This window comes from Lissotriton helveticus, chromosome 5_1 (genome assembly GCF_964261635.1).
Source record: "Lissotriton helveticus chromosome 5_1, aLisHel1.1, whole genome shotgun sequence".
NCBI classification, from domain to species: Eukaryota; Metazoa; Chordata; class Amphibia; order Caudata; family Salamandridae; genus Lissotriton; species Lissotriton helveticus.
In genome coordinates, this window is record NC_136065.1 from 83,450,983 (window position 1) to 83,595,161 (window position 144,179).

The 144,179-nt window shown below is 47.1% G+C and overlaps 1 protein-coding gene across 1 annotated transcript; it reads right to left on the reverse strand.

Annotated features, from left to right (window-relative positions):
- Positions 1 to 20,486: 20,486 nt before the first annotated feature.
- LOC144754173 (E3 ubiquitin-protein ligase TRIM39-like) lies at positions 20,487 to 100,963 on the reverse strand. The gene is made up of 6 exons (XM_078641754.1): positions 100,491 to 100,963; positions 71,084 to 71,179; positions 62,683 to 62,913; positions 57,445 to 57,467; positions 29,970 to 30,022; positions 20,487 to 21,243 (listed from the first exon to the last, which is right to left on the reverse strand). The coding sequence occupies exons 1-6, from the start codon at positions 100,902 to 100,904 to the stop codon at positions 20,732 to 20,734; spliced, it is 1,329 nt and encodes a 442-aa protein (XP_078497880.1). The 5' UTR covers positions 100,905 to 100,963; the 3' UTR covers positions 20,487 to 20,731.
- Positions 100,964 to 144,179: the final 43,216 nt, after the last annotated feature.

Sequence of the window (144,179 nt, forward strand, 5' to 3'; positions counted from 1 at the left end):
CTCTCTGCTCCTTGCAGAATTCCTCCCTTGAGGGGCCTCCTTATTGCTGCCAATGGGTCAGCTCAGGCAGGTCCCCCAGTTCGGCTATCTGTTCCCCGGTAGGCTCCAAGGCATCCCCCTCAAGGTCTGCGTCCTCCTGGGCCGTTGGAACTTTAGGGGCCGGTCTCCCACGCCCCCTGTGTCCTCCCTCTAAGGCCGGTTCCTGGGCCTCTCCCTCAGGCTCGAGGACTGCTTCAACACCCCTACTGGCTGCCATTGACCGGGTCGTCACACATGCCCAGTCAGGTAAACCCACCACCCGCAGGTGAGTTGTTTTCTCCACCTTTTCCCAAGGGGAGTTCTCCAGATCATTACCAAGCAAACAGTCAACAGGCATGGCAGTTCTCACAACAACCTGCAGAGTACCAGAGACCCCCCCCCGTTCCCACATTCGAAGGGAACCTGAGCCATTGGGCAGTGACTCTCTGAATTGTCAGCATTGCCAACCCTACAGTAGGCATGGGGTACAACCTGCTCTTGAGACACCAGGTGCTGCCTCACTGCAGTCACACTGGCTCCTGTGTCTCTAAGAGCCTCTACTTTCTTTCCATTGACGGTCCCTACTTGCCTATATTTCTTAGTGTTACAGGGTAAGTAGTTTTCAGGGACCATCTCGCTGTCTCCTAGGGAGACTAGGGACATCTGAACATGATCCCCACCCCCTTGGACTTCCTCCTCCTCCAGGGATACACTAGCCATCTGTCAGGGGGGAGCACCAGTGGGTGCGGGTTTAACAAATAGGCGACACCGGGGATCACTGGCCACATGATCCACTTCGCCACACTTATAACAAGTTGGGGGCCCTCTTTGGACAGGATTATCCGTCGGGCCCCGGTCTGCTTCGGTGGTGGGGGAGGCTGAGAACCTTTCCCTTGGTTCCCTTGGGTATTATTTTGGGTCCCTCGGTGGAACTCCCTCGGTTTTCCCCTGTCCCCCCCCCCGCTCCTCTGCTGGGGACCCTGCCCACCTTTGGCTGAGTTTCCCACTGGACCCTCGTGCTGATATACAGCACGTGGGGTTTTTAGTATTTTCAGAAAGGGAAGGCGCACTACCTAGTGTGAACGTTTAGTGTGTATCATTAGCTAGGTTATGGCGTGGTGCGGAAGGGCAAGCGGAAAAGACCCCGTAACCGTTCAAAAATAGGTCTGTTACCAAACCTATGACACAAAAAAAACAGCAAAGCTCTCGCACACAACAAACAAGGTATATCAACAGTAATTATTCAATAAATGACATTATATGTATAGAGCCAAATAAGATGACAGTTGCAATTTCGTTCAGTTTCTTGGAAGATGGATATAAGTTTATTGATTCCACAACCAGCCAATGGTGCTGAGCCAGCGGTCCGCCTCTTCAGCAAGCTTCCTCGGGTTGGACAGCTTGCTATCAATTAGGTGCTGGCGTAGCTCAGGAAAACAATTACTAGACAAGTGCTCCCAAGCCATTAAATCAAGAAGCCCTTGAAAATCACTCACTTTGCTAACCTTCACCCAACCATCCAGTGCTCTGCAGAAAAAGGTTAGATACTCCACATACGTACCCCCAGGAATTTTAGTACAACCCCTGACCCTCTGTCTATACATCTCAGGAGTTAACCCAAACCTGGTCATTAAGGCGTCTTTCATGTGGGAATAAGAATTGGTAACATCATAGGGTAGATCTAGCAGTGTTTCCCGTCCCTCAGTAATGAACCGTCCCCACAACCTCGCTCCCCAATCTCTCTCAGGGACCCGGTGGGAGGACATGGCTACTTCATTGGCCCTGAACCACTTCCCTGTGTCATCCCCCTTAAAGTATTCCTTTACCACCTCTTTAGGCATGTACACCCTTGACTCTACCTGTACTGGCATTGTGCTGCCACCAGGAAGAGTTGTTTCTAGACTCTTTGCTTTCAGCTCCAACTCCTTCAGTCTCATGTCGTGCTCCATCTGGAGCTTCTTTTCTTCCATGGTCAATCTTTGTTTTTCCATTTCCATTTGGCTATTTAATTTTGCCATATCCACTTCATGTGCCCTGTTGGCTGCACTGTCTGCCAGTTCCTCTGGCGAGGGGCCTCTATTGAAATCCACAAGGACTTCTGGTGGTTCCATTACCACCGCATTCTGGGGCTCTCTTGACTCCTTCCAGGCTCTCAGGGCCTTGATGTACTGGTTTTTCCTTTTGCATCCTGTGTGGGGGACCCCTGAGCTTATGACAGTGGCCTGTCAACTGCTCTACTGTGTAGCCCTCCAGTCCATGGGGCTCCCAGTCTACATCATCAATTCCAGAGATCACAGAGAGTGCTCTTCCAGCGGGGAGTGAGCCAGGCATGGCTTCAATAATGGGAGATTTCTCAAAAAATCTGTGGCTGTGTTCTAGGTCTGCTCTCGCTATGTGGTGATCAATAATTTACTGTAAATAAACTACAAATGCAAATTCGAAAATCCCTTCCGCTGCATCCAGTGTTAGAATTGGGGGTCTCTGGTTGGCACAGGTAGGTACTTGTGACAAGCAGGGACCCTATCCTCTAATCAGGGCAAGGGAATTACCCCCTTAAGAATAACCCCTGCTCACCCTTTAGGTTGCGTGGCGTGAGCAGTCAAAGCTAATCTCAGGAGTGCTGTCAGTTAAGCATTTGTAATCATTCACAATAAATACACTGATTCACCCACAAATGGACACTAGGCTGTGGTTTGTATCAGAAAATACGTCTTCTTTATGTAAAAATATATGCAGGTAGGTAAATTATCACAAGACCTTATATAACGTGTTTCAAGGAGGCCACAAGAGTTCAGAATGGCAAGTGTTTCTGTCTTAAAGTTCTTAGAATTGCTTAGGTTACTTTTTGTAGATTTATCCTGTCTTAAAAACGGTAATGTTATGTTCCAGGTATGATTCTAGGGTGTTGGGGCCAAGGTCGTGAGTGCAGGAGGCTTCGGTGCGCGTATGGGCACGTTGTACGGCTTGTAGACCAGGCCGTGCCGATCCTCACGCTTTGGGCGGTTCGCCGCGTATGGTACGGGGCTTTCCCTGCCGGGTACGTGTCGTACCGTTGTAGTGCGATTCGCACTGGAAGATTAGCCGGGGATTTGAAGAGACCGGGTACGCCACTCACCCTGTCAGTGCACAAAGCGGGCAGGCAGGAGCGTACTCGTTGAGTAGGCAGGAGCGTACGGGGGCAGGTCTCAGCATGCGAGACCACGGGGAAAACAGAACTTTGCATGCCCCGAGCCCGGTGCAGGTAAGAGATGGAGGCGTACCTGGAAAAGCATAGGAGTATTCAGTTGTCCCTCGTGCAAGGGGACGTGTCGTAGGTGGCTGATGCGCTAGGGGCACCAGCGTAGCTTCGGATCTTCAACTCAGCAGGTGTATTCTCACGGGTAGGCGCGGCGCCCGACCTTCAGTACGGACGGTACTGGGGGTCACTTGAGGGGGCGGCGCGACCTGTAGTATGCCTTGGGAGGCCAGGTGGGACGGCCGGGTATGCTTCAGTCATACGGGTGGCCGTCCAGGCGTAGATGGCACTCCGGAGGGGAATTCCGGCGGCAGGGGCGAGAGAGCACTTCAGCACACTCCAGTGGCAGGCGGGGGCAGAGGAGCAGTCGGCCTGACCCGAGGGGCAGAGAGCGGCTCTAGCAGAGCGAGGCTCTCAACGGGTAGAGGGCAGGTGAGCTCCCGAGTGCCACGGCCCTAAGAGGGCCGAAGGTGGCGCAGTCTCAGCTCCGGCGGGAGGAACTCACGGCTCCATTTAAACAGACGGGCGAAGATAGAGGGAACCCACTGGTCCTGGGGTTCCGTTCAGGGGGTCAAGCTCAGTCAAGCCCTTGGAGATAGTTCTCAGCACAATAAAACAAAGTCCTGGTCAGGGCTTCTCCTCTCCTTCCTCAGCAAGGCAAACAGCAGATCAGTCCGTCAGCTTCTTCTTGGGGCCTTCTGGTTGGGCAGAGGTTCGTTGTGGGAAAACAGGATCTGGTTTCTAAGAAGCAGGGCTCCTACTTTTATACCAAGTTTCTTTTGTTCTTTCAGGCCAGGGGGGCCTTTGCATAGTTCACTTCAGCTCCTGGAGCACTTTGTTTTGCCAAAACAGGTTTCTGCTTTCAGTGTGTGGGGCAGGGCAGCAGACACTCCGCAGGAGGTGGAGCCAGCATTGTGACGACAAGTACAGTCAGGAGCACTTTGTTTACAGTCTTCCCTCTTCCTGGGCTAGGTGTCGAGCAGTCATCAGTCACTCCCCAGGGGGCGGAGCCAGCATTGTGGTGGCAGAGCACAGCCCTATTCAGAGTCAAGGGGCACTCCCACCACCTGTCATCCCCAGCCCTGTCACTCACACAACCCAGACAGCAGATACACATCCTGGCAGAGGCGGGCTGAAATGGTTAGGCAAGCAAATGCTAACTTTCTAAAAGTAGCATTTGCAAACACAGGATATTAAAATAAACTTTATTAAAAGAAGTATTTTATTATTCTGAGTTCAGGCATACTAAACTTGACCTTCCACCATGTTCCCTGAGCCTGCTGGGATTATAGGGTGTAATAATTCCAGCAGCCCATTTTGGCCTATGAGAACAGGTAGCCTTACAATAGTGAAAAACGAAAATGACTGTAAATTCACTATCAGGACATGCCACACACATCAGGGCTTGTCCTACCTTATGCTTACAAGGCACCCTGCCCTAGGGCCTACCATAGGAGTGACTCATATGAAGTAACGGGAAGGTTTAGAGGATGGCAAGTGTGTGCACTTGCCCAGCCAGCATGACAGTATCAGACTGCACGCAGGTTCTGCAATGGCAGACCCTAGACATATTTAAAAGGCTGCTTCTGTGGGTGGCGCAACCAGCACTGCAGGCCCACTAGCAGTATTGGCATTTACAAGCCGTGGCACTCCTGGTGCACTTTACTGGGGGCTGACAGTAAATCCAATGAGCCAATCATGGAAATCAATTACAGGTACACTTTATATTGGGAGCACTTGCACTGCGGCAGCGAACATCATCCAAAACATCTGAGGCACATCTACAAACAGTCGAAGGGAGACTCACGCCAAGGTGCCAGGTCTAACAATCTCCTACGCCGACGACACCCAGCTGATAATATCCCTCACCAAAGACCCCCACACCGCTAAAGCCAACCTCCACAGAGGAATGAAGGCCGTAGCCGATTGGATGAAGGACAGCAGACTGAAGCTGAATTCAGACAAGACGGAGGTCCTCATTCTCGGACCCACCCCATCAGCCTGGGACGACTCTTGGGGTGCCCATATCGCTAGGCACAGCCCCGAACCCACAGCCCACGCACGCAAATTGGGGGTCATCCTCGACTCCACCCTCTCCATGACCAGGCAAGTCAACGCCGTCTCCGCGTCCTGCTTCAACAACCTCAGAATGCTCCGCAGGATCTTCAAATGGATCCCCCCTCAACACGAGAAAAAACGTCACCCAGGCCCTCATCACCAGCAGACTCGACTACGGGAACACCCTCTACTTAATAACAACAACCAAGCTCCTGAGACGACTACAACGAATCCAGAACGCCTCGGCACGACTGATCCTCAAAGTACCCCGACGCAGCCACATCACACCCCACCTGAAAGGCCGGCACTGGCTCCCCGTCAACAAGAGGATCACCTTCAAACTCCTCATCCACGCACACAAAGCACTATACAACGCCGGACCTACATACCTCAACAACCGACTCAGCTTCCACACCCCCACCCGAAGCCTCCGCTCAGCCAACCTCGCCCTCGCCACATTCCTCGTATCCGGAAAGCCACCGCCGGCGGCAGAGCCTTCTCCTACCTCGCCGCCAAGACCTGGAACACTCTCCCCACCAGCCTACGACAGACCCAGGACCTGTTGGCCTTCAGAAGACTTCTCAAGACCTGGCTCTTCGATCAGTAGCGCTGGTTGTTGCTTAGCTCCTCCAACAGAGTCCCGACTTGACAATGAAGGCAGGCACAGCAGCTGTCTGCGGGGAGCCGCCAACCTCTGGGTAGACCCCCATGTTCTCGGTGTGACGGGGGCCGGACTAGGGGCTCCTCCCCAGCACTTGTACAGCATCATACGCTCACTCCAGCAGGACAGGCCGGTGATGGCAATAATAACACTTGTTGCCGAGACGCACACAGATCTGTGCTCCACACTGCGGCTGCGCGTGCAGATACCGTAGACGGGATCGGCCATCTTTGAATAGTCTTGCTTGTCCTTTGGTGCCCACAAGTAATAGCAAAACAAACGAGGAGGAAATCTAGCCTTGGGTGGGGATCTCTGATAGATGAGCAACTGTGCGCTCTCGGGCCAATAAATCGATTGGCGAAAGGTGAATTACACGAATACCCAGATATATAATGTAAAGATTTTCCTTAACCTTTATTAATGCCCTATAATGTTCTTGCCAGTTACTAACCACTTCTGTTGTAATATTAATACCCCGCCGGCTGCCCACGCATCTCCCCTACCCTGTGTTCCTGGTCAACTGCACTTCAACCTCCCATTTACGCGAGACCAACCTATTGCATTGCAAATGGCAATGCATGCGGGCTACGAGGCTCGAGGGAGGAGGGGTGGCGGCGAGAAGGCATCGGACTGCGGGAGGGGGAGCAGCGAGAAGGCATGGACTCGGGAAAGAAGGGGAAGAAAGTAGTCTGTGCTGTGAAGGGGCCAGTAGCCATGGAAGGGTACAAATAACTGACATGGCTGTCATGGGGCGTCACTAACAAGCTTAAAACCAATCGGAAGGCAGCATTTGTAGCCTAAGCCAATGAAGAAGATGGGCTGGAGAGTTGGCGTAGCTTCCACACTATAGTGTATACTGCATTCCTCGCAAAGCGATGGCAGCGCATTCACGCTGCAACGCTAGGTGAGACCTAAAAACAACATACATTTCTCAAAAGGGATGCATGCCTTCCATCTGAGCAATATAACACGGCATCTTCTTCATTAATATTTACACGTGATGATTGGTTTATCCACAAGCTTGTACAAAAAAAGCTCTCACTGCTCTATTCCGTTTGGTCTTGCTTTGTCCTTAGCGCTGTTTTCCACATCATCCCATCACACCCTTTTCAGAACAGACTCAGTCCGTACGATGCATGTGCAGCCCCAAAGCTCTTCAGCCTCACCAAGTCCTCTTTCATCTTCTTCAACAAAGGAAGGCCTATTAGTGGCACAGATCATTTTCTGCTAGATTTATTATGAGTACATCTAGACATCCTCTGCTAATTAATAGTTCAGCCATTAACAGCCACAGCTGCCCCCACCTCATCCTACTCTTACACCATGAATATATCCCAAGTCTGCTACTTTGCAGTCCCAAGGAGCGGCCATATGGATGGCAATGAGTGAACTTTGCAGCCACCTGAACCAAGTAATGCCGCACCACCCACACATCACTATTCCTTCTCCCAATGGCCTTGCATACAATTGAGTTGATCTTCAAGCAGCTGCTTTTCATCCAGGCCGCGACATCTGTCATTCCTTTTTGGAAGCAGAGTCTGGTGTCGTCGGGGTTCTTGGTGAGAGAGAGGATGAGCGGGGTAAAGTCGGCGTAGGATACTATGTTGAGCCTGTGTCTGACGACGGTGGCGAGGAGGGCCATGTAGATGTTGAAAAGCGGGGTGCTGAAGGATGATCCTTGGACTACGCAGTTGATCTCTGTAGGCCCGGAGAGGAACAGGGGGAGTCTGACCCTCTGGGTTCTGCTAGAGGGCAAGGAGCAGATCCAGGAGAGGACGGTTCCTCATATCCCAGCGTCGTGCAGTCTGGCAGCGAGGGTGTGATGAGAGACGGTGTCGAAGGCTGCAGGGAGGTCTAGTAGGATGAGTGCTGCGGTGTGTCCCTGGTCCTAACCTCGTATGTACCTCTCACAACACCTGGATCGTCCTCTCTCAATCCTCTTTATGTCCTCAGTCTGAAGACCTTGCTGCCTCAGATGCAGCATCAGTCTGAAAACAGCACATGCCAAAGCCCTTTGCGTTCAATCCCAAGTAAACCAATGATTTCCTCAATATTCCCAAAAGATTGGCCGCAGTCACTGTCTCACCAACAGTAGGGTAAACAACCTCATCTCCTAAACACACCTGGAAATTGTAACATTTGTCAAAAATCCACCTGCCTCTGTGACAAGCCCAGTCTTCAACACAACCCATCTCCTGATCCCTCTATGATCTGTTTTGGAACGCTCAGCCATATTTTCAAAAACATATCTTCCATCCCCACCTCTTGTCGTTTCACACCTGGTCTCTTCCTTGAGCCCAACAATGCAGACACCATAAAAACATCAGGTAAAGACTAAAAGATTTTAACTTCAAAATTGTTATAACAGCAAAACCCCAACACCCAGATTAAACTTGTCAACAAGTGAAATGACAAGTTTACACGCCTCACCAGTTCCTAAGCCCCCGGGTCATATCCCTAAAATAACTTCACATGGATGACAAACCTCCCTGGTTCCCATCAATGGTAACAGCTGATAAGCTCCTGTCAATCAAAGAAAAGCAAAAATGCATGATGTCCTCGTTACTCAGTTCCAGACTTTATCACCCCCTTTCTTCCTACCTCAACCAAATGTAAACTCCCACCAAGCCTTTCAGTAGGATCATCTAGAAGTTACTGATACAGAATGTTCGGCAAGATCCAGCATTCTCATTGCCCCAGTGACCAGATGTCCTGTTGCAACTCTGTTGTCATCTCTTCCGTTTCTAGGGCGAAACTTCGAAACCTCTTCCACCGCGAACAAGAAGTATCAGCAACGTCATTGCTCGTTCCAGGAATATGATTTGCTCTGAAAGCAATATTGAAATACATACAACCCTACAACTCTTCCACAAGAGCCGGGAAACGCTCAAGTCCTTGCCTTCTGTTAAACAACTCAACCCCTGATATGTTATCCACGTTGAACGTTACCCTTCTGTTCATCAGTTTCACACAACACACGACCAAAGCAACCACCAGTGAAAAAGTCATTGTTCTGCACACCGCCATCCATCCCAGAACAAGCCACACCAAGGGCCTCTTGCTCAGACAAAATCTGCACATGTCAATTTGTCTCGTCCTCTGCAGAAACATGCTTCCTCTGTTTAAATTCTCAATAACATGCTGGCATACATGCAGATATGACTGAGGAGCAACTGCCATTCACCCTCTATGGTGCAGTAAATCCACCCCTGACATGGCAAAGCCCAACCTTGTACAAAACATTCTGCAAGCCCTGATCACTCTGCATGGAAAACTGAGAGGCACCAACAAACATTTAACCTTATGGAGCACCAACTTCCGCTCTTTGCAGACCTCTTCGACAATAAAACAATCTCCCGCACTTTGTCTCCTGGCAATCTCGCCTGCATTTTCTTTGTGACAATTCTGAAAAAAATCAAAACAGTACTCAGGCCCTCTGTCTTTTCCGGTGCTAGGGGTACCCCAAAAACCTCTGCCAAGTCCTGAAAAATGCCCAACACTTCTCTGTAATTAAATGAACCTCCTTCTCAACAAACAAGAAACCATTCATCATGATTAGCTGACGACCAGCTCTTCTTGACAAACCACATTATAAGAAGGTGCTGAAAAATTCAAAAAGAGGAAAAGAATTTGCACAACCCCTGGACAAAATTCAGTCTACATATATTATTCCCTCAAATGACATCCCCAGCAAAGAAATCTCCACTATATGAACTGGCATTATGTAAAATGCTGACTTAAGGTAACATTTTACCTATTTTGCCCAAAACTAATAGTATCAACTGATGCATCACACTGCTCTGTTGCATCTTCCTGAGTCTTGCATCCATTCACTTACGGCCCCTCTGGCCACGATAAATGGTGAATTAAACAATATTCCCCAGGGGTTGTCTTTGAAACTACCCCCAAAAGAGACAGCATCAAATCAGGCAATGACCACTCAAACCTGGACCTGCAATCCTTTCTGTTGCATATATATTGTTATGTATTTATCTTCCACGTGCACTCCGTGCTCGTGGAAGATAGTGTTCTCTTTAAGAATTGTTATGGTTTGCTTGGCGAGTGGGATCACGGGGGAGAATGTTGTCATTAACTGATAACCTATGACATGAGAGGCTGCATTAAATCTCTCCTCTATAAACACAGTTGTCAATGTGTTTTATTTAACCGATTCAACTTCCCTACACTGGCGACGAGGGGTACGATCCTGCACAAGGAGAATAATCACGTGAGATTATTTAATTTATTTTGCTCTCGACCGCAGTTATCGAGCGGTGGTGTTCCTCATTTGGAAATGTATTCGACCGCGTAAACAGAGCGGTGGTGTATCCATTATTTCAACCGTGTTTGTTCAACTTTTCCGGAGGTGGAATTACATCTATTTATTTAATTTTTGAGCTTTGATTGCTCCTGCGGCAGTCTGCTGTTACGCTTTACACATGTGCATTTGATAGCACCTGCGGCTGTCTCTGTGTTTTCTTAATCTATTATTTATTTTTATTTGCAGTGAACAAAGGCTGCCACCTAGTGACCACTTTATTATAAAGAAATGCAATAATTAAATTAAGCTCAACTCGCCTGAGAGAGATAAGTTGAAGGAATCTTTTCGTCTATTTTCACAAGTGTGAAGTGAGACTGTCAGCTGGTGATTTATTACCAAGAAGAATTCCGGTGTTGCGCTTTGACTAATGTTAAGGTGCTGCCTTTTGAAGATTTATGTAGTACAAGTCATGTGCCGTTTAAAAGACTTCCTTCGCATACTTCTACTTTTTGAGATCTACATTATATACAATTGGAGACTTGCATCATTTGAGTTTTACTCACGTTAGGTAAACGACACTACAAGGCTCTGAGGATCATCTATGACAACGGAATCTTGGCATTGACATTGATCCCTGTCAACACGTCACGGGAGGCAGCATGTTTGTTTTCGTCAACACACAGCACGCATACGTCTGACGTCTTCGGCGGCCATTTTTTATCACCGTAGCAACCCTTCAAAAACAAATCACGAACATCTACGGTGATTCACATCGGATGACATCGTTTTCTACAATTTAACATTACTTTTATCCTTTATTCTCTTGTTTTTGCGATTACTCTGCATTTCTACACAAAGGTCTTCTAATGTGGTATTTCTTTTTATTCAAAACTTTATAGAATTTTTTTCAAATGACATTAATATGTTAGAGTCTTAGTTTAACAATTAATATTATATTGTTATGTTCACGATTCTTCACAAATTATTATTTTTTTTTTTTATTATTTCTCTTGATAAAATGTCTGGTATATTACCTCCTCCCTCATTTCTAACAGCTTCTGGCGAACCTCCTATGTCTTGGGAAGTTTGGGAGCCAATGTTTTTAGCCTATGTGGAGGTCATGGAAGGTGAAGACTGTGAAGCAGAGAGGAAACTCTCATTTTAAAACACTGTTTAGGCGGTTTTGGACTTAAAGAATTTAAAACTCTTCCTGTGTTAATTAATCCGGGTAGAATTAACATGTATCAGTATGCTTCTACCCAACTTAACATTCGTTTTGGTAAAAAGAAAAATGTCGTGATGGAAAGGTTTATTTTCTACTCTCGTAAACAGCGCGACAAGGAATCCATTGAAGATTATGTATCTTCCCTAAGATCACTCGCAGCTACTTGCGCATTTGAACATATCTCTTATGACCAGGTATTAAGAGACCAGAATTTGATGCGTACGAATAGTAAAAAAGTTCAAGAGAAATTATGGTCTACCCCGGATTTGTCCTTGAATGCAGCGATTGATATTGCTAAGTCAATTGAGCATTCAGAAAAGTTTGTTAAGGAAATTAGGGGTAAGGATAAAAGTGATGTTTTTAATGTAAATAAGGAACTGAAAGAACAGAATAAACAAAAGATGTCTTCTAGTCAAAGGAGTAACACTTCCAACAAATTTTATACTAGTCATAAGAGTATGAATCAATATAGTGAGAAACGCAGTCATACATTGTTGTGTTTTAGATGTGGTAGTAATTTGCACTTAGCCAATTACAAGAATTGTCCGGGCTTTGATAAAGTTTGTGCTAAATGTAATAGAAAAGGGCATTTCACTAAATTCTGTAAGTCATCACAAAAAAAAGTTAATTACGTGGATTATTCAAGTGATGATGATCTCAGTACGGGTAATGATAAGACTGACATCAACACTGTTATTAACGTTTGTTGTGTGGAAGGTGTTTCCAAACTTCCATCTTGCATCGTCAAAGTAGATGGTATCGAGTTAGACTTCTATGTTGACTCTTGTGCTTGGTTTACTATTATTTCCCGCAAGATCTTTGAGGACAATTGGCCTGGGAGGTGTTTAACATCACCAGATGTATCTCCTGGTGGATATACGGGCCATAAAATTGATTTCGTGGGATATTTTTCAGCTGAGTTAGTATTTGGCAAAAACCAAGCATCAGGCAAAGTTTATGTGACAAAAAGTGGGAAGTCATTACTTGGATGGCCACAGCAATTTGATTTAGGAATTAAGCTTGACCCTAGAGCAAACCCTCCTGTGTTTGCTATTGAACTACCAACGCAAAATAGTAATGCCTTGGTTGAGAAGCTAGGAAGGGAATTTCCTGAAGTGTTCAGTGGGAAATTAGGCAAATATCTTGGGTTTGAGCACACTATCAAGCTACACGAAAATTCTGTTCCCATACGACATAGGGTAAGAAATGTTCCAATTTCTTATCGTGGTAAATTAAAGGATATGTTGAAAAATTTATGTAATGATGGTATAATAGAGCCTATTGAATCCTCACCGTGGGTTTCTCCGATTGTGATTTCGGTCAAACCTTCTGGTGAGCTCAGATTGTGTGTCGATCTACGCATTTTGAATCGATCTATTTGGGTGGATGCTCATCCCTTACCTAATTTACATGAGATGGTTTCCACTTAAGCGGATGCGAAAGTCTTTTCTTGCATTGACTTGACTAGTGCGTACCACCAAGTGGTATTGTCGGAAGAATCTAAAAATATGACTGCTTTTATCACTCCTGAGGGTCTCTACAGGTATTGCCGAATACCTTTTGGCCTTGCGAGTGCAGCCTCTGTCTTTCAGAGGCTAATGAAGGATACCTTGGACGGATTGGACGGGGCTGTCGCTTTCCAAGATGACATCTTGGTATATGGGAAATGTGATGAGGATCATGATCGCAATTTGTACTGTGTTATTGCTGCATTAGCCAAGAAGGGTCTCACGCTCAGGTTAGAAAAAAGCAACATCATGGCGAAGGAAGTTGAGTACCTTGGTCATACTATTAGTGGGGACGGCATTAGGCCTAAGGGAAAGCATGTTAAAAGCATTGTGAATGCACCTTTTCCATCTTCTAAGGAACAATTAGTGGTGTTTTTGGGGTTAACTGAGTTTTATGCTAAATTCATTCCTAACTACTCAGTCAAGGTTGATCCTTTTAGATGTTTACATAAGAAGAATGCTGTTTTTAAATGGTCTGAAGAGATGTCTGTTGCATTTAATGTGCTGAAGGAGTTCATTGTTAATGCTCCGTGCTTAAAACCTTTCATCCCTGGGAAGAAATGCATTGTGATGGTGGATGCAAGTTGTTTAGGACTGGGTGGAGTTCTTTTACAGAGGGACGATCACAATGAATGGATAGTTGCTTATGCATCTAGGGCGTTGAGGGAAGCTGAAAAAAATTATTCTGTGATCGAAAGAGAATTACTAGCTTGTGTGTGGGGGGCCGAGCATTTTAGAAGTTTCCTTTGGGGAACTGAGTTTGTAATTAAAACGGACCATAAGCCTCTTGTGTTTCTGATGTCCCCGGGTGGAGGTAGGTCTATGTCGGTGCGGTTGGCACTTTCGTCAAGATTACAATCCTTTCGATTCTCTATTGAGTATGTCCAGGGGAAGGCCAATTTCCACGCTGATTGCATGTCCAGGTTGCCCATTGTAGAAGGTGTTTTTCAGGAAGATGATTGTGAGGTAGCGTTTACTGTTCGTGATGTGAACTTGATTGGTAGTGATAAGCATGTTTTGAAGGAAGAAATTTGGATTTCTGAAATGGAGAAAGATGTGGTGATAAGTGAAGTAAAGAAGTTTATTGTTCAAGGTTGGCCTGAGACGAGGAAATTGTCTGGGGAGTTAATGAGTTTCGCTAAGGTTAATGGTGAGTTAGCTATTGAAAATGGTATTGTTCTAAGGGAAGATAAAATAATTCCTCCTTTTAATCTTAGGCGCACCATCATGGAGATTGGCCACGAGGGACATTTGTGTATCTCTTTAACGCGGAGACGTATTAGGGATATGTTTTGGTGGCCAGGGATTGACTCCGCTATTGAACAATTTGTACGACTCTGTGGTAGTTGTGCGAATAGTGACAAGTCTGCTTTTCCTCTGCGTGCTGAATCTATTCCTGTGGAATTCCCAGACGGGCCGTGGAGGAAGTTGGGTATTGATATTGTTGGGCCATTTCATGTGTTGCCTAGGGAAGAGAGTTTTGGTATTGTCTTGATCGATTACTTTTCTAAGTGGCCGGAAATAAAAATGGTCAGAGAGGTCACGTCTCAGAGAATTATTGAGTTTTTAGATAGTGTTTTTTGTAGAGAGGGTATTCCGCAAGTAATCGTCACAGACAATGGTCCGCAATTTATTAGTAAGGACATGGAGTTTTTTTTTAATAAGTGTGGAATAACTCACAAGAGGATTGCTGTTTTCCATCCTGAAGCAAATGGACAGGTGGAGCGCTTTAATCGGGTGGTGAAAGAGGCCATTCAACTTTCTATTAAGAGTGGTCTGAATTGGAAGAATGCTTTAGGTTCCATGCTCCTGTCTTACAGGACCTCTCCTAATTCAGTTACTTTAGTCAGCCCATTTGAACTTTTGAGGGGGAGGAAGCCTAGTACTACTTTGGTTCCTTGGTGGTTAAAAGGGAAAGTTTCAAGTGGTAAATGGAACAACGTTGATTATGATGTAGTAAAGGAAAGAGTTGATAAGTACAAAAGTAAAATGAAAGTGGACATGGACAACAAAAGAGGTCATCCGAGCAAGCAAAAGGTGGTCACTGGTGATTTTGGTCGAGTTAAAAGAAACACCAATGTCTCCAAGGGATCTCAGTGTTGGTCAGATCCTAAGGAAGTTATTGAGGTCTTTAATAATGCGGTCAGGATAGAAGGGGGAAGTGTGTGGAATTTCAATAGGATTTCATTATATAAAGGATTTGATCGTTCTTTTAAAACTGCAAGGGAATTAGAGTTGGGGGAAACTGTACGATCTTGTGCTCCTCCTAGTTCTAATCCAGGTTGTTCAAATGGAAATGTGGAAAAAAAAGGGAGAAAATGGAACATCATGTGCCAGGTAGGTTCAAAGATTTTGTTATGGCTATTAAGGGGTAAAAAAAAAAAAAAAAAAAAAAAAGGGGGGAAGATGTGTTGCATATATATTGTTATGTATTTATCTTCCACGTGCACTCCATGCTCGTGGAAGATAGTGTTCTCTTTAAGAATTGTTATGGTTTGCTTGGCGAGTGGGATCATGGGGGAGAATGTTGTCATTAACTGATAACCTATGACATGAGAGGCTGCATTAAATCTCTCCTCTATAAACACAGTTGTCAATGTGTTTTATTTAACCGATTCAACTTCCCTACACTTTCTTCCTCCACTTCTTTCTGTGGTTTCTCCTTCATCACTGACTAAAGCTGACCAGCACTGTTGTCGCGGAACTTGATATCTCAATGTAAAACCACCACTGAAACCCCCTTTGAGTCTGACGGCCACTTCCCTCTCTGGATAACATGACAGTCAAGCCATCATTTAAGGCTCAGACTGCTGCCCCAGGCCCGGGACCACTCCTACTGTTCCACCACAGTCAACAGTCCTAAACATTGTGTTAGCGGGTGTCTTCACACAAAGCCACAACATTCATACCAACAGAGGCAAAACTGGTGGAAGCACATTCCACAGTTAAATCCGTAACATGCCACTTTTGGGACCCCGGCTGTCCTCTTCCATAGCTTCCCACCCTCCACAAACGGGACAAGCCAGCAAGGGCTGGTATTGAATTCGCATACCACTTAAAAAAGACGTGCAACACCCCATCGGAAATTTTTGTGATGGAGTGATCACCTGTTTAGGCGCGGTACTTCACGTCAGGATTGCAATACACTGGTAGAGCGGCCAGTGCTGGTTTTACAGAGGTCTCTGTAAGGTGGAATTGAGGGGATTGGCAGAGTTATGTGCAGATCCCTAGTTCATAAGGGCAAGAGTGTTACGGGTCAGTTGTGAAGGAAGTTGAGGGATGTGTGTACCTAATAATTTCAAAATGATAAGATGCTAGGACAGGAATGCCCGCCCATAGCCACTGATGGTTTTTTGACTCACTGTCAGCCTCTCGTGCATTGACATGACACATAGATCGTTAAGGTCCGAGTGGGGGCGGGGGGCACCCAAAGTGCAACCCTCCTGGATAAAACTATCACCAACCTCTCACTCTGCTGCAAGAGACTGGCCCTGGTGGTGGTGTCTGCTTGTGCCCCTTGTTAAATTTTCCTTACTGCAGAAGGGTGGGGGTGGGGTAGAGTTCCTACACCAGCCTCAGCGTTGCTGCTGTGTCCTTGGGGGGTAAGGGGATGGGGTGTGTGGAGGGGACAGCTACTCTCATCTGGTGCATTTTAACTGGGCTGCCATGATCCTCAGGCCTGGGCACCTTGGCGCTAGATTACACACCTGTTCTTCCATAGGGTCTAGCTGGGCAGGTCAGAAGCATGGTGTCCTCTTAATGATCCCATGGGCCCGGGTACTTCAGTCCATCACAGGCGGAGGGAGCCGGACAACCCTCAGACATGCAGCTCCTTCATCTGAGCAGACACTCATCTTGTAGACTGACTGCTGGCAGTCTCTCTGTTTCCCACCACCCACCCTCTTTCTTTATCCCATTCTTTCTCCACTCTCTACCTCCTCCTCCTGTCTCTCTTACACTCCTCGATCTCTCGCTTTCTCTCTCCACTTCTTTCCTATCTCCCCCTTTCTTTCTCTCCACATCAGTGTATCTCACTCCCTTCTCTCTCTCTTTTTCCCTCTCCTTTCACTTCTACCACTTTCTCTCTACTCTCCTATTCCCCTCCAATGTCACCACTCTCTCGCTCCCTCTCTACCCATCACTTCTGCCACTCTCTCTCTCTCTCGCCCCTCGACAGGACTGGAGACATGCACCAATGGAGATGAGTGCTCACCATAGGGCCGAGGCAGAGTCAGCCTGGCTGCCCCCAGGAGCTGTGTGTGAACATGTGCACTATTGGAGTGGCAACCACTGACGAGTCTAGTGAGAACACCCTCTAGTGAACGAGAATTAAGGCACAGTGTGAACTGAGACCTTGTACGAAGGGACCACCACAGACATTGGCACCATTACAGCTCCATAACTGGCACAGCCCATTCCAGAATGAAAGGGGGAATAACTACAGTCCCAGAGAGAGCTGTGAGAGCCTGAGGACCAAGTCCTATTCAACCTTCTGTCCTATTGTATACCTTGTATAACTGTCCTATTGTATAACTGTCCTATTGCATAACTGTCCTCATTCACAACTGTCCTACAGCACAATCAATGCACCAGCACAATACTGTTATATGCCTGGATGAGGCCCATGTAGCGAAGCTGCTCGTTTCTTACATTGTCCAATTTTTACCAAACATTTCTGCCTGACCTTCTGCACAGATTTGCGTGCACGGCAATGTTGGACTAGTTTCTCTGAAACTGCTTTGTTTACACATCTAGCTTCAAACAACATTAACACGATGCCACGAACATCATGTACAAGGCCCTTCTAAGCACTATGTACAAATGTTGTTCTATCTTCATCCACTGGGGGACAGGACTGTCTACATGAGGGTCCCTATGGACCACCCCCCAACCTTCAGAGTATAACTAGGTGCATCTGTCTGTCCCCTCTATTTTTTGTGTATGGTCCTGAGCTGTGTGTTTGTGATGAAAGCACCCTTCATTTTTCGAGTAAAAGCACTGACTGGACAATCATTTAACTGTATTCTGCTTTAGAGAGTTCTTGGTTTTTAACCCCGCACCTTCTCCTTGAGTAAGCCTTGGACAGCTCGACTTCACTACTCTGAGACTCCTGGGGTGAGGGGTTCACTTGGTGCTCAGTCTTGGACCCCACAGTAGGGTGAAGCTCCAGGACACCAGTGGCAACAGGTTCTCTTTGTTATAGTTTGAGTCCAGTTACCCCAGATTGACACAGAGCTCCTGGAAAAAGTTTGACAACTGCAAGTATCGTAAATTGATCTGTTTAGTATGTTTTTGTAAATGTTTTGCTGGTAATATTAATTTATCACCAGTAAAAATTATTTTTAATCTCATATTGTTAATATTTGTATTGAAGTAAACCAAAACTACAATCCCGGAATTCCTAATGATCTTAAATGAATGTCTAGGGCTCGGAGGTCCATTTCTCAGTGACGTCAGCTGCAGCCATTGGTAACAGCATGAAGGTTTATATAAATGATACAATACAGTGCAATCATTAGATCGTCAGAGAAGCCCCTGCCAGGAGTCCAACCTGTGACGTCTAGATCATGGGTCCGCAGATGTGCCTCAACCTACTGAGCTACCTTATAAAAGGACGTCATGACACTAACGCTGAAAGAGAACACACTCAGCCTACGTCTTACTCAAGAGACAAGAATTACATCCAATCTCCATGAAACAAAGACGAGGATATAAAGAAGCAGAAACCCCTGAAGTGATGAAGAGGTGACGGGTATTACACATCATTCCTGCCGTCCAGGAAGCAGCATTTAAAACTCAGCAAAATCATTTTGCTTTGCTTGACTTGTGTCAAAACCTCACTCCAAGTGACCCCTCCAACCTCTGACAGTTTGTATCAACACCACTTTGCATTTTGGGACTTGTAGTTTGATGCTTTCTATTAACTACCTTCTCATCTCAGTCCCAGCATGCACGTGACGTTGGTTTGAAAGGCAGATTTGCTTCTCAGTGTCACACATCTGGCTGATATTCTTTAAGTTTCATGACAAAAATAGATTCTGCTTTTAACCCAGGATGGCCTGTAAATACACAATAACATCTGGGAAAAATGTTGCAGACAAGTTAATTCTACCTAATATGTTTGCAGGACCTGGAATGTTTGTGGAGTCATGAAAGCCCCGCAGGACGCTATTGTGTTGTATTTGTGCTGCTGGAATATAACATTATTGCACATTGTTCACAGAATCTGCATATGTTTGCACAATACACATTTCATAAATTACAATAGTGGCTTGTGCATCAGGGCAGATGTTTCACAAGAAAACAACTTATACATGATGGTCTGTAATTGTGATGGAATCTTTGCAGTTTAGGAACTGCAATGTTTAAAAATAGTTCTGTATTGTGATATATCTTCACTGGACTCGTCATACTCACGTTACAAAAACACTGTCCTCAGAAAGAAGTTTTAAACCCTGGCAAAGAAATATCAGCTTAATTCACAGGTAATGGATAACAAAGGCATTAACATTTAAGGTAAAAAGGAGAAACAACTAGATACCCATTTAGTGGGTAATTTGTCCAAAGGGAAACTAGAACACCTGGATTAATTGCGGCTTCACTGTGTAACCAAATTTAGTGATCCTAGAAAAATATTTGATTTCACCATTGGTCCATTTTCTTCCTTATCCCATATGAAAGCACCTTCAAAACCATGAGTTTAGAATACCAGCGCTACAAAAAACGATTGCGTTTGAATGAATGGATCTAAAAGAATCTGGGCAGGGCCGGCTTTAGAGTTCGAGGCGCCAGGTGCGACAATATTTCTTTGCGCCCCTCCGCCCATGACCACCATTTCCAAATATTCCTACACTCCCACCTTCCAACAGTGGCACCCATCTCTGTACAGTCCCTCTCTCATACGCATGTCTTTTGTTTTATAGCGCTACTCATGCCAACTCGTGGGTGTCAGTGCACTTTACACCAAACATACCTTATATAGAAGCAATGAATCTTATATGTGTAAATCAGTCTATAGGAAATGTTACACAAACCAATGAGGATTACCGTTCTGTGTTCTTCATGGACACGTTCTTTGCAGCTGGCATATTAACCCTCTGCGCTACTTAAGGATGAGTTGAAACTGTGACAAGACAAAACTGTGATCTCTCTTCAGAAGAAACATTAATCACCTGTGTTATCTTGACATTTTTATTGTTGCCTGAAACCTGCTGGACACACAAGGAAGCAGCAGGTGCTTTTAAAACCCAAAGTTATTTCTACACACATCACCGCTCACAGGTTAGAGCAGGTGCGGCTGCACCGGTCGCACAGTCCTAAAGCCGCCCTGAATCTGGGTTGCATACAGGGTTCATGTGACAACTGTCTTGCTGCTGAGGTCACTAATAATAGCCCTGTCGCCGGGGCGGGAATGGTTTCTAGGGTCATGTTTAAAAACAATCACTTTCAATAAGTACTTCTCAGCGCAGCGCTATAATGTGCATATTAATGTCAAAGCTCCACGTATGAAAGAAATACTCTTTATTGAATTTTACAGAGACTTTATCATATGTTACATGATGTCTGGTGCTTGATTCACACATCAAACATTTCCTGCCCTTGTTTTAAAAAATGTACAAGGAAAAGAGATATGAAGGAGTCAGTTTCACGTGAGGCTTCTGGTTGTCATGGCAACATGTGGGAGGGTCGTTGTGAAGAAGATTCTTTGGAATGTTGGTGTTTGAACTGTAGATGACAGTTGGGGCGGGGGGGGGGGGTGTCACTCTCACACCAGCCTCAGCTCCACTCCTCCCCCGAGCCAGAAGATCGGGAAGAGCCTCTGTGTGAAGGGGGCCTGCGCGAAGGAGTAGAGAAGCTCCATGGAGTCAGCATTGTACAGGAACAGCCGCCCCCCCTCGTAGTCCAGATACACCCCCAGCTTCAGGGGCTTCTCACGAGGGGACAGAAGGGTCCGAGGAGAGGTGAGAGCCTTGTACTGACCCATCGACCCCTGCACAGCCCAGACTCCCCCCTCAGGTGACCATGTGATCCCTCCCTTCCTGTCCACAGACTCTGCTATGACCCCCCCATGCCACCCGTACCCCTCCTGCAGCAGCTGCACCTCCCAGTAATGTCTGCCGGAGGTGAACCCCTCGCTCCCCAGCACACAGCGCCAGGAGGTGAATCTCTTGGGGGTGTCCGGCAGGGGCTGTGCTGTGTCCGTCCATCTCACTTGTCTGCCCCCCTCAGACAGGAGGAGCCAAGGATGAGCCGTGTCAGGATCCAGAGTCACCATCACTGCAGAGAAGAGATTCACAATTAGAGATTTAATGACACAAAGAAAGGCTGTAATTACTGCTTCTGTTTTACATATGATTAATTTACACCACATCTGGAAGGAGCACGCGGCGCTAGAGTGCGCAGCACTAGACCGCTCACTACACTAAAGCGCGAGGCACTAGATGGATCAATACACTAAAGTGTGCGGCACTAGATTACTCACTACACTAAAGCGCACAGCAATAGACCGCTCGCTACACTAAAGTGCACAGAGCTAGACTGCTCACTACACTAAAGGGCACAGCACTAGACTGCTCACTACACTAAAGCGCACAGAGCTAGACTGCTCACTACACTAAAGTGCGCAGCGCTAGATTGCTCACTACACTAAAGCACGTAGAGCTAGACTGCTCAATACACTAAAGCGCGCAGAGCTAAACTGCTCACTACACTAAAGCACGCGGCACTAGACTGCTCACTACACTAAAGCGCGCAGAGCTAACCTGCTCACTACACTAAAGCACGCGGCACTAGACAGCTCACTACACTAAAGCACGCAGAGCTAACGTGATCACTACACTAAAGCACGTGGCACTAGACTGCTCACTACACTAAAGCGTGCAGCGCTAAACTGCTCACTACACTAAAGCGAGTGGCACTAGACTGCTCACTACACTGAAGCACGCAGCACTAGACTGCTCACTACACTAAAGCGCGCAGCGCTAGACTGCTCACTACACTAAAGTGAGTGGCACTAGACTGCTCATTACACTAAAGCGCGTGGCACTAGACTGCTCACTACACTGAAGCGCGCAGCACTAGACTGCTCACTACACTAAAGCGCGCAGCGCTTGACTGCTCACTACACTAAAGGGAGTGGCACTAGACTGCTCACTACACTAAAGCGAGTGGCACTAGACTGTTCACTACACTAAAGCCCCTCAGCACAGTACTGAGGCCTGAGAGCTCCGGATTAAATGCGGAATGTGTCCCCTCCATGTAACTTGCAGGGAGGCACCCTCAACTTTCGTTACGCCACTGGTTGCAGGTATGGCCAGTGCTGCGGTAATCTCCGATAGGCGCGAGAGCGGCTGGCACAAGGCCGGTGCCGCATGCTCCTTCGGATGTCCGCACCTGTAGGTGACCGTCCAACACGCCAGTGGCCCAGGAAAAAAAAACCTCCCTCTAATAGCCTTGCTGGGGCAAAGACTTGTGTCTGACTTTGCGTGTTGAAGTAACCATTGTGTGGTTACGTGGGGTGCGCAGTGCAATCTTTAAGTCTCTGAGAGCGCTTAAAGTGGAAAACCCGCGAAGGTACTCACCACATGATGGCTATTATATGTATTGTGTCAATTTAGATACTCAGTATAGCTAGGTTGATAGGCCCACTATGAGCTCAGGAAGAACAGGCCAATAACTGCTCGGCGTAGACAAAAGTGTTCCAATCTGTTGATATTAAAAAAAATATGAAACCCACGCAAGCAGAGCCTACAACAAAACAAGTAGGGGGGTACCTTTTATGGTTTACTTTTGTGAAACCGAATAAAGTTTATTTGATTGATTGATTGATTGAACAAGAAGGGGATTTCCTTCAATTACACCAGAGGTTCCAACTACCAGCCAAACAGTACAGGGGGAAATCGAGACGAAATTTGTTTTTTTTAAAGAATCCAGTGACTGCTTTACTTACATATCACAAGGCAAGTGGATTACAAGCCTGCTACGTGCATTTTAACCTGGTTTTTCCAAAATAACACCCGAAACTCTGAAGATATCTTTCAAATCTGTTACCTCTGCAGAAATTAAAACTAAAAACCTGCCTTCCAGTGGGAGGACTGGACAAAAAGGAGCTTCCAAGCCATGGAGAGAAGGCAAACTCAGGTTTTGAGCTCATTGAAAAGTCATAATGACTTAGGGATTTTGCAGTCTGAGCTGGATAAAGTTCCTGAGGGACTGTATCTTAATTCCAATGGCCACTGGCGGCTAAATGTGTAATAGAGCCAAACACTGTCCTGACAAAGGTCAAGGTTAGACAAGTGATAGTTGAGGTGGACCAACCATTTAATTCCAGCGATAACAGCTTTAAGTCTCAACTTTCAGGCTTGGACGCCAAGGATCCTGTCCAGGGAACAAAACAGCAAAGTACCAATGGGAGGAAGACTCGATTGGATGAGACCTTTCCACTCACAGGTGGAGCCACAGGCAACGCCTGTGTTCATACAGGAAGAAGGAATACCTCTGGCTGCCCCCTCTCCCCCTTATCACTGTCTCCAGACATCTCTGTACAGGCTGAAGTACTGGACCGCCACTCCCTTGTCGGGGAGGAAACAACAACAATACGTGGGATATTTTGCTTAGTTCCCTTCAAACTGTCGTCAAAGCCTTAACAAACCAGTCTAGTAAGTCAGACATCCAGGTGGACTTATTTCATACAATGGATCTCTACATTCCAGAGGGCACAAGTTGACACACAATGTGTCTGCAGTCCAGTTTTAGATAAACTGGCATCGCTCCCTGGATTTGTAGACTCTGTTTTGGACGACATTAAGCTGCAGTTAAAGACAACTCCAAGAACAGTGGACATTACCACGCCAACCAATTCTGACAATTGTGCTTCAAATAATAAAGTTCTTTGCCAAAAAAACAACACAATTAGGAAAGGTTACAGTGGAGCCGAGTGAAGTGATTTCGGAACAGCGGCGTTGTGGAGCTGAAAGGTCGTTAACTAGCAGGTGCCACAGGAGAACTGAAAGCTGTGGTGTCCCTCTGATGTGTCCACCTCGCAAAACTAGTATAGATCTGGGAGAACCAGTAACCCATATTACCCATACTTTATTAAGGTGCGACCCACTTGAAGACATCACACAACCGACTAAAAGACAGCGTAAGAGGCTTGGGAAAGCACATAGCAAAAAGTCACATTTTGGGAAAGAGTGGATCGCATGCTAGTCAGTCTGGTCAAGTCTACCCAATTTTAAAAACAAGCATTGGAATAGCCAATTGGTCTCGCCTTTTGGACCTTATAAGTGTTTAGCAAGAGCTATTGCCATTTCTGTTACCTATATATAATTAGGATTATATTATGTATAATTGAACACCTGTATTAAAAAAGAAATAACAAAAAATGCTGCAACTCATGTCTACTATGAAGACGAACCTTGTGGGATGTTTCCGGGTTATGTGCACTTGCGTCAGTGCTGTGGGACCTTGAAAGCAAATGGCAGTGATGATCTACTCAAGCTTTAAGTCCCTTGCATGTGAATAACAAAGAAGCTCCCATTAGGAGAATATACCATGCGCTATCCAGAAACGGAAAAGGGCCTTGTGGGACATCGTGTCACTGCCGTTATATTATTTATATGAAATACTGATAGAGATATCAAAATAAAAAAGATTGCTGTTTGGGCATTTAAATTCACGATGGGTAAACCCGCATTACATGCCGTGCTGTCACTGAATTAGTAAATGTCTTTAGGGATCCATCGCAAACTGAATTTGTTTAGCATCGACCACAAAGAGGTTCATTTTTGCACAAATATTATGAGCATTAATGATCGAATAAAAACAAAGCTGCTCTTGTTATGTAGCTGTATATTCATTCATTCATCTTACAGGGAACATTCAATACAAGCATTGGAAATGCAATAGGTCTCGCGTTTGTTTGAGTTAGAGCTAGTGGCATTGTAAATGGCAATGTGCTTTACCTGTGTAAAACACATTTTATGTGTGTGTATGCATGTGTTGTGTAGTGGAATTACGTGGGTTGGATTGTAATTTTTAGTTGCGGAATTATGTCGGGTGGATTTGTGTAGTGGAATTATGTGGCATGGCGTGCAGTGGAATTATGCGCTTAGTAATTATGTGGTATTGAGTGTACTGGAACTATGTGGAGTGAGATTGTGTGTTATGAGTGTAATTATGTGGGATGGTATTGTGTGTTGAATGATGGGATATTTACTTTTATTTTAATATATTTTCTTTCAAACACAAATACAGTGATGAACAGTAAAAACTGTACCTCAACAGAAAATGTTCCCTTCAGTGTTGTTAAACATGGGGCAGTAGTATAAAAACACGATCTGTAGCAAGTCTTAGGCTGACTAGAAAATGCCCTGTTTATTCCCTTATTCAAGATCAGTAAAACAATCAAAACATTGTATTGCTGCAGTCAACAATAAAGCCTTATCAAATAAGTCTGTTTTGCACTCGTCAATAAAAGTCACTCATAACCAATATCCTGACTGATTAAAGATAATGCTTGATGTCTTTGAAACTCCACCAATACACATAATCAGACATTAAAATTAGCGAGAAGGTTGCACTACCACAACATGTAGATGTCCCTGCGATGGTCACTCAATTAAACAGCAATATTCCCATTGTCAGCAAACGTGATTTTAGTGATATCATCAAAAGTGTCAATAGTGATGTAATATCACACTTAAGATCATCTGTGACCATGTGCGAGGCCTAGAGCAGTGCCCTGGGCCCAGGGTCACAGCTCAGTAGATCTCCGTTTCAAGTGACCGACTCCACGCGTTTTCTAGTGCAAGAGATCCGGGTAACAAGTCTCCTGATGGGGGCTGTACATGATTCGGAAGGTTGCTCACTGCTAGAGGACTAGACTTTGATGTATGGTAGGGATACACGCAAAACGACGACCAGCTCCGGGAATCGGCCAAGACAACGACTAGTAGCAGCTGATCAGGGCTCGAGTCGGGGTACCATGCGGGTGGACGGACCCCCCACTTATTATACAGGGTGGGCGCCGTCCCCCCTGTAAACAGCTGGACTTCACCTTTTTGGTCTCTCTGGGATGAGATCGGAGCCACCTTTCGTGACGCCACTTCCTGTCATGACGTCACTTCTGGTGACAGCGTCCCCCCACTTTTTTTTTTAGGATTGTGCCCTGCAGCTGATCAAACCATGCAGAGAACGATTGCCAGCTTTTCCTGTGTAAATCTATGTCGTTGATCATGGCTAGCCAAACTAGTACCGAATGTATGTGTGAGTAGATCTTGATTAAATGATGGGAGGGGCACACCCACGTTGGGAGGAGTCCTGTATTTATTCAGACCCTACAGTTATCAACAGGGTTTACTAGTAGTCAGAACTGATCTCCTTCCTTTTCCTACCGGTTTCCTCTACTGCTCTCCTATCTCTCATCCTCCCTCCCTCCAGAAACCAATGGACAGCCAAGTGTATGCATCTTGTGTGAAATCACCTATACTTCGAAGGAGCAGGAAGGCTGGAGTACACCTTCGTTTGACTAAGCCACTTCCTGAAGAATGAAGAATTGTGGACAGAGGCATGATCAGAGTTACACACCCACACAAAGAGATGGGTTGCATGTCAATTTCCTGCATTATGTACTGCATGAACAAAGGAACCAAGTTCCTTGAAAGAGTAGTCGGTGTTTTTTTTTGTCCTTTCACCATGTTCGTGCTCTTATTTATCACAGCTGGAGAGTGCCACATCACTGTTTCCCTTGACATGATGCTGAATTAGCATGGAGGACCATGAGCCGTGTCACTATTCACCATGCCTTGGAGTCAGTAGTAGTCATATGCATCCCCTAATGTGATGTCATTAGGTCAAAGGATGTGTGATGTCACTTCTGCTACACCTGCCATTTTGGTCTGTTGATGTCTATGATTCAGCCATAGCCGAATCTGTGAACAGCAACAGGTCAGTAAGAGCTTGCATAACTTGCAAAAGGTGCCACTGCCTGGTAGTCAAATTGTTGCAATCAAAGCTATTGATCAACAGAATGGACAGCAGGCATTCAAACCTTTACCCCTTTTGAACAAGTCTTTCATTATGATCCCTAAAACCAACATTTGCAGGCACTCAGGGGTGACGTATGTGGTCAAATGAATCAGTCTATCTTGGCAACTAATAAAGCTGTGGAAATTGCTGCATAGTGACTTCTGCACTTAAGGGAGTACCACGTCATCTGTCCATTCAGAACAACCATCTTGTCAAGAAGCTCCCGACTTTGATGCTAAAGTGTCCCAGAAACGGAGACCATAAACAAGCAGCTGTGCATCACCTACAGCGACTCTTTGTCTTGACCTCGGTCTGGTACATAGACGTAATAACTGTTTAATACCTTTCGCCGTGACACAAGCAAAAAGAAAATCACATATATAAATATTGCCTGAAGTCCACAGCACTACCGCTGCATATGCCAATCAGTCACAATTAGAGAATCCTAATCAAGTTAATGGACATCTCGTGTCTTGGTCGGTGCGTCTACGGGGTATGAAGAACGTGTATATTGTATTCAACTTGAAAATGCCTCCCTGACCACGCCCACACAGGGAACGGGGGCAGCAATAATGGAGCCAGCAACGGGAGGGGCTGCATAGCAGATCCGCTACGGCCACAGGAGAGGGCAAGGTATGCTAATGGCAGAAGGGATGAACAACATAAGAGGAGCTACGGGCAGTCTCATGGCGGAGCAAAAAGCGGGGGCGGTAATTAGACGAAGGGACACGTAGCACAAGAGGAGGGAGGAAAGGTGCAGAGCGGCATGCACAAAAAGTGGGCGGGCGCACAGTAGTGGTTGTGAAAAGTGACTTTACGATAAACAGTTGCGCTTGTGAAAAGCGCTCTTAAATAAATTCCAAAATAGTCCCAAACTCTGCCAAAGTAGTACAACGTCATTGTATACTTGGTCAAGGTGCTGTGGGACGGCACAGCTACTCTTCGGATGCTCACACACAACACAAGCAAGGGTGCAAATGTTTCACCTGGGAATGCAGGCGGTGTACTCGGTTGCCCAGCAACACGCCGTCAGAGGCTGGAGGTGATCTGGTATGCCGCCTCATGTTTCCAAGCTGCTCTCCGCTTGCTCACGCTGCCTTGTGGCAAATCTATATACACACTTCTCTCTGCTTATAGAAAGAGCAACTAACAGAACAAGCCCGGGAGTGGTGCGTGAGTGCTCGCGAGGTCTTCACTTTTCAAGCACTGCACTTGTACTGGTGGCACGCCGCTGCTCAATCCCGCAAGGTGGATGACGCCACAAGCACGAGTGCAGCTCTTGAAAAGTGAAGACCGATGGCTAAAGACCCTTCTAGGGCAGCGCATGCGCACTGCCTAGGCGAGAACTAAAAAATAACCGCTAACAGAACAGAATCAGTTAACACGCTGGGAGAGGAGCTGGACCGAATTCAAGTGGCAGATACTCTCAGTGATCAAAAAGGACACCAGTCGAATAAATAGTGACATGATAAGCAAACCCTTATTACAATTAGATCCAACCTTACTACTGGAAGTTTCCCCACTACTGGAAAATAAGAGTCTTAAAGCAGCAAAGTTAGAGCAGAAGCAAGAACTAGGAGGAGAGAAACGGCTTACAAGAGGTGAAGCTGCTTCTCAAAAATAAACCAGGCTTCAACAGCTGTCCTTCAGGTAGAAAAGGATGAGAAATCTTGGGGCAAATGTTCTGCAACTGGGGTGCATCTTAGAGGTGCTAGAAGGTGATCTGTACTAGTCAGTACACTCTATTAGAAGTCCCAGAGTGACAAAGCTACTTCAAATACTTCAAAGGTATACAGTAGTAATCAGTACACCGCAATGGATGCTGCAGGGAAGGAAAGCTACTAGAGGTATACAGTACTAGTCAGTACACTGCGTTAGATGGTACAGAGTAAGAGAGTTATTAGAAGGTATACAGTACTAGTCAGTACACTGCGTTACATGGTACAGAGTGAGAGAGTTATTAGAAGGTATACAGTACTAGTCAGTACACTGCATTACATGGTACAGAGTTATTAGAAGGTATACAGTACTAGTCAGTACACTGCATTGGATGGCACAGAGTAAGATAGCTATTAGTAGGTATACTGTACTAGTCAGAACACTGCATTAGAGGGTGAAGAGTCACAGATCTACTCTAAAGGCATATAGTAGAAGCCAGTAATCCGCATTAGGTGGCAAACTACTCCAAGGTATACAGTACAACTCAGTACACTGCATTAGACGTTAAAGAGTGAGAGAGCCACTCCAAGGAGTACAGTACTAGTCAGTGCACTGCATTAGATGGTACAGAGCTACAGAGCTACTCCAAGCTATAATGTAATAGCCAGTACACTGCATTAGATTGTACAGAAAACAGAATTGATCCAAGACATACTGTACTAGTTAGTACTCTATATTAGATGATACAGAGCAAGAGAGCTACTAGAAGGTATACAGTACTAGTCAGTACACTGCATTTGATGGTACAGAATGACAGATCTACTCCAATGTATAGAGTGGCAGTCATATACTACACTGCATTGTAGATGGATGCACTACATCAGTGTAGAAATATGTGCTAGGCTAGTGTAGGTGCATGCGCTAGGCCAGTGTAGGTTCATACACTACGTCACTATAGGTGCAGACGTTAGATCAGAGTAGAAGTATGTGCTAGGTCAGTGTAGGTGCATGGGGTAGCTCAGGGTAAGTGCACGAACTACGACAGTGTAGGTACATGAGCTAGGTCAGTGTAGGTGCCACACCATCCCATCATACCATATTACACCATGATACCAACCCATAGCACACCACACCCTCCCATCCAATCATAACGTTCCAAACCATACAATACCATACCATACCATACAGAATCTCATCCCTTCCTATCCCATACCATACGAACTTAACATTCCATACCATACCACACAAAACCATACCATACCACATCATTTTCATGAACTATAACATACAGAGCTAATCGTCACAATGATATTTACCTTTATAACTCTTCACCACCATCTCTGGGCACTGAATCTTCACATTATTACACCTGTAATAAATAACACACACATCATCTTTGTATTAAAGAGCAATGACGGCTACAGGAACAAAGGATGAACATCACATAAGACCCGTATTGGAAATAAGATTCAGTATTAAGAGCAGCGCCTGCGGACTAGAGCTCAGTGTGAGTTACTGTTCATACACAACAGTCAAAGCTCTGACGATATCCAAAAGTACCTTTGACATCTTATGACAGGATGTGGGTGTTCTATGGCAGATAGCTCAGTGAGACCAGTGTGCTTCATGTGAGTCCACGGAGTGCCTCGGATTGGGTTGTCTATGAGCTGTGGTCAGCTCAGTGAGAGGGGGGCTGACTAACAGGTTACATCTGCTTCTGGTGGAGTCTTGTGTATATAAAGTACGCACAGCCGGAGATTGGCCCCAATAATGCACGCATGGCTGGAGGGGTTAAATGTGCTCCTAACACACTACAAATTCAGATGCGCCATTAGTTAGGAACATATAGCCAATCAGGTAATGAACAAGTGGTCCGTGTCTGCTTTAGAGAAGAGTAATTTATAATTTATCATGTGTGTGTTGCTTAATTAAGTCAAACACTGGTAAGACATACCAACAATGACCATAACAACATACCCTGCTATCTAAGATAGCATTTTCAGAACGTACAGTTAATGTAAAACACGAAAGCGTCAAAGAATTGTTTAAGCCCAGTATATTTATTTGTATATACTTGAAACAGATCAAAAGTTAATTTAGACAAAAGGAAGGTACAAAGGTTGTTTGGAGGATGGGAGAAGAATGGGTGTACTCGTGATGGGTAGGAGAAGGTGAATAGTCACTAATATTCAGGATTTATACATTTCTAATGCTTAGGCAATGGACTAGTAAAGAGACCAGTACAGAAAGGCCTGTCCCAAACAAATTATTTATAAAAATGTTTACAGTTTTTTGTAAATGCATAAATGCAACATCAAGCGAAGGGGATGGGATGAGATTCAGGCCGTTGATAGTTGGGGTGCGTCGACGTTTCGACTCGGCTTGTGCATAGAGGGTGACTTATACCTCCGCTGCGAGACTTCTTCAGGACAAAAGGGGGGGCAACCTAGGGGTGAAAGATCAACTCTGCGTTAATTGGCACCTATTACCCAATTCGCGAGTGAACTGAGTGACGGTATAGTACTGACCTAATCCTGGTGCCACACAGGCATCTCAGGTAAACCACTGGAGGTTTTATTTATTTATTTATTTTGGTTCTTGTATAGCGCAGGAATTCGATCTCTGAGGAGATATCTCCGCGCTTTGTTTTATCCGCTGGTGGAGCCAAGAGCCATGTATCTGTAAGAAAATGCCAAGGTTACTGAATAGAGAATAGATAGGTCTTCAGGCATTTCCTAAATGCAAGGAGGTTAGGATTTAGTCTGAGTTGTGTGGGTATTGAGTTCCAGAGGGCGGGACCCTTGTATGAAAGGGCACGACCTCCCTGTCTTTCTCTTTTAATCCTCGGGATCTGAAGCAGGGCTTGGTTTTCTGATCTTAGGGTTCTCCCAGGTTGGTAGAGTTTAAACATTTCAGTCAGATATCTGGGACCAATTCCATACAGACATTTATGGATGGTACAACATATCTTGAACTGTACTCTCAAACGAATGGGGAGCCAATGTAGCCTATTTAGTAAGGGGCGAGAGGACGTTCTGGCAGGGGCATTAAGGATTAGCCTAGCAGCTGTATTTTGAACAACCTGAAGCCTCCTTATCTGTTCCTCATTAGCAGACTCCAGTAATCCATTGCAGTAATCTAATCTGCTAATTACCAGCGTCTGCACTAGTGTTTTCCGATGATGATCCGCTAGGTAAGGAAAAACCCTTCTGAGTAGGCCGATCACTCTCAAACAGGTACCTGTGACCTGTATAGCGTGGTCTTTGAGCACCAATGACTCGTCAAGTTTGACACCCAGATTTTTTACGCTATCCTTTGGACACGGAGCTACACCCAGTTCCGGAGGCCACCACTCAGGTGACCAGAGGAGTGGGGCATCTCCAAAGAGCATGACCTCCGTCTTACCCACATTGCATTGTAGGCAATTGGAGGCCATCCATCCAGCTATCGCTCTCATTCCGGCAGCAAAAGAATTCTTAACTGCAGAGGTCATATTTTGGAATGGGAACAGTAGCTGGGTGTCGTCAGCATAGGATATGGGTGTGAACCCATATTCCCTGACAATATTCGCCAGGGGGGCCACATACACATTAAATAATGTGGGGCTTAGGCATGAGCCCTGTGGAACCCCCTTTGTGAGTTCCCTAAAGATGGAATAGTGGGAGCCCAGGCGAACATTTTGATAGCGGTTGGAAATAAAACTTTTGAGCCATGATAGGGCCATTCCACCCACTCCTATCCCCTCCAGACGACTTATCAAGATGTCATGAGACACTGTGTCGAAAGCAGCGGACAAATCTAATAGCACCAGAATCATTGAGCCTCCCCTATCCTGTGCCATCCGGATGGTATTGGTCACAGAGAGGAGGGCTGACTCGGTGCTATGATTTGGCCTGAACCCAGATTGAGAAGGGTCCAGGCCGTCCGCTGCTTTGATGAATTTAGAAAGATGAAAATTGACGTGTCTCTCAGTCATCTTACTCAGGTGGGGTAGGAGGGATATGGGTCATAAATTACTAAGTTCTGACCAGGGTAACGCGGTGTTTTTGCGTATTGGGTTCACTACTGCCCTTTTCCAGTCCTTGGGAATCTTTCCTTCCTTAAGAGAGAGATTAATGAGTGTTTTAAGGCTCGGCGCAAGTATACTACCCAGGGGAGCTATCATTTTGGCAGGTAGTAGGTCAATAGGTGAGCCTGATTTAATTAAGTTGAGTAGAGTATTTACTTCAGTTAGACTGATCTCTGGGATCGTGGTCAGAGTAAGTCTATTTAATCTACTTTCCGTTGACTCACAACTAGGGATGTTGGTGGAATCCCCATTATTTGATGCCTTAGTAATTTTATCATAAATTAAATCAATTTTATGTTAAAAAAATACAGAAACCTCATCACAAAGGTTTTGACTAAAGTCATCTGGACTTTCACAGGCTGTAGGCTTAACAAAAGATTGTACAATTTTAAAAAGTTCCCTGGTCGAATTTCCTGCCTCTGTTATTTGTAGGTCAGGTTTATGCTTCCGGGCTTTCTTTATATTTTTAAGATATTTAGATTGAGCCTCCAAATAGAGTGTTTTACTAATAGGAGTACGTATTTTCCTCCATTTCTTCTCTAGACTCCTGCATTTTTGTTTCTCAGTTCTTAACTCCTCAGTATACCATGTTTCTGTTTTAACTTTAGTACATTGCTTATGTAGTTCTAGTGGTGCGAGTACATCAATGGCATCCAGGAGTGCTTTATTGAACTTATCTAGGCCTTGTTCAATATTATCCTCTTCAAGAAGAATAGGTTCTTTCCATATTTTCTGTAATTCTTCAAGAGTTATTTTATGCCATTTTCGTTTCCAGATAGCAGGACGAGGTTTTTGGATCAGTGGATAAGGGCCGAGTAACTTAAATGTTAACATATAATGGTCTGACCAACTAATATTAATGGGAGGGCAACATATTATTTTAGGACAGTTAGAAAAAATTAAGTCCAGTGTGTGACCACCCAAGTGTGTTGGGCCTGTATTCTGAATTTTAAGTCCTAGACGAAGTAGATCACCAATCAAAGATATGGTGTCCGGGTTGTTTGGAACATCTATGTGAACATTAAAATCTCCGAGGAGAATAAAATCCTCATTGGCTCTGAGGTACGGGGCTAAAAGTTCCATGAGAGTTAAGGAAAAATCAGAATATGGGCCAGGGGGCCGATATATTAACGCTCCTTTCCACTGTAGTTTGGGGGAAAGCGAGAGCCTGAAGATCATTAATTCCATCTGGGCATTACAACATTGGTCTAGTACTGAAACTTTTAGATTATCTTTATAAATAACAGCCACACCTCCTCCAATTTTATTTAAGCGATCTAGATGTAAAATCTTGTATTCAGCTGGAATTCCTAGCATTATTGTAGGGATAGTGTGAGGCTTCAACCATGTCTCTGTTAGAAAACAGATGTCTGGCATATCTGTATTGATGAGATCCCATAATTGTTGATAATGTTTAGGTAAGGAACGTATATTCAATAGCAAACACTTAAATCCAGGAGGTCCTTTCGGAACAACATGTTTAACATTGGGTACGTTAGCTACTCCCAGTAGGGAGGATGTCTGGTCAAACTGTTTATTCACGGTGGAAACACCCGTGTCAGCAGGGAAATCCCTGATTGGACATATATGTACAGCCTGAAAACGACAATTAGCACAGGAGAAAGGACCCTCAACGTTAGGCCAGAATTCTCGTATACAAGTAGTGGTGGTTTTCGAGGTCATACTAAGGAGTTGGTCTCTAGAATACGATATAATAGAACTGACCTGAGTCCCAAGATTTCCAGACCTAGGGGGCAACGCCATGTCCCTTCGTCCCGTCCTGTCGCGGACGGGCGCAGACGGGCTTTTCTTCGGCGCTTCTTAGGCGCGCTCGAAGGCGCCCCCTGCGCGCAACCGCTGCGCGCTTAGGGGAGAGGCGTGGCTAAATAGCCCAGATAATGGTAGTGACTAGAGCGCTGACCTCCGCTCTAGCGGAAGTGGGAGTGGGTGTGCCTGGCTCTTACCTGTCCGCCCTCCGCTCTACGGCAATAATTGCCGAGTCGGACCGGGGCGGGCAGGCTGCAGTATCGAGCCCAGGCGATGCGGGGAGAGTGTTAGGTAGATTTCCGGCAGGTTGAGTAGTTAATGGCTCAGTCAGGGTTTTCTGTGGAAAACCAATACTAAAATTAGTATTGGTTGACTGATCGTGGCTATCCTGTCAGGCTCCTCTAGTAGGCACGTAAGAGGGCCTGGTTTAGCCACAGGGAGTATCTTCTGGAACCTTAAAACAATAATTCCCAGACACAGGGTTGATTAACTTGTGTCACGACCTATTACACCAAGAGCAATGACATTTGGAAAACTGTTAACAAACATTGCCTCCTGGTTGCGGACGATCTGGGTATACCAAACCCCACCTTGCATGCCTTTAGAAAAGGGAAAAGTATCAGGGACTTTTTGGTGAAATCTTTACTTCCACCCAAACCCAACAGTGTCCAGTTACCACTATGGAACATCACCCCCATCAAGGGCCGTTTTAAGTCTCTACACGTACACAATGAGGGATCACACCAATTGTAACTCCTCATGGGTCATATATGCCATCTCATGCCCCTGTAACTTTTTATATATCGGGCAAACAACGCAGAAAATCAAAACCCGTGTCCTTCAACACTGTAGTAGAATATGGTGTGGGGTACAAAGTGCCCCACTAGTAGAACCCTTTATCACCTTTGGGCACTTGGCCGAGAGCCTAAAAGGGTGGGTGATCGAAAAAGTCCAAAGGAACCCAAGGGGTGGGAATTTCTCCAACACCCTGAACTATTGTGAGTGTAAATGGATTTACACATTTGACACAGCACTTAGGGGGTTGAACAAATCCGAGGAGATAGCCAGACAGACGGCAACTTTGAGTATTGGCTAAACACCCCCATCCAGAACCTTGGTCCTTAGACCTGCATATTCTGACACTGCATATATAGCTAGTAGGATGTATATAGGCAGGCTATATTGCTACCCAGCACCGACTCTATAGTTTGTAAATAGGCAGAATACATTAGATTCCTTATCACTCTATGTATATACACCGCTTGTAAATATGATTAGTAATATGTATGCACTCCATGTATATACACCGCTTGTGAATATGAATTGTAATATATGTATACACCTCCCATCTATGGCATCATGTATATACACCTAATTGTTGTTGATCCGTACCGTCACATGTGACCTTCATACATGCATAAATATGTATCCCCACGGTTTGTTGAACTTCTATGTTTTCTTCTTTTGCATATAAACCCCTTAAGCTTCTCCTATGTTCCCTACGCAAATAGGTATCCTCACATGAATAATTACCACGATTGCGAATACCACATTAGTTTTCTCCCACAATGCGTACTCCCATTATGTATTAGTACACTGCATATAATGGCACCCTATCGCTCTCACTGCACTGTAGGGAGTGAGTACACATACGTGTTATGTAATTCCTACACATATCTCCGATTAGACATGCTTGGATGCACATGTTATCCTCCAATTGATATTGGAACCCAGTTTCTTGTCAGTACCTTCTCATTTAAGAGTTATCACTGTATATAATTGCACCTTTTAAAATTGCCGGCATGGCTTTAAGGATATTACAGTATTGCACTCTCTGGCATCCAACCTGGGCCTTTGAACTTAACCTGCGGGCTCCGTGGATTACGAGCTCTGAGCTCCTTGAATGACGTGCGAGGGCTGAACGTGTGACGTGCATGTTTCCTCGCTCACACTGCTTTCGGCATATAAACGGAAGCCTTCTGCCAGTTCATCCTGGCTTCTGAACTTGGCAGAAGGGATTCTACGAGGCGTGCGACGCTTAGCTTTTCATTTAAGGTAAATTTCTGAAACCACTGCCAAAACTACAAGCGTTACTTTGGCAGCTTTTAACCCTTATTTAACTTAGTTCCATCCCCTTAACTTGCAGGTCTTGACAGATTAATTCAAATGTCTGATGACCATGTTCTAATTAATTGACGGTTTTAAATACCGGTGAGGAGTTCACAAGGTGGGCCCTCATGAGTGGATTTCAGCTCACTACTAATGAGTGAGTGCAGAATCAGAGTAACATCATACCTTGTGCCACATTGCAGAATTGTATGCATACTAAGTTTAGTATTGGTTTTCCACAGAAAGCCCTGACAGTCATTAACTACTCAACCTCCAGTGGTTTACCTGAGATGCCTGTGTGGCACCAGGATTAGGTCAGTACTATAACGTCACTCAATTCTCTCGCGGATTGGGTAATAGGTGCCAATTAACCGACAGTTGATCTTTCACCCCTAGGTTGCCCCCTGCCCCTCCTTCCGTCATGAAGAAGACTCACAGCGGAGGTATAAGTCACCCTCTATGCACAAGCCGAGTCGAAACGTCGACGCACCCCACCCATCAACGGCCTGTATCTCATCCCATCCCCTTCGCTTGATGTTGCATTTATGCATTTGCATAAAAACAGTAAAAAATGTTATAAATAATCTGCTTGGGTCAGACCTTTCTGTACTGGTCTCTTTACCAGTCCATTACCTAAGCTCTAAAAATTTATAAACTCTGAATACTAGTGACTATTCACTTTTCCCGACCCATCACTAGCACACCCATCCGTCTCCCGTCACTTGAGCAATCTTTGTACCTTCCTTTTGTCTAAATTACCTTTTGTTCTGTTTCAAGTATATGAAATTAAATATACTGGACTTAAACAATTCTTTGGTGCTTTTGTGTTTTACATTGACTGTACGTTTTGAAAAAATGCTATCTTAGATAGCAGGGTATGTTGTGTTCATTGTTGGTATGTCTTACCAGTGTTTGACTTAATTAAGCAACACACACATGATAAGCTATAAATTACTCTTCTCTAAAGCAGTCACGGACCACTTGTTCATTACCTCATTGTACCCAGAATTTCTGGCAATTATTGGGTTACCCCATTATTTTGTAATGGGCATATAGCCAACCAGAACACAGCAATCGGGCGGGAATTTATGACTCCAGAGGCAGCAACGTATATTCCTCCCCATACAAGGGTCGCTAGAATAATTTTCCTGCCAATAATGAACTTTATATAAGACTGCTACAGAGTGATTAAAATTTGACCCTGTGCCTGTAACTGTTCTCCCGGCTGCTATGTTTAATCAAACTAACGGTTCCTGTTTTGCCAAACGCCTCTTGTCTCTTGTTTTTCAAAGATCTTTTATGTTGAAGCAACACCATTATAGAGATGATCTCCTTCAAAGGTGGGAAAATCTGCCCCTCGGTATCTATGGGAGGGTGAACATCATTAAGAAGTTGGCTCTTCCTAAGGTGATCGTCTTGTTTAACAGTAAACCACTGCCTTTCCCCAAAACGCTTTTGCAGAAATTGCAAGGGAGAGTCGGGAGCTGTATCCTGGGGAGCCGGGATCTCATGAAAAAAGCTCTGGAGGAGACTGTTTTGCTTTCCAGTTCAAGAATTCCTGGCTCTTGGCTGGAGAGCTAGATCATTCTTACATGAGTCAATTGTATGAAGTTATGTTGAAGCATTTAGGCCTCAATACGTTTTTTGTTTAAGTTTGGGGACCCAATGTTTTTAAACAAGTTAAGTTGAGGGTACTCTGAACAGCAAAGAGGGTGTGGGTCTTCTTTAGGAAAATTCTCGGGATAGACTACAAAGCGGAACCGGCACCAATTCGATTTAGGGCTCTCCTGGAAACCACAAGTAGCTTAAAGATGAACTTAGTTATCTTCCCCAGCATGGCAACTTTTCCACCTGGGGAGATTTCAGGAAGGATGATGCCCTCATCACATAACAACAGATATCTGACATGATGTGGCGGGGGGCGCTTTCCAAGTTTAATTACCTGCAGCTATTTTTTTGTCGGTCATCCCTAAAGTTGTCGGAGGTGAGTGGTTCGGTGCAGGATTTTTTCGAGTGGGTGAGAGCTTAGCAACAACCTAAGAAAGAGGTTTCCCAGTGGTTTTGGATATTTATTTCTACAGCAGATGATAAAATGGGAGTTCCATCCCTGCACTGGGAAAAGGATCTTTCAGAGCTGGCTACAGAGCAATTATGGCGAGTATCTTTAAATCTGTCATACACTCTGGTAAAACCAGCACCACTTAAAAAGAATCATTTGTTGACCCTCCATAGAGCTTATTGGTCACCAGCGAAGTTAGCTAAGAAAGACCATGTTGGAACCATCAAAATATAAGAAGTGCAGTGACACAGAAGGGGACAATATACGAATGGCATGTTTGTGGATTGCCGTTATTGGCCTTCTTCCGGGGGTATGTAACTCAGGTGTTTCAAGAATTTATTGGCTGAAAAACTTAAGAGAAGCCCCTGTCTTATCCTATTTGAAATGGACTTGTGCTTTACTGGGACGAGTTAAACTTGGATATTTATAAATACATGTATATTTTTTCTGATATTTCTAGCAAGAAATGAAATCTGTAAGAAATGGATTACTCCCAACCCACCAAAGTTATAAGAAAGGCTAAGATCTGTAAGAGATGTCAGTAGACTGGACTTAGACCGCAAGTTGGCCTCAGAAGAGAAAAGATGGTGTCCCTTTGTGATATGGCAAAGTAAATCGTAACATCCTATGATTACACCTCTATCTTGCTGAGAAGTGGGCAGTTCTCCTTCCTACAAAAGGGCACAACTATAAGAAATATTCAGCATGCACGTACGCTGGACGCTCCGGAAGGAGGCATCTTGGCTCACAGCTTACTTAGCTGGATGGTGATATGAGGACAAGAATATATAAGCCATTCCTCTGCTACCTTGGAAGGATTAGCACACACCCTCTGTTACTGCAAAGTCCATCATCACAGATCTAGAACTTTAGAGAACAAACCCCTCTAAAAATATATCCTCAAGTTTACTAGATGGCTCAGTGAGGTAAGTGCTCACTGCTGGCATCTGTCTGACCTGTAAGACACACCTGTGATTCCCGCAAGGCACACTTATCCTTTCATCCTCAGGTTGTTACGCTGCACACAGTTGGTAATGGACATTTTGTTATCAGCAATGATGAATGCTCAAAAGCTGCAGTACTTTGGGAGATCTCTGCCCAGAGATCTCTGCCCACAGTTCTCTGCCCACATACCCTCACTACAGAGGGAGACAGGCACATAATCCCTGCAAGTGTAACCACCATCATCACTGCTCTAGAACCTTGGTGGGATTAGCACGCAATACCTTAAACCCCTTCATCGCTGCTCTAGAACCTTGGATCAATAAACACACAATCCCTGCAGCTGTAGAGCCCGTCTTCCCTGTTCTAGAACTTTTAATGGGATTAGCGCAGCATACTATTTCTGTAGAGAGGAGAGTTCATGTCACTATACGCTGTGACCTCGAGGCACTGTTACTTCTTAGGATTCTTCCTTCATCTTTGGCTGAACTTGTCTGTGGCATCCATAGGATCTATCTGTGATTTATCCTATGGGGGATCCATAGGGTCGGCATGGGCATTCATTTTATTATTGATATATAATATTACCATCTTGACTCCTTCTTTGTGTATACAGTTGTGTAGAACGAGATGTCTTAAATAAGAACCCACTGTGCACTGGAAGCCTCCACGTGCACGAGGACGTGCATCCAAATCCCTTTATTCAATCCCAGTCTGGGGTTATTTACATCTAAAATGCATCCATCAGATTACCTTTAATGGGTCAAATGTGGGATGCAATGAATTCTGCTGTCAAAGCCTCCAAGCTCCGACTGATTCTCCCTTAAAAACATATTGGCGTTGGATTACACCCTTCCAGACACTGAGCAAAGGATGTAAGGGGGAAGGGACTTCCTGATAGGATGGCTGGGGAGAAGCTGGACCCCACCCTAATTACACTTCTAAAGATTCACACAAAGGAACCTGACATCAGGCCTGGCCTTGCCTTTGTCATCCTGGGCAGTTTGGAGACAAGACCAGGGGATGGGAAAGAACTGATCATAACCAGTTTTGTGGTTGGTTGGGGAATTTCCCCACAAAAAGCTGACACCAGTATGAAATGAGAACCTTCAGAACATTCTTCAGAACACTCCTGGACATGTGGAAGATTCAGAAGAAGGACTGCCCTGCTGCTGGAAGGACTGCCCTGCTGTTGGAAGGACTGCCCTGCTGCTGGAAGGACTGCCCTGCTGCTGGAAGGACTGCCCTGCTGCTGAAAGGACTGCCCTGCTGCTGGAAGGACTGTCCTGCTGCTGGAAGGACTGCCACGATACTGGAAGGACTGCCCTGCTGCTGGAAGGACTGCCCTGCTGCTGGAAGGACTGCCCTGCTGCTGCAAGGACTGCCCTGCTGCTGCAAGGACTGCCCTGCTGCTGGAAGAACTGCCCTGCTGCTGGAAGAACTGCCCTGCTGCTGGAAGGACTGTCCTGCTGCTGCAAGGACTGCCCTGCTGCTGCAAGGACTGCCCTGCTGCTGCAAGGACTGCCCTGCTGCTGCAAGGACTGCCCTGCTCCTGGAAGGACTGCCCTGCTGCTGGAAGGACTGCCCTACTGCTGGAAGGACTGCCCTGCTGCTGAAATGTAAATGTAAATGTAGTATACTTGTAAAGCGCACAGCTGCCCCAGCAACGGGGCGTCCCGGCGCTGTATAACTCTGGGGAACCCGTCCTGGCTTTCCCTGTGGGATGGTCCCTTGCTGGGAGTCCCCAAGGTGGAGCCAGGCATCCCCGGAATTGGTGGGGCCGTTGTGGAGATTAGGCAAGCTAATGCCCAGAGTTGCCGAGTGGAACCCCTGATTAGAGTAAGCACCGAAGCGAGAATTATCGAGTCCGCTGACCAAGGTCCACGACCCTGCCGCGTCGGGAATTGAACCCTGGTCCCAGGCTGACTTCTGCTCTCAGGCCTGCCACCTCTAACCGGTGAGCCACACTACTCCACTGAAAGGACTGCCCTGCTGCTGAAAGGACTGCCCCGCTGCTGGAAGGACTGCCCTGCTGCTGGAAGGACTGTCCTGCTGCTGGAAGGACTGCCCTGCTGCTGGAAGGACTGCCCCGCTGCTGGAAGGACTGCCCTGATACTGAAATGACTGCCCTGCTGCTGGAAGGACTGCCCTGCTGCTGGAAGGACTGCCCTGCTGCTGCAAGGACTGGCCTGCTGCCGGAAGGACTGCCCTGCTCCCGGAAGAACTGCCCTGCTGCTGGAAGGACTGCCCTGCTGCTGGAAGGACTGCCCTGCTGCTGCAAGGACTGCCCTGCTGCTGCAAGGACTGCCCCGCTGCTGGAAGGACTGCCCCGCTGCTGGAAGGACTGCCCTGTTGCTGGAAGGACTGCCCTGCTGCTGGAAGAACTGCCCTGCTGCTGGAAGGACTGCCCTGCTGCTGCAAGGACTGTCCTGCTGCCGGAAGGACTGCCCTGCTGCCGGAAGGACTGCCCTGCTGCCGCAAGGACTGCCCTGCTGCTGGAAGGACTGCCCTGCTGCTGGAAGGACTGACCTGCTGATGGAAGGACTGCCCTGCTGCTGGAAGGACTGCCCTACTGCTGGAAGGACTGCCCTGCTTCTGAAAGGACTACCCTGCTGCTGGAAGGACTGCTCCGCTGCTGGAAGGACTGCCCTGCTGCTGGAAAGACTGCTCTGCTGCTGGAAGGACTGACCTGCAGCTGGAAGGACTGCCCTGCTGCTGGAAGGACTGCCCCGCTGCTGGAAGGACTACCCTGCTGCTGGAAGGACTGCCCTGCTGCTGCAAGGACTGCATTGCTGTCTGAAGAGGAAGGGTTGGCCCTGCTTGCCTAGGTCACAGGCTACCCAGAGTGACTATAAGGGTGAGTCGACTGACCTCCTGTGTGAGCGACATTGACACCACAAGCTTCTAGAGACCTCCCTGCAATTGCCCTGCTGACGAGTACCAACTTAACCTGCCTGGACCTGCCCAAGCCTGCTGTTGGCCTGTAGGCATTATAGACTGTGCACTCTTGTGATACAACGCAGGGATCCTGATATGGTAAAGCCTTACAGAGCGTAGACTCTTGTAATATGACGCCTAGCTGATGACATGATGTATCCTTACAAAGTATAGTGTCCTGTAATATGACACCTGGCTCCTGACATGGTGTAACCTTACAGAGTGTACACCCCTGTAATACGATGCATAGATGCTTACATGGTTCAGGCGTACACAGTGTAGACCCTTGTAATAGGATGCCTGGTTTCTGACAAGTTACAGGCTTACAGATTGTAGACTCCTGTACTATAACGTCTGGACCACGACATGGTATAGGAGTACGGAGTGTAGGCCCCTGTAATACGATGCCGATTCCTGACATGGCACAGGCTGTAGACTCTTGTAATATGTCGCTTGGCTCCTGACATGGGATAGGTGTACAAAGTGCAGACCAGTAATACAATGCCTGGATCCTGACATTTTAGAGGCTTACAGAGTGTAGACTCCTGTAATAAGATGCCTGGCTCCTGAGATGGTATAGCATTACAATGTAGACTCTTGCAACACAACACCTGGACCAAACGTGAATGGTTTGATTGTAAAAAAACATTGGTGACTTCACTTCTTTTCAGGGTGAATGCAATTTTAAGATTGTATTTTATTTACTTCAGGCTTACAGAGTGTAGACTTTTTTTTATCACATCTTTTTATTGAATATGTGACGACAGGAAAATCCAATCAATATCATCAGGCTTTATAGATATACATAAATAGAGACAGGATCCCCCACTTCACACAAGTTGGAACTCTACGTTATCATAAGTCTACATCACTACATACATTTGTGACTACATTCCCGCCCATGGCCATTGCAGATGACCTCATTCCTGAAGCAGAGCAGAAGTTCATTCCAGTGATCCCAAGTCTTTTCCCACTTACGGGGGCAACCGCGACCCCCATAGATCACCTTCTCTGCCACCACTATCAGTCCATATTACACCTCCAATCCTTGAGCTGTGGTGGTGATTCTTCTCCCCACAACCTTGCTATCTTCCGTTTGGGGACCACGAGGCCTAAAGTGACTCATATTTGCTCCATGCGGCCCAGATCCGTGGCCTCCCACACATTCAGGAGGCAGCACTTCACCGAGGGAGACGAGCCCCCGCCTCTGACACTGTTTATAAAAGCCACCACTGAGGTCCAATAAGTCTGTATTGCTGAACAGTGTCAGAGTTTATGGTAAGAGGTGCTCTCTCCCCCACACCCCCGCAACCAAGCTGAATCGGTCTCCTTCCCATTTTGACCAATGTATTGCAAAAGACATAGGCCCTGTGTGGTATCTTGAGTTGCACCAGACGAAATTGTGATCTGATTGCCATCTCTTTGGGAGTGGCTAGGGCTACCAGCCAGTCCTCATCCTCTATGTCTCCTATGTCAGTACCCAACGTTGCCGGAGCTGAAGCAATGTGTCGGATGCACTGTTAATATATTTTTGATATGTTAAGGAATTTGCTTTGCATACCATGTAGTCATCTAATATTCTGTTTTCTAACAGGGATGCTTCAGGGAGGACCTCCCCTTTAGGGACCGCTGCCATTAAAGTTTAGGGTAAAAAAGAACGGTCTAGAGATCCGGAATCTGGATATGAATCCCTAGAGTTATGGAGGAATTTTGCTCAACGCCCTGGACCTTTTCAGCCTCAAAAGGACAAGTAGAGAAAGGGTTGTGAGCGTCAGCTGTTCTCTTTCTTTTACAACATTTTCTTTGAAAAAATTATAATTAGTGAAATGGACTCAATCATGTGACAAATAAAAAGAGCTATTCTCACTCAAACCTACTCGTATTGTGTTACATCCAAATAAGGAATTAGCCTACTGATGGGTATATATTAACCCTGGGCGGGCGGCTACGTTCCGTGCACGGAGTGTGCGTAGGACCGGCTTCTACGCATTTTGCGTAGCAGGCATAGAATCCGGCACTATGCACGCTCCGCAGACGGAGCGTAGCTGGCCGCCACCCGCCTCCCTCCCGCCCTCCCTAAATACTTTAAATTAAAAGTGTAAAAGAATTAAAAGGCACTTACCTTGCCCGCCGCTGCCCGCCGCGTCCCCGGGGCTCGCTATCTTCATGGCTTCCGTCTTGTGTATCTAATGCGCATGCGCGAGCGGCGCGCATGCGCATTTCTCACGAGAAATGCGCATGCGCGGTCGCCCGCGCATGCGCATTAGATACACAAGACGGAAGCCATGAAGATAGCGAGCCCCGGGGACGCGGCGGGCAGCGGCGGGCAAGGTAAGTGCCTTTTAATTCTTTTACACTTTTAATTTAAAGTATTTAGGGAGGGCGGGAGGGAGGCCTGCGGTGCGTAGTGGGGCTACGCGGAGTGCGGAGGTGGGCGTAGTTTCTCGCCCACTTCACGTAGCTCCACGAAGCCCCACTACGCCCACTACGCCCAGGGTTAGTATATATACGTGTGTGCCATAAAGTGTAGTGGACATGAAGGTATCAGAAGGTTTCTGGGTCGATGAGGTAATATTCATGCTGTAAATCACGAAACGGCAAACTGTTCCACCCACCGTCATACGAGTCATGTGTCAGTTTTTTGAGGGCTATATGAGGGGCACCCCTTCCCACAACAAGGTCCTTAATTCAGTCTCTATAGTCCGGAAGTATGTATCGGGGACTGAGAATGGTGCATTTTGCACAAGTAAAGAAACCGCTGCAGTGCCATCCTGGACAAAGCAGCTTGTCCAAGAAGGGACAAGGGCAGGGCCCTCCAGTGGCAAACGTCTCTCCTGAGATGCTGTCGGGGACCCTGGAGATTATTGTCATAGAATGAGTCGGGATCGGTGGTGACATAGATACCAAATATCAGAAGCCATCAAAAACTACCCTTGCTACACATCCCCTATCTTGTCACGAAGAGTACCCACAGAGAACAAATAGCATCCATTTAGACCACCTAATGGTGTATCCCAACTATCTACCGAAGGATGTGAATATTTCCAGTATACGACTCAGGGAGACGCGGGAGCTGCTATATATAATAATATATTGTCAGCGTACAGAGAAATGATGTACTCCCACTCCTCCATCCAGTGTAGGCCACGTATCAAAGGGTCAGAGCATTCACTAGTCGTCAGTGGTTCTAGAACTAGGACAAACAAGAGAGGCAAAAGAGGGCAACCCTGTTGTGGTCTCACACCTCAAGGGGAATTATCTAGAGGTTTTCGCATTAACGACTACCCAGGTCAGGGAACTGGTGTATAATAATTGTACCCAGGACAAGAACTTGGGGTCGAAGCTCATCCGTTCCAGCAAAGCAAAAAGGTATAGCCATTCCACAGTGTCGAATGCCATACGAGCATTAAGGGACAAAATAGTTGTGTCTTCTTGTATAGCAAGGGCGAGCCCCAACATTCCGTGGAGACATCGCAGATTGAAGGTCGTGTTTCTACCTGGCGTGAAACAGGACTGGTGTGGATGCACCAATTTGGTAATAATTTGTATTCATCTAAGGGCTAATAGTTTCACCAAAATGTTGATCTCAGCGTTGAGGAGGAAAATGGGTCTGCAGGAGGAGCAGTCCTTAGTTTGCCTACCCTCCTTATGAAGGACCACAATGGAAGCGAGCCTTTGGTCTCTGGAGAGCACCCCCTTTTCCCGACTCTCCAAGTACATTTTAAGTAATTGCGTTGCAATAAGAGTCATAGTAATCTTGTATAACTATATCGGGAGCACGTTCGGACACATTGCTTTGCCTGATGCGATATTGCGAATCGCTTGGGCAATTGTGTCCTCTGTAGGATCACTTTCCATGAAGGCTCTGTCTTCAGTAGGGAGGGTAGGAAGTCGTAAATAACAGAGAAAGTCGTGGGAATGTCACATATTCGTAGCCCCGACTGGGGAGTATAGGTGCTTGTAGTAATCTGAGCAGGCATTCGTAATATCTTGGGGATCTGTAAGAAACACCCTGGTGCCCTGAGAGATCCCGGTAACCCAACGAATCGCCTTTTCCCAGACGTGGGTCCCTTGCTCACTTTGCCACTGAATTCAAACTAGCCTGACTGATGAAGGGTGTTACCCCGAAACCGGTCCCAGGGTGCTTGATTCCGGTTCAGGGAAGACCTGGCTTGGCAATTTGGGCTGGACTGTTCCCATGAGGCACAGGGTCAAGACTGATTTGCATATAGCTGGGTCTGAACTGAGGTTGCGAAGAGAGCTAAAGAATTATGATGGATTCAACCCAGATCTGTGACTGGGGATGAGTGTCTGAAACGTTTTGGCACTCCATCCATCATCTCCTTGTGTTTGCTTTGTTCGCCCTAAGTTGGCAGGGTATGCCCAGACGTGAGTCCCTTGCTTACTATGCCACTGAATTCAAGCTAGCCTGGCTGATGAAGGGTGTTACCCAGAAACGGGTTGAAGAATGCTTTTTTCAGGTTCTGAGAAGACCTGACTTGGCAATTTGGGTTGGACTGTTCCCATGAGGCATAGGGTCAAGACTGATTTTCATATAGCTGGGTCTGAAACGAGGTGGCGAAGTGAGCTAAAGAATGATGATGGATTCAACCCAGATCTGTGAGTGTCTGAAATGTTTCAGCGCTCCGTCTATCATCTCCTTATGTTTGCTCCATTTAGCAATGCCATATATATAGCCCAAATGGGGGAGCGGTCAGATATCCCCCTAGCCAAATGGTGCATCTCTCGGAATCACGAGACGTGGTGGGCCAAAGTGAGAAGGAGGGTGTTGGAAACCGGCTATTTCTGGTAGGCTAAGGCTGATGCCAAAGCCAGGCAGAAACCACCATTCCAGTCAGGGCAAGGAAGTCACACGCCAAGATAACCCCTGCTCGCCCTCTAGGTAGCATGGTGCGGGCAGTCTAGGCTAAACTCGGAGGCGATGTGTAAAGCATTTGCGTCAGCGCACAACAGCAACAACATACTAGGTACACCACAAAAGAGACTCCACACAAGGTTATATTAAAATAACTTTTGTATTGTCAAAACATATCAGATAGAAATTACACATGTACATTGTGCCAACTGGCACGGCAATATTCACAAGGGATTATTTACAAGACAGGGCCACATGGGCCACTGTCTGAATCAACACTTTGCAGATATAGCAATACTTGTCAGAAATTAGAATAAAAGTATATAAACTTCACTGTAACACAAAGTAACAGTTATAGATCACATCCAGTAACTACTGGGAACAGGTAAGTACCTCCTACGCAACCCTACCCCTTAGGAGACTGTCGCGCAGGGGACCAGGACCTCACTAGGACCACCTGTACTAAAAAGAACAACACCCTAAGTATCACACAGCATTTAGGGGTCTAAGCAAGAACACATTACCCATGATGTATGAAGCACATTCAGAGGAGTATTAAAGGAAAACCACATAAGTAGCACACAGCGTCTAGGGGTCTAAGAAAGAACACAGTACCCATGATGCATAAATATACATTCAGAGGAGTAATAAAGAGAAACACATAATGTATAAACCTACACATTCAGCGGTGTTAAGAATAAAGCACATGATGCAATAAAATTACATTCAGAGGTACCCGAATAATACAGAAGCGCAAACGTCCCATGATGTCTAAAAACATTCAGAGGTGCAGGAATAAGACATGATGCAAGAAATCACATTCAGAGGTGCAAATAACCATACAATTGCGCAAGACCTACATAAGCCACCACCTGTGGCAGTCCCTAGGCCAACTGGCCTTGTTGGGGCTAGAACGCCCTGTGTCCCAATGTCAGGGCGCGCTGCCATGCAGCGCCAGTCCAAAAGTACAAAAAAGCCTAAACGTGGCAGCTGCCCACAAAGTGCTGGGCAGCTGAGAAACAACAAAACTGCGCCAGGGCCCTCACTGGCCCTTAGGCGCCAACTGCGCCACTGCTGGAGCCACACAGGCTCTGCTACTGTAAATAGCCAAACGTTGGAGCTCTCAGGCTCTAAATAACTAGGGGCCCCGTAGAGCCTCCGTGGCTCTAAACACAACTGGGCCCACTGGGGACGGGCAACGACAATCTGCCCCGATATGCCCCCTTCGTTGGAGTCCCTCGGACTCATGAACACGGAAATGCCCCCGGAGCCCTCTCAGGACTCGTGTCCACAGATGGGGCCTTTGGAGCATCAGGCTCCGCCGAAACGTTGGGGCGGCCCACTGCCAGCTGGGGCCGCCCTAGTGCTCTCGCCCCCGGTGCCACTCTCCGGCACCAACAACAGCCGCATCGAGCCCCCCCCAGCCCTTCCAACTCACCGGGCTGTCTCCGGGGCGGGGCTCCTCCGGGCGGCGGCTCTTCCTCGCTCGCGGTGGGGGCAGGCACCGACAATGTGCCTCGCGCCCCCTCCGCTACCGCTCCGCCATCCAGGGCTCCCTCAGCATGGGAGCCCTGCACCGGCGCCACCAGCCGCCATCTCCTGGGCGCCTTCTTCCTCTTCTCGGGCCCGGCGGTGATCACTTGGCCATTCTGCGGTCCCAAGGGCGGGGACCAATCCCGTCGCGGCGTTTGGGCCGAGCCCCCTGATGAGGTCACAGCTCCTCTCTCTCTCCTCAGGGCTCCCTCGGCACACGGGAGCCCTGCCTATCGGTCGCCTCGTCTCCTCGGGGCTCCCTCAGCCGAGAGGAGCCCCGCCACGGCCGCCATTGTCCGCCTCTTCCTTCCTTCTTCTTCCCGCCGACTGCGGGGGGGGGGCTGGACTTCCGGGTTGCCGCGGGCAGCGCGGCGGCCCGATCCTTAGGCAGGCAGGCGGGGGCGGATTCCCTTCTACAGGCCAGATACCGGGGGCACTGGCCACAGGAATAGAGCGCCTCTAAGCGCTAGGGATGAGGAGCAGAGCGCTACCAGCGCTATAATCGAAATGACGCGTTCCTCAGCGCTAGGAAAAGTCCAGACAAAGCGCTCTCAAGCGCTTGGGGAAAATGAAGCGCTCCAAAGCGCTAGACAACAGGCAGAGCGCTTCCAGGCGCTAGGAGTACAGCTCCAGCGCTCCTCCCCAGGAAAATGCAGCTCCTCCATGCTGCCAAAGCCCCAGAGCTTCCCAGGGGGGCAAAGCTAGGTCTCCCCATCAGCCCAGGCAGGGCAGAGGGGTCCCCCCCAGGAGTCCAGGCATCCAGGGGCTGGGCAGCGCCCACCCCTGATAGATTCTAGTCCAGCAACCAAGAACAAGACAAGAACATTTTGGAAGGGGCAGAGCCCCTTCTTATCCACAGAAAAAGCTTTGAAGTCTTTAGAAGTCTTTGTGTAGGCGAGCCCTAAGCTCTGGGAGTATCTGGTTTCCCTCTCCTGTCAGCCTCAGGTCAGAGGTGACAGGGGGCCATCGGGAGGGAGAGTCATCCAGGGTGGGCCGACAGACACAGCCTGGCACCACCAGAGCTCTTTCCACTCCCCCCTAACAGCAGATGGGGGGCCTTTCATCTACGGCCTGACTCAGACCCCCTCCTCCAGACAGTCCATCTACCAACAGGCCCAGGCATGCCTGGGCCAGGCCCATCAGCCAATCACGTGCTAGCAGACTCACTACACAATTATGCCAACTTCTAAAAGTGGCGCTTCTGGACTAGATACAGCCACGCCGCATACACCATTCTGCAGCATTCATTCTCACGAGTTCATACATATCAAACTCGACCCTGCACTCCCCATGCATCAGGAATCTACCATGGGCATACATATTCCCCATTCATTCCTATGGGAGGGCAGGGCGCTCACCATCCATACACAGAGAGCACACGCACTTTACACTGTACTACAGTGAAAAAGTGCGCAGAGGCCTAAAAATCACCAACCCAGGTTCCAAAAACAGGCTAGGAAAAAGCAAAAAGTCACGGGGTAAACCTGCCCAAAGGACCGGGTCCAACAGAGGGAAATACGGGAGAGACGCCCAATGAGCCTCCGAGGGAAATGTAAAATTCTGAGTGATGGGATTGTATGTTTGCCATACATCTACCAACCCCATTGCTGTAAAGAAGTCCATCAAATGTGTGTGGGAAGTGGTCACGTGGCGTGGGGGTCGACAGTCAAGTGAATCACGCATGGTCATATTAAAGTCACCCCATAATAGGAGTTCACCCAAGTCCAGAAGAGTGCTGCTGTGTAAGGCCAGGTGGTTATACACTGATAGGACATTTATCGGTTCCCCCTCCCATATCCCAGAGAGGGCTGTGCATCTATGTAAGGGGTTGTAGGGGATTGCTTCACAGTCAACTGCAATTATGGTTTTTAATAGAATGCCTACTGCTCTAGAGCTTGTCGTGAAACCTGCATGTATCACCAACTTGTGACCCCTGCCGTCTAGGGCTTTGCAAGTGTTACCCATCAGATGCATCTCCTGTAGTAGGACCACCATCAGGTGAATGCCGTTTAACATATTGAAGCACTATCCCGCTTGCTTCTGTCTCCCAATCCTTTCACATTCCAGGATAGGATGCAGATATCAGAGACTGCTCGCATCATCATTCCAGGGGCCTAGTGTTGTCGGTAGCCATGCGGGCCGGGCCTGTCCGTATATAGATAAAGTGTAGTCTCTACGTTACAATATGTTTGGAGCACATCATCAAGAGAAATAACATTAAATTCAACACAACCCATTCCCTTCCGTCCCTTCCCCCCCAAATGTTGAAACCCTCCATCCCGCCTCCCTGCACAGCAAACTCAAAACTGCCTGCCACCAAACTCTACAGAGTGCCCATCACCCCACCACAACATGAAACAAGTACAGGAACTGTGGACTACCCAACGAACTGCACCCCCGGCCTCTCCCATAACCGGTACCAAAGAGCACAACGATATCCCACGGTAGTGCAAAACATTTAAGTAGAATTTTCGTCTTTCATCCCATTGCATCTATATATTTCAGCCATCTTCATAGGTTCCCTGCCTCCCATATCTCAGTAGTCTGTGGTCTGTGCTTCAATCCTGGCCTGTGCCATAAACAGTTCCATGTCGCCATGTGAGATGTCGCATAGTGCGAAAATAGCCCAAATCATCTCTTTGCGTTCTGTTCATGGATCGTGTTCAGGAGGTTCCCTTGTTTCCTCCTGATGTGTTTAGCTGGGTCTGTTGTCCTGATGAATCTCCTGAACTGCATCATCGTCATCCAAGCCGCTTCGTAGCTCACAGCTTGCTGACAGTACTCCAACCATCCAACCACTCCCAGGCCTCTTCTGGGGATACGAAAAACCATGGTTCCCTCTGCTTCCACTCGTAATTTAGGAGCATTGCACACTTAATTGCATTGTCCCTCAAAGCTTTTTGGACTTCGAGAAAGCTGCGGCATTGTCTCTGAACTTTGAGTGTAAAGTCCTGAAAACATTTTATTTGCACATTTTCATAAGTCACTGGGGGTGCACTGCGGGCAGTTTGTAATATCACGTTCCAGTCTCTGAAGTAAAAATTCAGGCTATGATAGGTCATGGATTCGGTGGGCCCGTTCCACCGAAAAGTATTTAGACAGGCCTCGAGGCTGTAGCTCCTTGGTCACCAGGTCTTCAAGAAAGAGGTCTACTGCAGGCCCCACTGATCGCGCCAGAACCCCCAGTATGCGTATGTTGTTGTGTCGCACTCTACGTTCAAAGTCCTCCAGTCAGGCCTCCATTGGGGCATTAGCCTTTCGTCGATCGTGAACTTGGCTTTTGAGGGTCTCAGTGTCTAGGCTGAGAGAGGTGGTAGTGTCTTCTATTTCCTTCACTTGTGAGCTCATGTTCCGCAGATCCGCCCTCATTAGGAATACCTCATTCGTGACCAAGTCCATAAGTGTTTTCAGCGAGGACTTTATCCCCTGGATCGAGGCCATGATATCTTGCAGCAGCAAGCAGTCCTTCCCTGATGGAGGTGGCCCCACAATCAGCGTTTGGTCTCGGGTCTCTTGGCAAAATGGGTGCGAGCTGCCCTCTGAGGCCCTGGGCCTAGCCTGTACCCACTCATCAGTCGTAGATAGGAGGTCTTTCCTCCACTCTTCCCCCCCAGCAGGCAGCAGATAGCCCATTAGACCACTAGGGATTATATTTGGAGGGGGGGTGCCCCCCTCAGGCAATGGGTAATGCATTCCCTACCCACAGGCCCAAAAGTCTTTCTACTCCCGTGGGGGCATATTGGCAGCTTTTACCCACTAGACACCCAGTGGCGGTTGGCACGGATTAGGGTAGTAAAACTTTTTTTTAAATGTAACTCACCTTACTTCCACCACATCTTCTCATCGTCCCTCCTTGTCATTGCCCTGCTCTAGCCAGAAGCAGGAAGCAACCAGGCTCCCCTGAGCCAATCACAACGCTGCAGTGAAGAGTTGTGATTGGTCTGAGTGTCGTGGTTCGGCGCTCAGCCAGGGACTGGGAGCGTGGGCATGTTCTCGATCCAGGCTGTAATGCAGCCTGCGTGGAGAACATGCAAAGTGCGCTTGATGGTTTGGCAGGCCTGTGACGGCCAGCCAAACTGTCTCGCACACTGATAGGTCATACCAGATAAAATGATAACAGATAAAATGATAATAAACCATGGTTTATTATCATTTTATTTTTCTTTTGTTTAGCTGCTGGAAGGAGGGGGGAGCACTGTAGACACCAGGGATGATTTCTGGGGGGAGAAATGGGTGGGATTGACCGACCTAGGCATTGGACCTAACCCAACCCCTTAAATGAACCACAACAGTCTTTCTGTCCAACCCAGGGGACAGATGAGGCCTTTAACCCAATCTGCTCCAGTGGGAAGGGCAGAAAGCCCACTAGACACCAGGGAGCGTTTGTACTGCTACTAGGTGTGGGGGGTTACCTGCCCACACATCGTGCCTAGCCTCCACCTCCAATGTGACCCCAAAAGTCTTTCTGCCCCCTTGCAATGTTCAACACTCGGTCCATCATCCCCTTTGTCCTAAGTTGGCAGGGTATATAGCGCTTAGAGACCAGCGGTGATAGGCGCTTTATAAATAATCTATAACATAACATACCCACACGTGGGTCCCTTGCTCACTTTGCCACTGGCTTCAAGCTAGCCTGGCTGATGACGGCTGATTAGCCAGAAACCGGTCCCAGGATGCTTGTTTCCGGTCCAGGGAAGACATGGCTTGGCAGTTCAGGCTGGACTGTTCCCATGAGGCTCAGGGTCAGACTGATTTGCATATGGCCATGTCGAACTGGGGTGGCGGAGTGAGCTAAAGAATGATGATGGATTAAACCTAGATCAGTTGACTGGGGGTGAGTGCTTGCAATGTTCAACACTCCGTCCATCATCCTATTTGGTTTTCCCTTGTGGACTAAAGCATCCACATCTTTTTGGAAAGAAGGGTAATTTACATTTTGGAAGCTTTTTTAAATTTTATGACATGCAAACCCCAACTGCCTCAGCTCTTGACATCACTGCAACACAGGTCATCACTCCTGGCTGCTGCAGATGTGTTCTCCCTGCAGTATCGCCACCGGAGGCACCAGCCTCAAGGTGTGACTGACTACCAACCTGCTCCACTCTGCGTACACACATCCAGACCACCCAAGATGCCTTCCATCCTCGCCATCAGTCCATTTGTGATCTCTTGGTCATCCTCTCCACAGGCACCTACATGGAAGGTGTGCCTGGACAGAACATAATGTACTTTGCAATCAATGGTGTTTTGGAGGAGAGGAAGAGAGAGCTCCAGATTCTCACACACCATTTTCGGTCCAGTCTGCCTCACACTCCATGGTGAGTGCATATATTTTGCACCCCGGTACACCCTAATTATGAAGATTTCATACTCTGTCAAAGGAGATCGAACCGTGATGGATCAATGGATGAGTTTTATGCCTGGTTAAAGGCCTGGCCCATGTGTGCATGTTAACTGATGAGAGCTCAATCCATAATCAATCAAAGTAGATAAAGACATCCAAGCGGCCTCAGGCTAAACCCTGCAAGTGTGACTTTCTAAAGCAACACATCAGTTTCCTGGAACAGAGATTTTCAGCGGAAATGGTGACTCCGAATCCCAACAAAGTCAAAGACAAGAAATCTGCACTCAAACCAACTTTCATGACAGACCTCACGACTCTCCCTGCTCCACTCGGGAGCCAGCGCCGCCATCAGTCTCTGGGAACTAAAGTTCCCAGCAGCCTCCGGGAGGTGGGCCAGGCCCGTTTTTGCATCTCGCGGGAGCTGTGCGGGCAGTGGCCGAGCAAAGCCCAGGCAAAGGGTGTGCCAGTCCATGCCCGTCAGAAACAGGAGGAGGCTGGGCCACCCCTCTTACGCCCACAGTTTCAGTTACAGTGCTCTGTGGCATTGTCCCCCCTGACACCGTGCTCGGCGCTGTCCCCTCAGCCCAACCTGCACCAGACTCCCAGTAGTTACTGCCCAGCTGCACCCCTCTTGACCCTGGTAGCCTGGGACAAGCTGCACTTGACCTTGCACTCTGGCTTCTTCCCCTTCCCTTTCTCCCTGCCTGCCCGACCTATCCCTTGCCCCCCGGCTCTGCTGGAAACCTCCCTCCTGCTGCCTGCAGCCCCGCAGCTCCCTACATCTCGCCTCCCGCGTCGCTCCCCGTCGTGCCTGCTATCTTCCCCTATGGGCACCATTGGCACCCTCCACCAGTAATCCAGTCCTCTGGCATGGAGACCACAGCGCACCCACGCAGCTGCCGCGCACAGTGGGTATGCCGTGCATGGACCTCGCTCTGCACTAGGTCTCCACCCCCACGGACTGCCTGTGCTTCACATCAGACGAACTTAGAGCCCTGGACTCCGGATGCCAGAACAACTGCTGCGCCCAGGCCTCACCCAGGACCACCAATGGCCCTTTCTCCTGCTGGAACTGCCGATTTACCTGTACCAGAAGATAAACAACTGACACCACGTTCATCAGCCACAACAAGTCACTCACACTCAACAGCAGGGCCATGGCCAATCCCTTCAGAGACATCAACTGCCTGCTGAACAACGCACGCTCTCTTGGAAAAGACGCCACAGAAATCTGGAAAACCATCACCACCCCAGACACCGTCTTCATCACAGAGACCTGGCTGAACCCCGCATCAGCACCCAGTATTGCCACAGCCATACCAGACGGATGCAAGATCACGCAGCGAGACAGGACCAATAGAAACGGCAGCATCACAGCCATAATCCACGAAGAGACTCTTAAATGTGCAACCACCACAGACAACACCACCCCCTTCATGGAGCACCTCAACTTCCAACTCCAAACAAACAGCAAACCCACGATTGGAGAAACCCTCACCTAGAGACCCCCAGGACTCCGCCCTCCCTTCTGCAACCCCTTCTCCAACTTCATCGCTCCTATCACTATTGAGGTGAAACTATCTTCCTAGGAGACCTCAACTTTCACCTTGAAAACATTGATGACACCAACACGGCTGACATCCTAGAAAGTATGGCCAATCTCAAACTCGAGCAATTAGTCACCGACCCCACTCACATCGCAGGAGACACGCTTGACCCTATCTTTACACCCACACTGAACAGCTCACCTGGACCGACCCCCACTGCGTCCACTTCATCATCTCAGAGCCCCTCAAAACCCCCACCTCCACTGCCAGCAAAACATGTCGTAGCGGGTCCAAAGCTTCAGAACAACGCTGGATCAACATCCTCAACTTTCACCTACCCACCTCCACAAGGACACGGAACAAGCAGTGGACAACTTCACTAAATGGATCACAGCAAGCGCTGATGAAGTCGCCCTGAGGAATCCTACCAACCCCAAGAAACAAACTCAACACCCCCAGGAGCTGAACTAGTACACATGTAATGGAGCTGCCCCCGAATAGGGGTGTACTGGAATACGATAATCAGGATATTACACACATGCACAGGTCGAGCACTACCTTTTGAATGGTCCGTATACCTCCTGCATAAATTCAGGCGGACGCCTGCCCCCGAAATAGTGTCTAGGTTCCTTGACTTGGGGGTAATAGTAGCTAAAAGGCTCCTAGCTAGAAGGTGGAAAGTGGTGGACCCACCAAATGTACGGCCATGGCGTCACTCATTGTTCGCATGGGCCAAGTACGAAAGCATCTCCATCAAGCATGAAGAAACGTTAGAACTGCCTTGAGAACCCATAGCAGCATGTTGGGACAACCTCTTAAATGAGCTGTAACAGATAGAGGGCAGTGACCCTGAGGATTCGTCTGGTTGAGACGTGGGCGAATAGATATAGAGAACCATACACTAACCATACACGCTAATGGGCGTACCATGATATTCCACGGGTGTACGCAGACCACTTAAGAATGTGAATAAGCGTGGACACTATGCAAAGGGGACGTTGAGTAACACAGCAGCAAGGAAACATGACGCAAACATGCCCGAAGATGGACAGATTGGAGAGAATTTACTAAAGAATGAGGCCTTAGCATGGCTTTAATTACATTTCAACGCTGTTTGGAAGCAGAGAAGGGATGTTTTGAAGACTGGCATCGTAGTTAGGAAACTTTGAACTCGTTTTTCCACAACTCCTAATTGAAGAAACCGAAGGGGAAGTTTCCAGAATGTGCATTAGTTTTCTGTGTGTACAGGGAACTTTTCTGAGGACTTCAGGCAGGATTTATAGATACAAATAGGTTTTGTGAGGACAGCAGCTCATTTCTGTAGCAATTATTTCAAGATTCAAAGGAGTTTTCTGATGACTCACAGGGATTTAGGAACATTTAAGAGCATTTCCTGATGATACAAGGGAGTTTTCAGAGGACTTAAGTTTTCAGAGGAATCAAAGGTATTTTCTGAGGACTTAAGAGTTTTTTTGAGGATACAAAGTGATTTTATGAGGATCTGAAAGCTTCCTGGCACTGTGTGTGAGCTTAGTAGTGGCATTTACACACTGCAGCAGTGAGACCTGCTCCTTACACACTGAGAGGAGAAGAATAAACCAGCCTTACCTGCTCAGGGTGCCTCTGACATCCTGCAAAACAGAGAAACAATCACAGTCAAATCAGGTTCCAGAGAAGATGTTAAAGGTATGATAGTATTTGTAGGAGGGAAACACTTCAATCGATCTAGGATTAGAAAACAGTGGCTGGGGTCACATGACACGACACATTCTGTGGCATTGCATGACCAAGCACAGAATGTGATATTCTGAATGACGTCAAATGACATAGCAGAAACTGATATTCTGAATGGTAATGACACAGCACAGTGTCATTCTGAATGGAGTCACAAAACAAGGCACAGTCTGATATTCTGAATGGAGTCACTTGACACATTGTATGATGTTCTCAACAGGGTCACATGCATGGGCCTCATTTAGGACTTGCCAGGGGTTGCAGCTGCGACTCCTGGATTGCCCCTTGTGACCCGTCACTGCTTGTGCGACCCCTGGCTTCAGAGGTAGTAAATTCAGTGCCAAGAAGACAGAGGCAGCTCGCCCTTATGAGAGTTGAGCTCCACCTTCGTTTTCTGCCACTTTTTTTATTACATTAACAGTGAATAATCTGCCAGAAGTCCTCGTTGCAGATCCTGGTGCACCATGTTTTATTATACTAATAGTATTACAGGTAACAGGCGTTGCAGGAGGAAGTATGAACAGCAGGGATACTAGAAGAGTGTTCTTCAGAAGAGTAAGGTACAAACAGAAGCATTACTAAAGAGTGCCATGAAGGAGTAGTTAAGAGCCGAAGGGGTAGAACAGTGCCCCGCAGGAAGAGGTACGAGCAGAAGGGGTACTAGAAGAGTGTCGTGCAGGGGAAGGAGGTACAGGCAGAAGGAGTACTAGAGGAGTCTGTGTAAGTGGAAGCCATCTAGGAAATGAGATTACAGCTTTCCAGGAAGGACAAAGAAATGTGACCACCTCTTGTGCTGTTCTGGACTTTTAAAGGATCTGCTTGTGTGAAGCTCCCGCCAATTACTGGTTTAATTCATCCCAGGATTGGGTGAGCTGTTGGATTGAAGGGGCTGAGATGAAAGACCCTCTATAAACATTTAAGGAAGAACCAGGCAAGAGTAAGGGACTTGGACTATTGGACTCTTTATGACAAGTTGTCTATGACTTGCATGCGGCGTGGCTATATTACAAGTTCCTCTCCGTATAAGGAGTTAAACGTACTATTTAGAGGGTGACGCCAGGTTCACAGCTTGTGAATTGAGGCTCTCTGTCACCCTCAGAGGGATGCTCCCTGTTGCCCTCAGAGGGATGCTCTCTGTCACCCTGGGAGGGATGGTCTCTGTCACCCTGGGAGGGATGCTCTCTGTCACACTAAGAGGGCTGCTCTCTGTCACACTAAGAGGGCTGCTCTCTGTCACACTAAGAGGGCTGCTCTCTGTCTCCCTCAGAGGGACACTCTCTGTCAACCTGGGAGGGATGCTCTCCGCCACCCTGAGAGAGATGCTCTCTGTCACACTAAGAGTAATTCTCCCTGTTGCTCTTGGAGGGATGCTCTCTGTCACCCTTGGAGGGATGCTCTCTGTCACCCTTGGAGGGATGCTCTCTGTCACCCTTGGCGGTATGCTCCCTGTCACCCTCAGAGGGGTGCTCCCTGTCACCCTCAGAGGGGTGCTCTCTGTCACACTAAGAGGGATGCTCTCTGTCACCCTCAGAGGGATGCTCTCTGTCACCCTCAGAGAGATGCTCTCTGTCACCCTCAGAGGGATGCTCTCTGTCACCCTCAGAGGGATGCTCTCTGTCACACTAAGAGGGTTGCTCTCTGTCACACTAAGAGGGTTGCTCTCTGTCACACTAAGAGGGTTGCTCTCTGTCACCCTGGGAGGGATGCTCTCTTCCACCCTGGGAGGGATGCTCTCTGTCACCCATGGAGGGATGCTCTCTGTCACACTAAGAGGGATACTCACTGTCACACTAAGAGGGATGCTCTCTATCACCCTCAGAGGGATGCTCGCTGAGACCCTCAGAGGGATGCTCTCTGTCACCCTTGGAGGGATGCTCTCTGTCACCCTTGGAGGGATGCTCTCTGTCACACTAAGAGGGATGCTCACTGTCACACTAAGAGGGATGCTCTCTTTCACCCTCAGAGGGATGCTCGATGAGACCGTCAGATGGTTGCTCACTGAGACCCTCAGAGGGATGCTCACTGTCATCCTCTGAGGGATGCTCTCTGTCACCCTCGGAGGGATGCTCTCTGTCACCCTCGGAGGGATGCTTTCTGTCACCCTCCGAGGAATGCTCTCAGTCACCCTCCGAGGGATGCTCTCCGTCACCCTCCGAGGGATGCTCTCCGTCACCCTCAGAGGAATGCTCTCCGTCACCCTCAGAGGAATGCTCTCAGTCACCCTCCGAGGGATGCTCTCCGTCACCCTCAGAGGGATGCTCTCCGTCACCCTCTGAGGGATGCTCTCCGTCACCCTCTGAGGGATGCTCTCAGTCACCCACAGAGGGTTGCTCTCCGTCACCCTCAGAGGGATGCTCTCCGTCACCCTCTGAGGGATGCTCTCAGTCACCCACAGAGGGTTGCTCTCCGTCACCCTCAGAGGGATGCTCTCCGCCACCCTCAGAGGGATGCTCTCCGTCACCCTCTGAGGGATGCTCTCAGTCACCCACAGAGGGTTGCTCTCCGTCACCCTCAGAGGGTTGCTCTCCGTCACCCTCAGAGGGTTGCTCTCCGTCACCCGCTGAGGGTTGCTCTCCGTCACCCGCTGAGGGTTGCTCTCCGTCACCCTCCGAGGGTTGCTCTCCGTCACCCTCCGAGGGTTGCTCTCCGTCACCCTCCGAGGGAAGCTCTCCTTCACCCTCCGAGGGAAGCTCTCCGTCACCCTCCGAGGGAAGCTCTCCGTCACCCTCCGAGGGAAGCTCTCCGTCACCCTCCGAGGGAGGCTCTTTCCGTCACCCTCCGAGGGAGGCTCTCCGTCACCCTCCGAGGGAGGCTCTCCGCCACCCTCAGAGGGATGCTCTCCGCCACCCTCAGAGGGATGCTCTCCGTCACCCTCTGAGGGATGCTCTCAGTCACCCACAGAGGGTTGCTCTCCGTCACCCGCTGAGGGTTGCTCTCCGTCACCCGCTGAGGGTTGCTCTCCGTCACCCTCCGAGGGTTGCTCTCCGTCACCCTCCGAGGGAAGCTCTCCGTCACCCTCCGAGGGAAGCTCTCCGTCACCCTCCGAGGGAAGCTCTCCGTCACCCTCCGAGGGAGGCTCTCCGTCACCCTCCGAGGGAAGCTCTCCGTCACCCTCCGAGGGAAGCTCTCCGTCACCCTCCGAGGGAGGCTCTCTGTCACCCTCCGAGGGAGGCTCTCCGTCACCCTCCGAGGGAGGCTCTCCGTCACCCTCCGAGGGAGGCTCTCCGTCACCCTCTTAGGGATGCTCGCCGTCACCCTCTGAGGGATGCTCGCCGTCACCCTCTGAGGGTTGCTCTCTGTCACCCTCAGAGGGAGGATCTCCGTCACCCTCAGAGGGATGCTCTCTGTCACCCTCAGAGGGATGCTCTCTGTCACCCTCAGAGGGATGCTCTCTGTCACCCTCAGAGGGATGCTCTCTGTCACCCTCAGAGGGATGCTCTCTGTCACACTAAGAGGGTTGCTCTCTGTCACCCTTGGAGGCATGCTCTCTGTCACCCTTGGAGGGATGCTCTCTGTCACACTAAGAGGGATGCTTACTGTCACACAGAGGGATGCTCACTGTCACACTAAGAGGGATGCTCTCTACCACCCTCAGAGGGATGCTCGCTGAGACCCTCAGAGGGATGCTCTCTGTCACCCTTGGAGGGATGCTCTCTGTCACCCTTGGAGGGATGCTCTCTGTCACACTAAGAGGGATGCTCACTGTCACACTAAGAGGGATGCTCTCTGTCACCCTCGGAGGGATGCTTTCTGTCACCCTCAGAGGGATGCTCGATGAGACCGTCAGATGGTTGCTCACTAAAACCCTCAGAGGGATGCTCACTGTCATCCTCTGAGGGATGCTCTCTGTCACCCTCGGAGGGATGCTCTCTGTCACCCTCGGAGGGATGCTTTCTGTCACCCTCAGAGGGATGCTCTCTGAGACCCTCAGAGGGATGCTCTCTGTCACCCTCCGGGGGAGGCTCTCTGTCACCCTCTGGGGGAGGCTCTCTGTCACCCTCCGGGGGAGGCTCTCCGTCACCCTCCGGGGGAGGCTCTCCGTCACCCTCAGAGGAATGCTCTCCGTCACCCTCCGAGGAATGCTCTCAGTCACCCTCCGAGGGATGCTCTCAGTCACCCTCCGAGGGATGCTCTCCGTCACCCTCAGAGGGATGCTCTCCGTCACCCTCTGAGGGATGCTCTCCGTCACCCTCTGAGGGATGCTCTCAGTCACCCACAGAGGGTTGCTCTCCGTCACCCACAGAGGGTTGCTCTCCGTCACCCACAGAGGGTTGCTCTCCATCACCCGCTGAGGGTTGCTCTCCGTCACCCGCTGAGGGTTGCTCTCTGTCACCCGCTGAGGGTTGCTCTCCGTCACCCGCTGAGGGTTGCTCTCCGTCACCCGCTGAGGGTTGCTCTCCGTCACCCTCCGAGGGAGGCTCTCCGTCACCCTCCGAGGGAAGCTCTCCGTCACCCTCCGAGGGAAGCTCTCCGTCACCCTCCGAGGGAGGCTCTTTCCGTCACCCTCCGAGGGTTGCTCTCCGTCACCCGCTGAGGGAGGATCTCCGTCACGCTCCGAGGGAGGCTCTCTGTCATCCCTCCGAGGGAGGTGCACGTGAACCTAAGTGGCCTCCTGCACCAGGGACAAGTAAACACATTAGAACAGAAAGGTTTTCAAACTTCTTAGAAAAGAAGGACTGTGGTTTCTTTTCAATTCTCTCAGGTGTTGTCACTCATTAAGCTTTCCATTTCTATCTAACTTTTAACACATTTTTCTCCTTGGTCTTCATATATTATTTACAGTCACTGGAATTGCTTGGTGTTTTGCATTCTCCCTAATAGATAAAATACATAAATAATTTGTAAATAGATGTGGTATTAACTTGTATATCATACCATAAACGGTCCCTGTACATTTCACAGTTTGTATATTGAGTTAGGCTCATAGCATCAAGTGGGACAATGTAAATTATCCATGTCTGTATATTGCGTGCGGCTCTCAGAGTGCGCGGGGTCACTGTGCATTGACCCAGCCAGGAGATCGTATGTGTTCCGCTCATACATTTAATAATGCACACAAAACATGAATATTTCACTTCATTCTTCTGTTTTATTTCCCAAACAGTATCTCACCTTCAGGAGTTCCCACGCTGGCGCCTCACACTTCTTTTCTATCTCCATTATCAGGGCCTTGAGAGAGGTGATTTGATTGGACAGTTTGGTGATATTTGCATTTTCTATCATGGTCATTTTCGTCTCCATCTCCTCCAGTCTTCTGTGCAGTGTTTGCTCATTTTCTTTCAGAAGCTGCCGCAGCTTTTCAAACTCAGATTGAATTTTATTCTTCTCAGTTCTTAGCTTGTTCTGTCAGAAGCAAAGAAAAGTTGGTTAGATATTAAAAAGCTTTCTACCAGCCATCCTTAGAGTCGGAGTCCAGGAGGAGGGTGGAGGGGTTGATAGTTCCTTAAATAAAATCAGACCACTAATGTGCTTTTCCTAATTTCTGAAATGCAACCTCTTAGTACCGTCCCTTCGACCGGCTTCCATCCTTCTCACACTCCTGCCCTCCCCCTTCCCACAGACACTACACAAACTGTAGAGAGGTCAGAATGTGTGAAGCTGCAGAGATTCACAATATCCATGTCCCCTTCTGACCAGGATGTGTATGTGCTTTTGGGGTTGTTTGGTAGGTTTATTGGTGTGATTGAGTGCGCGTGTGATTGAGTGCGAATGTGATTCTGTTTACGTGATTAGTGTATGGTATTATTATAGGGGTCCAGTGTAGAGCACTACATTGAATTTGTATATAAAGATATGAAAATGTTGGTCTATGTAGAAAATGAATAAAAAAGCAAAACTTCTGACAAAAAGATTTTTAGGAATATGTATGTCTTTTTAGATTACATTGTTTCCGTGTTTTGATACTATCAATGTAAATTAATACAGATACCAACTAAAATTAATAAATACAATTTTTGAATAATAAGATGATGTTGTATCCATGATGTTTACACAAAATGTAGAGAGAGGTATATCATTTATTGTGTTCGACGATGTATATACAATACCGTAGCATTATTACATTGCTAAAACCTTTGTTTAGGAAGGGCCTTAAACTAGGCTTGCGCAGTCTGATGGATGGATAGATAATGTATTAAGAGGTTTTATATAGCGCTGGCCAGACCCGAGGGTATCGGAGCGCTTTACAACAGATTTGAGGCAGAAATCACATAAAATGGCAAAGGTAAGCGTAAATGTTCAAAAGACCGAGTGTGCTGTGCGTCATTGAGGTAGGGAGGTCCTGAGATAGCCTTGATGCGTGCACAGCGTCTAGGGCTAAACCTCCTTCCGGGAGGAGGGAACGAGGAGGGGGTAGGGGAGCGGGGATGAGGTAGGTAGTGGCGGAACATTGACAAGGGGCTGTAAAGTGCATACATACACACATCCACAGAGATACACACTCATACAGACACACACATTAATATGCAGACTCACACACAAACCTTGTACAAACTCACAGATGGATATCTTCAGTCCATGCATGCACAGACTCAGAGACACACATCCATACATATATACTGACACACAGATGCATATAAAATCTCACGGATGTGTAACTCCAGACTCATGCATACACGTCACAAACTCACAGATGCACACATGTATTTGCACACTCACAAATACCACCAGACCTTGTGATATACAAGCCCACAGACAGGTATTCACTTATGTAGGTACAAACTCACAGCCAATAATCCAGACTAAAGCATACACAAACCTCAAACACGCATGCATATAGATAAGGACATGTATTTGTATACTCTGTGGCTCAAAATTTTATATAAACATTTGGAGACACACACAAGCAGTAATCCATGCCCAAAAACAGACAGATATAGGGACGCGCAGACATGCATGTACTCCCAAAGATAACTCCAGGACCATCCATATATAAACACATACTTAGACACGTATACCTAAGCGTGAACATGCACACACACATATATACACACACATGCTGGTACGTACTCCGAGCCAGATAATGCCACCCCGCTGCACACATACTCTAACACACACCTTGTGAGTATGCAAACCTTGTTTTTTATTCGTGACCTGCAACCCGCCTGGCTGACCTAACTGCTCGCCGCCAGGTGCCTGCAACAGGCTCTGCGCCAAGCACCAGCAAGAAGCGCCAGGAGGCACATAAAAGTAGCGCACAGCCTCCCTCGCGGGACGCCGGGCGAAGCCCGGGCCAAGGGCGGGCCCGTTTCAGGCCGTTCCAGGCTGTACCAGGCTGGGCTGGGCCACCCCCCTTGGCTCCTACTTATCTGAAGTTGCCCTCATTACTTTCAAAGGTACCGACTTTGGTTATTTGTGTACTTTGGAGCTCGATCTTTAACTCTTTGACAATGACTAGGGGCTTAAGAAGTAAGACTGCACGCAAAACTGCCCTGATTACTGGTCCTATTGACAAGTTTATTTCAACAACTACCGAGGCTATTAATTTAAGTATTTCTTTGCTAGAACGCAGGGTGTCCCAGGACCTTGCGATTGCCAGGAGATCTTCGATGGGCCCCATAGCAACTGCGCTAACACCGCCTCCATCAAATTCTCCTATTCCAATTCTAATACAGTCTGGTGCTATAGCCCAATTTCACGCTATCCCTAATGCTGTCGATTTATCAGTCACCAACCTGTCGTTGGAATCGGACTCGACAGGGAGCCTTGAGATTACCCCGGATCTTGAGCGATTTCGGCACGAAGATCCTGTACAAGCAATCCGGCTCAAGGGGGTTAGAGAAGGCGCTGTTCCGAAGCAGCCAGAACCCCTAAACAAGGGGAATAACACCAGTCACCCTCTCACATCCAAAAAAAAGAAAGGATCCACTGTACTACCATCTAAGAACGCCCACTATAGTAATAACTCTGTACAACCTTCTTCATCTAATTTACAATGTTCTACATTGGATACAGATCAAGAGGGTGGCTTTAGTCCGACTGACTGTGATACTTCGCAGCTTTTTGCCGGATTTAGGGATTTATTAAAACATCATCTCCAACCTCTGGAACGGAGCATTATGGCAATTGAAAAGCAACTCGCCACACTCCTTGTTAAACTACCCAACCAGAACAGGGCGGGAATTGCCAAACCTGGGGGGGCCCCGATAGTGGTCAATCCTGGGGTTATACCAGCCAACCCAGATAGCTCGCATGCAGTGACCAAAGCCCAATCTAAAACAAAAGAGCTTTCTACCCCCACATCATCAGCCCCAAACAACTGTGTAAAATCTAAATCACAAGCCAAATCCCCATGCCAGTTACCTTCATCTAGTCAGCAAAATTTTTCTTTTCCCTCCCCCGTAGTTTCACTAACAGCTGCCAATCACACCTCGGCTAAGGTATCTTTGCAGCCTCCCCAAACCAAACCCCCGGCAGTCCTACCAACAGCTGCCAATCATACCACGGCTAAGGTATCTTCGCAGCCTCCCCAAATTAAACCCCCAGTGTCATCAAAACCACATCCCTCAGAGGGCAAGAGGGGGTCCAGACCGAAACGACCAGTTCATTTGTCACCTGAGGTATCCCCATTTACTGTGATTCTTACGGGGGTACCTGAATTAGCAGCTGAATCAACTGAACAACCTTGGTCCCTTATGAATAAAATCCTTCAATGGCTTAGTATCAATAGGCCATTACTGCCACCAAATACCAGCAGATTATCATCTGTGCGCAGAGTTCCATGGGTGGGGGCGAGCCCTAGGAGTATTCAGGGGGATTGCGTCATCGTTACTTGCGAAGATGCGTCCACCGTGAATCATATTTGCTCGTGGCCAGATCTGGAGAAGAAAGGGGGAATTGACGCTCACCGACTTTCCTTTTTCTATCCCCCCGTATATAATTATCATCACCCAATTCCACCACCAAACTGGGTCTTACCCCCAGACCAATTATGGAATTATGAAGGTCCATGGCTTACCCAAAAGAGCAGGAGCAGGGGATGGATACCCCGCCCCTGGTATTCAAACAAAGGCAACTTTGTGGGCGACGGGTGGCAAGGTATCCACACTAACAACAGATTTGATTGCCTTGAGATGGTCGACTGACTTCATGTTTTACTATCATCAAGCCAGTTTGACAACAGGGAGGTAGGGCCAAATGCATGTATGCAACAAATCCATCCTAGCGACCGAGCAGCCCCTTTTATGGATCGCGTTTCCTTTAGCGGACATGTGTCCATACAGAAGGTTTTCGTTCCAGGAAGGTAGCCCCTTAGAACCCCTCCCCCCCAAATCCTACCCTTGTAACAACCAGATTCCTATTTGTGGGCCAGTAGTTGGGCACCAGCGGAGTGGCGTTCCATGTAATAGCAATGAAGTGGGCGTGGTCCTTGGTGCTCTTAAGATTGCTCCATGTGAGAGAGCTAGGGAGGATAACTTGACCATAGCTTGTGCCTCTCGGTCGAAGCAGGCTGCATATGGCCCAGCCGAGTTTGCTGGCCTCACCCTCATTTCCTGGAATATTGCCGGAATTGCAGGGAAACTGAACACCCCGTTCTGGGCAAAGTTCATAGGGGAAGGATTTGATATAATCCTCCTTCAAGAAACTTGGTGCCAAGAGCATATAAATATAGAAGGCTATACATCCCATTGCCTTAACGCCACCAAATCCAGCTCAGGTAGGGCTAAGGGGGGCCTTCTGCTACTCTTGTCCAACAAGTTGTGCAACTGTAAAGTTAGAAGTAGCTCAATTGTGGGAACCCATAGCCAGGTAGTGAGGGTTGAATGCAGTAAGGGAAATGATTTGGTCCTTGTCAATTTTTACAATAACATCTTTGACGCATCCAGAGGGAATATTCTATTCCCTCTGGAAAAGGAAATTGTAAGGGTTTTGGGCGTCGCAAACAGAAGGGCAGACATCCTATGGGCAGGGGATTTTAATCTGCAGCCCTGTCATTTATCAAAAGGAAATCCCTGTGGCTTTGGAACGGAGATGGTCAACTATCGGGGGATTGCGGGTGAGGGTGAGGATTCCGCTCACTTCCCACATTGCCAATATGGCACAATTCTAAATAAACTGCTAATTAAACTAGACCTACACCTATTAAGTTGTAACAAAAACAGCTCGAATGATATCTGCCCCACCTTTACAGGGAGGGATGCTGGGACATTTATTGACCATATTTTGTTCTCCAGTACAGGAGACTTTTCAAATCTTTGTATCAGAGAGGAAAGCCTCAGTGATCACAACAGCATCTGCGTTACCCTATCGGGATGGGGTGCAAAATTAGCGACTGGAGAAACTTGCTCTACTGCAATAGTTCCGATCAGACCAAATGGTCTGAGGATTAAATGGTCCGGAACCAGCTCTATGGCCAAACAGAGGGAGGTCATAGTCGGTTGCAAAACTGAAATCAGTTATTGTTTAAAAAATTTAATCAACCCTGACCTCTTGATGTCACAATTTATTAAGATGAATGCCATCATTGAAGGCATTTTTACCAAGAAATCCCCATCTAAAAGAGATATAAAACCGGGATGGTTTGATAAACCCTGTACAGAAGCCCTACGGGAACTGAAAAAAGCTCTAGGTATCAAACCCCGAGACAGCAATGGTGTAAAACAATTAAGGGTTAATTATAAAATGGCAATTACTAATAGGAAAAAGGTTTTACAATGTGAAGCGTGGGATAAGTTGAAGGAAGCAGCCGAGACCAAAAATTGCAAACTTTATTGGGAAATAATTAATAGTCCCTTTTTAAACTCTGACGGTTGCCCGGAAATAACTTCCTATGTTTCATGTAACGAGTGGATTATCCACTTCACTAATATTTTTAATCCAGAAGGGACACCCCTAATCGTACCAGCCACCGAGCCCCCCTCCTGGATACCTCTATCTTTGGAGGTAACCCTGGAGGAGGGTCTCGAAGGGCTCTTCAACAGCAAGGGGGGGAAGGCCCCGGGCCCTGATGGGGTACCCATCGATCTTTTAAAATCAGAACCAAACTTGTGGGCTCCTATTTTGGTGAGGAATTTTAACTGTGCAGCAGAAGGTAATATTCCTCCATCCTGGGGCCAATCAGTTATTATTCCCCTCTTTAAAAAAGGCAGTAAATCTGAGGCTTCCAACTACCGTCCAATTTCTTTGTTGGACGCCTCAGTAAAGGTCATGAGCAGAATTTTGCTCAAAAGACTAGAAACCTGGGCCACAGATATGAATATTTTAACAAAAGTGCAATACGGCTTCAGGAAAGGTATGGGCACTCTGGAGCAATGCGTAAATTTGGACCTTATTATTAATAAATATACTGTAGTTAAAAAAGGTAACCTTTTCTTATGTTTTGCTGATCTGAGCAGCGCGTTCGACTTGGTTGACCACGCCATTCTCTGGCAGGTTTTGCTAGAGTCAGGGGCACCGAAGGAAATAGTCCATTTTCTGGCCAGGCTTTACGAGAAACTTTCTTGTAAGGTTCGTTATGGCACCCTAGGCGAATGTACGCCGTTTTTCAAAGTTTCACGTGGTATCCGCCAGGGATGCGTACTGGCCCCTCTTTTATTTTCCCTTTTTATTAATCACATTGATTGCATCCTGACTGATACTGCAGCAGATGCTCCCCTGATTGGAGGCAAACCTGTCCCAATCCTACTATATGCGGACGACGCTGTTCTTTTATCTCGTACCCAGATCGGGTTACAGCGACTGATTGATAGATTCGCGCAGTTTATCCAAAACAGGAGGCTCCGCGTGAATAAATCTAAGACTTATATAATGTCGTGTGGGCACTCTATAAATAAACTGAAGCACAGTTTTTTCCTGGAAAGCGACAAGATGACATACGTTAAATCATTTTGTTATTTGGGAATTGCCTACGCCAGCGACGGGTCTTGGATACCCGAGTTCGATACCATAAGGTTGAAAATGATGCGGACCACCAGTAGCATATTCCGATTTGCATCCAAGCTTGGATCGAGAAGTATTTCAGACATGACCAACATATATAATATACGTTGTGTTTCTTCTGCACTGTACGGGGCGGGAGTGTGGGGTCATATTGAGGGCCCTTCGCTCCAAAAAGGCCAAAACAAGTTTTTTAAAAAGATTGTTATGTGTCCCCCCCTCTGCCTCTGTCCAACTAATTCATGATGAGGTAGAGATCGAGTTTATTTCTGACTTAGCAGCCGTTCGGCCACTCTTATTGTGGCGTTCTATTTGGGCTAAGCCAGAGACTCGATTCACTCAAGAAATCATTCTTGATTGTATAGGATTGGACTACTCATCACGTATCCATTGGTGGAAATACATTTACTTCTGGTATAAAACCCTATTTGAAATAGATGTTCTCCTTGACCCCGAACTGGCGGTTGCAATTCCCAAAAAATAAATTAAACAAACTTTTTTAAATTTTAAAAAGAAAGGGCGAGATAAGGTGTATGGCAAGTTAGCCACCGTGAAGTTTTATAAGGAATTAAATCTAACTCCGGGGTTTCAAGCCTACCTCCTGAATGTTTCCCGTCCCTCCCATCAATTTGTACTAACCCGAGTTAGGTTGGGCATTGTACATCATCTCGTCGCATTTCCAGATCAGAAAATAAGATCTGAGACTCCATGCCCATGTGACAATACCTCACGCCAGAGCTGCTGTCATTTTCTACTTTTTTGCAAATTTTATCACTTTTTAAGGGTAAGGTATCTAAAACCTATCCTTTTAAAATATAAAATTCGATCTTCAAAGAGTGCCCTAGAGCTATTATCCTCCCTAGAGAATGTGGACATCTGTTTCTTTGTTGCCACTTTTATCCTGAAATGTACAGCTACCAGGAAGAGCATAGTGCTGCCATAATTTCATATATCCCTGTCTGTACATACATGTTTTAACAGCATATTATATTTTAATTTTGTATTATTGCTAGCCCGAGCTATACTGGAACTTTTGTAGCAGAATCACATTTTTAACCTTGTATTATTGTTTGTCCTGAGCTATACTGGAATTTTTGCATTATAACGTACAGCTGCCAGGAAAGCACTTCGTGTGACAACTATATTATTCCTGTCTGTACATGCATGACCTTTTTTAACTTATTGGCTTTATATTATACCTTTAACTATGCATTGTTGCCCTGCGTATGCCACTATATGTTCTCTCCCTTTTTACGTATTATCTCCGAGATTATTTGAGTCATTTTGTATTCTGAACAAATACATATATAATGAATTATTTTTATATGTTTTTATGCTTGTATGATTTGTATTTCTCAAATCGAATAAAAGCCTATGACTTGACTTGACTTGAGTATCCAAGTACTACCTTAAGGTCAGAAGAGTAATACTTGATTTAATGTTTTTTTAGGACGAGCCCTTGTCCGATTTCAGCCCCAATATCCAGGTGCAGTGACTCCAGTCAGAATATTTATTTGGTGGGGCCCACGACCAGTCTGTAGTGTGACTCATCTGCCTCTGTGTGTCTTGAACTTTAAGAGGCCACACAAAGACATGGGCACAGACATATATAGACACAGCACTCACTGCAGCCACTCACACTCATGGTTTTATATTGTTCCTCTTCTTTGAGTTTAGACTCCAGAAAATATCCCTCCTGTTCCTTCAGGACAAGCAGCCACTCTTGAAGCTTCACCTGTAGGGATGAGAGAGCAAGAAATGAGTGTAGATCTGTAGAGTGTGGTCTTAATTACAAAAAAAGTAACTACAGTACCTGCCACACACGTGCCCAGACTGTACGTACCAGTCATACATTAGTATTGCTTGCACCAGCCGCACATATCAGGATTGTGAGCACCAGACCCAAGTATCACAGACAATGATGTCCCTTGTTTGTACCGGTTCTTGCCAAGAAGGCTCAGAATCCCTGGTCCATGGAAACAAGCTTCCTCTCTGGCACTTACTGCGACTGGACATTGTGCAGACTTTATGCCTAACGCATGGAAACAGATAGACTTGACACTAAAGAAGAAAGGTTGTCCCAGAGACATTATCAAACATTCCAAAACAACACAGAACCAAGTGAAATATCAAAGCAAACACGTCTTATAAGTGCAATAACTGTGTATGGAGCCTGACACATCCACACTACAAGAAGTCGACAACACCCTCCTCCTCAACGACAAGAACGACCCCTGACCTCCTGGATCTCTCTGCAGCCTTCGACACATGCGACCAGCTGGCCCTGATCAACGCACAAAAAACACGATGGGATTCTAAGACACTGTCTTGAAATGGATCACATCCTTCCTCATTAACTTGCACCGGTTCATGCAAATAGGTTCCACAGATCACAGAAATTCCCTGTCTCCAGCAGAGTACCACAGGGCTCCATCCTTTCTCTCTTCATCTTTAACCTCTACAAGGGATCTCTGGATCCATCCTTACAGACAGCAGCATCAAGATCCCTCAATATGCAGATGATGCTCAACTCTACCTAAAATATCCTCACCCAACGACATCCTCATATTCTACCCTGATCTTATTGGATGTCAACTAATGTATTAATGTTAAACCTCATGAAGATTGAATTCTTCCTTTATGCCACCAGCTCAGAACAGCCAGACTTAAGCCTGGGTCTCCAACATAAACCTATCGGTCTTTACGCCCACCCCCACCCTCGACACAGCCCTCTCATTCAAGCAGATCCTGTTGGCACCTCCCGAAAGATATTATTGGGATATGCATAAGGTACAGGCGTTCCTGACCCAATTAATGCTTCATTTCCATTGCAAACCCAGGATGTTCTCAACAAACCAATCACGAGTAGCCTTCCTGATCTCATACTTAGCAGGGGACGCTGCACAGTGGGCAGTCCCTATAGTCAGATGAGACAACCCCCCCTCCATGACTGGGACACTTTCAAGGAGGAGTTCGAAAAGACATTTGACCGCAGGGCAGAAACTTTTTCGGCAGATAAGGAGTTGATTGAATTGAAGCAAGGTAGCAAGGATCTGTTGGTATACCTCAACTCCTTCCGACGATTGGTGGCATATTCTATCAAGGGCTTCGGGAAGACCTGGCGCCAGGCCGCCGGATCGGCGATTTCTGGACTGGCGTACCCTTCTCTACCCTCCTTCCCCCCTGTTGGTGCCATGGGGGGCAACGGCCATGCTGAACTAAGGTAGGGGATGTGTGACCCCTGTGTGATTCCCCCAGGCCCTGAGCAGCAAGACTTTGCCGAATGTGTCCCCACCGCAGATATTATGTGAGAGACTATGCCTGAACTGTATGCTGCATCTGGGGGATGTAAGCGCCCGAGTACTGGCTCGCATCGCTGGGACTGGCTCTGGAGCATTCTGAAAGGAGGCCCGGGCTGGGCAGGTACTGGACCTGATGCCACTGTGGAGGGGGTGATTTGGATGGTAACACCTCGATGAACAGTACAAGCCCCACCATTTTGTGCGTGAACGGTTGAACTTCAAAATGGCTAGCTAGCTGTATTGGTAAATCAAAGAAAGGACCACTCACCTCACACCACCACATAGGCAAAGACAAAGGATTAATTGCTTTCAGCACGCTATCAAACAGAAACAAAGGACCATGCACGCTGATCTGCCCCCATAGAAACAGGTAGAGGACTATACCCAGGTAGTTTTGTTGCAGGGAAAGAGTGATAGGACTAATCCCCAGATCTATTCCACCACTAAATAAGCAAGCAGCCATCTTGGAACGACTGATACATTATGCAATTAAAACAGAGCGTGCTCATTGATCTCATCCCCAGACACTCTAACCCTCAAATTAAATGATATTATTTACTATAATTAACCGCTAATATTTATGACTTAGGATCCCAGTGCATTACCTACATTGGGACATAGTAAGCCAAGTTAATCCCATCCTTACAAATAGCAAGGACCACCGACCACCTACCACTACGGGACCCACTAATGGTAATGGAGTGAGGACCTATCCCAAGGAGTCATCATCTTGAATTAAACAGGGAGGCCTACGACTTCTCATACTCTCCAAATATATCTCCTCCCATACTACATTAGAGACTGAAGAGCCACCTGCAAAGTACAAAAGGCTTGAAGGCCATGGGTCAAAAGTAGCTGCTCTTTACAACGTGCTTTAGGAGTGTGGACTGGAACAACGCAGCCAAAGTCGCATTTTCTACCTCCGCAACTTTAATAATTGGATGAAGAGTATTCTCATTGGAGAGTTTATTGGAAAGGTGCGACAGAGGAAAAGAAGAGATATCACAGCTATGGGGGAGATTGACTTTGGGCTCCCTCCTTTGACTATCACCTACCCAGCCGGACTTCGGGCTAACACGCCCGCGTCTCTCCGGACCTTACCTTCCCCCTCCCCCTTCCCCCAACCCTCCCCCTCTCCGTACCTACTCTTTCCAGCTTCTGTCCTCTGCCCTCACATGCCCTTGCCCTTTGTCCCCACCCTGTTTTTCTGTGAACCTCTTCCCTCGCCACTTGAGATTGATCTATTTTGTCTGATGCCCGATGGAGCTACCTGGTTTAGCTATAGGGGAGATGGGCCGTGGATTCCCTCCTTGGTCGTCACCTACCCAGTCGGTCTTTAGACAGACTTCCTTTCGTCTCTACGGTTGTCTCTTTCCTTATCCTCACTCTCTCTCCTCTCCTCCCCTACCCCCCACTACTTTCTCTCTCCTCTCTCTCCTCCCCTAATTGTATTGCTGATTGTTTGATTTAATGTTTACTTGTTAATCTTCTTCTAGTATATTGTTGAACCACATTGTTGCACTTCCTTGCGTCTCTCCTGTCGTCTCCTCCCGCATCCTCCCACTATTTATGTCTCTCCTTCCCTCCTCTCTCAATGTATTGAGACCGAACTATTTTGTCTGATGCCCGATGGAGCTACCTGGTTTAGATATAGGGGAGATGGGCCGTGGATTCCCTCCTTGGTCGTCACCTACCCAGTCGGTCTTTAGACAGACTTCCTTTCGTCTCTACGGTTTTCTCTTCCCTTATCCTCACTTTCCCTCCTCCCCTACGCCCCACTACTTTCTCTCTCTTTTCTCTCCTCCCCTAATTGTATTGCTGATTGTTTGATTTAATGTTTACTTGTTAATCTTCTTCTAGTATATTGTTGAACCACATTGTTGCACTTCCTTTCGTGTCTCCTGTCGTCTCCTACCGCATCCTCCCTCTATTTATGTCTCTCCCTCCCTCCTCTCTCAATGTTTTGAGACTGAACTATTTTGTCTGATGCCCGATGGAGCTACTTAGTTTAGCTATAGGGGAGATGGGCCGTGGATTCCCTCCTTGGTCGTCACCTACCCAGTCGGTCTTTAGGCAGACTTCTTTTCGTCTCTCCTTATTGTCTCTTCTCTAGTTCCTATCCTCTCTCCCGTGAATCTCTCCCCTTGCCTGCAACTCTGCCTACCCCTTGTACTTTGAGCTCTTTGACTAAGCACTCCTTCTCCCCTTGTTGGGGAAAGATCCAATATTTATACTCTGGAGTCTCAGCGAACCCGCTGAGTGAGTCCACTGCGCCAAGGGAGCCACTCACACTTGAGATATGGTATGGCACCCCTTGCCAAAGCACTCCCTCTCCCCTTTCTGGGGAAGGATCCAGTATGTAGGCCTTGGAGTCTCAGAGACCTCTCTGAGAGAGTCCACTGCGCAAAGGGAGCCTCTCGCAACAGAGATAGGGAAGTGATACCACTTCCCCTGGGATCACAGCTTACTGGACTTTGGACGTTTGCCTTGACTCGTCTACCGGTTTGTGTACCCGTCACCCTTCCCCTCCTCGTCCCATGCTGTGTCTCTCACCCTACCCTCCTCTTTCCCGCCTTCATTATCTGTCTACTTCCCCTGCTCCAACCCCCCCTCCCCTGAATCTCTCACCTTGCCTGCTTTTCCCCTTACGTATTTGTGCTTATTGTTTATCTCGACCTTACAAGTAACTATGTTGCCATGCTCTAAGAACTGTGTAACCTTTGTAAAGATGTAACCTGTAACTATGATCTGATGCTCATGTAAAGCGCTCTGATACCTCCGGGTCTAGACAGGGCTATATAAAACTTTTTAAATAAAAAATAAAAATTAAAAAAAATGGATGTTCTAGCACAAGTGGATCCTCAACGAAAAACCGGCCCCGGACTGATAAAACTAACATTGCGCCTGGACCATCGCTTGAAGGAACGTAAAGGTGACCACAGAAGAAGGGAACGAGTACCTCAGCGCTTTAACCAGCCAAAGACCTCCGAGCACGGATTGACTCCTTCTGAACCCATGGAGATAGGGGCGATCCGGGCTTCTCTCACACCCAATGAATGGGAATACCGGCGGAAACAGGGACTTTGTTTATACTGCGGGAAAAAAGGGCCCTGTTAAGCCTAGAAACAGTCGTCCCAAGTTTGGACAAATGGGCGCAATGGCAGCGGACAAGTCGTCGAAAACTGATTTGCTTGAGGAGAAAGGAAGGAGAATCCTTGAGCATTAGTGAAATCCCTTCAATGAAGAACAATTCCAGTGATAGTTCAGAACAATTCTTCATCATCATGGAGTTTGTTGTGGGTCAAGAAACATATCCAAGTCATGGTGGATTCATGGGCCACAGGCTGCTTCATGGACGAAAAGGAAGCCCTCAGACTGGGAGTAGAACTGATTGAGAAGAGAACCCCTGAAAGTGTGTTTGCGGTGGATGGCAAACTCTTAGAATCCGTTCCCATTCGGTTTAATATGAGGGAGCACGAGGTATGGTACAAGGACGACCACTGTGAGTTAATTACATTTGACATCATCCAAGCTCTCAAATATAGGGTGATTTTAGGGTTACCCTGACTCCAGAAGCATGATCTAACCGTTGATTGGTCTACCGTGACATTAAAGATGGATGGGGGCGAGTCCAAGATGGCGGCAGAGTAGGACGTGCCTACCCACCACTCCTGTCCGTTACCTGGGCCTCACCTGCACAGCATCAACAAGCACGACTCTTCTGGCAGATTTGGACACTGACCGGACCAGACACGAGTCCTCGCATCTCTGCTGTGCCTTTCGTGCGGCGCGCCTGCTTGATTCACGTCTCCAGAGCCTGGGACATGCCGCGCTGGAAGGGCCCGGTGGCAATCCCGCTGCGGAGCTGATCGGAAGCGGTAAAGTCCGGCACTGTGGCTTGAGGACGTTCTCGCTGCAGTCTGCGGGTGTCCCCCACTGTACACTGGCCGCAAGTGGGAGGATTGAAGAGAACAGGCGCTGGTACCCGGGGCCTGGAGTACATGCAGCATACCTCTTTCACAGAGACAAGATGGCAGCATGGAAATAAACCCGCAGGAGGAGTTGTGTCATCCCCGCTAAGGTGAGCACGCCAGAACTGTAGGCCTTGGCCCCTCCGTGTGCTCCCTAGCACACCAGAGCCCATCACTATAGGGGCCCCTCACAGCTGCACTGGGACCGGCGAACTTCCACAGGATTGTAAAGTACGGCACTCTGCAGACGAACGTGGCGAGTCTACGCCGGTCATTGCTGCTTAAATCAGCCCCAGGTTCCTTTAATTCAAGGCATCGCTCTCAGAACCTCCTCGGAATACGCTGCCTCCCGTAATTTATTGACACCGCCCCCAAGATGGATCGCCTCAATTACCAGCAGGCAGCCACAGGATGATTAATTATTCGTTGGACTCGATCTAGTTCCACCTAAGTGTTTCCAGCACCGTTTTCCAACCACAACCCGGTCCTGAAGATGAACCCAACTAAAGAGGATCGAAACGTCGTTGACCATTCAGCGCAATAAAGGACGCAATTCCAATTGTGGCTCGTCCAAATTATTCCTGCAAATCAAAACACTTTGGTACTGCTATTCATTTGAAGCCACATTGTTTTCTTGGTTCACTGTATATATTTAACACTTCTATACCATGTGACGTTCATGCTGATCACAATTATTACTTTCGTCGCCACTTTTTATGTCACTTGCACATACTGAGCACCAAGTCCAATTCGGGTTGTTTTGTTATTCATTTAAGTACAGTGCTGATAGAACTGTATTTCTTATTTTCCCTTAATTATATGATGCCATGAGCACGTTTCAAAACGAAGTGAGTCCCCTTGCTTCTGTCCACGCAATGCTTTTCGCATACATGTTCAATCGCCTTTTTAATAATACCAGTTGGGATATTGTGTCTTTATTCAGAACTTCCACGGGAGGCGCATTACGCCAAGCTTTGGACTGGTGGCGGTGCCTCCGGTTACTGTGCCCTGCCGGACAGCGCCTTGCTCCCCAACGCCCCCTGAGAGGAATGTGGAGGGCGACATATACCCACTGCCCCCGCTGAGGTGAACCATACTGCTGTGCAATAGACTGTCAGGCGCACTTTGAGTATTGGGCCCTTCCTCTTGGCACCGTCGCGCTCTACATACTTCGCCACTAAGAGTCACCACTACTATGCTAGAGCCGACGGATTCAATCAGGAGGGCGCGATACTTCCCTCTTACCAGACCATTGCACGAAGACAGACAAGGCCTTCCCCCGTGCTCCCTGGGAGGAGAGTGTTGACGACAGCGAAGAGCTAGACACCAAGGGACCAGTCTCGACACTGTATATGCCGCACGCTGACAGGCTGCCTAGCACTGCAACACCTTAGAGATAAGGATAAAGGGGGCCCCTACACCAGCAAGTGTCACGTGGGGTGTGGGGCCCTAGAGGTGACGGCGGTGTGTGATTCGAGCCCTCTTACCCCTGTAGGTCTGAGGTCCTCTCTTTTTCACAGTTCCAGGAGGTGGGCAGTAGCTGGGGAGCACGTCCAGGGATTGGTGGCCCTGACATTGGGTATTCCTTCACTATCCCTGGGCACCATCATGGAGGAGAACCTTCGCTATCCACTAGACATTGCCACTGAGCACCGACCGAGAGGCGTCCCCAGTTGCGTGACACAGCTCCCTCAGGAACAGACATTTTGCACAGCTTTCTTTAGCGCGGCTCAGGGGTCGGGGAGACACTTTTGCAGACAGGGTCTGGAGGCCTGTTACAAGGATCTCATTGCTACGTGCTAACCCTCCACGCGACCACCTCATTGTGAATTGGGAGTGGAGACTCCTACAAATGGCCGCTGCCAGAGCTCGTAAGGACAGATCAGTAAAAGACTGGTTACTTAAAGTGGCAGGCGGTGGAACAGAGACGATGACCCATACTGGAGGGGCTGTTGAGAGGAGGGGGTGGGCAGAGCTCGGCAGACCATTTACCAGTAAGGTCCTAGAATCTCTTTTAGTGGACCTCACCAGGGAATTTCATACCATGAAGAAAGATCTTACTACCAAAATCCGCGAGATGCGCAAAGACATTGATTCTGTGGGGGAACGAGCGGACGACTTGGAGAATCAGACAGCGGCCAGAGATGAAGAGGTGTCCCAGCTCCAACAGGAGGTACTCAGGCTGCGCAATCAACATCTGGATCTTCAATCCCATGCGGAGGACCTGGAGAACCGCTCTCGTCGAAATAATATTCGGATCCGGGCGGTACCTCAGGGGACAGAAGGGCAAGACATTGAGGCCTTCGTCGTGGACTTGTTCCGTCACATCCTGGGTGGTCCCCCGGGCCAGGAGTTCCGACTGGACCGGACACATCGAGTGGGTCTCAAGAGATCTCTGATGGCCCCTCCTCCCGATATCCTGACTTGTGCCCACGACTTCAAGCTTAAGGAGCGCATTCTCCGTGAGGCACGGTCCAACCATCCCATTTAATTTCGCTCCTGTAGGCCTCTTCTCTTCCAAGACTTAACGGCCTCCACTCTACAGAAACGACGTGACTTCGCCCCATCACCGCATTTCTCCGATCCAAAGACATTGCTTATTCTTGGGGGCATCCATTTAGGCTAATTTTCAAATGGGAGGGCAGACTTCGCCAAATACGTTTTGTGGATGTAGCAACATCTCTTCTGCGACTGCCGGAGTCTGACCACGCCGAGCCGGTGAAACCCACAGCGTCCGCCCGATCGGGGGGGGGGGGGGGGGAACAACGACCGATGGCAGAGTCGGCGGCTCGCCAGCTGGCTCTCGTCCGGATCCAGATGTGATTGCCAAAGAACGCTCCGCAGTCCTTCAGACCCGGTCAGAGGACTCCAACAACGCAGATTGACCTATACAATTTTGAAGCGCTGATTTCTGTCACTTTGTAGGGTCACACTGGCTATTATGGCTGGGTCCGGGATGGTGGGGGTGGCGGGGGCTCCTGCTATCCATCCGTCTCACCACAGGCGAAATGCCTGGGACATTTGTGAACTATTCATTGGAATGTTTCTTCCTCTACGTTTGTTGTTTGAGGCTTTTCATTTAGGTTGTCTCCTCCTCCTCCGATGTTTATCAAGGGTCGTATTATACTATTGCACCTCATTTTCCATTCTTATAATGAATCAATCATAGCATTTGTAAAGTGCACTACATACTCGTGAGGGTCTCAAGGCGCTGAGGGGGGGAAGCTGCTACTGTTCGAAGAGCCAGGTCTTGGGGAGTCTCCTGAAGGTTAGAAGGTCTTTGATTTGTCGGAGGCGAATGGGGAGGGTGTTCCATGTCTTGGCGGCGAGGTGGGAGAATGATCTGCTGCAGGTGGTCACTCTTCGTATGCAGGAGACGATGACGAGGGTGTGGTCTGCGGAGCGGAGCTGTCAAGAGGGGGGGTAGAGGCCGAGTCATCTGTTGAGGTACGCTGGTCCGGTGTTGTGCTTTGTGTGCGTTGGTGAGGAGCTTGAAGGTTATCCTCTTGTTGATGGGGAGCCAGTGCAAATCTTTCAGGTGGGGTTTGATGTGGCTGTGGCCGGGGATGTCGAGGATCAGGCGTGTGGAGGCGTTCTGGATGCGTTGGAGTCGTGTCAGATGTTTGGCCGGGGCTCCTGCGTAGAGTGCGTTGGCGTAGTCTAGTCTACTGCTGACGAGTGCTTGGGTGACCGTCCTTCTAGTTTCGGTTAGGATCCACTTGAAGATCCTGTGAAGCATGCGGAGGGTGTTGAAGCAGGAGGAGGAGACAACGTTGACCTGCTTTGTCATGGAGGGTGTGGGGTTGAGGATGACCCCTAGGTTTCATGCGTGGTTGGTGTGTGTGGGGGGTGTTCCTAGTGTCGTTGGCCACCAGGAGTCGTCCCAGGCCGAGGGGGTGGAGCCGAATATGAGGATCTCTGTCTTGTTCAGCTTCAGTCTGCTGTCCCTCATCCAGTCAGCGATAGCCTTCATTCCTTCATGGAGGTTGGTTTTGGCGGTGTGGGGGTCCTTGGTGAGCGAGAGAATCAGCTGGGTGTCGTCGGCGTAGGAGATGATGTTTAGGTCGTGCTGTCGGGCGACGTGGGCAAGTGGTGCCATGTAGACGTTTAACAGCGTTGGGCTGAGAGATGAGCCTTGGGGTACGCCGCAGATGATCTCGGTGGTTTTGAAGCGGAAGGGGGGGAGGCGGATGCTCTGGGTTCTCCCGGAGAGGAAGGAGGTGGTCCAGTCCAGGGCCTTTCCTTGGATTCCGGCGTCGTGGAGGCGTGCTCTTAGTGTGCGGTGGCAGACTGTCAAAAGCAGCGGACAGGTCCAGGAGGATGAGGGCAGCGGTTTCGCCATGGTCGCGCATGATCCTGATGTCGTCGGTGGCGGCAATGAGGGCAGTTTCGGTTCCGTGGTTGCTGCGGAACACGGACTGGGATGGGTCAAGGATGTTGTTCTCTTCGAGGAAGCTGGTTAATTGTTTGTTGACGGCCTTTTCGATGACCTTCGCCGGGAACAGGAGCTGGGAGATGGGTCGTGAGTTCTTGAGGTCCTTGGGGGCCGCCTTGGGTTTCTTTAGTAGGGCGTTGATCTCTGCGTGCTTCCAGCTCCCTGGGAAGGTCGCTATCTCGAAGGAGATGTTGATGGTTTTCCGGAGGTGGGGTGTGATGGTGCGGCTGTCTTTGTTGAAGATGTGGTGTGGGCAGGGGTCTTTCGGGGATCCGCAGTGGACGGTGTTCATGATCTTGATGGTGTCGTCGTCGTTGATGTTGGTCCAGGCGAGCAGGCGGTTGATGGTCGTGGGAGCAGGGATGTTGGATGTTGCCGAGATGATGACGGTGTCGAAGCTGTCGTGGATGTCTGCGATCTTGCAATGGAAGAAGGTGGCCAGCGAGTTGCACAGGTCTTGTGATGGTGGGATGTCGTTGGTGTTGGAGCTGGGGTTGGAGAGTTCCTTCACGATGCTGAAGAGCTCTTTGCTGTTGTGTGCGTTGTTGTCTAGGCGGTCTCTGAAGGCGGTCCTTTTGGCGGATCTGATGAGTTGGTGGTGTTGGCGGGTGGCCTTCCTGTTGGCTGTGTAGCTTTCCGGTGTTTTTTTGTGGGTCCAGTTTTTCTCTAGTTTACGGGAGGCTCGCTTGGAGGCCTGGAGGTCTTCGGTGAACCAGCTGGCTCTCTTGCTGGTGTGGGTGTTGGTGGGCTTCCTGAGCGGGGTGAGGGTGTTGGCGCAGTCGTTGATCCATTGTCTGAGGCTGTGGGCTGCAGTGTCGGGGTCGGTCGGGTCTGAAGGAGGGCTCTGGGCGAGGGCGCCAGTTAGCTGGTCCTCAGTGACCTTGCCCCAGCTGCGGCGAGGCATCTGCTGGGTGCAGTGGTGTATGGTGGGTTTCTGGAATGTGAAGTGGATGCAGTGGTGGTCGGTCCAGTGGAGTTCGGTGGTGCGGTCGAAGAAGACGTGGGTGCTCGCAGAGAAGATGGGGTCAAGTGTGTGGCCGGCGGAGTGTGTTGGTGCTCTGACGAGTTGTCTGAGTCCGAGTTTGCCGAGGTTGTCGATCAGGGTGGAGGAGTTGGTGTCGTAGTTGTTCTCGAGGTGGAAGTTCAGGTCCCCGAGGAGGATGTAGTCCGTAGAGGCGAGGGCGTGTGTGCTGACGAGGTCGGTGATGAAGTCACTGAACTGCGTTCGGGGTTTGGGGGGGGTCTGTAGATGAGGGTTCCTCTGAGGGTGGTGTTGGGGGTCGGTGTGGATCTGGAAGTGCAGGTGTTCGGCAGTGCTGAGGGTGTCGTCGGCATTGGTTGAGACTCTGAGAGTGTTCCTGTAGACAATGGCGATTCCTCTTCCTGTCCCGTTGGTGCAGTCCTTGCGGGTGATCTTGTAGCCTTCCGGGATGGTTATGGCGATGTCAGGTGCCGAGGAGGGGGTCAGTCGGGTCTCCGTCAGGAAGACAACGTCCGAGATGTTGGTGTCGAGTAGGTCCCAGAGTTCGACGGCGTGTTTGCGGGCACAACGGGTGTTGAGCAGGATGCATCTGAGGAAGTTGGGTTCTTCAGTGGGTGGGTTGGCGGGCCGGATGCTGGTGAGGTTGCAGGGACAGTGTTGTTGGCTATGGAAAATCCGCGTCCACATTCTTATGACATCCTGACCTCCAAGTTGTGTCCCTCAATGTGAAGGGGCTAAGCAACCCGACCAAACGTCAAGCCCTTCTGTCCTATTTGGAGCGTACGGATGCCCATATATGCCTACTCCAGGAGAGGCACCTGCTCCCTGCTGATACACATAGACTGAGATCAAAGGCATTCCCTCACCAGATGTTCTCGTCGGCCACTTCCAAAACCGCTGGGGTTACTATATTGGTGTCTTCCAGGTTCCCAGGGCAGGTTGGTAAAAAGTGACCAGAAATTAAAGGGAGGTTCTTGGCTTACACCCTCACCTTAGATACACACATGTTCTCCGTAGCCTCGATATACATCCCCAACAATGGGCAAGAGGGTTTCATTAAAACAGTAATTCAGGAACTCCGGGGCCTACCAGACAAAACAGTGCTGCTAGGAGGGAATTTATAGTGATGGATGGTGACTTGGATCGTTCTGGGCAGAGGTGGGGTCAAAAGGGGACTTTGTCCAACGCAGGGAAGCGATTGCTGTGGAAGCTGGACTGACCGACATATGGTGACTTCGACACCCCAACACTAGGGCCTACACTTTCTACTCCCCCCCCCCCCATAAAACATACAACAGAATTGACTATCTCTTTACCTCTAACCTCCTAATGCGGCAGGTCTGAGAGGTGGAGATTCTCCAATGTCCCCTGTCTGACCACTCCGCACTGCGACTCTCACTGACCATGCCCCAGCAGCGCCCTACTCGCCGTTTTTGGCGTCTTTGTGAAACTATGCTTCAACGCCCTTCCGTGGTGCAACAGATTGAAGCAAGCATGGCCGACTATTTATCCTCTAATGACAATCCAGACATATCTTTGACGACCCTATGGGAGGCGATGAAAGTGGTGATTCGAGGGGTCTTCAACAGCATAGCGGCGGCCGACAAGAGATAGGCAACTCCTAAAGGCAGCCAGAGCACAGCTAGTGGGGTTGGATTTTGACCTAGCTGAATATGCTGCTCTACGCCTCAAGCATGCTTTTTATGTGGGTGGGGACCGTTGTGGGCGACTTCACGCAAACCGCCTTCGAGCGCAAAGAGTGGCAGCGGTACTAGATCCCAGGGGGGAGAAAGTAGCGAGGACGCTGAAATTGTGGAGGCCTTCAGACACTTCTACGGAACGCTCCATGACATGGCTACAGCCAAACTGCTGCAATCTCAGGCGGCCGAATTAGAGGCACCCATATCAGCAATTGCTCGCTTGAAGCTCAACAAATCACCCGGCCCTGATGGGTTCACTTCGGGTTTTTATAAAAAGTTTTGTGGGACCTTGGCCCTGCGCTTGGTGTGTGTTTTTAACTCGGTCGGGTCGTCCCACCCCTCTTCCTTCCCGTCTTCTATGTTAGAGGCTTTAATAACCGTGATTCCTAAACCAGGGCAGGATACCTGTTTATGCGGCTCCTACCACCCCATATCTCTACTCAATGTGGACCTAAGGATCTTTACCGGTATTTTAGCGGGCAGACTCTCTCGTCACCTCCCTCGTCTGATTGGTCCAGACCAATCAGGCTTTTTCCCAGGCGACAGTGTTCCGATAATACCAAACAACTCTTCCACCTGATGGACCGCTCTGAGCGCTTTCCAGCGGAACGCATGAGCCTCTCGGTCGACGCTGAAAAAGCATTTGATAGGGTCTATTGGCCGTACCTCCGTGCAACATTTGCCCACTCTGGCGTCACAGACCGATTTATCAATTGGATCTTTCAGAGTTATATGAACCCTACAGCCAGGGTACGGGGGAACGGTGTGGCATCAGCGGCCTTCCCTATTCATAGGGGAACCAGGCAGGGGTACCCGCCATCAGCGCTCCTTTTCACCCTCTATATGGAGCCTGTAGCTCAAAGAGTCCGTGATGATCCGGCCATTAAAGCAGTGGCCTTCGGGAAGTCAGAGCACAAACTCTGACTATAAGCCTATGATGTGGTGGCAACCCTGAAACATCCTCTGGAGTCCCTGCCAGCATTTTTAGATGAATTGGGTCAGTTTTCTCTTGCCTCAGGCTTCCAGATTAATATGCATAGGTCGCAAGCCCTGATTTGATCGCTAGAGCCCGAGACGTTGGAATATCTCCAGCGTACTTTTCAGATTCAATGGGTTCATGATGCGAATACCTACCTGGGTCTTCGGGTGGCTTCCACCATCTCTGCCACTAGGCAGTTGAATTACACGATACTATTGAAACAAGTTTGAGATTACCTCCGCAAATGGAGACCACATTCCCTCTCGTGGCTAGGCCGGATTGCGGCAGTGAAGATGGTGCTGCTTCCTCAGATTCTTTACCTATTTCACACTCTTCCGCTAATGCCCCCCTCTGGTGTGCTACGTGCCTTGCAGCGAGACATAGAGTGCTTTATCAGGGGGTTCAGAGTGCTCAGATGCCTCGTGATCTTACATATAGAGACCCGATAGATGGGGGACTGGGTGTTTCCGATCTTTTGGCGTACTGGCGGGCGGCTCAGCTGAGGGCCCTGGTGCAGTGGTTACGCCCTGTATCCGAGAAACACTGGCTATCTTTATGGATAGGTCGCTGGCAGCGCAACCGCTATGGGGGGGCTTCCCTTCCTCTCCTGCAAGGGGCGGCCTCGCAATATGTACCTCTCAGAAGTAACACGACCCATAATGTTAGCCTGGGACAGAACTTAGATCGCATGGGGACTCACAACTTTCCCATCTTCCATTACGCCCATCGTACAGAACCCAGATTTTTCACCTGGCCTCGACTATGGGGAATTCACCACTGGATGACAGAAGCTACCCACTCCATAGGACATTTATTTGATCTTTCCGAACCGTTTCGTTGAGTTCCGTACTGACCATGGAGTTCCCGAAACGGAGCGCTTCCGATACCTACAGATTCGACACTGGCTGCCACATGGGGAGGAGCAGGAAGGTGCGGGGAGACTGCTCACACCGTTTGAGAAATGGTTAATTACAAGACACAGTGATGCACGCTTAACGTCCGACCTGTATAAATTCACTTGAACCATCCCGACAAAGGGAAATCCCCCCGTCAACTGCGTTGGGAAGGCGAGCTGGGTAGAGACCTCTCGTCGAAAGAATGGAAGGATATTTTCTACCGAGCCCGATGCACAGCCTGCAATGTTTCATCTATTGAAACAGCCACTAAGCTGGCCACCTATTGGTATTTAACCCCAGTAAGGCTCCATAGGGGTAACCCTTCACGTAGTCCGCTATGCTGGCGAGCCTGCGGTTCCCCAGGTACTCTCACACACTTACTTAGGGACTGCCCTATTCTGGAGACATACTGCCAACAGATCCTAGATGAGGTTGACTCCCACTTCGATACCCAGGTCCCGAGATTCTCAGTGTATATCCTCCTTGGCCTTCCCAATGCCATCACCTTCCCGCTTACTTCTAGGAGAGGCAAACAAATAGAGCTCACCCTAGGCGCGGCAGTCCAGAATGTTCTAACACACTGGGGTTCCACAACGGTCCCTTCTAGCGAGGAAAAAGATCTCTCTCTCTTTAACCAACCCCGGAGCTTCCTTTCACGATTTGTGGGCACCCCTCCTTGTGCTCTTAACATCCGAATTTACAGAGCTCACCTGTCCCAAATATCTCAGATTGTTAAGACTGGCAGATCCGCCACCAACATCTGTCTCTGTTACGCCCACTACTTAGTAGCCTACGGGGATTGCTCCATAGACCGAAGTATTTTCCTTCTTTTCTATCAGGTCATCCTTTTGTTCTTTCTTTTGAGGAGGAGGAGGGAGGGAGGGGAGGGGGTTCTGGTTTCCATTCTGTTGTTGTTCATAATTAATTAATTGTGGGTTTCTAAAGCGCTAGAATCGACTCCCGAAGGAGTATCTCTGCGCTGTAGACCGCTGGGGAACCCGTCCTGGCTTTCCCTGTGAGATGGTCCCTACTGGGTATCTCCAAGGTGAAACCAGGCATCCCCGGCTTATGTGGGGGGCCGTTGTGGAGATGAGTCCAGCTAATGCCCAGAGTTGCCGAGTGTGATCCCTGGTTAAAGTAGGCACCGAGGCGAGAATTATCGAGTCTGCTGACCCTGGTCTACGACCCTGCCTCGTCGGGGATAGAACCCTGGTCCCAGGCCGTCCTCTACTTCCGGGTCTTCCGCCTCTAACCAGTGAGCCACACCACTCCATGCCTGCCATATACGATAGTGACGTGCCGGATGCAACCCGATGATTGTGGAGCACCATGGCTCTTTCGTTCTTCTTGTGGATAAAACCAATAAAAGTATAGATATATTTTTTTAAAGATGGATTCCTTGTTCTGCACCACTCACTGCATATATCCCGCTACTGTTCCGTCCAAGGCTTTATCGTTGCGTCACCACATTGCCACAGCCGCAGAGAAAGAAGTGGAACTACCCAGCTGCTATCAGAAGTATGCTAATGTGTTTTGTGACAGCATGGCTGAGGAATTACCTCCACACAGGATGTACCAGAATGATCTTATACCGGGGCAGTGGTTCCTTGCAGCAGGATATACGCATTGACTGAACCCGAGAACCTACATCTCAGTCAGTACATAGATAAATACCTTTCTTTGGGATTCATTTGTCACTCCAGGTCGCCTGCAGCTTCCCTCCCTTTTTTTTTTACACCTAAGGCCAATAGGGAGCTCCGAACATGCATGGACTTCAGAGCGCTGAACGCCATCACAGTGAAAAACCAGTACCCTCTCCCCCTTGTATCGGTTTTGCTGGAACAAGTGAAGGGGGCTGCGATATACACAAAGCTCGATCTCCGAGGAGCCTACCATCTGGTTCGGATGCGAGAGGGGGACGAGGGGAAGACCGCCTTCAAGACTTGTTACGGGCTTTGCGAGTATCCCGATATGCCTTTTGGCCTTTGTAATTTCGCAGCTGCCTTCCAGTTTTTCCTGAACAATGTTCTCCGGGAGTATCTGGACCGATTTGTTGTATATAGATGACATACTTGTCTTTTCCACAGACACTAAAGAGCATAAGGAACACGTGAGGATTGTATTACAGACCTTGCAAAGGAATCACCTTTTTTTGCAAGAGCAGTAAATGCGAGTTTCATGTCACCACTGTGGAGTTCTTTGGGGTCATGCTCACTCCTGCAGGCCAAATCATGGCTGAGAGGAAGCTGACAGTCATTACTGAGTGGCCCAGCCCAAAGGACGTATGTGACAGACAATGCTTTTTGGGCTTAGCCAATTTTTATAGGTGTTTTATCCATCATTTTTCTGCCCTGGTGGCCCCGGTCACACAATTGTTAAGGAAGAACGTTTCCTTCCAGTGGGATGAAGAAGCTCAAACCGCCTTTGAAGCACTTAAGGCATACTTTTCCTCCGCTCCTATCTTGGCGCACGCTGATCCAGAACTACCATTCATTGTAGATGCTGACGCCTCCGATGTAGCAGTAGGAGCCATCACAAAGACATCCATCCACCGGGCATTTACATCCTGTCACTTTCATGTCCTGTAAGCTGAACAGTGCGGAGAGAAATTACACTATCACCGAAAAGGAGCTATTGGCCATCAAGGATGCCTTTTTGGAATGGAGGCATTGGATTAAAGGAGCGAAAAACCAAGTAACTGTTTACACAGATCACCACAATCTGCAGTTCATGAAATCCACCAGGCAGCTTACTCGTCGTCAGCTAAGGTGGATGATGTTCTTTTCTGAATATCACTGTGTCATCACCTTTAGGCCCAGCAGAGACAACAAGAAAGCAGATGCTCTGAGCAGACAAACTACTCAAATGGAAGGTACAACGAACCCCGTACAAGCAATCATCACACCTAACCAAGTAATTTGTGTAACCCATACTAACGACTTCCTACACAAAGTAAAGAGAAGAGTACAGACTGCCACTTGGAGAGACTGGTTCAGACATCATCCCGAATGGAGAATGCATCAAGGCATTCCCATGAAAGGAAAGCAAGTCCTATTATCCACCAAGGAAGGTAGACAGCAAGCCTTTCACTGGTGCCATATTCTCCAGTGTGTTGGACATTGTGGAGGTCTGAAGACCATTGAAAACACCCTACGACGATTCTGGTGGCCCTCTCTCCGCAGAGACATCTCTCTTTGGGTCGAGGGTGTGGTGAATTCTACGGTCTCCCAGAACAAACTATGGTACTTGGTGTCTTGGAAAGGATATGGTTCTGAGGAGGACTCCTGGGAACTGCCTTCCTCTGTACATGCTCCCCGGCTGGTGGCCCTTCATAGGAGATTCCCGGATGAGCCCTGCGCCTGTCAGTGCTCTCCGAAGGGATGATGTACAGTCAGGGCGCACAGAGGGTGAGCGCACTGCCAGTGGACGCGGAGATGCAACGGGACAAGAAACTACAATTCCTGTCATCCGCCTGCACTGTCAACGCACGTGCTGACATAGCACGCTGTTAGAAGTCAGGATATCAGGAGATGGCACCGTTACGAAGAGGAAATAGACCCAACCAGACACCACACGAGGGAGTACTCATTGGACAGTAAGTTAAGTGATGGGAGCAGCCTGGATGAAAATCAAACATCGCAACCAGATGGAACAGGCATTGGATTAGAGGGCACGGTTAATATCAATCTTACCTAAAATATTGTACTTTTCAGGACAATGCCAGTGGAGCTTTGTAAACTCTGGTTGCGGAAACTAGACGCTATGTGTGTGAGTTTCCTGTGGGGATATAAAAGCCTAGGAGGGCTTTTAAAAATATGACCGTGCCAAGATTACGAGGTGGGTGGTAATTTCCCAATTTTACCTCTTATTACTGGGCATGTTGATTCAATATAAGGGGATTTTATTGACTGGAGAAACAAGGGGTGAGTGGTGTCATAGAATATCCAACTATATATAAGATGGAGCTTGGAATTGAAGCAACAGGATGCTTTATAAAAACATTGGAGCCACGCTATTACAAGAAAATTAGATTTAAGGTATTAAGAGCCCCCTACAAAATATGGCCTCAGCTTAAGCGACAACTGGTGATTCCTAAAATAAACTTTTACACTCTGGTCTCTGCAGCCACTCTACTGCCTACTATTTTTCAAGACTCCGTGGTGGAAAGGTGGAAACAGAAGGGTATTGATTCAATAGGAGATCTATTTAATGGATCACTGAGTAAATATTGACGGACACAATATAGACTACCCAAAATATCGAAGCCAAAATATCGAGGGACAAAATATCGAATTCCTATCTACAAACAGGTAAGTACCAAAATATCTAGTCCAAAAATATCGTTTATATATATATACACATTGTATAAATATCGAATTTGTTAAAAATAATGTAAAATAAAAAAAATATTAAAAATAAATAGCCAAAATATACTTAACAATACTTAAATTACCTTAAATTTATTAAATAACTATTTTAACTTAGATAAAAAAAAAATACTATCATATCTGTTTAAACATATATATATATATATATATGTATATGTAATATTAACTAAAAATACACAATATTATTACCGTAGGATAGCGGAGGTGTAAAAATGACTATTCCCACTCCTGGAAGTGCAACCGTAGGGAAAGCGTTGGATAGCGTAGGGGTAAAAATTACTATTCCCACTCCAAACAGTGCAACAGTAGGGAAAGCGTTGGATAGCGTAGGGGTAAAAATTACTATTCCAACTACAGAGAGTGCAACAGTAGGGAAAGTGTTGGATAGCGCAGGGGTAAAAATTATTATTGCCACTCCAGAGAGTGCAACAGTAGGGAAAGCGTTGGATAGCGTAGGGGTAAAAATTACTATTCCTACTCCAGAGAGTGCAACAGTAGGGAAAGCGTTGGATAGCGTAGGGGTAAAAATTACTATTCCCACTCCAGAGAGTGCAACAGTAGGGAAAGCGTTGGTTAGCGTGGGGGTAAAAATTACTATTCCCACTCCAGAGAGTGAACAGTAGGGAAAGCGTTGGATAGCGTAGGGGTAAAAATTACTATTCCCACTCCAGAGAGTGCAACAGTAGGGAAAGCGTTGGATAGCGTAGGGGTAAAAATTACTATTCCCACTCCAGAGAGTGCAACAGTAAGGAAAACGTTGGATAGCGTAGAGGTAAAAATTACTATTCCCACTCCACAGAGTGCAACAGTAGGGAAAGCGTTGGATAGCGTAGGGGTAAAAATTACTATTCCCACCCCAGAGAGTGCAACAGTAGGGAAAGCGTATGATAGCGTAGGGGTAAAATTGACTATTCCCACTCCAGAGAGTGCAACAGTAGGGAAAGCGTTGGATAGCGTAGGGGTAAAATTTACTATTCCCACTCCAGAGAGTGCAACAGTAGGGAAAGCGTTGGATAGCGTAGGGGTAAAAATTACTATTCCCATTCCAGAGAGGGCAACAGTAGGGAAAGCGTTGGATAGCGTAGGGGTAAAATGTACTATTCCCACTCCAGAGAGTGCAACAGTAGGGAAAGCGTTGGATAGCGTAGGGGTAAAATTTACTATTCCCACTCCAGAGAGTGTAACAGTAGGGAAAGCGTTGGATAGCGTAGGGGTAAAAATTACTATTCCCACTCCAGAGAGTGCAACAGTAGGGAAAGCGTTGGATAGCGTAGGGGTAAAAATTACTATTCCCACCCCAGAGAGTGCAACAGTAGGGAAAGCGTATGATAGCGTAGGGGTAACATTGACTATTCCCACTCCAGAGAGTGCAACAGTAGGGAAAGCGTTGGATAGCGTAGGGATACATTTACTATTCCCACTCCAGAGAGTGCAACAGTAGGGAAAGCGTTAGATAGCGTAGGGGTAAAAATTACTATTCCCATTCCAGAGAGTGCAACAGTAGGGAAAGCGTTGGATAGCGTAGGGGTAAAATGTACTATTCCCACTCCAGAGAGTGCAACAGTAGGGAGAGCGTTGGATAGCGTAGGGGTAAAATTTACTATTCCCACTCCAGAGAGTGCAATAGTAGGGAAAGCGTTGGATAGCGTAGGGGTAAAAATTACTATTCCTACTCCAGAGAGTGCAGCAGTAGGGAAAACGTTGGATAGCGTATGGGTACAAACGTACTATTCCCACTCCAGAGAGTGCAACAGTAGGGAAAGCGTTGGATAGCGTAGGGGTAAAAATTACCATTCCCACTCCAGAGAGTGCAACAGTAGGGAAAGCGTTGGATAGCGCAGGGGTAAAAATTACTATTCCTACTCCAGAGAGTGCAACAGTAGGGAAAACGTTGGATAGCATAGGGGTAAATTTTACTATTCCCACTCTAGTAAAGATAAATTAATATAATTCACATAATCATCAATTAATCAATTAATACAAATTAATTATCAATTAAGAATGAATTAATTACCAAGTAAATATAATTAACAATTTATTCTAAATAAATACCAATTAATTAATTAACATATTTAATTAATTATAATTAAATTACTTCCCACCCTATTCCCCTATAAACCCACAACAGTAAATAAATTAATATAATTCACATAATCATCAATTAATCAATTAATACAAATTAATTATCAATTAAGAATTAATTAATTACCAAGTAAAAATTAATTAACAATGTATTCTAAATAAATACCAATTAATTAATTAACATATTTAATTCATTATAATTAAATTACTTCCCACCCTATTCCCATATAAACCCACAACCCGCTACAGAATTAAGTTACACAATAATTAAATAACATAAAATTAATTACTTAAAATATATAAAAAATTCGATATTTTTAATAAACTATATTATGTACTTCGATATTTTGACTGTCTATATTTTTTTATTAGATATTACATTACTTACCTTCAAAACGATATTGTTGATGTCTATATTCTGTCCATTCGATATTTTGTCCATTCTATATTTTGGACTCGATATTTTGGTTTGTCTATATCTTGGATTCGATATTTTGACCGTTTACCGTATTTAATGACAATCTGCTATGCTCATCCGCAGAACTGCAAGAGATGTTTGACTAGCCAAAGAGGGATTTTTTTTAATTCCTACAGATTAGGGATTGTCTATTAAAAACGAAAAAATGAATTAAATGCAATAGAGAAGATCCCTATCATTAAGGCATCCAGACTTAGCTACAGTATACGGGCCATATATGATCTATTGGTTGAGATACAGAGAGATGATTTAGATGCTCAAGTTTCTACGTGGAGTACAAGGCTAGATGGACCAACAACATGTCTTCAGGAGTCTTTAGAAATATGCAAAAAAATCTATTAACAGCAAATTTGTAGATTCAGTTTTTAAGACTGCTTTTAATTTGTACTACACTCCTACTAAAATGTCTAAATGGGGACCTGAATTTTATGGAAAATGCAAACAATGCGGAGCTGATCAAGCAGATATTGTGCATATGTTTTACTCATGTCCTCAGCTAATACCTTTTATTGAAGGAATAGAGGCTTTTTAAAATCCTATTACCAAAAATCCTGTTAGCTTCACTTCGGTAACGATGCTTTTAGGACTGGTGGATAGCGCATGATCTAATATCAGAGGTCAGGAAGAAATGTACCTGATTTTCGTTGCCATTGCGGTAGCACGATTATGTATCGCCTCGGATTGGCTGAAACCTGACCCCCCCAAGGTTTGTATTGTGACTAAATAGGTTCATGTCTTTTTATAATATGGAGGTCAGCTTATACAAACTTAAAGGCCATAAGAAGAAAAGACTGGTCGAGAGATATGGTCCCCAGCCACAAACTGGGTCTTAGAGCTATGAGTTGAGCTAGAACCAGTAGCATTAGCTGCGGATGGACTAAGGTTATATATTAGTCTACCTAGATGAAATTTTACAGGCCCAGCTCTTTATAGGGGATGATATGTCTTCCATTGGTTCAACCTGTTAAAGGTTATTAAATATGTATTTATAGCCACATAGCACTTTACCGCACTATATATGAAATCTAAATTATTTATTTAATGATGTATTCAGATGGAAGTTACTAGTTGAATTTGTATCAGGATATTCTGTGTAATTTATTGACATTCGGCAAATAACAAAGGGATCCCTTTTTCTGGTTTTAATAATGTTATGTTTTGAATAAATTGTATGAAAACTTGATTTTAATAATATGATGACAAATAAGTAGACTAATAATCTCTTTTTATAATAAATACTAAGAATTGCAAAACTTATCTTTACCTCATTTTTTGCCGAATTTGTACCATAACAGTCTGCCATAGAATTACTCAAAAATTGTCTACATCATGTTAGATTTGTAAATTTGTTATTCTGTGTGGTAACACTCCAAATTTGGATTTTTCTGACACGATCACCATAGAATAAGGTTCAGTAGGGGGACTATTCATCTAGTCCCAGCTGCTATTAAAACCAGAAAAAGGGATCCCTTTGTTATTTGCCGATTATCGACCCATTCCCTTTTTCACAAAGGGTGCCTCCCAATACAACTTTTTGTGATTTATTGACATTCAGCACTTTATCTATTATGTACAATTCTGCAGCTTCTTCCAGCTTCATATTGCTGTATGAAACCTAATGTTTTATTTTTAGTTTTATTTCAATGGAATGTTTAGATGAAACTCACTGGTCAAGTCTGTCTTAAAATATAAGGTGTGTATTTATTGTCACATAGCACTTTATTTACTATGTACAGCTATGCTTCTCTTTCTTACTAAATATTGCTGTATGTAAATTCTCACATGGGTGTAAAATACAAAAAAAAGACCTACACTAGCTGTTCCATTCAGCCCAGGTCATCTTCATGACCAGCTGCATCGCATAAAGCGCTCGATAACAAGACCCCAGCTTAGCTGGCAAACAAACTACACACGTTCAAGGAACGACATCTGACCAGGAGCGCGGATATCACCAGACTCAAGACAAAAAATTGTAAGAAGAAAAATCCAGAAGGCAAGCCTTCTCCGTTTATGCTCCCAGGATCTGGAACAGCATCGCTTTCGACGTGGCATCAGCTCCAACTCTCCCCAATTTAGGAAAATGCTGAAGACCAATCTCTTTAAGGAACACTATCCCTGATCCGACAGTCGACCCTAGACCTTCCCCCAAAAATTGCATCTTCCCAGGGCCAGCCCCTCGGTTTGCGCTCTGTATCCAGGCTGTAAGTACTGCCCATATACATTTAGACTGTCAGTACCAATAGCAGACGTCCAGATTGGAAATTCTGGCCACACACATCCAAATTGTTCTTAAATATGTTACATCCAGACCCCGCATCTGATTAATCATATCTGGACCTTGTCCTATACAGGTGACGGCCACACGTAGGGTCTGTAAAAGAACAGACAACCAAAGAAATGATCACAGTCTGTGACAGAAAACAGACACAGGAAGAGTGCAGGCCCCAACCCCAGGCAGGGTCTGTGATAGAAAACAAACACAGGAAGAGTGCAGACCCCAACCCCAGGCAGGGTCTGTGACAGAAAACAGAGACAGGAAGAGTGCTGGCCCCAACCCCAGGCACGGTATGTGACAGAATACAGACACACGAAGAATGCAGACCCCAACCCCAATCAGGGTCTGTGACAGACAACAGACACAGGAAGAATGCAGGCCCCAACCCCAGGCAGGGTCTGTGACAAAAAACAGAGACAGGAAGAGTGCAGGTCACAACCCCAGGCAGGGTCTGTGACAAAAAACAGACACAGGAAGAGTGCAGGCCACAACCCCAGGCAGGGTCTGTGATAGAAATCAGACACAGAAAGAGTGCTGGCCCCAACCCCAGGCAGGGTCTGTGATAGAAAACACACTCAGGAAGAGTGCAGGCACCAACCGCAGGCAGGGTATGTGACAGACAACAGACACAGGACGAGTGCAGGCCCCAACCGCTGGCAGGGTCTGTGACAGAAAACAGACACAGGAAGAGTGCAGGCCACAACCCCAGGCAGGGTCTGTGATAGAAAACAGACACAGGAAGAGAGCAGGCCACAAACCCAGGCAGGGCCTGTGACAGAAAACAGACACAGGAAGAGTGCAGGCCACAACCCTAGGCAGGGTCTGTGACAGAGAACAGACACAGGAAGAGTTCTGGCCCCAACCTCAGGCAGGGTCTGTGACAGAATACAGACACAGGAAGAGTGCAGGCACCAACCCCAGGCAGGGTCTGTGACAGAACACAGGAACAGGGAGAGGGAGAGTGCAGGCCCCAACCTCGGGCATGGTCTGTGACAGAAAAGAACCACAGTGAGAGTGCAGGCACCAACCCCAGGCAGGGTCTGTGACGGAAATCAGACACAGGAAGCGTGCAGGCCCCAACCCCAGGCAGGGTCTGTGACAGAAAACAGACACAGGAATAGTGCTGGCCCCAACCCCAGGCAGGGGCTGTGATAGAAAACAGACACAGGAAGAATGCAGGCCTCAACCGCTGGCAGGGTCTGCAACAGAGAGCACACAACCAAAACGAGAGTGCTTTTACACGGTCTGTGACAGAGAGCAGTCACAGGAAGGGAGCGGGTACTAGCCTCATACAGGGTCAGGGACAGAACAGACACAGGAAGAATGCAGGCCCCAACCCCAGCCAGGGTCTGTGACAGAGAACAGGCACGCACAGCACGGCAGCAGGTGCTAGTCTCATACAGGGTCTGTGAGTGAGAAAAAACAAACAGCAGGAGAGAGAGAGAAAGAGAGAGAGAGAGAGAGAAAGAGAGAGAAAGAGAGAGAGAAAGAGAGAGAGAGAGAGAGAGAGAGAGAGAGAGAGAGAGAGAAAGAGAGAAAGAGAGAGAGAGAGAGAGAGAGAGAGAGAGAGAGAGAGAGAGAGAGAGAGAGAGAGAGAGAGAGAGAGAGAGAGAGAGAGAGAGAGAGAGAGAGAGAGAGAGAGAGAGAGAGAGAGAGAGAGAGAGAGAGAGAGAGAGAGAGAGAGAGAGAGAGAGAGAGAGAGAGAGAGAGAGAGAGAGAGAGAGGAGAGAGATCAGCCCTTTTAAGGTCTATGACAGGAGTCAGGCAGTTGCCTGCAGAGAGAGTCTGCAACAGAGCCAGTTCCAGCCCTTTACAAGGTCTGAAGCAGGAATCAGACACCAGCCTTACGGTGTCTGGAACAGAAAAGAGGCAACACACTCATACAGGGGTCTGAGAAAATAAACCTGCTAGAACGAGAGAGCAGACACCAGCCCTTAACCGGGTCTGCAACAGAACAGGCACCAACCTCATACAGGGCCACAGCTGGGAACAGGCAGGATTAGCGAGAGAGCAGGCAACATTCTGATGCAGAGTCTGCAGCTAGGAACAGGCAGCCAGGAGAGCAGGACCGACCCCAAGCATGGAGCATGGCAGGATGGCAGCAGACAGATTGAGAGCGTGACCAGTAGGGTGAAAGGTTTTGGCGCAGTGTCCATAAGACAAACTGCTTCCGTTTCACTATCCAGGCCCGGGATATCTTCTTGTGCAAGAGACCAGCACCGGAGGTCCCCTGACGAGGGCTTTACATCTGGAGCGCTGCTCTCCATCAGAGTGCGAGATTGAGATCCACCCAGAGAGGTCCTGCTTTTACCCGAGTGGATCCCCCTCACATGAGCAGCCCATGACGCTACTAAAGGCTCGTGGCAGACGAGTATAGAAGTGGGGTGGATGTCGCCTCAAACTCAGATCGGAGAGTGACTGACACTACCTTCTGTGTAGTATGTCTTCTCTGGGCTCCATCTTAGTGCAGCATACATGTTGTGACACAGATGTGTATAGCGCTGTATTACCATGAGCAGGGCCTCACAGTGCTGTCAGGCTCAGGTGCCTTCAGGCCCAGGTCCATAGGATGCAGTGCCTGTGGACATGTGAGAAGAGGTTCCCATGTGTGGTGACGGGGGCCTCGTGTGTGTGAAACGCTTTCTGTTGTAGGGTGAATCCAAGTCATGGCTGTAGTCTGTGCCTACAGCCCCCTTCTCTCTGTAGCCTCCCCACCATTCCCTGCTCCTCACAGCCCCCACCCTCCATTAGGATGTTTTTGAGGCCAATTGCAACGTTTGTCTTGAATGTCTATCCTGATGGAAGGAGGGATTGTGTGTGTTCACTCTCAAGTTCACTGGTTCCCTCCAAAGGTCTGGGGCTAACTATGAATCTGGCTGGACAGTTGGATTGGAGCGAACTATCCGAGGACAGGATATAAACTGTGCCCTTCTAACTTTATGGAGCTCTGCACAGCACGGAAGAGAACGCTGATGACCGGAGACGGGAATTATGGCGTCTCCCTTCTACAGGAGGCGCTAGACCCCAGGACTGAGGAAGGACCTCTACTGAAGGGAACGCTGAAGACCAGAGGTGGGAATGATGGCCGTGTCCCTTCTACAGGAGGCGCTAGACACCGGGACCCCCAGTACCGAGGAAGGGCCTCTACTGAAGAACAACACTGAAGACCGGAGATGGGAATGATGGCCGTCTCCCTTCTACAGGAACCACTAGACCCCAGGACCCAGGAAGGACCTCTAGGGAAGAGAACGCTGATGACCAGAGGCAGGAATGATGGCCGTCTCCCTTCTACAGGAGGCGCTGGACCCCCAGGACTGAGGAAGGACCTCTACTGAAGAGAACGCTGAAGACCAGAGGCAGGAATGATGGCCGTCTCCCTTCTACAGGAGGCGCTGGACCCCCAGGACTGAGGAAGGACCTCTACTGAAGAGAACGCTGAAGACCAGAGACGGGAATGATGGCCGTCTCCCTTCTACAGGAGGCGCTAGACCCCAGGACCCAGGAAGGACCTCTACTGAAGAGAACGCTGAAGACCAGAGACGGGAATGATGGCCGTCTCCCTTCTACAGGAGGCGCTGGACCCCCAGGACCGAGGAAGGACCTCTACTGAAGAGAACGCTGAAGACCAGAGACGGGAATGATGGCCGTCTCCCTTCTACAGGAGGGGCTGGACCCCCAGGACTGAGGAAGAAACTCTACTGAAGAGAACGCTGAAGATCAGAGACGGGAATGATGGCCGTCTCCCTTCTACAGGAGGCGCTAGACCCCAGGACCCAGGAAGGACCTCTACTGAAGAGAACGCTGAAGACCAGAGACGGGAATGATGGCCGTCTCCCTTCTACAGGAGGCGCTGGACCCCCAGGACCGAGGAAGGACCTCTACTGAAGAGAACGCTGAAGACCAGAGACGGGAATGATGGCCGTCTCCCTTCTACAGGAGGGGCTGGACCCCCAGGACTGAGGAAGAAACTCTACTGAAGAGAACGCTGAAGATCAGAGACGGGAATGATGGCCGTCTCCCTTCTACAGGAGGCGCTGGACCCCCAGGACCGAGGAAGAAACTCTACTGAAGAGAACGCTGAAGATCAGAGACGGGAATGATGGCCGTCTCCCTTCTACAGGAGGCGCTAGACCCCAGGACCGAGGAAGAAACTCTACTGAAGAGAACGCTGAAGATCAGAGACGGGAATGATGGCCGTCTCCCTTCTACAGGAGGCGCTGGACCCCCATGACCGAGGAAGGACCTCTACTGAAGAGAACGCTGAAGACCAGAGACAGGAATGATGGCCGCCTCCCTTCTACAGGAGGCGCTGGACCCCCAGGACTGAGGAAGGACCTCTCTTGCCGCTGAAGGGAGGGGTTTGTCCTCATCACCCCGAGCTCAGTCCACTGCTCTGCACCTTGAGGTGAGGAGGTCGGACACTCCGAGCTTCCCCAGACCGGGAGCCTGTGATCGCAGCCCGGCCCGACGGTTGTTCATCCTGTGAGGGGTCCCCAAAGTCAGCGAGTTTCAAGCAGCCAAAGCTACAGGAGATCTTCACCCTGTGTTCAATGACGATGCAAGTCTAACGCCTGGACCCTGCACTTCACTTAGTGTCTGGTGAACCCTGCACTGCTGGGGAGTCAACTGCACCAATGCCCTTGAGACCCTGTGTGCGTCACAATGCATTGCTGCAGCTCTTCTGCTGTGTCTCTGCTCCTTTGAGCTCGTGTGCTACACCCTGCATTGTCGCGTCAAGTCTTCTGACACCGACAACTCACACTGCAGTGTTACACGGAATGAGTATAATGTAAGATCCTAAAACACCCACACACATCCCTTCTGATCCTCTGCAGCCGCCTCTGTGGCTCACAGTATACAGCCTCTGATCCCAGCGCTCTGACAGACACACCTTGTGCTCTTTTACAGGTTCCTATAAAGCCCTCATGGAGTGGATTCACTTACAATCCCTAAACACCAACAAACATACCTTGTATTTTTCAGCAGCCTTCTCGAAGAACACTTAACACCCCTAAATATACATTGTATGCTCTTAAAGACTTAACACGTTTATTCAATTGTGAATCATGATCGTCCACACACATACCTTGTGCTCCTCTGCAGCTTCTTCCTCTGTAGAATGTACATACTTCCTTCACTTGTGAATCGTGAACACCCACACACCCTCCTTGCACAGACTTCTCTTTGGGCCCCGCGGGTGCATTATGATCCATAAACATCCACAGACACACCCTGTTCTCTTCTGCAGCCTCCTCTATGGCATACACAGGGAGGGTGACCAGATGACTCCATGCCACTGGGACACAACTTTTTCATTTCTAGGATTTTGATTTAACATTTCAGTGCATTCTGGGATTTGTAGTTTGATTCACTTTACTGGACCCTATTGCTTGAACACACCAGGTCAAAATATGTAAAAAGCAAAATCCAGGAATGTAAAAGTGTTGTCCCAGTGACATGGCGCCTTCTGGAACACTCTCACACACAGCGTGTGCTCTCCGGCTGCCCCTTGGAGGCTCACAAGCGAATTTGTAATCCCTGATCACCCACAGACGTACCGTGTGCTCCTCTGCAGCCTCCTCTACAGGACTTGCTGAGTGAGTTTTATGCTCCTTGGACTCCCGGCAGACCCAGCATATCATCCTCTGATCCTCTGCACAGAACAGCAGCTGTGCCTGGTTATGTTTCTCACACAGATTCTCCTCTGGGGGCTTCACGGGGGGCAGATGAAGCTGTTTTAACATTTCCACCATGTTCCCCAGTTGTCTGTTGGGTCGGAGGCTTTTCCCAGATGATATTTCCCTGCACTGTGGACAGGGGAAGTTTCCATCTCTTCCCTCCCAGCTCTGGGTGATGCAGGAGCGGCAGAAGTTGTGTCCACACTCTATGGACACCGGATCCTTAAAATAATCCAAACAGATGGAACAAGTGGCCTCTTCCTGGAGGTTCCCGAGCTGAGCTGCTGCCGCCATGATGCAGAAATGCAGGAAGTGAAGGTAAGTTTCAGTTTCTCTCTGTGTGCAGTGGGTGTGTCTGTGCGTCTGTCTCTCTCTGCGTGCAGTGGGTGTGTCTGTGCGTCTGTCCCTCTCTGTGTGCAGTGGGTGTGTCTGTGCGTCTGTCCCTCTCTGTGTGCAGTGGGTGTGTCTGTGCGTCTGTCCCTCTCTGTGTGCAGTGGGTGCTGTCCCTCTCTGTGTGCAGTGGGTGTGTCTGGTCTGTGCGTCTGCCCCTCTCTGTGTGCAGTGGGTGTGTCTGTGCGTCTGTCCCTCTCTGTGTGCAGTGGGTGCGTCTGTCCCTCTCTGTGTGCAGTGGGTGCGTCTGCCCCTCCCTGTGTGCAGTGGGTGTCTGTGCGTCTGCCCCTCTCTGTGTGCAGTGGGTGTGTCTGTGCGTCTGTCCCTCTCTGTGTGCAGTGGGTGCGTCTGTCCCTCTCTGTGTGCAGTGGGTGTGTCTGTGCATCTGTCCCTCTCTGTGTGCAGTGGGTGTGTCTGTGCGTCTGCCCCTCTCTGTGTGCAGTGGGTGTGTCTGTGCGTCTGCCCCTCTCTGTGTGCAGTGGGTGTGTCTGTGCGTCTGTCCCTCTCTGTGTGCAGTGGGTGTGTCTGTGCGTCTGCCCCTCTCTGGCTGCAGTGGGTGTGTCTGTGCGTCTGCCCCTCCCTGTGTGCAGTGGGTGTGTCTGTGCGTCTGTCCCTCTCTGTGTGCAGTGGGTGCGTCTGTGCGTCTGTCCCTCTCTGTGTGCAGTGGGTGCGTCTGTCCCTCTCTGTGTGCAGTGGGTGTGTCTGTGCGTCTGCCCTTCTCTGTGTGCAGTGGGTGTGTCTGTGCGTCTGTCCCTCTCTGTGTGCAGTGGGTGTGTCTGTGCGTCTGCCCCTCTCTGGCTGCAGTGGGTGTGTCTGTGCGTCTGCCCCTCCCTGTGTGCAGTGGGTGTGTCTGTGCGTCTGTCCCTCTCTGTGTGCAGTGGGTGCGTCTGTGCGTCTGTCCCTCTCTGTGTGCAGTGGGTGCGTCTGTCCCTCTCTGTGTGCAGTGGGTGTGTCTGTGCGTCTGCCCTTCTCTGTGTGCAGTGGGTGTGTCTGTGCGTCTGTCCCTCTCTCTGTGCAGTGGGTGTGTCTGTGCGTCTGCCCCTCTCTGGCTGCGCCGGGACTTCCGGGTTCATGTTGCAGTCACAGAGCAGGGAACTGACTCCTCTGCTGCCTGTGCTCTGACTCGAGGGTTTCCCTCCTTTCTCAGCAAAAATACCAGCAATTTGGTTTTCTTCTCAAGTTCTGTAAGTGCCAGGAGCGGTCACCTAAATATGGATTTGTATAATATACTCCGAGTTATTTTTAACTTGTCAATTCTGCGATCTCTTTTGCACCTCTAATATCTCTAACTTTCACCAATGCGAGACCCATTGCATTGCAAATGCTTGTTTATCTGTTTGAGGTAGGCACAGTTTTATGTGGCACATGTGGCATATCAATAATTATGGGCACAATTAAACTTGTGCAAAATCCCTTAATTCCATTGGCTTTGATCAAAAAACATTTGTGCAAAAACAATTCTATATTTCATTCGAAAAATTATTTGTAAATATTTTACTGGTTATATCTACACATATTATTTGACTTTGAACACCATAGAATTTCCCTTCTATTCACAATTTACACTGCTCATATTAGTTACTTTTGTACTCAAACAGTCTCTGTTCGCGAAGGTCAGAGGTCTAAACCTAATAGTGACTACAATAAAAAGCTGAGTTTGCTTTCTCGTGGTAGACCTACTGAAAAAGTGAATAAAACAGAAAAGACACTTTTACTCTAATCATTTTTAGGTCTCGTCCTTTTCCATTGCGAAGCAATGGGAAATGGGGGAGAATTCAAGTGCTCCATCGGATAGTCAAACCACCGCTTTTTTCCGTGGCGTTTTCTTCGAGTGCACGTACAGGCACACGCATTTGGCCCATACACTTTCTTGGCCATCTGTTCCTGTTCCTAATGGCCCTCCCCCCTCCCCCAGCACAGAGCGCGCATCGCGGCCGCACAGCACATCAAAGGGCTTCTCCCAGCGTGTGCTGTGCGGCTTCTCCTCCCCTAATTATGTGGCCGGCCGTACTTGTGTTTCCTGGCCGCTTCCCGGCCGATCAACTTGTATCAGTTTGCTTACATTACCATGGTTTAAGGCACACATAATTTCCTGTATCATGCCTTGCACTCCCTACCTTCTCGGGACATTCTTTGCACTTGTAATCATAGCAAACAAGGCAACTTTCGGATCAGCTACGGTCAGACAGCTATCTTGTTCGCTGTCCTTGTTTTCGACGTTTTATGTTCTCTTCCTAAGCCTTACATCAGTGACGGCCCTTCGCTAGCCTTGCACACCAAAGCCTGTGATGTCACTTATATCACAGTTGCTTGAACTAGATTACCTACCCATGCCACCTGAATTTGGCACACATTTTATATTCTCTTGCTGGACATCTCATGCCGTATCGTTATTTTTACTCCTCAATTTCCACACCTGGCATTAGTTTCTTTTCATGCCTTGCACCATTTTGTCATGCTTTACTCTACTCATGCCTTGCAAGCCCTGAACCTATTATCTTCCCTACCCAATCTTTCCACCTGATATCTTCACATGCCATATACCTGTATTCTCCTCCTATGCATATGCACCCGTTATCGTCTCTCACATCAGGAAGGTTTTGTTTCCCATGCCTGCTCCTTGCATCAATCTCATGCTCTGCACCTGAAATGTCACATCAAAGGCTCTGTGCCACTTTCACCCACACAGCAACACTTACAGACACACAACGCCACTCACACCCACGCAAGCCCACTATCATCCACGCAACACCACACTCACCCACGCAACGCCACTCACCCAAGCAACACCACTCACACACGCAACGCCACTCATCCACGCAACCCCACTCATACTCATCCACGCAACCCCACTCATCCACGCAACGCCACTCATCCATGCAACGCCACTCACCCAAGCAACACCACTCACACACGCAACACAACTCACCCACGCAACGCCACTCACACACACAACGCCACTCACACACGCAACGCCACTCACACACGCAACGCCACTCACACACGCAACACCACTCACACACGCAACGCCACTCAGCCACGCAACGCCACTCAGCCACGCAACGCAACTCACACACGCAACGCCACTCACACACGCAACGCCACTCACACACGCAACGCCACTCACACACGCAACGCCACTGACACGCGCAACGCCACTGACACACGCAACGCCACTCACACACGCAACGCCACTCACACACACAACGCCACTCACACACGCAACGCCACTCACACACGGGTGCAGATTGTGGGTGCAGATTCAGAGAAAACTCAGCAGCACCACCACCATTGCAATGCAATAGGTCTCGTTTTAACGCAAATTTAAGCTATAGGCCTTGTAAATGGCAAAGCCTTTTATTTATGTTCCAAAAACCAGAACGCAAAAATAAAGGGCATAATCATTTACAATGCTAATAGTTCAGACTCGCGTTATTGCGAGACCTATTGCATTTTCAATGCTTGTTCATAGTTAGTGGTCACTATTAACTATTTCTAAATCAAATGTAAACATAAGAAATATATACACTTTGCAGATATTAGGCGTGTACCTTTAATTGTTTGTATGTGTTTATTTAGCAGACGTCCTGGTGCTGTAAGTGCATTGTTTAGTCATTTCTTTACTCCTAGTCTTTCCTCAGCTGTTTCTGGTTTCTTACCGCTTATGACGTTTCAGGCAGATGCTGAAAGAAGAGAGAGGGGCTTCCCCAGGATTCTGTGAATAGTGTAAGGATGGAAAGTCCTTCAGGGCCAGTGTAAGGCATGATAATGAAATATCTCCACAACATGTCTGCAGCTTGCACCGCTCCTGTGTGTGATTAGAACGGGAAATATCCTTTACAACGCAACTTTTACCACGCAGTGCCTTTACGACGCAACTTTTACACGCAAACCATTACAACGCATTGCGCTGGGGGGCGCTCTAGGATAGGGAATAGATTTAATTTACTATCCAACACCTTCCCTACTATCCACGGGGACTGGAGTTGGAATAGTAAATTAAACTATTCACTATCCAGCGCCCCTAAGCACTATGCGTTGTAAAAACTGCGTTGTAAAGGCATGCGTGGTAAAAGCATGCGTTGTAATGTCATACATCCGATTAGAACGATTCAATGTCTACCATGTAACAGGGCTCCCCAGAGAATCTGTAAATATTTACTATACTTTGTAGTAACCGCAGATCTGTACATTATATCGCAAAGAGTACATACAGATCCCGCTGTTCTTAAGCCCTTCTAAACTTTGTCCAAACAGACTGCACCAAGAAGGGCCAATGCCTGTGTGTACATTTACTGACACCTATATGAATAATTTAATTATGTAAAAATATGCATGCAGGTTTTATCCATACATTTCAGTCATTCATTAAAAATATCACGATGTGAGGTTTCTTTTGTATTTTTAGGTCTTGTGTTAGCCAAAACCTTTTGATGTTCCTAAAATATGCATAATATATTACATATAGGGGCTTTCAGCCACCCCTTTTCGTCCATTGGTCTGTTGTTGTGTCACTCATATTTTGCCTCCACCCACTGCAGCATGTAGCATGGGGCAGAGGGTCAGCCCACTAAAGCCACTCGTTAACTTCACTTTGAGAGACTGCATTCTGCTCACTCTCAAGGAGCACATCCACACACGCTGGTTCCCTTCGGTGCCAGAGTTTTAGTTTTTCTTTATAATTAGTTTGTTGTTGCCTTTGTGGTTAGAGCTGGATGTGATAGCAGGACGCTTCTAGCGCACATCCCATCTTTATCAGATCCCATCTCTGTTGTAAACCTCTTTTAGAGTGTTTTGCTTTTTTGGCATCTGCTATTTCACAGCATACAAGATTGTGTCAATTTGAAACGATTCTGTATTCATTTCTTTCTTTCCGTCTCCCTCTTTCTCTCTCTTTCATCCATCCACGTCGATAAAATGAGTATCATTGAGTTGGGTAACAATAATCATCTGTTATTCAGCTCCAAGATACGTCTGGGTGAAAGTGCGCTTTACAAATACACGTTATGTTATGTTATGTTTCTTTTACTTTTTCTTTCTTTCACCTTTTTCTTTCCATTTTTCTGTCTTTTTTTCTCTCTTTCTTTCTTTCTTTCTCTTTCCTTCGTTCTTCCTTTCTCTTGCCTTTTATCTTTGCCTTCTTTCATCTCTTCTTTCATTGCTTCCATCGATCTTTCTTTATCTCTCCTTCTCTCTTTCTTTATCTTTCCTTCTCTTTCTCTTTCTTGTAATTCTTTCTTTCTTTCTTCTCACCTTCCTTCTTTCCTTCTCTTTCTTTCATTCTCTCTTTCCTTCTCTCTTTCTTTCCTTCTCTCTTTCCTTTTTTCTAGACTTCTGCCAGAACCCCTTTCAGAGGGCCATTGGGCCCGTAGGGGGTACTGTGCTCAACCGTGGAGGTTGAAGCCTTCTACTTTTGGTGTCCCGGGGCCGGACCTACTATGGGTCCTGAGCAACGGGGCCAGGGACCTCTTCTTCACTTGACTCCCAGGGGTAGCTGTGGTTGAGTCCTCACAGCTCCCTTGGGGGGATGTAGATACAGGTCAGTGAACACGACTCATAATTCAAGGAGCAAACAGTATGACCAATAAATCAATCTCCAGTCCAAAACTCACTTTTATAGAAAAATTAAGTATTTTATTTCTAACGCTACACATACAAAGGTATATGACATTCGGAAGCAATGACTAAAGCCCACTTGAGGTCCGGGCTCAGGCAGATCCCTGTCCCACCCGCATTCTTGTAAACTGTTTGGGGTTATTCCCCATTTACTCATGCCTGCATCCAGGTAATGCAAGCTATTAGGTTGCACTCAACAGTTTTACCTTTGATTCTTGAGGAATTAGTCAAAAGTGTCCATGGTGCCGCAGGACTGTTAGCAAAAAACACAGTTGATGGACAGAATGTAGAACAGTGTCATACATTCACCCCAATACAAGGATCTGGGCCTAAATCCATCGTTTTTTTTGCACTCCACACCACCCTGGGTTAGACACTGGCTATATGCAAATCAGCTCTGACCCTGTGCCTCATGGGAACCGTCCAGTCCGAACTACCAAGCCATGTCTTTCCCAGACCGGAATCAAGCATCCAAGGACCGGTTTCTGGCTATCAGCCTTCATCAGACTGGATAGCTTGACTCCAGTGGTGGGGAGAGCCTGGGACTCACGTCTGAGCATCCCCAGCACACTCGGGGTAAAAAATGCAAAAAACACAGTTGATGGACAGAATGTAGAACAATGTCATACATTCACCCCAGTACAAGGATCTGGGCCTAAATCCATCGTTTTTTTGCACTCCACACCACCCTGGGTTAGACACTGGCTATATGCAAATCAGCTCTGACCCTGTGCCTCATGGGAACAGTCCAGTCCGAACTACCAAGCCATGTCTTTCCCAGACCGGAATCAAGCATCCAAGGACCGGTTTCTGGCTATCAGCCTTCATCAGCCTGGATAGCTTGACTCCAGTGGTGTGGAGAGCCTGGGACTCACGTCTGAGCATCCCCAGCACACTCGGGGTAAAAATTGCAAAAAACACAGTTGATGGACAGAATGTAGAACAATGTCATACATTCACCCCATGCTTGATTCCGGTCTGGGAAAGACATGGCTTGGTAGTTCGGACTGGACTGTTCCACATGAGGCACAGGGTCAAGGCTGATTTGCATATGGCCATGTCTGAACTGGCTGGGGTAGTGTGGAGTGCAAAAAAACGATGGATTTAGGCCCAGATCTCTGTACTGGGGTGAATGTATGACATTGTTCTGCATTCTGTCCATCAACTGTTGTTTTGCATTTGTCACCCCTAGTGGGATGGGTATGCTCAGACGTGAGTCCCATGCTCTCCACACCACTGGAGTCAAGCTATCCTGGCTGAAGACGGCTGATAGCCAGAAACCGGTCCTAGGATGCTTGATTCTGGTCCAGGAAAGACATGGATTAAGGTTCTCCATATAATGTACCACTTCAGGCACACTTACGTAGTGTACATTCACAGCACACTTGCTGCCCAGCATTCGTACCTCCATGCATTGTACCATTACACGTACACATGCATTCAGTCTACGAGCACCTGTTCAGCACTGCAGCTTTTCTATATTTAACAAGGGTGTACTATTTACAAACATACACACACCGGCAGCAGACATACTTATCGCAAGGAGGGGGCGTGGAAAGGAAGCTCTCTAAGGGTTTAACACTGACCTAAAAAAATATTTACAGGATAACTCCCTCCAGCCGTGTATAAGAAATAAACTGAGCACAGACCGTATTTGAGGTCAAACTAATAGCTCAATACTAATCTTAATAATCAAGAAATCTTGGGAAGTGAAAACAAAGTTTTTGTTTTTAATTTCTGAGAAATGTATTTCATAGGCCAACATGTGTTTCACGACATCTGTCACTTCTTCATGGCCAAAATATTAACATTACAAAATACAATATTTAATTCTTTGGTTGTGGAAAAGATATTTTAGGTGCAGTGATGATCAGAATGAAGATTCCCCTGAGTATTGAACAGTATATTAATGTATATCAAATACTCATATAAGGAGCGCAGAGGAATTTCCCTTCACTCACGGTACGACGGCCGTACGTAATGGTATCGGGGGTCTGTGAACCAGCCCCTCGTTACCATTGCATATGGCCATCGTACCATGAGTGAAGTGAAATTCCTCTGCGCTCCTTATATGAGTTTTTGTGAAACACGTGTTGGCCTATGAAATAAAATTCTCAAAAATTAAAAAACAAAACTTTTTTTTGTGCTTTCTCTACTCAAGATTTCTTGATTATTAAGATTTGTATTGAACAATTAGATTGACCTCAAATACAGTCTGTGTTCAGTTTGCTGCCAGCACACACACTTACCATGTTCGCGCTGCACAGCACTCCATGTATTGCACATTAACTTACGCACCCCTATAACCAGTACAAGCTTTCACACCGCGCACACTGCGCAGCATTACATATTTCTTCTCATGTCATGTATTCCTCACAGGCATGCATACACTCAAGACATGCACTAATCTCACATGTCCTACACAGTACTGCTCTATGCCTGTAAAGTACCCACCCGAGGCACACATACAACTAGCGCAGTCACACTCCTGCGCCGGGCAGAACTCCATATCTATCTGATTTAGGAAAAGGATGAGTTAAGAACACAGCAGCAGTACTTTTAAACAGGTGAGTGAGCCTGTAGGCCTCACTCCAGACACACAGGGTAAAAAGGTCCTGTTCACTACTACCGATAACTACACTGTATGCTGCCACCACTGCACTTGTGCTGCTTCACTCCTGGTGAAGGCGGTAACCTTCCACCACTATGCAGGTAGCACTTGGCTGCCGCGGGCACAGGGCATTTCCCTGGTGGGCAGCCAGGGCCGGGCCGGTTTTGGGCCCCGGAGGGGCCGATTTTCTTACACGGCCGTTTTTGCCGCATAGCTGCAATATCGGCTGCTGTAACGAAATCGGCCGAAACCATCCCTGGCAAACTGCTCAGCCGCACCCAAAACCCCCGGAGGCCGTCCGAGCACTTTGCCAGGGCCAGTTTTGGTTCCCAGTCCGGCCCTGCATCCCGGGTTGATGCGATTTGTTTTATGGCACCCAGTCGGCGCTGTAGCAGCGGCCCCACCTCCCTGCAGACAGGAGTCGAAAGCGGGCATCTAAAATGTGGAGGCAACACAATCTCCTACCTTGTCCTTTTGACCAGTTCACTGATATTTCATCCAGGGATAATGCTGGCAAATTCACCTCCATGTTTCTTCCTCATCGCAGGTCTTCAGCAGGTGTTTTCATCCAATAACACATTTAAATCAGATTACTAAATCTTCATTAGAAGTCTTCCCGGCGGTCACTGTTGTCTTTAAGGCCACCACTGCTGCGAACCAACAGGGTTTGTCTTAACATGGCCACTGGCCACAAAGGCTCACATTTTGATCACAGTGTGGATGATGTTCGGACCTTCGGTAGCAATCATTTTTTCTTTATTTCCGTATTTTAACATATATTAGTATGATATCAGCATAGATTTTACCGTTTTAGTACTTGCTTAACTCCGTAAAACAGCAAGCAGTGACTGAAAAGTGCACAACCTTGTGCCCTGTTCAAAGGATCTACCACTACGCACTACCACTTTTGAAGCGTTTAAAAAAAATCTAATGAAAATAGAAAGATGGAAAATGTGTTAAAAACTGCAAAATTATAATGCAGCAGATGCTAATTTATCTGGCAAATGCCGTATGTTAATTAGGTGAAAAACGACGCAGCAGCAGGGTCACATATTTACAGGGTCACCCACACTCCAGTCCTATTTCTGACATGGGCCTTTTATTTGCATCATCCGAAAGACAGTAATGGCCTCTTTTGAGGAGTGCACACAGGGGCGGCCCTTGCTCCACTTGAACCCTTGGCGGAAAGCACCATGCCGCCCTTGCTGATGAAAAGGCGGCAGCGCGTCCTAATCACAGGTCAGCGGCGGCAGAGGGAGAGAGGGGTCACTGGGAAGGCCAGGGAGGGGCTGAATGGGTGCGAAACATACATTGCAGGATGCCGGTGGTCCCTGCAAGGGACCCCATAGGAGGGCAGCCCCCGTAGTACCTTTGAGAACAGCCGGGCAGCAAGACCCTGGGGGCGGCGCGGGCGAGCCGCCGGGGAGGGGCGGGGCAGCAGGTATAAAGGGGCTCCCCCTCCTCCCCTGCGTCCTCTAGAGGCGTCTGTTGCAAGCAATGAGAGAGGACCTAATCACATTAAGCAGTGAGCTGGGATCCTGCGGCCTCTGGTGGTCAGATATGACACCTAGACCCATATGGCACGGAGCGAGATCACAAGAAGCGTTGGAAGTAGCCCGTAGGCGAGTAAACAAGCCATGCGAAAATTCACGGAGATGCAGGGGTTGGGATTCATTAGGCACGGCCTGCTGCATGCAAAATCCGTAGGTTGCTGGGAAACGGACGGGGTCCACTGGTCCAAAGTAGGCATGGCGATATTCTTGCTAGACCTAGGGAAACGCTAGAAGCAGCAGGATGTAAGTACCTGAGTGGTGGGGGGCTCTGAGTGCAGCGGCGGCCACACCCAGGGCTGTGGAGGAGTTACAGGGCGATCCCAAAACAGGAAGGCGCAGGAACAGGACCTGAAGCCTCCAGTGCAAAGCACACGCGTGCATAAGTCATACATGCTCCAAGGGGTCCTTCTTGGGAACTTGGAGTACGACGGCACCCCGTTAGTCCTTAGGTCGGTTGTAAAACCTGAGCAACAGGGGGCTCGCCATATAGAGCTCCGCCCGGCTGGGGAAGGTGTGTCACTCTCCCTTGTTCCAGTGGGCGTGAGTTATGGTGGATGATAGATTCACCGGTGGGAGAAGTAGGTGCTCCCAGGGTACAACACGGGCTATGGCCACTGGTGGCTCTTTGGCTAACTTCAGGTGCCCAGCAACTAGGGGTTGCGGGGTGGTTAGGAATCGCCTGTAAGAAAACACACCTTTTATTTGAGTAACAAATAAACCTGCAGCTCCTTTTCCAAACAACACAGTGTCTGTAGTTATTTCGTGAAAGTTGTGGGGTGCTCTGGGTGGCGGCGTAACGATAAAAGTACTACGATGGCAGCACGTTAAGAACATTTGAAAGCACTTTAAACAAAACCGCTCGACCCAAGGGAGGGGCTGAATGGGTGCTAAAAATACATCGACTGTAGCACATTAAGAGCAGTCGAAAGCACTTTAAACAAAGCCGCTCAAACCACGGTAAGGGGCGTTGTTGGAGCTTTTTGCAAATTGTTATGTTTGCCCCTCTAAAGATGGGTGCCTCGGCCCAGCTCGCCCATGCCATGCCAAGAGCCAGCCCTGGGTCCAAATGTGAAGAATTGTGCAGAGATGAATCCTGTGCCCATCTTTTCACTGTGTGCGCATTACAGGATAAATAGAAAGAGCTTTCACTGATTGACTTCTGCACACTCTTTTCACACTAGGTCCTACAGGAGAGTGCTCTGGGAGAGGCAAAAAGGCTGTTTTTGTGGATAGTTCACGGTTATCACTGAAGAACTACTGAGGTGCGAAAACTGACCTGCAACGGTGTACAAACGGTATTACAGCCATCAGTACCTCCAAACTGGGATCAGAGCTGCAGACTAGGTTCACTTTGTGACTGCACCGGAATAATACGCTTGATAAACGTGGTTTACAAAAAAGGAAATCCCAGGAATGGATCCATGTTTAGGGAATGAGGAGTGATCTGGAAACCTTCAATGTGAAATATGTTTGTGGCAGTGATGCAGTTTCTGAATGGTGGTGCTACATGTCTATTATTACAGCAAAGGTGTCAAAGATGGCATGGGCATTCAGAATACACGCTACTGAAAGAGGCCAATAATGGAATGGGCAGGCAGGGCACTTTGCATTGTTATCTGGGGTAATCATTCAAAAGTGAGCACGGGTTGGATTGGCAGGGAAAAGTTAATTATTATTCATGCAGTGGAAGTTATTTCTCTGTTGAGAGACCAAGGAATGTCTCAGTCTTGCTTCAGCACTATTCCTTCCACTTCGAATATTTTCCCCATCAGCCATTAAATAACAAGAGACCGTGAAGCCTGAATATTCCTTGAACAGGTTTTGCATCAATCCCTGTCAGCCCAGCCCTCTATAATGATGTATTACTGTTAGAAACATGAAATATGGCAGTGGATAAAGAGCTCCTACTCCCATCGTGGCCGCTCATTGTCTCCCTGTACTTCTCAGAGGCCCTGAGATTCACCTTTGCTTTCGTAATACTATTGGTGTCAAATGTATTAATATAAACCGGTTTTGAAATAATTCAATTGACAGTTTTCTAAGACTTCTAGAGGATGCTCGAATAGGTATTTTTCTTTAGCTTTTGTCAAGCGCTGTATTACCGGAAGGCATCATTGTCCTAAGAGGTAAAAAAAATGTGCTTCTCTTAGAAAGATAAAGCAAGGCCTTTTGTGCTTTAGGAAAGTTCAGAAACTTGGTCTCGCACCAGTGGGTGGTTGCCATCACCGAGAAGGCCCAGCCACCGAGCACGGCTAGCCTCACCTTTGAGATTTGAAGGATACAGGGATTTCATGACTTGAGAGCTTGAGGGTGCTGGGACCTGGTTACCCGCAATCTGAGGGGAGCGCGCAACAAACATTTAAGGTTTTATGTACCAAGAATAAGGGGTTTGAAAATCACTCATTGCTTAGCAGGGAGCTTGTGGAGTGAAGATAAGGCAGGAGTCGCATGGTCCTGTCTGGCCGAACCTAACACCATTCTGGCCCCAGAGGTTTGGAGCAGCCGCACAGAATGAAGGCAACAATCTTTAAGACAGAGATACCGAGCCCCTGCAGTGGCCCAGCTGTGAAGAGATAAAAGGGTTCATGATCTGAACTTAATGAAAGGAGAAGAGCAAAGAATTAATAAAAGAGCTGGCTATTACTTCCATTTGTGTACTGGCTGTTAAGGCGTTGCCCGTCTCAAGTGCCAATGTTCAGAGGGCCTTTTCACAGATAAAAGTTTACATGGGAAGGAAAGAGCGAGCACGCATGACCAAAGACTCACTGAAGAAGTATTGTATGGTGTACTACATTACGTTTGATTTGTAAAACTGTATTTTGACCTCATATACACAGTAAGTACATTGTCTATATACCATGCAATATCAGTGCAGAAAGCCAGGAATAATAAAAGCAACACTTTCCATTAAAACCGGAAAAACACTGTTTCTGTTGTTTTTAATGGTGCAAAAGTGGTTAACCATTGAAAAACACTGTTTTTTAAGGTATTGAAATCACTGGAAAACACTGAGTAACCCCCCTCCAGAATTTACCAAAAATAGAAACTGAAAACAGGAAAGTCTAGATATATAAGGCAATCCAAGAACTAAATGCAATAACACTCGCCCCCCCCTCTGGGAAAAATGGGAGACTGAGCTTCAGAGACCACCCCATGACAAAGAATGGGAACAGGCTTCCCAGGGCTACAGCCATCATTAGTGCAGCACCAGGAATTAAGTCAGAGTCATCCAAGGAAGTCCAGCAGTTTTCTTTATTTCAATATTTTAAAATGGCCTTCAGCCTACGCGTTTCGTTCCTATGGAGGAACTTCATCAGGGCTGAAACAATCACACAAGATATAACATAAGTCAACACAGGAAACATCCACAGTAATAACAAAACTATTGCTCAAGGACAATTTGAAAACATCAGAAATACAATGAATGATGCACATAGGACTAATCACAAGAACGTACAATCACATTATAAGACGGCCCACCTAATGTAAACAAACTAAACATATTCTGTAATATATACATATAACCACTGGTATATCATTTTAATATTCCAAAAGGTATTCATTCCTATATTGTATATTCAAAATATACATACCATTACTTTATGTACCTCACAAGTTCAAGAAAAAGGAGAAAGTCTGCGTTAAACAATATATATCTGCATATCATTACAAGGATATGCTAAGTCAATTGTCCATAGGGTAATTAGCAGAAAGAAATAATGGAAGAAGGAGAGAAACAGATAGGAAGGTCATAAAGGAAGGAAAAACATCAAAAACACCGGAAAGAATGTGCAATGTCCTAATGTTATGAGTAATGCTCGATGATTGAAAGACTCTCACCTTGAGGTTATAACATGAAGAAAATAGTCTACGTCTTCATATCAATCTGCTCCGGCAAAACCTCTCATTAAGGCCAAAAGGCAACTCCTCCAATGTCCTATTATGAGAGATATGTACACCATAGTATCAAATCAGATATATGTGGCAACAATCAGAATAAGTGCCAGCATCCAAGATGGCAAATTCGAGCAACCGCAATACAAGTCAGTATCCAAAATATAGACAGAGAGACTGCCACAGGCCTATGTGACCCCACCCAGCAAAGGATAGTATATTGACGATCCATTAAGATAATGGCATATGCACATAGTAACCAACGCAATATAAAACAATTCTTATCTAAGATGTTAGATAGGAGGGTATGTCTCCTTATGTAAATCCTGCAATAATTGAATGGCCAAACAGTATCCTAACGTGAAGTTGTTGGAGCAGGGGAGAGGCAAAAAATGTTGTGTACCCCTTGTAAAGTCATTCTCTCATAACCATAATAACGCTAATATGAAGCATAAAAATTAACCAACCGACTACACTTGACTTCTACACAACATGCGGGAGAACTAATTGCTGTTCTGCAGAAATAAATATACTAATGAAAACAATGAGTCATACTAATATAGAGCTGTGGTATTGTAGATATAACTAAATAAAAGCGTGTATTTTGTGCTTCTGTTAGAAGTTTTGTGGCAAAAAGAAAGCAGATGGTGAGTAAATGACGCTTATTTGTGTGCTTCTGCTAGGTAACACCTAAGAAGAAATTTAAAATGGTGGGAGGTAAACAGAAGGGCTAAAATTTTGTTTTCATATTAGTTCCCATGGAGGCCTGCGCGATCTAGTCTGAAAGTGGCTGTTTAAACGAGACAATGAAAATAGATTCCGAAAGATTGCGCCCACGCATGCGCGGAGCAAAATGAGAAGTGAGTTTTGACGGCCTATGATCGGAGCGAGAGATGTCAAGGCCAGCTTGGTCTATGAACCAGAGATGTGCCAATGGATGCCTGCATTTAAAAGCTTGGGAAAGGAAGGAGCTGAAACTTTATTATGTATAAAAGATACAAGAAGTGAACGACAAGTACAAATGTGAACATTAAGTCATGAGAAAGCCTTGGGACTGACAGGGCAAAATCACGAACTGGTTTGAACAAGGAGGACATGAGGTGATCATCACCACCCCTTTAATGGACCAATGAGAAATGAGTGCGGACCCTAAAAGTTAAATTTTGGGTTAGATAGTTAGTGAAAAAGGGTAGAAAAGAGCTTGCGCGAAAGAGGGAATGGTTTGGTTAGGTGGATTTTATTTCGCATCACGACATGCTGTTGGTTTGAACAATTTTCCTGGTGCTAAAGACTTTGAAATATTTGAAACTCTAACTTTTGATGGGGCAAAGAAAAGAGATTGATCGCAGAGATTTTGTGTTGGGAGGGACATCGAGGAGATTAGAAAGACAGTCAGCTTGGGAACCTGTTCTATGCAGTTCTGCCATCTTCCTATGACAGATTGGTAATATGTTTTCTAATTTTTCATTTCTTAAATGTATTAAATAAATGCTTAAAATTGTGCTTGTCTAAGAATGTGCTAATTACTTTTCTAAATGAATCTAGATACAATTTTGTAAAATATAAACTTGAGTCTGTTTTTATTAGAATAAAAGTCATGACAAATTAAATGCCTTAATCGCCATCAACTGATTCCTACTAGTTGGTCCATCGACCAAATAGCGGAGTACTTTGATGTTTTTATTCCTTATGACAGTTGAGTATTTTTGAAATGTATATAATGTATAAAATATAGAATTTAGGTTAATGAGGTACCCCGCTTAACCAGCAGCTCGCCTTCTTTTTCACTGATTCAGGGGCAGTGTGTATTGGTGTGTGAATGTGTGACTCGCGGTGCTATGGGCCCCACCGATGAGTAAAATAAGTTGTTCCTGGGTTAGTGAGATGAGTTTGAGGCTTGTTTGGAAGCCGCGCTGAGTAAGATTTCCTGGTAGCAGGAGGATGGTTTCTATAGGTCAGTTTGGAGATTATTGATGTTTTACGTTTAACACTATGGGGCCGATTCCGATCCTGGAAAAATCGCTCCGAATCGTCGTACGGAGCGATTTTCCCGTACAAGTTGTACACCCTCGACGTCACCGTACGTGCAAGCTAGTACGAGTCGAACACACAGCAGATCTCCTTCTGAATCTTACATGGTCCATACGAATCAACAATCCGAACAAATTGCACACGGATGACGTGGTACGGGACGTTCGTACGGATCAAAGCAGCATTTCCCGACCAGGCAAGTACGAATCGGGTTTTCGGCACTCCGTACGACTCTTTTCGTACGGCACTATTAAACACCCATAAACACACATCTCGACACGAACCGCGTACGAGACGCCCCCCCCCCGGGTATGGTGCGTACACCCCAATACTGCAGGGGTACGATGCGTACTCCCCGCGATCGCTGGGGCACGGTGCGCACCCCTGCGGTAATGGGGAGTATGCGCGGTACCCCTGCCATCACAGAGGTATGCAACGTACACCCGCAGTCATGGGGTGTACGCAGCGCACCCCTGCGATCATGGGGTGTATGCACCGTACTCCCCAGGATCGCAGGGGTACGCTTCGTACACCCCATTACTGCGGGTGTACGTTGCGTACCGCTGTGATCACAGGGGTATGGCGCGTACTCCCCATTACCGCAGGGGTGCGCACCATACCCCAGCGATCGCAGGGGTACGGTGCGTAGGGGTACAGTGCGTATGTGGGTGAGTGGCACTCCGTACGAATCGCGCATACCATGTTTTCCGTACGAATCGCGATCTAACACCCTGGTCTGGATGGTACTTGTCGGGTCGGACAGCATGTTTACGAATCGTACGGATCACTTTGAGGGTCCATGTCGTACGGATTTAGCCTTGTGATTCGTACGGTTTGCAGACATTCGTACGGACTTCTTGCGTACGAATCGTACTACACGATTCGTATGGAATCGTACGATTCGTAGGGAAACAGCTCCAAATACGAATCGCCGTACGGAAAAGTTTCCAGGATCGGAATCGGCCCCTATATGCGAGTTTGTATTACGTTATATGTACTTGGAATTTTGAAGCTTCCGGGAAGTAGGGAGTGGATATCTGTAACACGGTAGTTACATGGAATTGTGCATTGTCTAGTTTCAAGTTGATAACACAGGAAGGTGTTAAGTTAGGGAATTCTTGTGTGGCGCGTTGAGTGAATCGCAATAGGTATTCTGGTGACACTCTGGTCTTAAATTCTCAGGAGCAGTAGTCTCTGCATGTGTTTTATCCCCAGAGAAACGGGTTTGCCTTTTGCTTGATAGAAGGGTAAGGTAGAGGGAAGTGCTACTTTATCGGCGAAACGGAAACTCCGTGGAAGGATAGAGGTAAGCGCTGCCTACCAGAAATACAGAAAACATGTGTGCTTGGACAAACTATCGCTTTGGTTTTAGTGAAACAGACAATGGAAATGTGTTTTATGTGGTGATTAACAGATTTAGGTAGTGTAAAATATATAAATACTGTGCCGATAAAGTTTGTAAAGGTGGGGTCAGCAGGAGTAGAGCGGACATCAGCAAGAGTCGCGCTGGGATAGGTCCACGTGACTGTGACGTTTACAGCGAGAACTGCACTGGAATAGGTCAGTGAGATTGTGACGTAGACTGCTCTGATTGGTGTGTTAGTGTGAGTTACGCTGGGATAGGTCAGAATAACAGAATAAGGTTGAAAGGGAGCGTACGATCGTTTTGAAGGAAAATCTGTGAAAATGGATTATTATTATGAGCAAGACAGGGAGAAAACTTCATGGTTCAAGAAAATTAAGAATCTATTTAAGAAAGACAAAGAAATAGTTACTAACGAGAGAAAAGTACTTCCTCCGCAGAAAACGCCAGCATCATACATGATGATGAAATATGGTTATCATACTTGTATATAGTTAGAGAATTGGGTGAAATACACTAAAGGTGATGGAGTATTGGCATTTCCAGAAACAGGTTAGTTTAGCACAGCGGTGTTACGAACCTTAAGACAGAACATTATGAAACTTGAGCCGAGACCTAGGCCAACACAATTTGAAGCTTTAATGGAATGGGAAGATGAGCTGTATGAAAGAGAAAGAGAGATTCAGAGATGCAAAAGAAAATCGATGTAGTCCAAGAGGATTATGGGGAAGTACACATGAGAGTAGGATGAAACAATGGAGATATGCTGATATGTGGGATGGAATGTATCCAATGAGAACAGTTGATGAGACTGTAGGGAGAAAATGTACAGAGAAAAGAAAACATCAATTACCGGAAAAAGGGGGTTGTGGAATTAGTTACACAGAAGACGAGTTGAGTTGTTGGAGGATATTCTAAATAGGAGACCCCCTCCATATCAGCCAACTTCTGCAGTGGTGACACCAATTGCACCGCCAATGGAGATAGGAATAACAGAAACCCCAAAACGATATTCAGAAGTAAAAAATACCCCTGAAAAGCAAGAGTTAATACAGATTGAAAAACCTACTACCTCTGAACTAGGGAGATCGACAAAAGAATTAGCTGAGAAAATCAAAGAATTGATGAAAAATGTAGAAGCTGTAACTGTACCAGTAACTACAGGTCCTATCATACCAGTTTTTGAACATCAGAAAATAGATGAACATTCGTTAACCATTCCTTTGAATTCCAGTATGCAAAAAGTAAGAGATAAGATGTATCCTGACTTGAATGGAACAAGGAGTACAATTAGAACGACACCACCTGATTTAACTATGAATCAAAGTCCAATATATAGGATTCCTATGGGAGCAGAATCAGCAACTGAGAGAAGGGTAGATAGAATAGATTTGACGAACACTCCGGTAGGACCAACAGCAAAATAATTAAATGATTGAGTTAAAACTTTACAAAAGAAAGATTCGGAACCTTAACTTTTAGACGTAGTTAGATTAAAAATAGACATGGAGGAACTGATTATCGGAACCACTGGGACAGAAAGGCTAAAGACATATCAGGATGATGAGCTGATGTTCATGTGTAATAGTATAACTTGGAGAGCTAAGAATCTACATGATAAATTAGAAGAAACAGCAAACGAACTAGGAATAGAATTTGCAAAAATAAAATTATTACAGAAACCTGAAAAAGATATAGATAATTTGAACACAGCAGGAAGATTGACTCAGATAAAAGAATTAATTGTATTACTAAGGAAATGGGGAGATGTAGACCGATGGAGAAGCAGGTGGATAAAGAAAAAGGAAGAGGCCAACGACAAAACATCCTTAGCTTTCCCTGTTAAAGAAAAGGAACCAGTAGTAACAGAATATCCCATGAGAGAAATACCAGGAGGAGGTTATGTACATGTATCATGGACTAGACAGGATATATTATCATTTACAAATGATTTTCCAAGATTACGAGAGAAACCTGTAGAATGGTATAGACAAGTAGATAGGTTTGTGAAAGTTTCAAAGGTGTTGTGGGAAGACTTAGATAGATTGTTTGACATACTTGTACCTGCAGATTTGTGGACAGAATGTAAAATTATAATTGATTGGCCAAAGGAGGAATACCCTTGAGATGCAAAAACAGGTGCTCCAGGTCTGGAGGTAATGAGGAAATATGACAAAGTCATAACATTTTTGAAAAAAAAAAATTCTCCACAGGAAACAGATTGGGTAAAAATTGATAGGACTACTGAAGAGCCTAAAGAATCTGTACATGCTTATTATGAAAAATTGCTTTTAGTTTTTAAACAATATAGTGCATATGAAAACTTGAGTGAAAAGGATATGAGTCGTTTTGTAAATCGGTTTGTCTTTGGTTTGAGAACCGAAATAGGTGATATGATAAAACATAACATGCCGTGTTGGCAATCCAGTCCAGTTGACGCGATCTTGAGGTATGCAAAATATTGTAGTGATTATATCGAAGCTAGGCATCGTAAGGTTAAAGAAAAGGCTATGTGGGCACAAGTGAAATTTGCAGAACAACAAGAAGCACAATTGACTAATCAAACTAATGAAGTGGGTCAAGCAAAAATGTAAGGTCATTTTAATAAAGGAAATAGGCAAATGAGTATAGAGGAGGCTAAAAAGAAATGACCATGTCATAATTGCGGAAAGATAGGGCATTGGAAGAACGATTGTAAGTTACCCTCAAAAGTTAATCACGAAAATAAATCATTAAATCCACAGGTGCAGAATGAGGTAAATCAACAATCACCACCACAGCAACAGGTAGTCACTCAGCAGAGTCAGGTGCCACTACCACCTCTCCCACAGAGTGTTAATCTTCAGAAATACAGTGCAGAGACAGGATTCTACGGAGGAGTGCAGGGGTTGTCACGTGCAGCTGCTGTTTCGCAGTATTGGTTGAGACCGGATGGAAATGAGTCCGATGAGAGTTATTGACAGTGCCTAGGAGAGGAAGTGGAGTGCGTGCTTGGCGCAACTCTGGAGGTAGATCAGTCTGGTCCTTTTGTGAATGGAAAGGTGAATGGTGTAAATGTTACTTTCCTAGTAGACACAGGTGCTACCCGTTCTACAGTTTGATCAGTAGAAATTCAAAATCTTCCTCTCTCAGGAGACCATATCCGAGTTGTAGGTGTAACGAACAGGCAGATTAAAACCCAACTCACACAACCCGTGGAGGTGGACATTGTTCCTTTTAAAGAAATGCATCGCTTTGTAGTATGTGATAGCAGTCCTGTAAATTTGCTTGGACGCGACATACTCTGTAAACTGTGCCATTTACTGTTCACCAGATGGCATTGCTTTCCAAACAGCAGATGATGATATTCTGTATAAAATGACAATGTCGATAATAGATTCAGAAAAGAGTGAAACGTTCCCTGTGTTTGACAAAGAGAAAATTCCAATTGAATTAAAATAAACAGTGAAAGACGAGGTGTGGGATTTTACAGGAGAAGAGATAGGTCTAATGAAAGGAGTGAGTCCTGTAAAAATTACTGTAAAAGAAGATGCCATATACCCCAACACCCCACAATGTAAACTGACACCAGAAATAATTAAAGGAGTAACTCCAGTAATTGACAAAATGATTGAGCAAGAAATCCTAAAAGTGATAATGAGCAGTCAATGTAATTCACCAATAATGGGACTGAACAAGCCAAAAAGACCTTTTAGGATAGTGCAGGATTTAAGAAAGGTAAATAAAATAGTTGTCCCATGTTGTCCAATAGTACCAAATTCGGCTGTGATATTTTATCAAATTCCACATGATGCCGAATGGCACACAGTCATTGATTTGTGTAATGCGTTCTTTACAGTTCCATTGCACCCTGATAGCCAGCCAATATTTGCCTTTAGGTTTGGCGAACGTATTTTGGCATGGTGAGGAATTCCTCAAGGGTACACTGAGAGTCCTTCCATTGTTACTCAAATACTGAAGAAATCACTAGAAAGTCTAAAAATGCCTGAAAATCTGTTTTGGTTCAATATATTGATGACCTATTAGTGGCATCAAGGACCAAAGCTTGCATTTCTGATACTATTGCATTGCTGAACCATTTGGCAGAAGGAGGACATAAAGTGTCTCCATCAAAATTACAGTTTTGTCAACAAGAAGTACAGTATTTAGGTCATAAGATTGGAAAAGGGATGAGAAAAGTGACCTCAGAAAGAATCAAGATTATCACAGCAATGAGTCCACCGAAGACACAGAAACAAGGTAGAATGTTTCTGGGAATGGTTGGTTACTGCCGACAGTGGATACGTGGATTCTCATTAATTGCAAAGCCTTTACAACGATTGACTAAAGGAGATGTGAAAGACCCTATAGTGCTGAATGACAAAGAAATGGAAACATTTGAACAATTGAAAATCAGCTTGTGTGAAGCACCAGCGTTAGGCCTGCCTGATTATGAAAAAGAATTTGAATTGTATTGCAGTGAAAGAGATGGGTGTGCATTATCAGTTCTGATTCAAAGGCATGGAAGAATGAGAAGACCAATTACATATTTCTCAGCTGTTTTGGATTCAGTAGCCAGAGCATTGCCTGGATGTCTGAAAGTTGTAGCTGCTATGAGTGTGAGTTTGGAACAGAGTGAAGGCATTGTGATGGGGTATCCGGTGAAGGTCTATGTGCCACATTCAGTTGAAATACTCCTCACTAGGACCAAAACACAGTACATGACAAATAGTCAATTGACCAGATATGAGAAAGTGATTCTGGGTGCAGAGAATGTGACGGTTGCAAGATGTGTAAATGTGAATCCTTCCACTTTATTGCCTGATACATTGGATGTGGAAGTCAAGAATGACATTGATATTAAATGTTTGGATGTGCTTGAATATTGTACAAAATGCAAAACCTGACATTAAGGATGAACCTTTGGAAGAATCAGACTATGTGTTGCTCGTGGATGGTTCATGCTTGAGAACACATGAAGGAGCTTTGAGTGCTGAGTATTCTGTATGCACAGTGGCAGATGTCATGGAAGCATCTTGTTTGGAGGGAATACGTACCGCCCAAGTGGCTGAGCTGATTGCTTTGATTTGAGCATGCAAATTGGGAAAAGATGTCCGAATCACTGTAGTGACTGTCAGTCAATATGGATTCGGAACGGTCCATGACTATGGACAACTGTGGTCCCAAAGAGGATATATGACCTCTGCGGGATCTCCCATCAGACATGGTGAGTTTGTGAGAATGTTGCTTGAGGTGGTACAGCTGCCAAAAAGTATTGCAGTTGTGAAATGTGTTGCTCACAAAAATGGAGATGATTATGTCACTGAGGGGAATAGGTTTGCAGATGCTATAGCCCAATATTGTGCCAGAAATCTATTATCTATAAATCAGGACAGAGAAAAAGAACATGTTTAAAGTCCTTTGATGCTTACTAACACAGTTGAGACCTGGCAAGATGTGAGACAATTGCAAGAAGAGGCAAGTGTAGGAAAAAGATAAATGGATAAAAGCAGGTTGTAGACAAAGAGAGGAAGATGAAATTTGGGTATACAGAGATGAAAGACAAGTCATGCCCGATAGCATGATCTGTAACATGGCCTGAATGTACCATGGACAGGCGCACATTGGTAGGGATGCAATGATTAGACTTTTCAGACAGACTTGGTATAACCCCAAGTTTCGTATGATAGCTGAAAGCTTATGTCAGAGATGTCTAGTATATATTTTTTTAACATGACTTTTGGTTTCAGCACTTCTTTTTTTAATATAAATTTTTAAAGGTACTTTCACATTTACAACATATGACATATAGCATGTATAGTCTCTTCGCGTATGATCTCGCCGGTGCTCCCGCCTTTGAAAATTGGCTGTTGGTTTCTATGGGTTTTTCGAATTGTCCAATCTGCCTGCGCTTCCTTGTCCCTCTGACTAGCAAACATTTAACATAAAACATGTATGTATTGCGCTTGTGCTATGATTTATGAAGATCAAACAAACATATAACATAAAACATATAGGTATTGGCGCTTGTTTTAGGGCTGACCGTCAGCCTGGTGGGGGTGCTTGAGACTACTCCAAACCTGTCTCCCTGTCACGTCGGTTGCACTGGCCTGCTTCCGCCGATCATTTTGTGGGGGTGCCCTCCTACTACTACCGATTGATTTTCGCTGTTCATGGGGAACCATAGGACGGGAGGGAGGTCCTCTTACCAGAATGCAGTTAGATTTAATTGAAATGCCACCAGGCAATTGATTACGTTATGTTCTTGTGATCATTTGCTTGTTTTCACAATGGGTGGAGGCATACTCAACCAGGAGAAATGATGGAGTTACTGTAGCAAAACTCCTTTTAAGAGAAGTCATCCGAGATATGGATTTCCAGTAACAATTGAAACAGACAGAGGAAGTCACTTCCAAAATGAGATCATACAATTGATATGTGGAGCATTGGACATTCAACAGAAATTGCATTGTGCTTACAGACCAGAGGCTTCTGGGGTAGTCGAACAAGTAAATGGAACAATAATAAACAGACTGGGAAAAATGTGTTTGGCCACGGCACTCAAATGGCCGGATGCTTTGCCACTTGATCTAATGACCTTAAGAAGCATACCAGACAGAAAAACAGGGTTGAGTACTCATGAAATACTGATGGGACGAGTAATGAGACAAGCATTTGTACCAGTCATCAAACTGCTGACTATTAATGATGATATCATACTGGTTTATTGCAAGGGACTGCCTGATGTGGTGAATTCTGTGTTTCACCAGGTTGGAACTGCTGCGAGTCCTCAGGAAAAACATCCAGCTCATGATCTGAGCCCTGGAGACTGGGTTCAAATAAAGGTGCACAGAAGGAGAAATTGCCTAGTTTCGGCTGGACAAACCACACCAAGTGATCCTGGTCAGCACCACAGCAGTGAAGTGTGCAGGTGTGAAAAGGTGGGTTCACGCCAGCCACACAATCCAAGTTCCAGAACCTGAAGATCGACATGTGAGTCGACATCTGGAAGAGATAAATACTAGTTCAGACTCTGACACAGAAAGTGAATCAGAAAGAACTCCAGATCCGGAATATCGACCTGTGAGGTGACATCTGGAGATATCAGATACAAGTCCAACATCAGAAGCGGAGATTGAAATAGTTGAAAGTCCAGATCTTGAAGATCAACCTGTAAGTCGACATCTGGAAGAATCAAATACCAGCTTGGAAACTGAAAAGGAACAAAGTATAACTGGTGAAAACGAGAACTCTCCAAATCAAACAGAGAACTCTGGAACCGGAACGTTAAACTTGAACCTGGTGAAAAGGAAATAACTCACGATGAGGATAAGACTCCAAGCACCAGTAATGTAAGAGTTCCTTGTAAAAGAACTGAACAGAAGAAAAGCAAGATTCAGCTGTGGAACCTGAAATCATAAAGTTCAGACTAAGAGGAAGTGAAATAAGGTCTGAAACAGAGTCTGATGAAAGTGAAGGAGAAACAGTTCAAAGAAAAAGTCCTCGAAAAAGAGCTTCAAAAATGTAACGTGAAATAATAGAGCCTGAAATTAAAAAGCCAAGAAAGGGAGATAATTGGCCTAAAGAAATTAAAGAACTGAAGTTCAAGTTGATAAATGTGAATAGAGATCAAGAGGAACAAGTGAATGAAATAACCAGTCAAAGAGATCAAATAAAAAGGAATAAAGACATTTTACAAAGGCCAAAAAGAGTGAGGAGACAAAACCTGAAATATAAACCACCTGAATGGACTTATGTTGCATTGCCTGACATAGTGGAAGTTGAAAGCAGTCAAGAGATCCAAGGTAGCTTTGGTGAGTGAAAAGGTGATTCGAAATAAACTGTGTTTGTATTGGAAACCAAAGGATGACAAATTAAAGAAAGGTCGACAAAATAGAAAGAAAAGAGACATTCCCAAAGAAAAAGTTTGTAAAGGACACATTTTTTTCAAGTGCAAAGAAGTGAAAAGACATTATAAAAGAGAAAGATTTAGAGGATAGATATTTTTAGTGGGGAAAAGACTTTGGGGCCGATTAGGATGGCGGTTTTTCCGCATCCTCCGGGCCGGCGGAAGTGTCCGCCGGCCTGGAGGATGCGGAAAAACCGCTGCGGAGCCTCCAAAGACCCACCGCCAAATTAGGATGGCTGGTGGGTCTGGAATTCCGTCCGCCGCTTTTCCGCCACGGTCGGCTTCCGACCGTGGCGGAAAAGCTATAACATGGCAGGCGGTGTCTATGAGACACCGTCCGCCATATTAGGATGTTCGTAAATACATGCTTTTCCACGGCGGCTTTTCCGCCATGGAAAAGCATACGGACATTCACTTTGGGGGCCCGTTGCGGGCCCCCTGGGTGAATGGGGGGTGGGGGGTGCACATGGGGGGTACCTATGGTACCCCCCTGCATTTGCGTGCACAAAGCAGCAGGCACCGTGCGGTGCCGGCCGCTTTGTGCATGTAAATGTAAAACATGCTTTTTTAACATTGCGGCGGGTGCAGCTTGAAGCTGCACCCGCCGCAATGTTAAATATAGAGGATGTGACCGCCACCCTGGCGGTCACATCCTAATCAGCACGGAGGGAACGCCGCAGCCCCTGCGGACGTTCCCTCCTCCTCAAGGGTGGTCCGCCATCCTAATCGGCCCCTTTGTTTTTTGGGGGCAAAAAAAATTCTGAAAATGGTAATAGAAGATCTAAATATGCTATTTTTCGTAAATTGTGTAGGATGTGGTTGATTTGCAAAAGATTATTAATACTTATATGGCTCATTTTAGCAATAATCATTCCATTTAGAGTGAGGTCTGAACATTCTAGTGGAGAACAAAATAACAACAAGAGTGAAATGATACATGATTTGAAGAGTGATGTGAAATTTGTAAATAACACTGAGCTTCATAAAGATAGATCAATTAATGATTTTCAAAGAATGTTTTTACTAGATTATTGTATGAATATGTTGAAACCATGGACATTCGTGACTGCTACGTCTGCATGCAGTTACCTGCATCTGTATCAGAGGGAGTAACATATCATCACCTTCCTTTTACTTATGGAATAACTTGTCGTGTTTTAGCTAGTTTATTTTACAAAACAGGTAAATTAGAATATTATCATTCAAATTTAGATGAGAATTTTGTTGCACTTTCAATAACACATGGAGTGAACAAAATAAATACTGGTAAAGTTTTTGGTGAATATTTTTTGGAAACAAAAGAGATGACTTTAGAATATTCTTTTAGGTACAATTTAACATGTAAAATGTGTAAAGAGGAAAAAGTATTTTTGGATATGGTTGAGGCAGGAGAATTAGACATCAAAGAAAAGCAACAAAGTAAAACGAAAACACCAATGTGGAATTTTGAAGATGAAAACCTTGAGAAAAGTAATATTAATGTAGCAATAGGTTTAGATTCGCCACAACAAGGGAAATTGTGCATTCGTAGAGATAACTAGGCCTGGGCGGTAAATTCTGTCCCGCTCGCAGAATTTGGGTAATTCCGCGTTCTGTGGAGAATGCGAAACTGCCCCAAATTCTGCGTTCTGCGAAATTCTTTGCTTGTTCGCATTCTCAAATGCATGTTCGCGAGATATTTCCCCCCGAGCACGCAAACAGCGATTGCGAACAGTAAAAAAGCATCGCGAACAAGCAATTCCGCGAGTTCGCGGAATTTCTGCGTGTTTGCGGAGATTTTTTACCGTTTTGCAGAGATTTGCGTAGCGCGATTACACAAATCCCGCCCACCCCTAGAGATAACACTATGTATGATAATTATTTTGTAGGTGCAAGTGAATGTAAAGACACCTATATAATCAAAGGGGGATGGGGATTTAAAGGTGGAAATGAGCCTGTTTTTCCTGGGATTTACTTCATATGTGGAAACAAAGCTTGTTATTATAGGTTGCCAGATCATTGGTACGGGACATGTTATGTGGGTCTGGTCTTTCCAAAAATATTCCATGTAGATAGAGTAACTAAATGAGTTCACGAGATAGGTAAACCATTAACACGTAGAAGAAGGGAAAGTTTTATGAAGATAATAGGTGACATTTTTGGAGCATTGACACCAGCACTGGGTATATCATTTAATGCAAATAAAATTCCGAAATTATCAACGATAGTAGATCGTTTATCAACAAGTGCTGACGGAGGATTTTTAATGGCAAATACCGAAATGGTTGCCATGAGAGCTATGGTGATACAAAATCGACTTGCACTTGAGATTCTGTTAGCAAAAGAAGGAGGAGTTTGCGGAGTATTGAAAGTGCAACATTGTTGTACATACATTCCTGACAAGAGTCTGAACATTCAAAGATGTATTAAGAATATTACTGAATTACATAAAGAAATTACTCCACTGGAGGTTGATGGTGTTCTAGAGAAACTTGGTAAGAGTTTGTCTGCTGTAAAGAAGTGGTTCACAGAAATATGTAGTTCAATAGTGGGAAAAGTATTAATCCCAGTAACAATAGTAATATTAATAGCATTAATACTAAGATTAGTGTGTATATGGATTAGAAAAAGAAATGCTGAAAAACAGATAAAAGGGAATATTGAGAAGAATAAGCAGAGAGAACGTGAAATTGGAGAAATTGAGTTGGAAGAGTATAAAGAGAAAATGTATAACAACTCAAAAAGACAAAGTATGAAATTACTAAACGTCTAAGCTGTAACAAAAGAGTAAAGAACCTGAAACATGTTTTTAGAAATTTAGGGGCCGATTAGGATGGTGGACGGATCGCCACGGCCATGCAGGCGGTGGCGATCCGTCCGCCATCCGTGCCCGTCCGCCACCTATTTCCCCCCCGCCATACTGCAATGGTGGGGCGGACCGTGGCGGACGGGAAGACCGCCAGCCGCTTTTCGGACCGCGGTGGAAAAGGTCTAATATGGTGGCGGTGTCTATCAGACACCGCCAGCCAAATTATGATGTGCTGTGGGCAATGCCTTTCCGTGGCGGCAATGCCACCACGAAAAGGCATACGTTCTTTGCTTTGGGGGCCCGTTGCGGGCCCCCAGGGTGAAGGGGGCTGGGGGTGCACATGGTTTCAAAATACAACATGGCAGGCACCGCGCGGTGCCTGTCATGTTGTGCTTTGAAACGCACAACATGCATTTTTAGCATTGCGGCGGGCGGTGCTTTCAGAACCGCCCGCCAAAATGTTAAAAATGCAGGACGCACCCACCACTGTGGCGGGTGCATCCTAATTCGAGGCAAGGGACCTCCACCCCTGTGGCGGACGGTCCCGTCCTCCGACAGGATGTCGGACGGACTTTGTCCGTCCGCCATCCTAATTGACCCCTTAGTTGGGATGATTTGTCGTGATAAAATTACCAAAGAGGGGAGTTGATGGAGCAGGGGAGAGACAACATTTTTTGTGTACCCCTTGTAAAGTCATTCTCTCATAACCATAATAATGCTAATAGTGTGAAGCATGTAAATTAACCAACCAAATGCACTTGAGTTCTACACAACACGCGGGAGAACAAATTGCTGTTCTGCAGAAATAAATATACTAATAAAAACAATGAGTCATACTAATATAGAGTTGTGGTATTGTAGATAAAAAGCGTGTATTTTGTGCTTCTGTTAGAAGTTTTGTGACAAAAAGAAAGCAGATGGTGAGTAAATGACGCTTATTTGTGTGCTTTTGCTAGGTAACACCTAACAAGGAAATTTAGAATGATGGGAGGTAAACAGAAAGGCTAAAATTCTATATCTAATTTTTGTTGTGTTTGTTTTCATATTAGTTTCCATTGAGGCCTGCGTGGCTTAGTCTGAAAGTGGCTGTTTAAACAAGACAATGAAATTAGATTCCGAAAGATGGCCCCCATGCATGCGCGGAGCAAATTGAGAAGTGTGTTTGGATGGCCTATGCTCGGAGCGAGAGATGTCAAGGCCAGCTTGCCCTACGAACGGGAGATGTATCAAAGGATGCCTGCATTTAAAAGCTTGGGAAAGGAAGGAGCTGAAACTTTATTATGTATAAAAGATACAAGAAGTGAACGACAAGTACAAATGTGAACATTAAGTCATGAGAAAGCCTTGGGAATGACAGGGAAAAATTACAAACTGGTTTGAACAACTAGGAGATGAGGTGATCATCACCACCCCTCTAATGGACCAATGAGAAATGAGTGTGGAGCCTAAAAGTTTCAGTTTTGAGTTGGATAGTTAGTGAAAAAGGGTATAAAAGAGCTTGCGCAAAAAAGGGAATGGGTTGGTTCCGTGGATTTTATTTCGCACCTTGACATGCTGTCAGCTTGAAAAATCTTTATGGTGCAAAAGACTTTGAAATATTATGGACTCTAGCTTTTGATGGGGCAAAGAAAAGAGATTGATCACGGGTATTTTATGTTGGGATGGAGACATCGAGGAGGTTAGAAAGACAGTTAGCTTGGGAACCTGTTGTATGCAGTTCTGCCATCTTCCTATGACAGATTGGTAATATGTTTTCTAATTTTTCATTTAATAAATGTATTAAATAAATGCTCAAAATTGCGCTTGTCTAAAAAAATGCTAATTTCTTTCCTATAGGAATCTAGAATAGAATAGCGGAGTACCTTGAGGTTTTTATTCATTATCACTGATTCAGGGGCAGTGTGTATTGGTGTGTGAATGTGTGACTCGCGGTGCTGTGGGCCCCCCGATGAGTACAATAAGTTGTTCCTGGGTTAGTGAGATGAGTTTGAGGGTTATTTTGGAAGCCGCACTGCATTAATGACGTATCATCACATTAGTCATATATGCATAAAAGGTGAAAAAAACAACATCAAAGAGGTAGCCCTCATATAGTTCCACAAGATTAAAGACTCATCTAAAAGTTTAAGCAGATAAAAACACACCACCAATAGGAGGATGTTAAAACCGTGATACACCAACCCTTAGGTATCTGAGTGATGGCACGCACTCACACTATCTGAGTTGATCACATGGCACCAACTCGAAAATTGTGCATTCATGAATAAAGTGTAAGCAGTCCCGAAACTGTATAAATAAGGATAAAATATTTAAAAAAATTGGAGTCTAGCATTGCAGCATAGGGCCAGGGGTGACCAATGGCTTAACCAGAGTAAATGTCATAACAAGAAAAAAGCCCATCCCCATTGAGCCAATTATGTTTAACAAAATTGACTTACAAGTGTTGGATTCAATGCATAAATAAGAACCCCCGCATCCGGCAAAGCATTACACGTCCATGGTTGGCCAAAGCGTGAATGTGTCCGAGAACGGGCACATGGAACTGACTTGAATAGCCTAGAATCGTTTACTGCTACGAAAGTAGGAAAGTTCCTAAGCAGGCATGCTGTATTGATTTCACCGTCCCCGAAAGACGCCATACTTATTGATTTGCAGAGAAACGGGTGTTGAGGCCAAATCTAATCACGAGTGCGGAAACATCAAAACCACATCCAATGTCTACAAATGCAGAGAAACGAGGAGAATAACGGGCCTTATTAAGGTAAGGAGACTGGCTCTGGCACAGCTAGAAGTTGTTTACTCCCCCCAACCCCTGCGTGAGCACCTGCCCTTCTTTGACATATATAGTGACCCTTCTTTACAGTAAATGTAAATTTGCTCATGAGGATGATTCATTGTGTGTGCACCTGACACATTTCACAAAGTTGCATTTTCATAATTCCGCTTAGTGTGATGCGAGTGATACAAATCCTGTGATTTTACATTTCCTCCTGAGGGCTGGGACCGTACACAGGGGTTGAGGGGATTTGTCTGGAGGTTTGGCATCAGCTGTGCAGATGTTTACGGCTGCATTTATTTTACCTTTATCCTGGGAATCTGTACACAGTTTAATGATGTCACTGACATCATGGGATGTGGGTAATGGTGGCAAGACGCATTTGTGCCCCTCCCCCTTCAGTTGGGACTGATATGTTCATATGTTCCGGACAGATGGTGTAATATAGGTGCGATAGGGCCCCGTACGTCACTCTGGCGTCATCACACTTCCCACAATAAACAGACCACGCTGATATCTTTAAGCATAAAAGACCATTTATTATGACCAGACTGCACAACATAATCAACAACTACATAACAATTAACCAACAACAAACCCCAACATCAACTCTTCCTCCATACACTCCCTTCACCCAATCCAGACTCACCTTTTGTTTCACTCCATTACCTATTCCGTTCTTCATCCATTTCTTCAAATCTGTCTTAGCATCCTCCCCAGTATCACCTGGCATTACACTCATGCCTCCAGTCCCTCCCATCATTTACTCCCCCCCCCCCGAGGGATGGGTGCGACGCTAGTGACTCCCTCACCCCTCCCAAGTACCACCAACCCTGCAGCCCGTCCTAAACTGGCACGCTCTGCCAACCGTACCCCCGAACCCTAATAACTGTAGGGTGGGTGGGTGGCCTTTTCTAACCTCTCCCACCGACGATGCCAGAATACAGGAAGAGGAAGTCGCCTTCCTCCCCTCCATTCTTATACCCACCCCCAAACCACTCCCCCTGACCCCAAGCCTGGCCCTCCCAGCACGAAACACCCCGGGGGAAGACTAGTCTGCGACTTTGCTTCCCCCGGGTCCCACCATTGCGCAATAAACAGATCACGCTGATGTCCTTAAGCGTAAAAGGCCATTTATTAGGACCAGGCTGCACAACATAATCAACAACGAAATAACAACTAACCAACAACAAACCCCAACATCAACATTTCCTCCATAGACTCCCTTCACCCACTCCAGACTCACCTTTTATTCCACTCCATGACCCATTCCGTTCTTTTTTTTTTGTGAAAACTTTGTATTGAATTTAAAGAACATGAAAACAGAGAAACAAAAGAAAACAAGGCAGTACTGTACAAACTTGTTACCACGTGGTTCGCGGGGGGGTACAAATGCAAAGCAAACATCATCGCATTCGAAAAATACTGTGGGATGGGGGGGAAAAGAGAAGGAGAACATAAGCAAACAATACATCTATATTCCTGCGGAGGAAACATCAGGTTGGGAGGAAGACAGGTCGGTATCAAATTCCGAAATGGGGGGGGTACATATATCTCCACGGTATGCGTTCCACTGAGTCCAAATTTTCCCCCATTTGCCAGGCCTGCCTCGGGAGACATACACAGTCTTTTCTCGAAACATGGACCAGTCCATGTTCTGTTGCCATGCCATAATCGTCGGGGGCCTCTGAGCGCCCCATAGCTGGGCAATGTCACGCTTGGCTATCATGTTACCCAATGTCACCCATCGAAGCTGCGCCTGGGTACAATCATTCGGTTCCCAGACATTCAACAAGCATCTCCGCGCTTCAGGCATCAACCGCACACCCGTGACCTCACTCATAATATCATGCACGCGAGCCCAATAGCGCAGTGCAGCAGGACATTCCCAAATGATATGTAGGAACGTGACCACCATACCGCAACCACGTCTGCACAATCCATCCGCCGAGAATCCCATGCGCACCAGACGCGGACCAGTCACATACACCCTATGAAGAATTTTGAGCTGGACAAATCGAAGGCGTGCAGGAATAGCTACCTCCTTAGGAGAAGAGAGCGCAGCCTGCCAGTCCTCATCATCCAGCTCCAGACCATCACTAGTCCACAACTCTCGAAGGCCATCCAATAGATCAATCCTGGTATTGATTAACTTTTTATAAATGAGCGAGATCGTGCTATCAGGGACATGCCCATCCAGTATCCGATCTTCAAGCGGGGACGCTTCCGGAACATCCGAACCCAGGGGAAAAACAGACAGGACCGCGTGTCGGACCTGCGCATATCTAAAGGATTCCTTATCATTCAGCCCATATTCAACTTTCATTTCCTCAAACGACTTGACCCTACCCTTGATCCACACATCATCAACCCTGCTGATCCCAATCATGTCCCACCGATCGAACCCCTTCGACTGCCAGAGGGAGCCAAGTTTATCTGAAGCATAAAGCGGCGTGGCATGGGTCGGCTTGTCAGCCCATCCTGTAGCAGCTGTGGCCCGATGCCACACCTGCACAGCTGTTTTAGTGGGCCCCGTAAGCGACCCGACGGTCGACTTCGCGTATAGAGCCCTGTTGTAGTCACCACCGGGCAGCAACCATTTATCCATCGCAAAGGCCGGGTCTGGCGAATGAGTGTAGGTGCCATGGTTGATGGCCCCCAGCTGAGAGGCCCAATAATAGCGACGGATGTCAGGGAGAGCGATGCCGCCATCGTACCACGGGAGCGTGAGCTTCGAGAGGGCAATACGAGAACGGCCCCCCCATAGCAACTGCCGCTGGAGGCTTTCAATCTCCCGAAAATAGCCAGCCGGCACAACATCAAGCGTGTTTTGAAGCGCATAGAGAAATCGGGGGAGCGACATCATCTTAAACAACGCCGCTCGTCCCAGAGGAGAGAGAGGAAGCCTACTCCACGTTCCAACATCTGCACGGAGGCGTTGGAGAGGGGGCAGCAGATTGCGTTCATATCGAAGTACAGGGTCCAGGGTAATAAAGATTCCCAAATACCTAAAACCCTCCAGTACCACCGAGATGGGACATCCACGTGGCAGAAGGGGAGCATCACCGGAAAGAACATAAATACAGGATTTCGACCAGTTGATAACTAGGCCGGAATTTTTATGAAAAGAAGTCAAAACGTCAAAAAGGACGATCAACGACTTACGCGGTGACGTAAGGTACAAAAGTATATCATCTGCATACAGAGATATACGGTCTTCAAATTCCGGGGACCATCTAATGCCCTTCAAGGACGGTTACCATCTCAACCAAGCTGCCAGTGGTTCCAGAGCAAGGGCAAACAAGAGCGGGGATAGAGGACAACCCTGGCGTGTCCCCCTACCAAGAGCAAAGGGGGTCGAGGCACGCCCGTTCACCACCACCCGGGCTAAAGGGTCAGCATAGAGCAATTGCACCCAGCGGATAAAGGCGGGTCCAAAACCGAATTTACTGAGGACCGCCCAAAGATAAGGCCACTCGATCGTGTCAAACGCCATGGTGGCGTCTAAAGACGCCAAGATGGCTGGCTCCCGCAGAGTCCCCGCTCGCGCGAGGACTCCATGCAGTCGCCGAAGGTTAAGTGCCGTGTTTCGGTGTGGTATAAATCCGGACTGGTCCGGGTGAACAAGATCGCCTATAACAGATACCAGACGATTAGCGAGGACTTTGGCCAGGATCTTAGGCTCAGCATTTATCAGGGAAATAGGTCTGAAGGATTCACAACGGTCACGTGGCTTACCCTCCTTATGGATAACTACTATGGAGGCCAGTCTCTGGTCAGGAGGAAGAGACCCCTCCTCCAGTGATTCCAAGAACATCGATCGGAGATACGGCGCCAATACATCCGGACAGAGCTTATAAAGCTCAATGGGGAGTCCATTAGGGCCTGAGGCCCTCCCCGAGCGAATCGAGCGGATAGCGGTCGCAATTTCATCCGCCGTGGGCGGAGCTTCCAACAGATCCCTCTCTGGATCAGACAGGCATGGGAGCGAGATATGACGTGGAAGCAAGTGGGAGTCCTGCTCGGTCGGTCAGACACAGGGGAGTACACTACCTGAAAATAGTCAGCAAATCGCGTAACGATCCCAGCTGGGTCAGTGATATCTACCCCATTCACATCAACCACAACAGGAACTACCCGACTCGCGCATTCTCTCCTATCCAACCAAGCCAGCAATTTCCCAGCCTTATCACCCACATCATACAGCCGCCCCTGCCGTTCACGACCCATCTCTTTCGCTGCATCAGTCACCAGCGCTCTATATTCAAGCTGTTTCAGGTCCAGAAGGTGCAGCCTCTCAGGGGAGACCCCAGAGTCCAACTCCCCCTCAAGAGCAGAAATTTCAGTCTCAAGACGGACAACCTCCTCCCGCCTACATCTCTTAACATTGCCAATCGATGAGAGGGCCTGGCCTCGAATTACAGTTTTGTACGCTTCCCATAGAGAAATAGAAGAGGTCACTGAACCTACGTTTTCAGCAAAGTAGTGATTGATTGCTGCAAGGAGTTCCTTCCTGATCTTAGGATCGCGGAGGTACCATGGGTTAATAGGGGCGAGACGACCCTCCGAACCTAGGTGTGCGTTCACAACCAACCACAACGGGGAATGATCCGAGATACCCCTGGCTAGATGTTTTACCTCCCCTATAAGGGAAGCCTGAGAGGAGGGCATCAGTACATAATCAAGTCTCGAAAGCCTGCCGTGGGCCCCAGAGTGGAAGGTATATTGCCGTTGCCCAGGATGATGTAAGCGCCAGCAATCAGCTAACCCCAGCGCCTCCAGGAAGTCCCCCAGCCAGGATTGAGACTGTGCGATAACCCGGGGAGGGTAACGATCAAACATCCCAGACACTACCGAGTTGAAATCTCCCCCTACTACAAGCAAACCTTCAGGGACTCCCAGAACCACTCTTCCCAGATCGGCATAGGTCGTAGTTCGGAGGCCTGGCGGTATATAGACCGAAAACAAAGTGATCACCCTCCCCTCCCAGCGCCCAACAATGGCGGCGTATCGCCCTCTATCATCAAGTATAACGTCGTCAACGGCAAGAGGGAGGGAGGTCCGAACCATGATACCCACCCCCCTGGAGCCAGAAGTGAAACCTGAGTGTGCAATGAGACGATAGCCACGCCTATTCATTGCATGGCACGTGTTGCCAAGCAGATGCGTCTCCTGAAGCAAAACCACATCTGGAGATAGGCGTCGCAGCAACTGCAAAACCACCCCCCTCTTAATTCGATCACCCAACCCATTGACGTTCCAACACAGTATACGTAGTCCCCTATCCCCCATCCCACAAACCACCCCAAGGTCCCCCCCACTCCAAACGCAACACGTAAACACAGAAGATCATCAGTACAATGCCTTGAAGAGAACAATGAAACACAAACCGAAACCCCTCAACCCCCCAAAACATCATCATACCCCCCACCCCGCACCCCTGCGTAAGACTCAAAAGCCACCCCAACTTGCAGTGTGCCTGTCGCCCTAGTATACAACTAATCTACGAAAAGAACCCCAGAGGAAGAAGATTCACCCGACCCCCACCCACACCCTGTTCAGACAACACAGTAGCAAACAATAGTAGCATAGCATCAAACCACTGCCGAAAGTCAACATGTTGGTCCGGGAGCCGATTTCGCTCCTCATTCCTGCTCCACCGGGCCGCCCTCCGCACCATTGGAGTGATCAGGACGGTCAAATTGTTCTCAAGGGGGCAGTGAGTCTAGCCAGTCGCTGGCTGATCCAGGATGATCAAAGAAAAATGTTCTATCATTGTAGACCACACGCAGTCGAGCCGGGAAAAGCCTGGCATATTTCAGTTCTCTGTCCCGCAGTCTCCTCTTCACCCCCTAGAATCCAAGGCGCTGCTTCTGGACCTGCTGGGTGAAGTCTGGGTAGAAGTTAACCGCGGCATTCTCATAAGCCGTAGGGCCCGACGTGCGGGAAGCCTGTAGGATCACGTCTCTGTCACGAAAGTTAAAGATCCGTACGATGATGGGGCGCGGAGAAGCTCCAAGCTTAGGCTGGCCACCCGGGATACGGTGGGCCCGTTCCACTGCAAAAAACTTGCTGAGGCCCTTGGGCGCTAAGTGATTCAGGACAAGGTCCTCCACCAGTAGATCCACCGATGACGATTCCGTCGTCTCTGGGACCCCGACCAGTTGGATGTTGTTCCGTCGAGCGCGGCCTTCAAAATCGTCCAGGCGTCGAGAGAGGTAGTCACGGGCGGACCTCAGGTTACCAACCTCAGTCTGTAATTCGGAGACGTCGGTAATAAGGCTAGATGTCTTCAGATCAAGGGATTTGACCTTCTCGTTAGTCTTCGCAAGGTCCGCCCTGATCAGGGTAACATCTATGGCAACTGTGTCCAATTTATGGGTCAGGGCCTCGTATTGCTGTCCTAGCGTGGCCTTCATCCCAGTGATGGCGCCCATGATGTCTTTCAACGATAGATCTCCATCCAACAGGGAATCGTCCCCAAGGTTGGCCGGGGGTTTGGTCGGTCCGCCTGGAGAGCCCTTAGTGAGGGTGTATCGATCCATGACGTTGGACTGCACAGAGCCTCCTTGAGCTGCCGGTCTGGTCTTACGTCTTTCTCCCTCGGGCTTGGTGGCCATTTTAGGTCGTGCGCCCCGGAGGGTATTCTGAGACCTAGTGAAAATGGCTACACTCGAAGCGCCCCCAGCAATTCGGAGAATAGTTAAAGGCCAGCCACCAGTCAAGAAGCAGTGAAAACCAGGATCGCCAAGCGATGGCATGCAATGTGAAAGGAGCAAACCACCAAGGCGACCAAGGCAGAGTCCATGAGGTGGAGGCACAAGAATCGAAACCGAAAGTTGAAGACCGGGCAGGGGAGAGTCGCACGTGCCGATGTTATTCAATTACCACCCGGCTGGCAGGGAAATCAAGCCCGGGGCAGTACCATGGAGCAGGCCGAAAATGTTCAAAAGTCCATATCTTCGGCTCCCGGGAGCCAAGACGAAATGCGGAAACGGGGAAATGATCAGCAGGGTCACGACCACAAAAGCCCGTCGTCCAAATCAGGATAAGGTGCAGGATAATCGGTGGAGGTGGCGAGGGTCCGGGAGCTCTGAGCTCACGCGACCATCTTGGGTGCGCGCTAGGCTCCTCCTCCACCCATTCCGTTCTTCATCCATTTCTTCATATCTCTCTTAGGATCCTCCCCGATAACACCTGGCGTTACACTCATGCCTCCAGTCCCCCCCATCGTTCACTCTCCCCCCCGAGGGATGGGTGCGCCAGCTAGCGACTCCCCCACCCCTCCCAAGGACCACCAACCAGGGAGCCCTCTTTAGGGCAGTTACCTGCCCTCCCCCCGGTCCAACAGTGCATCTTTCACCCACACCACTCAAGCATTATGGTGACACCACATAGCCTCGTACCACAACTTGCTGACCACATCTCTCATCTCCATCATGTAATAGGCATTCCCCATTGTCAAAAGATGCACACGTCATCCCTAAAGAGTAGTGGTTCCTCCAGTCGCAGTCCAGGGTGAGCAATCACTTTAATGTCCTTCTCCCCACAGAAAACCCTCATTGCTCTGTTTAGCTTCCTTCGTGCCTTTTCCACAGCCCCATGCTTGATAGCCCCCTCCAAACTCTCCGCGGGACAAATTCCGTCCAGGCAATGCATGTCCCAGCTAGTCTTGCTTCAGTACCTCCAAGTCTCTTTGCATCAGCTGTAAGAGTGCCAAACCCAACAGCTGAATTAAATAGTTCTCACCCAAATGGATTATTAACAGATCAGGGCATCCTTTCTGGGGGACCATCTTCGCGAGCCAGGGCAATAGTGCCCCCCATCGCATCATGCCTTTCCCCACCAATGCACCTCATGATGTTGTCCTTGGAGTCCCAGGTTACGGCCGAACACCTGTTGCTCTGCATACTTGGAGGCCCAGTGCACAAACGAATGCCCCACAATCCATGTGATCATCTTGGCCCCCCCAGCCACCCATGCAACCTACGAGAAAAAGGCATTAGTAACACATCCTGAAACACGTCACCCCAATCCCCCCCGCCCCATTGCAGGTAACGCACCAGGCCCAAGCACCTTATTTACGGACATACCGCTCACAACAGCGAGATTTCCACCTTCCAATCTGCCAAATCCTATCCCAAGACAATCCCAGCCTCGCTGCCGCTGCCATCGCCCCAATGTGGAAAGAATGCGTCCCAAAACCCCCCGGGTTCAAGCCCAGTCTGGTCAATGCCATGCGCAGAACCGCCAACAACGGTGCCGCCGTCACCTTTGCCCCAGATGAATGACAAAAGATCTCGCCACTCGTGGCCCTTGTGGTCCGCATAAAGTCCTGCCATTCAGGCACCGGGCACACCCCCCCACAACCATTCTCACACAACCAAACCCACTTTCCTCTCCCCAACTCATCCGTCTTAGACTGCCCCAACCAAATACCCAGGCGATACCCAGACGACCCGCATCCAATCTGATCTCCTCGTACCTCCTACCGCACACTGTCTTCGTTCCCAACAACTCAGAGTCCCAAAAGGCCCCAAAAAACATCCATACCATGCATAAACGAAAAACGCGCACCTCAAAACCATCATAACATAGTGGCAAAGCCTCAACCAATCAATCTGACCAATAAATTAAACGTAATCGCCTCCCTCAACACCCCTCCCCCTTCTCTCCCTGCCCCAACCTCTGAGTACCCTACTTATAATCACATCTTTCGTAGTCAAAACCAAATTTAGCCAGCATTTTATCATCATAATCTGACTGTTTCATTAAGACTATCCCCCACCCTTATCACATGGTTTGACCAGCAGATCTTTATTCTGTTGAATGTTTTTTAACGCCTGATTCTCAACCTGTGACAAATTACCACGTCCATTTTGGGGAGGTTTGGTGATACGAGCGATCTCTCTGATGACATTCTGCTCAAATATCTTGACCTCAGGTCCCACCATGTCCAAAGTTGGTGTAAATTGGGACCGGGGTTTACAGTGAGAGTGATTTTCCACATTTTGCACAGCAGGGCGATCAATAATTTTTTTTTTATCGCACTTTTCGGAAAAATGAGAAGAGATCCTCATGTAGTTTGAAAATGTTTGGGCGAATATACGGGGCAAATGAAAGGCCCCGACTAAGAACAGACCGTTCGTCTGAACTCAAATTTGTAGGGGAGAGGTTAAAAATAGGTAGTATGTCTTTATTCAAGACTCAACCTTAGACGAGGAATCCTTTACCACCAATACTGTTGGTTCCGGGTCTTCATGTAGGGCTGCTGATGCGGAGGGGCCATCTGTAAAGTGTCCCCTCTGTCTGGTACTCCTACTTGCAAACAACCTACTATCAGGAATGGAATCAAGGGTCTGGTCAGAATCAGGGATATCAGGGAACTAACTATAGGAAGAGCATCATTAATTTCTCTGATACCTATTCATCTGACTCTGATCATGAGAATTATCAGGAAATGGGTAGGGATCGTTTTGACACGCGGCAATATAGGGGAAGACAAACAAACCAACGGACATTTCGTGGTCAATCTCCCTTTTTGAGCTATACATGATTTTCTCCCTAGGAATGTATATGTCTATTATCAGGACATATGATGGGAGTAATTTATATTCTCTGTGTGATCGCAATGTATATTGTTTTGGATCACCACCCTTCGGCTTGTGGCAGTGTGATCTATTCCGTTGTTACTTCGGGGTCCGTAAGTTCTAGGTGATCTTTTAATAACAAAAAACATTTTTTTTCCAGCTTGAACAGATTGTGAATCTTGTCCCTGTTTTTTTGCCCATATAGCATGGGTGTGCTGAATTGTTACAACCAGGATGCATTAGGATTACTTTTATGGGCTCGGGGATTTTGCTCAATAAGGTGACAATACTGAGGTGCTGCTCGGGGTATATCACTGCCTTAATTGTGGTGACTGGGAGTTTTGTCAGCCTATTTTGTAGTGTGATCGCAGTAGTTACACTATTGGACTGCTTTTAGATGGTGGTAACATCATTCATTGACATTAATTTCCTTTTTTTGCTATACAATATGTTATCCCTTTGCTAGTACTGTATTGCTGAAAGATGGGGGCAGCATCAGTCGGGAACTTGATCTACGTTCCAATATGGCGGACGTATTCGGATATGATACTGTGCCCTTTCTATGTTGACATATTATTGCACTACTCGACAATGGTGGCATTATCATTTGATGATAACAGTATTACTATTAGCATCTTTGTAATTTGACATCTACATGGTCTGTGTATGCGGTAGTCAACTTTCGTTATTCCCTTTAGTTCGTAAGAAACTGTATTACTCAATAGGATGGCAATTCGTGTAGTCCTAACTGCCCTCTCCTTGTAACAACTAGTAGTGTCACTTGTAAACAGTGTCTTTCATTTTTAAACTACGGAGTCGGCACTTGTCTCCTTTTAAATTATAGTTTGCGATCTGTTTATCCTTCTAAGATGGCGGCGATACATGGATAGGATTGTCCATCGTCTATATCGCTGGACCCTCTCCGGTGCAGGGAATCGCTAAGTGCGCAATTTTTGGCCGGGCGAACAGGGTATTTAGAGTTGAGCGGCGTTGAGTGTTGATGACCGGGCCGACCTGAAGACGTGCCCTCAATTGGTTTTGCGAACTACAATCCACAGTTAAGGTGAGGAAAGAGCAGGCTTGAATTCTAGTGGATCTAAGGCATGCTGCCAGTGGTAGAAAAGAGGCAGAATGGGGAGTCGAAATTAAAGATGGTGGTAGAAGACTTTTTAAGGGCTCGGGCCTATGTCACACTGCGTAGCAGTGTGGGCGGGGCCCAAAAGTCCTTTTCTTAGGGCCTCCGAAAACCTATGTAACAAATTCCTGGTTGCTCGTGATTTTTCGTCTTTTTTTTTGCCAGCTGCATTTCAATTGGCCTTCTCGTGCGTGTGTTTTTGGAAGAGAGCACGCAATAGGCCATAGGCGGTAGAGTAGCTCCGCCTATGGCATAATGCGTGCGGTCAAGCACACCAGAAGGCCATATTTCAGCAATTATCGCGGCTGTCAGGGCCCGCGGTAATTGAAGACAGATGCTGGGCGCGCGTGCACCACTCTCGATTTTTTTTTTCCTCAGCTGTGCGTGTGCGCATGCCGCCTCCTGGAAACCTTGTTGTGAGTTGGCCGCCGCATCTAAACTCGACTCAGGGCGCACTGCTCCTGGCGGCGCAATGCAGTGCTTAGAAAGCCTATAACACAGAGTTAGGCGCATAACTCCCAGGACGGGTTTCCTCGCACTTCGTTTCTGTGGAGCCGTTGCTGACTGACTTAAAAGCTGACTCCAAGGCCTTTCGCGCTCTAGTGTACTTTCCTACACCGGCAGTTCCATAAAGTGCACATGCGTGCACACACACCTGTGTGGGGGAAGTCCTCGTGAGCCCTGATGTCACGCTCTTCCCCGCACTGCTTCTGTTGAGATGTATAGCGTATAATCTCCGGAGTATTATCAGCTAAGAGCGATGCCGGAGAACTAGTGAACATGGGCCGCACATGCACACACGCACCTTCCTTTCACGCTTTCACACGTAGGAGGTGATATTTCGTCACGCGCAACGAGACGTGACCCCTTCACCAGGGGCTGCTGTTTTCGCATCATAGGTGCCTGTTTTGGGGACTTGGGGGAGAGGGCACGGGGCAAAAACTGTTTGCTGCGACGACAGGGACAGCAGAACTAGGCCAGGTAACGACAGCACCGGCTCTCTCCTACCTCCAGGCTTTTTAGTTTATACATATATATCTCCTTCTCCAGTGAACAGAACAAAAAGTAATAACTTTCTCTGCCGTGCCACCGTCACGGTGTTTCTCTTGCCATTGTCAGCGCTTTCCAGCTGGATCGCGAGTTTCTCCTCCGTTCCCCGTGCACTAACACGAGCATCCAGCGTGTTCCCCTCCACAAGCCGCCTCTCTGCAGAAAGGTACCACACATTTTCCTTCGCAGAAACTCTTTCCAGACACAGATGCAGACACGTCGGGATTGGCCGAGGCTGACGCTCTCCCATTGCCCGAGGGACACTCTACTCTGGCAGGATCATATATTTCACGAAATGGGGAGCTTAACTTTCCAGACGGTGTTTCCGTGTGTTAATGCCCACGTTTTGAATGCATTTTCAACACACAGCCTTGTGTTCTTTTCAAAACATTGCAGTCAAACAAAAAAAACGAGATGTAGGTGCTTGTAAATGAGATCACATTCGATCACTTCAGAATCAAATTAATGGGTTTTTAGTTGTTTCACATGTTGTACCTACTTTGTTGGGGTTATATACAACAAGGAGTTCGTAGTCGATTTTGAATCCTTCCTTGGTCTCATAAAACATTGCATAAAATACACCATAACGTAAAGTAACGTGAGGGAACTTGATATGAGATTAAATGGCAATGGAACAGTTTAAGTATAACCATGGCCACTGGCGCAAATCTGCGGCTGCAGCGTTTTTCTCATAATTATTGATGTTATCACCATCCATCCGTCATCTGCTGCATTATCAGTAGCTTCTAGATAAAATTAAAACTGTTTCTACCGGTTCAAAAGTTACCAAAGTGCAGTGACTAGTTGCAGCCACTTGCTGAGGTCGAGAGGCCAGCCGAGTGAGAGTGAGTGCAGAGTGAGAGTGAGTGCAGAGTGTGAGTGCA

What these genes read in the sequence shown, in the direction of transcription:
- LOC144754173 (XM_078641754.1), bottom strand. Translation starts at nt 100,904, where the DNA reads ATGGCGGCAGCAGCTCAGCTCGGGAACCTCCAGGAAGAGGCCACTTGT. An exon ending in CAGCGTGGGAACTCCTGAAG is followed by an intron (nt 57,468 to 62,682) that starts GTGAGATACTGT and finishes TCTGTTTTGCAG; the next exon opens with GATGTCAGAGGCACCCTGAG. An exon ending in GTCAGAGGCACCCTGAGCAG is followed by an intron (nt 30,023 to 57,444) that starts GTAAGGCTGGTT and finishes TATTTATTACAG; the next exon opens with GTGTAATAATGTGAAGATTC.